The 123,658-nt window shown below is 48.9% G+C and overlaps 5 protein-coding genes and 1 pseudogene across 25 annotated transcripts; 4 read left to right on the top strand and 2 right to left on the bottom strand.

Moving 5' to 3' along the window:
* Window positions 1-13,885: 13,885 nt before the first annotated feature.
* On the top strand, window positions 13,886-38,943 carry KIFC1 (kinesin family member C1). 2 transcript variants are annotated; one of them, XM_004043816.5, is made up of 12 exons: window positions 13,886-14,454; window positions 20,480-20,617; window positions 20,739-20,838; window positions 25,768-25,821; window positions 25,939-25,989; window positions 26,183-26,583; window positions 27,310-28,089; window positions 28,654-28,944; window positions 29,050-29,123; window positions 29,258-29,333; window positions 32,130-33,724; window positions 34,751-38,943. In XM_004043816.5, the coding sequence occupies exons 1-11, from the start codon at window positions 14,443-14,445 to the stop codon at window positions 32,172-32,174; spliced, it is 2,022 nt and encodes a 673-aa protein (XP_004043864.1). In that variant the 5' UTR covers window positions 13,886-14,442; the 3' UTR covers window positions 32,175-33,724; window positions 34,751-38,943. The 2 variants fall into 2 exon arrangements, with proteins under 2 accessions (XP_004043864.1, XP_018884822.1); XM_019029277.4 differs by lacking the exons at window positions 32,130-33,724; window positions 34,751-38,943 and having other exon boundaries at window positions 13,907-14,454; window positions 29,258-31,666.
* Window positions 22,481-23,045, bottom strand: LOC101153361 (large ribosomal subunit protein uL11-like; annotated as a pseudogene).
* PHF1 (PHD finger protein 1) lies at window positions 34,767-38,943 on the top strand. 3 transcript variants are annotated; one of them, XM_031011949.3, is made up of 14 exons: window positions 34,767-34,925; window positions 35,011-35,092; window positions 35,201-35,296; window positions 35,699-35,799; window positions 35,912-36,060; window positions 36,239-36,334; window positions 36,544-36,612; window positions 36,746-36,869; window positions 36,980-37,047; window positions 37,228-37,332; window positions 37,459-37,648; window positions 37,739-37,833; window positions 38,094-38,174; window positions 38,314-38,943. In XM_031011949.3, exons 1-14 carry the CDS (start codon window positions 34,767-34,769, stop codon window positions 38,600-38,602), a joined length of 1,704 nt encoding a protein of 567 aa, XP_030867809.1. In that variant the 3' UTR covers window positions 38,603-38,943. The 3 variants fall into 3 exon arrangements, 2 of the variants coding, with proteins under 2 accessions (XP_030867809.1, XP_063563590.1); XR_008680603.2 differs by lacking the exon at window positions 38,314-38,943 and having other exon boundaries at window positions 37,470-37,648; window positions 38,094-38,145; XM_063707520.1 differs by lacking the exon at window positions 37,739-37,833 and having other exon boundaries at window positions 37,470-37,648.
* Window positions 38,944-39,049: 106 nt separating this feature from the next.
* CUTA (cutA divalent cation tolerance homolog) lies at window positions 39,050-40,699 on the bottom strand. Of its 3 annotated transcripts, none has more exons than XM_004043823.5 (6): window positions 40,581-40,699; window positions 39,975-40,189; window positions 39,745-39,804; window positions 39,591-39,636; window positions 39,416-39,465; window positions 39,050-39,276 (listed from the first exon to the last, which is right to left on the bottom strand). In XM_004043823.5, the coding sequence occupies exons 1-6, from the start codon at window positions 40,677-40,679 to the stop codon at window positions 39,150-39,152; spliced, it is 597 nt and encodes a 198-aa protein (XP_004043871.1). In that variant the 5' UTR covers window positions 40,680-40,699; the 3' UTR covers window positions 39,050-39,149. The 3 variants fall into 3 exon arrangements, with proteins under 3 accessions (XP_004043871.1, XP_004043870.1, XP_063563592.1); XM_004043822.5 differs by having other exon boundaries at window positions 40,453-40,598; XM_063707522.1 differs by lacking the exon at window positions 40,581-40,699 and adding an exon at window positions 40,363-40,495.
* Window positions 40,700-40,741: 42 nt separating this feature from the next.
* On the top strand, window positions 40,742-76,181 carry SYNGAP1 (synaptic Ras GTPase activating protein 1). 15 transcript variants are annotated; one of them, XR_010134248.1, is made up of 20 exons: window positions 42,552-42,825; window positions 45,983-46,104; window positions 48,304-48,409; window positions 54,664-54,755; window positions 55,200-55,321; window positions 57,673-57,826; window positions 58,036-58,134; window positions 60,189-60,812; window positions 60,940-61,084; window positions 61,296-61,440; window positions 63,250-63,486; window positions 63,677-63,878; window positions 64,085-64,263; window positions 64,957-64,998; window positions 65,386-66,457; window positions 66,942-67,115; window positions 69,066-69,277; window positions 70,321-70,424; window positions 71,280-71,359; window positions 74,252-74,275. XR_010134248.1 is itself a non-coding variant. In XM_063707518.1 (19 exons), exons 2-19 carry the CDS (start codon window positions 46,000-46,002, stop codon window positions 74,396-74,398), a joined length of 3,948 nt encoding a protein of 1,315 aa, XP_063563588.1. In that variant the 5' UTR covers window positions 40,742-40,876; window positions 45,983-45,999; the 3' UTR covers window positions 74,399-76,181. The 15 variants fall into 15 exon arrangements, 12 of the variants coding, with proteins under 12 accessions (XP_063563588.1, XP_055246157.1, XP_030867958.1 ...); XR_004070674.3 differs by having other exon boundaries at window positions 42,553-42,825; window positions 70,334-70,424; window positions 74,252-74,388; XR_008680602.2 differs by lacking the exon at window positions 74,252-74,275 and adding an exon at window positions 73,731-73,877 and having other exon boundaries at window positions 42,553-42,825; window positions 70,334-70,424.
* An 816-nt stretch (window positions 76,182-76,997) lies between these two features.
* ZBTB9 (zinc finger and BTB domain containing 9) lies at window positions 76,998-80,023 on the top strand. 2 transcript variants are annotated; one of them, XM_019029287.3, is made up of 2 exons: window positions 76,998-77,319; window positions 77,509-80,023. In XM_019029287.3, exon 2 carries the CDS (start codon window positions 77,580-77,582, stop codon window positions 78,999-79,001), a length of 1,422 nt encoding a protein of 473 aa, XP_018884832.1. In that variant the 5' UTR covers window positions 76,998-77,319; window positions 77,509-77,579; the 3' UTR covers window positions 79,002-80,023. The 2 variants fall into 2 exon arrangements, with proteins under 2 accessions (XP_018884832.1, XP_004043874.1); XM_004043826.4 differs by having other exon boundaries at window positions 76,998-77,251.
* Window positions 80,024-123,658: the final 43,635 nt, after the last annotated feature.

A 123,658-nucleotide genomic window follows, 5' to 3' on the forward strand; every position in this document is an offset into this window, starting at 1 on the left:
TTATTTCTTGATTATATGCTAAACAAGAGGCAAATTATTCATGCCTCCCCTTTTCAGATCATATAGGGTAACTTCCTGATGTTTCCATGGCATTTGTAAACTGTCAGGTTGCTGGTGGGAATGTAGCAGTGAGGACAACCAGAGGTCACTCTCATCGCCATCTTTGTTTCGGTGGGTTTCAGCCGGCTTCTTTACTGCAACCTGTTTTATCAGCAAGGTCTTTGTGATCTATGTCTTGTGCCGATCTCCTATCTCATCCTATGACCTAGAATGCCTCAAGTGTCTGGGAATGCAGCCCAGTACGTTTCAGCCTCATTTTATCCAGCCCCTATTCAAGATGGAGTTGCTCTGGTTCAAATGTCTCTGACAGAATGGAAGTCCCCTTTCTATTTGTTTGTTTTAAAAAATAAAGTCAGGCCGGGCGCGGTGGCTCATGCCTGTAATCCCAGCACTTTGGAAGGCCGAGGCGGGCGGCTCATGAGCCGGGCGTGGCGAGCGCCTGTAGTCCCAGCTACTACGGAGGCTGAGGCCGGAGAATGGTGTGAACCCGGGAGGCGGAGCTTGCAGTGAGCCGAGATCGCACCACTGCACTCCATCCAGCCTGGGCGACAGAGCGAGACTCCGTCTCAAAATAAATAAATAAATAAATAAATAAATAAATAAATAAATAAATAATATAAAAAATAAAAAATAAAGTCAGAGTTTCTGCTATATTGCCCAGGCTGGAGTTCAGTGACTATTCACTGACGAGATCACTGTGCACTATAACCTGGAAATCCTACAGTCTTGAACTCCTGGACTCAAGGGATCCTCCTGCTTCAGCCTCCAGCGTAGCTGGGACTACAGGCACGCACCACCACATCAGGCTCAGAAGATCACTTTTAATTAGCAAACGGCTCACTAGCAGGATTTGAAAAACTTCAAAAAGCTAAGTATAACTCTCAAATCGAATGCATTTTTACTTTGCACATACTGTTCTCAAGATTCTGGCATCCAAGAAGAAAAAAAATAATACTTCTCCTAGGGCTAATAAATTTGTAAAGACTTGCTATTACATGACTGGTTTCAAATGCTTGCAGCATATTGTTTATATAAATTATAATGGTTTCCGTGAAATTTAATAATGGTTCAAAATTTGTATCATTTGAGATAAGTGAGGCATCAGTGAATTTACTATGCTTTTCCCACGTTGTGTTATATTCAAAGACAAAAATCTATGGCTAGGTATGGTGGCACACGCCTGTAGTCCCAACTACTCCTCAGACTGAGGCGAGAGAATCGCTTGAACCCGGGAGGCAGAGGTTGCAGTGAGCTGAGATCGTGCCACTGCACTCCAGCCTGGGTGACAGAGCAAGACTTTATCTCAAAAATTTTAAAATAGGCCGGGAGCAGTGGCTCACATGTGTAATCCCAGCACTCTGGGAGGCTGAGGCAGGCGGATCACGAGGTCAAGAGATTGAGATCATCCTGGCCAACATGGTGAAACCCTGTCTCTACTAAAAATACAAAAATTAGCAGGGCATTGTGGTTCGCACCCGTGGTCCCAGCTACTCAGGAGGCTGAGGCAGGAGAATCGCCAAGATCACGCCACTGCACTCTGGCCTAGGCGACAGAGCAAGACTCCATCTCAAAAAAAAAAAAAAAAAAAAAAATAGAAACACAGTGGCTCACACCAGTCAGTAATCCCAGCACTTTGGGAAGCCAAGGCAGGTGGATCACGAGGTCAAGAGTTCGAGACCAGCCTGACCAACTTGGCAAAACCCCATCACAAAAAACAAACAAACAAAAAACCTCTCGGCAAAACAGAGCAAGGCTCCATCTCAAAAAAAAAAAAAATTAGCCAGGTGCGATGGCGGTTGCCTGTAATACCAGCTACTCAAGAGGCTGAGGCAGGAGAATCACTTGAACCCGGGAGCTGGAGGTTGCACTGAGCCGACATCGCGCCATTGCACTCCAGCCTGGGTGACAGAGCGCGACTCTGTCTCAAAAAAAAAAAAAAAGAAAGTGATCACATTTTAGGAATGCATTGACTATACCCTAAAAAGCTCAGGAGAATATACAGTTGAGGCCGGGTGTGATGGCTAACGCCTGTAATCCCAGCACTTTGGGAGGGCGAGGCGGGTGGATCACCTGAGGACAGGAGTTTAAGACCAGCCTGGCCAACATGGTGAAACCCCATCTCTACAAAAATACAAAAATTAGCCGGGCATGATAGTGGGTGCCTGTAATCCCAGCTACTTGGGAGGCTGAGGAAGGAAAATCGCTTGAACCCGGGAGGCAGAGGCTGCAATGAGCCGAGATGGCGCCATGGCACTCCAGGCTGGGTGACAGAGTGAGACTCTGTCTTGAAAAAAATGACATCACTATACTTCACATGGGCTCATTTATTGTCATTATTATTACTATTTTTTGAGACAGAGTCTCACTCTGTCGCCCAGGCTGGAGTGCAGTGGTGTGATCTCAGCTCACTGCAACCTCCACCTCCCGGGTTCAAGTGATTTTCCTGCCTCAGCCTCCTGAGTAGCTGAGACTACAGGTGCCTGCCACCACGCCCAGCTAATTTTTTGTATTTTTAGTAGAGACCGGGTTTCACCATATTGGCCAGGATGGTCTCGACCTCTTGACCTTGTCATCCGCCCGCTTCGGCCTCCCAAAGTGCTGGGATTACAGGTGTGGGGCTCATGTATTTTGTAATATATTTTCTTTTCTTCTTTCTTTTTTTTTTGTGTGTGTGTATAGAGGCATGGTCTAAATATGTTGCCTGGGCTAGTCTCAAACTCCTGGGCTTAAGTAATCCACCCACTTTAGCCTCCTAAAGTGTTGGGATTACAGGTGTGAGCCATTGTGCCCAGCCTGTTATAGACTTTAAAATAAATTTGTTTATGTATTTGCTTATACCCTGCACACCCTAAGTGCAGTGTAGCCTCAACATGTCCAAGCAGAGCCCTTGACCTTCTCCACAAAACTCCTCCTCTTTTGGTGCCTGTCTCCCTGTGACTGACTTTGCCAGCCATCCAGTTGCTCAAGCCAAAAATCTGACATTCTCCCTCCAACTACCTTCTCTGCTCACCCCACCCATTTCATGTCTTATCCATCTCCAGGTCCTGCTGGTTCTGCCTGTTAAGAACCTTCCACATCTCTGACCTCTCTGCATCTTCACAACTACACTTTTGTCCAGGTCCTCTTGCCTCTTGCCTGGATAACTACAGTGGTGTCCTAACTATCTTTCCTCATCCTCACCCAATTACTGCCAATCTATTCTCCATTTTGTAGCTAGCATGTTCTTTCAAAAATGCAAATACCTTCACATCACTGCCTAAATTAAAGAGCACCCCCTCTCATTGCTGAAGTGTAAAGTCCCATGATCTGATATGTTCCCTTATCAACTAACAAGGGCCCTACAGTTAAGAAAACCAAAGTTACTTCCGGCTGGGAGTGGTGGCTCATGCCTGTAATCCCAGCACTTTGGGAGGCTGAGGCGGGTGGATCATGAGGTCAGGAGTTCAAGACCAGCCTGACCAACATGGTGAAACCCTGTCTCTACTAAAAGTACAAAAAATTAGCTACGCATGGTGGCGGGCGTCTGTAATCCCAGCTACTCAGGAGGCTGAGGCAGAGAATTGCTTAAACCTGGGAGGCGGAGGTTGCAGTGAGCCGAGATCGCACCACTGCACTCCAGCCTGGGCGACAGAGGGAGACTCCATCTCAAAAAAAAAAAAAAAAAGAAAAGAAAAAAAGAAAACCAAAGTTACCTACAGGTAGAGGGTTCAGAGTCTGGCTGGCATGGCAAATTTCTAAATTCCTATGGCTATAAGAAAAGCCATATTCTTACTATAAACTCTCTAACAATAGGGAGTTAGGAGCTGTCAGACCCCTCTTAACTATGATTTACAACCCAGATCACTACAACTCCGAGTAGACGAAGGACGGGCCTTCCAAACATTCTGTTTTTATTTATTTTATTTTATTTTATTTTATTTTATTTTTTTGAGACGGAGTCTAACTCTGTCGCCAGGCTGGAGTGCAGTGGTGCGATCTTGGCTCACTGCAACCTCTGCCTCCCGGGTTCAAGTGATTCTCCTGCCTTAACCTCCTGAATAGCTGGGACTACAGGCACGCCACCATGCCCGGCCAATTTTTTTTGTATTTTCAGTAGAGACGGGGTTTCACCATGTTGGTCAGGCTGTTCTTGAACTCCTGACCTCAGGTGATCCACCAGCCTTGGGCTCCCAAAGTGCTGGGACTACAGGCGTTAGCCACCATGCCTGGCTGAATGTGATCGCCTTCAATGATGGCAGCACCCCTACATTTTACACAGGACCACCAGTAGGGTGGATAGGTGAGCGGCCTGTAGGTGGAATGAGAAGGGCAGTCCCTTTCTTTTCCTTCTTTTTTTAGTAGAGAAGAGGTCTCACTATGTTTCCCAGGCTGATGCTGAATTCCTGGTCTCAAGCAATCCTCCCACCTTGGCCTTCCAAAGTGCCGGGATTATAAGGGTAAGCCACTGCGCCAGGCCAAGCAGTCACTTTCACGTAAAGAAAGTCCATCCCTTGACCAGCATAGCTAACCTGGGAGAGCAGAAGGTCAGCACATCAATTGAAGAGAAGAGAGGACATTAATGGGAAGAGCCTGTTGGGTTGTGGAACAACCTTCCTGAAAACTTTGAGAGGAGATAGGCAGAGCTATTCCCAGAGGACAATCTGGCATGTAGCACAGAGGCTGTGGAGTGGATGCGATGACTTTCCTGGGTGCCAGTGAAGCATGTGGCGCGACACCATCAGTGAGGGACACACAGGACGAAGGACTCCTTTGACTACCTGCCACTCTAAGGTAACACAGATACCACCGCAGTTGGAACACAAAGAATGGGGGCGGGGGAGCCATCACTAGGACCCACACATACAGCTCAAGCTTAAGGGTCAAAGTGGACCAGCCGGTAGCCCAATCATGTGCGATCCATAAAAGAAATACCTCTCTGCTAGCAGAATTGATCCTACAAGGCTATAGAACCCCATGAGCGCCCAATGGGAGCGAGTTCTCTGCTGGCACAGGCTGGCCCTTGGCTCTGTAGAGTGACTTAGGAAATTTCAAGGAAGATACTCCAAAGTGCAGAGTCCCTTCAAGCACAGGGTCCGAGGCAGGGCCCAGGCCACTCAGGCATAGGGACGGTACTCTGTGGAGGCATAGCAACAATGTCTAGGCCGGGTGCAGTGGCTCATGCCTGTAATCCCAGCACTTTGGGAGGCCATGGAAGGCAGATGGCTTGAGTCCAGGAGTTTGAGAAATAACAGCGGCTTAAACAAGAGACAAGTGAATTTTTCCTGTAAGCAAATTCTGAGATAACCAGTCCAGGACTGGTGCGGAACTTCCAAGATTACCAGGAAGGCAAGACGTTTCTAATTTGTGGTTCTTTTTTTTTTTTTTTTTGAGATGAAGTCTCACTCTGTCGCCTAGGCTGGAGTGCAGTGGCACAATCTTGGCTCACTGCAAACTTCCCCTCCCGGGTTCAAGCGATTCTCCTGCCTCAGCCCCCCAACTCCCCAGTAGCTGGGATTACAGGCACATGCCACCACGCCCAACTAATTTTTGTATTTTTAGTAGAGACGGGGTTTCACCGTGTTGGCCAGGCTGGTCTCAAACTCCTGACCTCAGGCGATCTGCCCTCCTTGGCCTCCCAAAGTGCTGAGATTACAGGTATGAGCCACCACGCCCAGTCAAGCTTGTGGTTCTTCTATTCTCAACAAATGTCATGGTTTGACGGGGAAGGGCATACTCCTTCCTTTAGGGCTCTCCCTGAAATGTGGATACATTACTTCCATCTGTGCTCTATTGGCCAGAGCACTGTCCATTGCCATACCTAGTCTCAAGAGAGGCTGAGAGTTGAGATCTTTTTTGGTGGCCATGTGTCTTGCAAAAAAAAATCAAGGGTTTATTAACAGGAAAAGATTGGAGAAACAATACTGGGGGGAAACTAACAGCCTGTATCAAAGGCTCAGTGTCAGTATCAGTATTATGCTCAGCTGTGAGAGGCTGGACCAAGGTTGAGTGCCTGAGCCACAGCACCCTGTGTGGGCAGGACACCCCTGGGCAGGCCTGTAGCACTCGAGGTGGCCCGGCAGAAAACCTTGCCCTGTGGGGCTCTCTATAGCAGATGGTGGCAAACTGCATGATGCAGAAGAAAAGGAGTGTTTACTCCTTTTCCCCATGTTGCCCAGGCTGGTCTTGAATTCCTGGGCTCACTCCAGCACAGACTTTGCCCCTGTAAAGCTTCACCCTTCCCCATCCTGGAAGTAGGGAATCCCGACCAACTGACAGATTTGTAGGAGACTCCTGCTCCTATACCCAGGGTAAAGCCTTCATGGTCTGCCCCCTCCTACCCATCCCGCCAGCCTCAGCTCCCCAGACTGTTCTGTGCTGCAGCCCTTCTCAGTTCTGCACACTTGATGAGCCCGGCTCTGGCCTGTCGTGCCCTGCCGCTGCTGCTCAGGGATACATACAATTGTACAGACTGTGCTAAGAACTTCACATGCATGATCTCTTTTAGTTTTTGTCGCTGCCTCTCTGCTCATCTGTACTCCTCACTGGGCAGGAACTTTGAGAAATGGAGGCCCACATCTGTTGTGTTCACTGCTGTATTCCCAGCAAGCAGCATGGTGCGGCACCTTCACAGGGCCTCTGGCTCCAGATCATTGGCACACAGTAAGTGTTTCTTTTTTTAAAATTATTATTATTATTTTTATCGAGAAGGAGTCTCGCTGTGTTAGCCCAGGCTGGAGTTCAGTGGTGCGATCTTGGCTCACTGCAACCTCCGCCTCCCGGGTTCAAGCAATTCTCCTGCCTCAGCCTCCTGAGTAGCTGGGATTAGAGGCCCGCCACCACGCCCAGCTAATTTTTATATTTTTAGTAGAAACGCGGTTTCACCATGTTGGTCAGGCTGGTCTCGAACTCCTGACCTCATGATCCGCCTGCCTCACCCTCCCAAAGTGCTGGGATTACAGGCGTGAGCCACTGTGCCCAGCCATAAGTCTTTCTTATATTGAATTTGCAGCCTGTATAAAAATGAACCAAGACATTATGAAATACAGTCACTTTTTTTTTTTCCTTTTGTGACTAATTTTTCTTAAGGAGCAGTGATCAGAGAAAGGAAGATGTTTCCCTAGAACTCCTCTAGAGGGCATATCTTCCCTGGATCTTTGACATTGATTTTCGGAGCGGTAATGGATCTTACACAAGGAGTGGCCATCCCCTAGGAGGCCTGTCCACGCAGATGGAGGGTGTGGTGGTGCTGAGTGATGTCTCCCTGGCAGCTTGGACTGGAGACCCTAGAGGGAGGTCCTCATGTCCAAAGGCAGGGATCTGGAAGAAGGGGAATGTGTGTGCACAGACTGCCCCCTGCCCTTTTTTTTTTGTCTTTGAAGACAGGATCTCACTCTGTCACCCAGGCTGAAGTACAGTGGTGTGATCATTACTCACTGCAGCCTCGACCTCCCAGGCTCAGGTGATCCTCCCACTTCAGCCTCCCGAGTAGCTGGGACTACACCTATGTGCCACCATGCCTGGCTAATTTTTTGTAGAGACAGGGTTTCCCCATGTTTCCCAGGCTGGTCTTGAACTCCTGGGCTCAAGCAATCCACCCACTTTGGCCTCCCAAAGTCCTGGGACTACGGGCATGAGCTACTGTGCCTGGTCTAGACTCCCCCTTTTTTTTTTTTTTTTTTTTTTAATGAGATGGAGTTTCACTCTTGTTGCCCAGGCTGGAGTCCAGTGGCGCAATCTCGGCTCACCGCAACCTCTGCCTCCCGGGTTCTAGAAATTCTCCTGCCTCAACCTCCTGAGTAGCTGGGATTACAGGCATGCACCACCACGTCTGGGTAATTTTGTATTTTTAGTAGAGATGGGGTTTCTCCATGCTGGTCAGGCTGGTCTCAACTCCCCACCTCAGGTGATCTGCCAGCCTCAGTCTCCCAAAGTGCTGGGATTACACATTACAGGCATGAGCCACTGTGCCCGGCTTTTTTTTTAGGTGGAGTTTTGCTCTTGTCGCCCAGGCTGGAGTGGAATGGTGCAATCTTGGCTCACTGCAATCTCCGCCTCCTGGGTTCAAGCAATTCTCCTGCCTCAGCCTCCCAAGTAGCTGGGATTACAGGCACCCACCACCACGCCCAGCCAATTTTTGTATTTTTAGTAGAGATGGGTTTTCACCATATTGGCCAGGCTGGTCTTGAACTCCTGACCTCAGGTGATCCACCTGACTCAGCCTCTCAAAGTGCTGGGATTACAGGCGTGAGCCACCACACCGGGCCTAGACTCCCATTTTTATTTAACGTCTTCCATTTCTTATCAGAGAAATGATAATAAAATAGAGAAAAGCACAATTCTTTATTTTAACCCCACCTCTAGCTCACTTAAATGACCAGTTCTTTCCAAGTCTGGATCTGAAAATTTCTATTATGAGAGACTCTCCAGGACCTTCATTCAGTTCCACGTGTAGTCGTGACATTGTGTGATATTGGCACACGGTTGGAAATAACACTTGTGTAGCAGTTTGAGATGAAATATAGGCAATGCCTGGCTTCTGAAAGTGCCTTCAGGCCTGATGTTACACAAGCATTCTCAGCCCAACTTGCCTCCCCTCCTATTTCTATCTCTACCTTTAGCTGGGTATTTGGATAGTTCAGGGGAAAAAGGGGGTAAAGATGTGATGACAAAAGACACCCCAGCCACTGGGCCCAGCACTTTGGGAGGCTGAGGTGGGTGGATCACCGAGGTCAGGAGTTCGAGACCAGCCTAGCCAACATGGCAAAACTCTGTCTCTACAAAAAATACAAAATTTAGCTGGGCATGGGGTGCAGGCTTCCAGTCCCAGCTATTTGAGGGGGGAGGGGAGCTGAAGCAGGAGAATAGCTTGAACTTGCAAGGTGGAGTCTGCAGTGAGCCGAGATTGTGCCACTGCACTCCAGCCTGGGTGACAAAGTAAGACCCTGGCTAAAAACAAACACACACAAAAATATATCATTATGCGTTTCTGAAAGCAAATGTGCTATAATACTGCTTTGATCTGAATGTCCCCCAAAATTCATATGTTGACATTTAATCTCAACTTTGGTGGTATTAAGAGGTGAGGTTGTTTGGGAAGTAATTAAGTCATGAGGACTCCACTCCCATGAATGAATTGAGGGAAAGGGCTGGAGGGAAGGGCTGGAGGGAGCTAGCTTCGGCCCTTTTTTGTCCTTCTACCATGTGAGGACACAGCATTCATCTCCGCCGGAGGATGCAACAACAAGGCTCTATGTGAAGAAGAAACCAGGTCCCTCACCAGACACTGTACCTGCTGGCACCTTGATCTTTCACTTCCCAGCCCTCCAGATCTGTGAGAAACACATTTCTGTTGTTTATAAATTACTCTGTCTCAGGTATTTTGTTATAGTAGCACAAACAGACTTAGACAAATAACGTTTTACGTTTACAACCCATAAGGAGGAAAATTCTGGATTTGGAATCTATCTTGGCAAGATAATACATAGATATGATTATAAGAAAATCAGTGAGGTCATAAACAGTGGCTTACCAACATAGGTTGGTATACAAATATAACTTCACATAACAAATATAGTTGACTTGAAGTAAACAAACACAATCTACTATAGCATTCTGACAAATGTAGTTTCCTATAACAAATAATCAAAGCCTTAAGTTTCAGGTTACAGTTTTCAGAGTTAGTAGTAGCCAATTACTGCCAGGCATAGTGGCTCAAACCTGTAACCCCAGCACTTTGGGAGGCCAAGGTGGGAGGACTGCATGAGCCCAGGAGTTTGAGACCAGCCTGAGCAACATGGTGAGACCCTGTCTCTATTTTATTTCATTAAAAATTTTAAAATATTGGCCAGGAGCAGTGGCTCATGCCTGTAATCTCAGCACTTTGGGAAGCTGAGGCAGGCGGATCACTTGAGATCAGGAGTTCCAGACCAGCCTAGCCAACATGGTGAAACCCCCTCTCTACTAAAAATACAAAAGTTAGCCTGGCATGGTGGTGCGCACCTGTAATCCCAGCCACTTGGGAGACTGAGTCAGAGTCGTTTGAACCTGGGAGGCAGAGGATGCAGTGAGTCCAGGTCGCACCACTGCACTCCAGCCTGAGTGATAGAGTAAGACTCTGTCTTAAAAAAAATAAATACAAAAAAATTATTTAAAAAAAGAAGTAGCATATCTCAGAGGCTACGTGACTTTATTACAGTTTTAAAAATGGAATGGTAGGCCAGGTGCAGTGGCTCACACCTATAATCCCAGCACTTTGGGAGGCTAAGGCGGGCAGATCACAAGGTCAGTTCAAGACCAGCCTGGTCAATATGCTGAAACCCCGTTTCTACTAAAAATGCCAAAATTAGCTGGGCATGGTGGCGGATGTCTGTAATCCCAGCTACTCAGGAGGCTGAGGCAGGAGAATCGCTTGAACCCGTGAGGCAGAGGTTGCAGTGAGCCAAGATCACGCCACTGCACTCCAGCCTGGGGGACAGAGCAAGACTCTGTCTCCTTGGCCAGGCACGGTGGCTCACGCCTGTAATCCCAGCACTTTGGGAGGCTGAGGCGGGTGGATCAGGAGGTCAGGAGATCGAGACCATCCTGGCTAACATGGTGAAGCCCCGTCTCTACTAAAAATATAAAAAATTAGCTGGGCTTAGTGGCGGGCGCCTGTAGTCCCAGCTACTTGGGAGGCTGAGGCAGGAGAATGGCATGAACCCTGGAGGCAGAGCTTGCAGCAAGCCGAGATTGCGCCAGAGCCAGACTCTGTCTCAAAAAAAAAAAAAAAAAAAAAGACTCCATCTCCAAAAAATAAAAAATTTAAAAAATGTAATGGTAGTTACCTTTGCTAGAGACTGAGCATGCATAAAAGTAATTTTAAATAACTTTTTCGCCTTTGGCCAAATGTTGGTTCATTGTGATTTGGAGTCTACCATTACTATAACTGTATCTGTACCTATACCAATATCTGTACCTGTACCTATACCTACATATGTACTTATACCTATACCATCTGTCCTCCCCTGAAAGACCTCATCAAAGTTCTCATCTTGCAATGTTTCCTGTTAAATATCATCATGACTACTTTTAACCTATTTGAATCAAGGCTGAGTTACAGCCTTTTAAATTTTTGAATATTTTTTTTTTTTTTTTGAGATGGAGTATTGCCCTCGTTGCCCAGGCTGGAGTGAGGTGGCACAATCTCGGCTCACCAAAACATCCACCTCATGGGTTCAAGCAATTCTCCTGCCTCAGCCTTCTGAGTAGCTGGAATTACAGGCACATGCCACAATGCCCGGCTAATTTTTTTTGTATTTTTAGTAGAGACGGGATCTCACCATGTTGGCCAGGCTGGTCTGGAACTCCTGACCTCAAGTGGTCCTTCTGCCTTGGCCTCCCAGAGTGCTGGGATTATAGGCGTGATCCACCATGCCTGGCAATTTTTTTTTAAGAGCACAAATCCACGTTTATTTATTGACTTTTCTTTTTTCTTTCTTCTCTTTTTTTCTCTTTTTCTTTTTTTTTTTTTGAGACGGAGTCTCGCTCTGTTGCCCAGGCTAGAGTGCAGTGGCACGATCTCGACTCACTGCAACCTCCACCTTCCAGGTTCAAGCAGTTCTCTGCCTCAGCCTCCCAAGTAGCTGGGATTACAGGTGCCCGCCACCACACCCGGCTTTTTTGTATTTTTAGTAGAGACGGGGTTTCACCATCTTGGCCAGGCTGGTCTTGAACTCCTGACCTCGTGATTCACCCGCCTCAGCCTCCCAAAGTGCTGGGATGACAGGCGTGAGCCATCGCACCTGGCCTATTGACTTTTCATTAGTTTAAATCCTTGAAGGGTACAGCATCACTCGGATTCTGTGTCCAATAGCCTTAGTGGGAAGATTGCTTCAGAATTTGGCACGAATCATGCCACTGTTTCCGTGGGCCTGCCTCAGCCTCCCGAGTAGCTGGGATTACAGGCGGCTGCCACCACGCCTGGCTAATTTTTTTTTTTTTTTTTTGATACGGAGTCTCGCTCTGTCTTCCAGGCTGTAGTGCAGTGGCGCGATCTCCGCTCACTGCAAGCTCCGCCTGCCGGGTTCACGCCATTCTCCTGCCTCAGCCTCCTGAGTAGCTGGGACTACAGGCGCCCGCCACCACGCCCGGCTAATTTTTTTTTGTATTTTTAGTACAGAGAGTTTTTCACCATGTTAGCCAGGATGGTCTCGATCTCCTGACCTCGTGATCCGCCCGCCTCGGCCTCCCAAAGTGCTAGGATTACAGGTGTCAGCCACCGCGCCCGGCCACCAAATGGTGTAATTTTTACAGTTACACTTTGTAACTAGTGTTGCTGAAGATGGAAATGCAATTGATTTTGAAAATTGATTTTTTTTCCTCTTACTGATTTTTTATCCATCAACCTTGCTAAAGTTATTTATCAATTCTATCTGAATTTTATTTTAGGGATGCTGCACATGCAATAATTTCATCTGCGAATATTAACATAATTGTTTCTTGTAGTCCTTATATATTTGTTGCTTATTGGACTGGCTACAACTTCCATTGTTTTATTGATGAGGATTATTGAGAGCAGGCATCCTTGCCTTGTTCCCCATCTCGAAACGAATGCTTTCAACATTTCCCCATTATGGTGATGTGTTTTGCGAAATTTTTGAAGATGTCCTTTATCAGCTTCTGGAGTTTTAAAAAAAAATCAACGGGTGTTGAATATTTTGAGTGACTTTGCTGCATCAATTGAGATGAATAAATTTTCCCCCTTTAATCTGCTAATGGGTCTATATTTCTCCATTCCATTTAAATTTTTTTTTAATTTGATAAATATCTTTTGCTATATGTTTCTTCTCAGGTCTCCCTTCTCAGTTATCCCCCTTTACCTTCCATTGTTGGTTTTCTCTAGTTTCTTCCTTTTCTTTTTACTGTTTTCTCTTCAAGCTCTTGCTTTTCGGAGTTTTCCCAGGATATCAAAGGTTGGGGGGATGGCAACATAGTTTTCAGACAGTGTGTCTCCCCACAATCTGCTTCTCTCTACAAGCTTGTTTGAAGCCAAGTTAAAGCAATGGATAGAAGACGGCAGCGCAGGTGCCAGACCTGCCAATTTCCAACTGCACACCAAATCCCCGAACATACGCTTGAGGCCCCTGCCTTTCGGTTTCATAAATAAAACCCTGTCCTGACTACCTCCAGGATTGGATGGAAACTCGGATGAGTAAATATGACAGAACGACTTTGCAAACTAGCACCCTATTCACACGTAAGGGGTTGCTCTTGTCACCGAGACTGTTAGAGGCAACGTGAGTTAACAGAAATAGCTTGGATTTTGAAGCTAATGGAATCTAGATCCATTCCTAACCAGCAGTGTGACCTTATCGTGTAATCTTTCTGAACCTGTCTCCATCCATCTCTACAAAGAACGTGGCACAATGTAGGAACTCAGTGAATTTTCGTGATTAAAAGACGAGATAATACAGGTGCATAATCTGAAAAACATAAAATACTCCATAAATGAAAGCAGTAAATCTTCCCCGAGCTCGAGATTCCAAAGGCCCTGAGCCCAGCACCAGTAACAGCACCCAGGTAAGTAGGCTGGCTGAGAGAAGAGGGCTATAAAGAAAAATTCTTTCCTGAGCTTTGAATCCCCACTGTCAGGCTTCAATGGAGCGCAAAAGTTCCTAAATTTGGTGAGAAATGACAACATTACCAGGGAATGAACAGACCAGGCCACTCACATCCACGTGAGGGCTCCAGGAGCCACTTCCGGGCCCAGTCAACCACGACCAGGAGAGGCAGCGCTGGAGCCTCAATCACGTCGACGGAAAACAAGTGCGCTCCCTACTGCAGTCACCAGGAGGCGCTAGTCCCGCCTGTCTCCCGGCACGGGTCCTCGTTTGCGCACGCGTCATTTCTTTCCTCCAGCGTCCCCGCCCCTTCTCCTCCGGCCGCCACCAGTTACGCTTGGCCAGTTGCGTTCGTGCGGCGACGTCCACGCATTTTCTGACGTAGCGAGCGACGGCGGGGAGCCGAGCGGAAGTCCAGCACTGTTGCCGCTAGAGGAGGGGAGGGGTGAGAAGCATAAGTGGCACCGGAAGTGGAATTAATCCGCCTACCTCTCCTGCGCCTGCGAAACAGAAAAGACAAGGCGCCTGTCGGGAGGGGTGTGGCTTCGGGTGGCGGAGAACGCTGCGATTGGCCCTCGGCTGTGGCGACAGCGACGATTGGTCCCTGCGTGCAGAGCGCGGTGAGAGTGGGTGGCGGCCGTTGGAATTCAAAAGTGGCGGGTGTGGCGCGGGGCTGGTAGCGGCCGGAGCCGTGCGAGTTCTCTACCCTGCTTCGCGAGCGGGCGAGAGAACGCGAGTCCCAGGATCTCCGGCACCCAGTTCTCTTCCACTGCATTCCCCCGGCGCGTGTGGGACCGAGGTGGACATGGATCCGCAGGTGAGTAGGGGCGGCGCAGGTGTCCTGCCCTGGGGATGGGGACGACGGCTGACCGCTCCGATGCTGTCGCACCCCCGGCTCCCGGTCGGCCTTTGTCATGTCTACCGGGAGAGCGAAGGTCCGTGCGCCCCCGCACAAGTGGAAAGGGGCGGAGGCAGGAGTGGAGACGGCTTAGAGCACCCGGGGAGGTCGGAAGGGACGTCTGTCTGCCCTCCCCCAGCTTCAAGTCTCTGGAGCCCCTCCCTTACTTTCATGTCTCCGAGATTTCCCATTTCGAATTCTCAGGCTCGTCTGACACATTTCCACTTCTTTATTCCTACTCAGGGTGTGATTGCAGTGTGTAAGAAGGGAGAGTTCTGATATGACTTCTTCCTTTGGGGACATGGTGTCTGAGGCCACATCCTTGCTGAGGTCCTTTTGTGTTAATCGCCTCTCCTTATCACTGCTGCTTCGGAGTGTAGGAAAGGGAGAAGGACAGTAGGGTAATCTGGGCCAAAAGACTTCTCATTCTCTCTCTCCTTTCCCAAATTGTGCAGATTCCTGCCCAATGAAACTGATTGATTTAGTTCTTTCTCTTAAATGGTGCCCTGCTGCACCCCACAACCATATGCAGCTTCCTGTCTCCAGTGAAGAGAGATGAATGTGTGTGACAGCTGGAGTGTACTGATCTCTGGTGCCAGGAAAGGTCTCCTGCCTGAATCCTTTGTTTACTAGTATTTCACGTTCAGGTTTCCCTGAAGTTAGGATTCAGCCTTAAGAGAGATTCTTTCTCTCGTGACAACCAGAGAGCAGAGTAGTATGATGTGACAGTGAGAAGTAGTAAAAGCCTTCTCAGATCTATTAATCAAGTATTTATTGAGCACCTACTACATGCTAGGCGTGGTTGTAGGTACTTAGGATGCAGCAGTGAACAAGGGACAAATCGTTGCCATCATGGAGCTGCCATTCTATGGGGATACAGACAATAAATGTAATAAATGAATTATATAACTGCCAGAAGGCCGTAAGTGCTGTGGAGAAAAGGAGAAATTCAAGGTTGAGGACATAGGGGAGGCCAATTGGCGGGATAGAGTATTAAATACGGTGGTCTCAGTAACCCCCATGGAAAAGATGAGTTGAATAAAGACTTGAAGGAAGTGAGGGAGATAGACAAGCAGATAGTGAGGGAAGAACATTTCAGGCAGAGGGAATCTGCTAGAGCAGAGTCCCTAAAGAGTTGTAAGGAGGGAAGTGTGGCTGGAATGAAGTGAGCAAGGGGAAAAGTTGTGGGAAAGGAAGTCAGGTAATGGGTAGTGGGGTTGCTGATCACAGTTTGTCCTTGTGGGGGTCGTTGTGAGGACTTTGAGTGAGATGGGGAATCATTGGATGATTTTAAGCAGAGAGATAAGATTTGTTGGGTCCAACAGATTTTCGTAACCATAGCACCATTGCCTTTTTTTTTTTTTTTTTTTTTGAGACAGGTTCTCTTTCTCTGTTCCCAGGCTGGAGTGCAGTGGCATGATCATGGCTCACTGGAGCCTTAACTTCCTGGGCTCAAGTGATCCTCCCACCTCAGCCTCCTGAGTAGCTGGGACTACAGGCAGCTGCCACCATGCCTGGCTGATTTTTTGTATTTTTAATAGAGTCAGGGTTTTGCCATGTTGCCCAGGCTGGTCTGGAACTAACTCCTGGGCTCAAGCAATTCACCTGCCTCGGCCTCCGAAAGTGCTGGGATTACAGGCATGAGCCACCGTGCCCTGCAGCATTTTTTTTTTTTTTTTGAGAAGTAGTCACGCTCTGTCACCAGCCTGGAGTGCAGTGGCGCGATCTTGGCTCACTGCAACCTCCGCCTCCCAGGTTCAGGCGATTCTCCTGCCTCAGCCTCCTGAGTAGCTGGGACTACAGGCGCCTGCCACCACGCCCGGCTAATTTTTTGTGTTTTTAGTATAGACAGGGTTTCACCGTGTTAGCCCGGATGGTCTCAATCTCCTGACCTCATGATCCTCCCACCTCGGCCTCCCAAAGTGCTCGGATTACAGGCATGAGCCACCGCACCTGGCCAACATTTTTTATTGTCGTGACTAGGTGGGGGGTTGCTACTGGCATCTAGTGGGTAGAGGGCAGGGATGCTGCTAGGCATCTGACAGTGTATAGGACTGCATTGGACATTGTCAAATGTCACCTTGGGGATAAAATCACCCCCAGTTGAGAACCACTGGTTTATGATAATCTAGGTGCCAGATGATGGTGTCTTAGGTCAGGGTGATAGCAGTGGAAGAAACAGTAAAAAGTGATTGGATTCTGGATATATTTTGAAGGTACAATCAGCCATGCTTTGCTGACAGATTAGATGTGGTATGTAGGAGAAAGAGAGGACTCTGGGTTTTTGGCTTGAGCAACTGAAAGATGGAGTTATATCAATTGAGATGGAGAAAGCTGCAAAAGGAGCAAGTTCAAAGCAGGGTTGGACATCAAGAGGTCAGTTATTAGACTTCCAAATGGAGATGTTTTTTTGATACGGAGTCTCTCACTCTGTTGCCCAGGCTGGAGTGCGGTGGTGTGATCTCAGCTCACTGCAACTTCTACCTCCCAGCTTCAAGCAATCCTCCCACCTCAATCTCCCGAGTAGCTGGGATTACAGGCACGTGCCAGCACACCTGGCTAATTTTTGTATTTTTAGTAGAGACAGGGTTTTGCCATGTTGGCCAGGCTGATCTCGAACTCCTGAACTCAAGTGATCCGCCCGCCTCGGCCTCCCAAAGTGCTGGGATTACAGGCATGAGGCACCACTCCCAGCCTTAAATAGCGATGTTGAGGATGCAGTTCAGTATAGGTGCAGGATCGAGGTCTGAGCTGGACATATAAATTTGGAAACTGTCAGCATATCAATGATATTTAAAGGCATGGGAGTGGATAGTGAGTATAGATAGAGAATGCTGTTAAAATCTGGAGAGATGAGGAGGACCTGCCAGTGAGGTAAGAAAGGGTGGTCTCCTGGAAGCTAACTGAAGAAAGCCTATTAAGGAAAAGGGAGTAATCAGTTGTGTCAAATGCTGTTTGATGGGTCAAGAAAATGAAGATAAAGAATTGACTTAGCAACATGAAGTTACTTGTGATCTTGAGGATAGCAATTTCGATGGAATGGTGGGAATGAAAGCCTGATTGCAATGGGCTTAGGAGAGAAATTGGCCACGATGAATACACTAGAGGTAATACTTTAGAGTTTTGCTGCGAAAGGCGGCAAGGAAAAAGGATAGTACCTGTTAGGGAAAGCAGAGTTCAGATTCTTTTAGTTTCGAAGAAATAATAGAGTTTGTGGTATGCCAATTGGAGTGATGCCATAGAGTACAAAGCTGATGGTGCAGAGGTGAGAAGGGAGGATTGCTGGAGGAATGTTCCTGAAATTGGGAGGATTTGGTGAGTCCAGGATTTGGTGAGGAGGGATGGGAATGTGATGCATATATGAAAGGGTTGCCTTAGGAGCAAGGCCATCCACCTCTGATCTTGTGGTGAGGTGGATGTAGGCAGGGTTGCATGAATATCTGTTCTTATAGAAGGTTAAGTGCTTATGCTTCTCACTGTGGAAAGTTGGAGGGCATCATGCATGTCTAGCTTTATATTAATAGATGGGAAAAATATATATACTGTGGTCTTTGGAGTTGTCCTGAATAAACAAACCTTTAAACACATTTTCTGAACCGACATAAATTCCAAGGAGGTAGGTCTGTAGCAGATCCACTACGGTAGTTTAGAGAGGAGGAAGGGCACAGGTTATTTTTAAAAATTAGTGTTTGACTTTGGAATACTTAAAGAAAAATTTGGTTTCCATACTATATTTGATTACACTAAATTAAAATAAGCATTCTTTGTGCACACTTCTGTAGGTGGCAGGAAAAATGCTACCTCTTTTTTTCCCTTTTTATTTTTATAGAAGCCAATGGTATGGATATATCACAGTTTAAGTATTGCCCCACTGATGAACATTCAATTTCATTCCTTCAAAAACTGTAAAGTCCTACCATGTAGCGGACATTGTACTAGGCCCTCTGGTTATATAGTTATGAACAAAACAGATGAATTCTTATGGTGCTCACAGTCGTATGTAGGGGTTATGATAATAAAAACAAAAGAAAACAGTGTATCAGGTTGTTTCATGATTTTTAAAAATAATGATGCTCTATGAACTTCCTTGAGTAAATCTCACTGTATCACGGGTAGCTCAAACTCACTTTCCCAAAATTGAACTTAGCATCCATGAAACCAATCCTGCTGGGTCCAGTGGCATGTGCTTGTTGTCCTAGGCACTTAAGAGGCTAAGGCAGGAGAATCACTTGAACTCAAAGTTCAAAGCCAGCTTGGGCAACCCTGTCTCAAAAACAAATAAACAAAAACCAACTCTTCAGGTACTCAGATCTCTGTGTTATTTCTTTTCTTTTTCTTTTTCTTTCTTTTCTTTCTTTTTTTTTTTTGAGACAGGATCTCAGTATATCGCCCAGGCTGGAGTGCTGGAGTGCAGTGGCATGATCACGGCTCACTGCAGCCTTGATCTGGGCCCAAGCCATCCTCCCACCTCAGCCTCCCTTGTAGCTGGGACCACAGGCAAATGTCATCTGGTTCGCTAAGGTGGATGTCTGCCTAGCTTAGCCCTCAAGCTTCTAGAATAGCCCCTTTCAACTAGGTTCCATGAGAATTAAGTTCTTTTTTTTTTTTTTTTTGAGACCGGAGTCTCGCTCTGTCACCCAGGCTGGAGTGCAGTGGCACAATCTTGGCTCACTGCAAGCTCCGCCTCCTGGGTTCACGCCATTCTCCTGCCTCAGCCTCCCCAGTAGCTGGGACTACAGGCGCCTGCCACCACGCCCGGCTAATTTTTTGTATTTTTTAGTAGAGACGGGATTTCACCGTGTTAGCTAGGATGGTCTTGATCTCCTGACCTTGTTATCCGCCCGCCTCGGCTTCCCAAAGTGCTGGGATTATAGGCGTAAGCCACCGCGCCTGGCCAAGTTCTTTTTTTTTTTTTTTTTTTTTTTTTTTGAGACGTAGTCTCGCTCTGTCACCCAGGCTGGAGTGCAGTGGTGTGATCTCGGCTCACCGCAACCTCCACCAATCGTTCAAGCGATTCTCCTCCTCGGCCTCCCAAGTAGCTGGATTACAGGCACATGCCACCATGCCTGGGTAATTTTTGTAGAAACAGGGTTTCACCATGTTGGTCAGGCTGGTCTTGAACTCCTGACCTCAAGTAATCTGCCCGCCTCAGCCTCCCAAAATGCTGGAATTACAGGCATAAGCCACCGTGCTCAGCCAGAATTAAGTTCTAATGCCTTTTTTTTTTTTTTTGAGACGGAGTCTCACTCTATTGCCCAGGTTGGAGTGCAGTGGCGTGATCTCGGCTCACCGCAACCTCTGCCTCCCAGGTTCAGACGATTCTCCTGACTCAGCCTCCCGAGTAGCTGGGATTGCAGGCATGTGCCACCACACCCAGCTAATTTTTGTATTTTTAGTAGAGATGGGATTTCACCATGTTGGTCAGGCTAGTCTCAAACTCCTGACCTTGTGATCTGCCCACCTCCGCCTCCCAAAGTGCTGGGATTACAGGCGTGAGCCACTGCACCCGGTCCAGGTAAAACATTTCAAACATGGCTCAGTAAATGTTGCCTGATTCTCCCAGTCTTCAGCCCTCACATATCTTCCACTCTCTCCCTTGTTTATGATTCTCAGCTCCAGCCAAAAGGGCCAGTTGGTTTCTTAGCCATGCTATGTACATATTTGAATTTTTGCCTTCCAGGAAGAGCATCCATTCCTCTCTGCTTGTTTGAGTCCCACCCTTAAAGTTAGTCAAGTCCAGCTTTTGCCCTAGAGGTTATTCCCACTTTTAGGTTACGTCCCCACTTCTGTTCATGCTGTCTGGCACATAATTCAGCTTTTGGCACAAGTGGTGCTTAGTGCTTGGTGGTGGTGATGTTGACAATTGAGGCTGGGGGCCAAGATGGGAAGTTCTTGGGACATTTGGGCTCCTGGGTATTGTCTTAAGGGTCTCTTTTCCCAACAGAGGTCCCCCCTATTGGAAGTAAAGGGGAACATAGAACTGAAGAGACCTCTGATTAAGACCCCTTCCCGGCTACCTCTCTCAGGAAGCAGACTCAAGAGGAGGCCTGACCAGATGGAAGATGGCCTAGAGCCTGAGAAGGTGAGCTGGGCATGGAGAGCTGTGCATGTGTGTGTGGGGTGTGTGTGTGTGAAAGAAAGGAGAGAGAGAGTATAAACCATTAGGGAGGGTAACTATGGACCTTGTCTTTATCTTTCCCCAGAAACGGACAAGAGGCCTGGGTGCAACGACCAAAATTACCACATCCCACCCAAGAGTTCCATCCCTCACTACAGTGCCACAGACACAAGGCCAGACCACAGGTGGGCTCTCAGGATGGATAGACTCCAAGGACATGGAAGTCCAGTGCTCTTCAACTCACTTGTTTCTTTTCTTTCAATTTTATTGTTTTTTTTTTTTTTTTTTTTTTTTTGAGACAGAGTCTCGCTCTATCACCCAGGCTGGAGTGCAGTGGCTCAATCTCACTCACTGCAACCTCCTCCTCCCAGGTTCAAACGATTCTCCTACCTCAGCCTCCCGAGTAGCTGGGATTACAGGTGCCCACACCACGCCCAGCTAATTTTTGTATTTTTTTTTTCAGTAGAGATGGGGTTTCGCCATGTTGGCCAGGCTGGTCTTGAACTCCTGACCTCAGGTGATCCACCCGCCTCTGCCTTCCAAAGTGCTGGGATTATAGGCGTGAGGCACCGCACCCAGCCTATTTTGAATAGGTAATAACATTTCATTTGGTTCAAAATTCCAAAGGCACAAAGGTTGTTGTATAGTGAAGTTTGCTTCCTATTTCTGTCCTCCAGCCACCCAATTCTGCTACCCAGGGCAACTGTGTGTTCTTCCAGGGAAATTCTATTGGTATTCAAGCAAGCAAGTAAGACTATACTCCCCCATTTTTTACATAAATGGTGGCATACTTTAGACATGGTCCTGCTTTTACTTATCTTAATCCAAATTGCTTTTTGGCATATGGAGTACAGTTGGCCCTCTGTATCTGTGGGTTCTGCTTCTGCAGATTCAACCAACCATCGGTTGAAAATATTCAAGGAGAGTGGGCACAGTGGCTCATGCCGGTAATCCCAGCACTTTGGGGGGCCAAGGTGGGTAGATTACCTGAGGTCCGGAGTTCCAGACCAGCCTGGCCAATATGGTTGAAACCCTGTCTCTACTAAAAATACAAAATTAGCCAGATGTGGTGGCCCGTGCCTGTAATCCCAGCTACTCTGGAGGCTGAGGCAGGAGAATTGCTTAGAACCCAGGAGGTGGAGGTTGCAGTGAGCCGAGATTGTGCCAGCCTGGCGACAGAGCGAGACTCGGTCTCAAAAAAAAAAAAAAAAAGAGAAAATATTCATGGAAAATAAAAAATAAAACCAAAAAATACAGTATAACAGTTATGGTCATGTGTCACTTGGCAATGCAGATACATTATCCGAAATGCATTATTGTGGAAACATCATAGAAAGTACTTACTGAAACCTAGATGATCTAGCCTGCTACACACCTAGGCTATCTGTGATAGCCTATTGTTCTTGGGCAACAAGCCTGTGTGGCGTGTTACTATACTGAAGCACGGTAGGTAACATAACACAGTGGTAACCATTTGTGTATATAAACATACCTAAACATAGAAAAGGTACAGTTAAAATACAATATAAATGGTAAAAAATGGTACACCTGTACAGGGTACTAACCATTAAATGGAGCATGTTTGAATGTAAGTTGCTCTGGGTGAGTTAGTGAGTGAGTGGTGAGTGAATGTGAAGGCCTAGGGCCTTACTGTACACTGCTGTAGACTTTAGAAACATGGTACAGTTAGGCTACATCAAATTTATAAAAAATAGTTCTTTTATAATAAATTAACCTTAGTTTACTATAACTATTTTACTTTATAAACTTAACATTTTTTTCCCACTTGCCAAGGCTGATGTAACATTTTAATCTTTTTTTAACTTTTTTTTTTCGACCAGTTGTCAAATGATCCTTTATTGAAATATTTTCCTTTGTGCTTAACTAGCTGGGCATTCCACAGCACCACTGTTGATGTCATCTATGATGTCATGAGGGTGGCGGCCATCAACATTACAGCCCATAGACTGGGCAGTCCCCGGGATCTCTTTAATGGTTCCAGAGAGTTCTCTGGCTAAGGATCGGTGCCGCATCTGTCGAGCAAAGTTGACGATCTCATCAAAAGTGATATGCCCATTGTGTTTAATGTTTTTCTGTTTCTTGGTGGTTTCTTGAGGGCTTTGATGATCGGGGCAGAGGCAGAAGGCACCACCTCAATCTGGGCCTGTCTGTTCTCAATGGTCAGTTTCACTGTAATCCTCAGGCCCTTCCAGTCACCCGTTGCCTTGGCAATGTCATCACCAACCTTTTTTGGAGACAGACCCAGGGGGCCGATCTTGGGGGCCAGGGCAGAAGTGGCACCGACTTCACCTCTGGTGCACCTCAGGTATACCACCTTGATCTCGTTGGGGTCGAACTTCGGCGGCATGGTGGAGGCATCTGGTGTCGGATGAACCCAGATTCGGGACGACCGAAGAAAGTTGCACCTTGGCCTCCTCCGAGCCGAAAGCCGAGAGCTTCTCTCTTTTTTTTTTTGAGATGGAGTCTCGCTCTATCGCCCAGGCTGGAGTGCAGTGGCACAATCTCGGCTCACTGCAAGCTCCGCCTCCCGGGTTCCCGCCATTTTCCTGCCTCAGCGTTCCGCGTAGCTGGGACTACAGGCGCCCTCCACCACACTTGGCTAATTTTGTTTTTTTGTATTTTTAATAGAGACAGGGTTTCACCATGTTAGCCAGGATGGTCTCGATCTCCTGACTTCGTGATCTGCCTGCCTCGGCCTCCCAAAGTGCTGGGATTACAGGCGTGAGCCACTGCGCCCGGCTAACTTTTTGACTCTTGTAATAACAACTGAAAACACAAACATTGTATAGCTTTACAGAAATATTTTATTCCTTTGTATCCTTATTCCTCATGCTTTTTTTCTATCTAAATTTTGTTTTGGGCAGGGAGCATATATTCAGGGCAATATGAATCTCTGTCTCCTGGCTTGAAAATAAAATTTTTGTTTTTTGTTTTTGAGACAGAGTCTCGCTCTGTCGCCCAGGCTGGAGTGCAATGGCGTGATCTCGGCTCCGTGTAACCTCCGCCTCCTGGGTTCAAGTGATTCTCCTGCCTCAGCCTCCCAAGTAGCTGGGACTACAGGTGTGTGCCATCACGCCCAGCTAATTTTTTGTATTTTTAGTAGAGATGGGGTTTCACCGTATTAGTCAGGATGGTCTCGATGTCCTGACCTCGTGATCCGCCCGCCTCAGCCTCCCAAAGTGCTGGGATTACAGACATGAGTTACTGCGCCCTGCCTGAAATTCTTTTTTTAATTTAAAATTTTATTTATTTGTATTTTTTCCAAGAAATAAGCTTAAATTTGAAAAATTTTAAATATTATTTTGCTTTTCAAACTTTTTGTTAAAAACGAAGAAATATACACATTAGCCTAGGCCTACATAGGGTCAGGATCATCAACATCACTGGCTTTCACCTCCACATCTTGTCTCACTGGAAGATCTTCAGGGGCAGTAACACACATGGAGATGTGACTTCCTGTGATAACAATGCCTTCTTCTGGATTGCCTTTTTTTTTTTTTTTGAGACGGAGTCTCGCACTGTCGCCCAGGCTAGAGTGCAGTGGCATAATCTCGGCTCACTGCAAGCTTCGCCTCCCGGGTTCACACCATTCTCCTGCCTCAGCCTCCCGAGTAGCTGGGACTACAGGCGCCCGCCACCACGCCTGGTTAATTTTGTTTTTGTATTTTTAGTAGAGACGGGGTTTCACCGTGTTAGCCAGGATGGTCTCAATCTCCTGACCCCTTGATCTGCCCACCTCGGCCTCCCAAAGTGCTGGGATTACAGGCATGAGCCACGGTGCCTGGCCTGGAATGCCTTTTGAATGACATGCCTGAGGCTGTTTTATAGTTAACTGTTTTTTGCAAATAGAAGGAGTATACCCTAAAATAACAATAAAAAGTACAGTACGGTAAATATATAAACTAGTAACATAGTCATCATTATTAGGTATTATGTACTATATGTAATTATATGTGTTATACTTTTATACAACTGGCAGTGCATTAGGTTCGTTTATATCAGAATCACCACAAACAGGTGAGGAATGCTATGACATTACCATGGCTATAATGTCACTAGGCAATAGGAATTTTTAGCTCCATTATAATGTTACGGGGCTACTGTTGTATATGCAGTCTGTCATTGACCGAAATGTCATTATGGGCACATGACTGTATTAACATAGCATTTACATTGTGTTAGATATTATAAGTAATCTAAAGATGATTTAAAGTATATGCAGCTGGATGCGGTGGCTCACGCCTGTAATCCCAGCACTTTGGGAGGCTGAGGCAGGCAGATCACCTGAGGTCAGGAGTTTGAGACCAGCCTGGCCAACATGCTGAAAACCTGTCTCTACTAAAAATATATAAAAAAAAATTAGCCAGGCGTGGTGGCGCTTGCCTGTAATCCCAGCTACTCAGGAGGCTGAGGCAGAAGAATTGCTTGAACCCTGGAGGTGGAGGTTGCAGTGAGCCGAGATCGCGCCATTGCATTCCAGCCTGGGTGAGAAGAGTGCAACTCCATCTCAAAAAAAAAAACAAAATGGAGGCCAAGGCAGGCAGATCACCAGAGGTCAGGAGTTTGAGGCCACCCTAATCAACATGGTGAAACCCCGTCTTTACTAAAAATACAAAATTAGCTGGGCGTGGTGGTGCATACCTATAATCCCAGCTACTCGGGAGGCTGAGGCGGGAGAATCGCTTGAACCCTGGAGGTAGAGTTTGCTGTGAGCTGAGATCATGCCATTGCACTTCAGCCTGGGCAACAAGTGAAACTCTGTCTCAGTCAATCAATAAATAAAGTATATGGGAGGGTGTGCATAGACTATATTTAATACTATATACCTATTTATGTAAGGGACTTGGGCATCCTTGGATTTTGGTATTCTTGGGGGGTGCTGGAATCAACCCCTTTTGGATACTGAGGGATGACTGTAATTTCTGGTTCTAGGAGAGGTATCATTAGGAGCTGGCCAGACTTAGGGATAAGGGAAGGAAGTTATCTTATTTCTAATTCTGAGAAAAGCACTTCTTCTGCCCCTGTCCTAGCAAGTGTACATGCCATCTTAAGAATGATCATTCTACCTTTGCTCTCTCCCATCTCCTGGGCAGCTCAAAAAGTTTCCAAGAAGACAGGACCCCGGTGTTCCACAGCTATTGCCACAGGTAACTGTGCTCAAGAGCTGGGTCTGAGAAGGGATTTGGGGTATATGTAAAGGGAGAATGATGGAGGTGGAGGGACACTGGTCCTGTAATTCCTAAGTCACCTCCTCAATTCTCTAGGGTTGAAGAACCAGAAGCCAGTTCCTGCTGTTCCTGTCCAGAAGTCTGGCAGTAGGTGACAAACATAACCACTGGGTGAGAGGCTGGGATAGGGAAGAGAAGATGGTGAGTGCCCAGAAAAATCCATTTGGTCTCTAAGCGGAAGGAGATGTGGCATCAGGTGTGGATCCCATAAAGGCTAGAAGGGAGGAGGGATAGAGAGCCTAGACTTCACTGACCTTTGTCCTTTCTGTGTTCATCTTAGCGTCAGGTGTTCCTCCCATGGCAGGAGGGAAGAAACCCAGCAAACGTCCAGCCTGGGACTTAAAGGGTCAGTTATGTGACCTAAATGCAGAACTAAAACGATGCCGTGAGAGGACTCAAACATTGGACCAAGAGAACCAGCAGCTTCAGGACCAGCTCAGAGATGCCCAACAGCAGGTCCAGGCCCTGGGGACAGAGCGCAGAACACTGGAGGGGCATTTAGCCAAGGTACAGGCCCAGGCTGAGCAGGGCCAACAGGAGCTGAAGAACTTGCGTGCTTGTGTCCTGGAGCTGGAAGAGCGGCTGAGCACGCAGGAGGGCTTGGTGCAAGAGCTTCAGAAAAAACAGGTGGAATTGCAGGAAGAACGGAGGGGACTGACATCCCAACTAGAGGAGAAGGAGGTAAGGGCCAGATTTTCACCAGATGTCAGCCCTGCTTTCCTGGCAGAGGTCATGCCTCCCCTCCCTTCCAGGTACCCCTCAAGTCTGGGCTGAGAACTCCTGAGCACCTATCTTTAGCAGTATAGGTGCTGCTGAAGATACCTCTCTCTTCCACCTGTCTGCACCCAGCCCACTCCTGACTGTCTTGCTTTCTGCCACGCTTCTTCCTACCCTTGACTGTTTGCAAAGCTCCCATTTAGATCTGTGTCTTCCTTAGTCCTCCATCCCTCTTTCTTTGGGTTCCCATCCTGATCACAAATTCCTGTGGTACTCTCTTTCCCTCCTCCCATGTCCACTTGACTCCTTCCTGGTGAGCACCAACTAGATTAAGTTATTTGCAGTCTCTTAAATGACTCAACTTTCACTTCTGGGCATTCTGCATATGTGCTTCCCTCTTTCTGGAATGTTCTTTGTGTACTACATCCTTCCTTGGTTCACTCCTGTACTTCTGGGTGTCACCCTAGATAGATATCATCTTCCTTGTGCTCCTCTTTGTGCTTGGGCATACCCATAGCACTCCCTGTCTTAGTACCATGATTCCTTATTTTCTCATCTTTCTTTGTTTACCAGACTTTGAGGTCCTTTTGAGCAGGGACCTCACCTCCACCCACTGCATACGCCACACAGTTTGTTCTTATTCTTGGTTGCATCTTACCCTCTGTGTATGTTGTGTTCTCTTCTGGGCAGAGGAGGCTGCAGACATCAGAAGCAGCCCTGTCAAGCAGCCAAGTAGAGGTGGCATCTCTGCGGCAGGAGACCGTGGCCCAGGCAGCCTTACTGACTGAGCGGGAAGAACGTCTTCATGGGCTAGAAATGGAGCGCCGGCGACTGCACAACCAGCTGCAGGAACTCAAGGGCAACATCCGTGTATTCTGCCGGGTCCGCCCTGTCCTGCCGGGGGAGCCCACTCCACCCCCTGGCCTCCTCCTGTTTCCCTCTGGCCCTGGTGGGCCCTCTGATCCTCCAACCCGCCTTAGCCTCTTCCGGTCTGACGAGCGGCGTGGGACCCTGAGTGGGGCACCAGCTCCCCCAACTCGCCATGATTTTTCCTTTGACCGGGTATTCCCACCAGGAAGTGGACAGGATGAAGTGTTTGAAGAGATTGCCATGCTTGTCCAGTCAGCCCTGGATGGCTATCCAGTATGCATCTTTGCCTATGGCCAGACAGGCAGTGGCAAGACCTTCACAATGGAGGGTGGGCCTGGGGGAGACCCCCAGTTGGAGGGGCTGATCCCTCGGGCCCTGCGGCACCTCTTCTCTGTGGCCCAGGAGCTGAGTGGTCAGGGCTGGACCTACAGCTTTGTAGCAAGCTACGTAGAGATCTACAATGAGACTGTCCGGGACCTGCTGGCCACTGGAACCCGGAAGGGTCAAGGGGGCGAGTGTGAGATTCGCCGTGCAGGGCCAGGGAGTGAGGAGCTCACTGTCACCAATGCTCGATATGTCCCTGTCTCCTGTGAGAAAGAAGTGAGGACCCATGGGCACTGGAACTGGGAAATGGGGAGGAGTGGGCAGGGTGCCACGAGATGGAGGTAGAGGGAGAAAGGAGCAGGAGAGAATTGAAGGATGAAGTGCAAGTTATGAGGCTGGGTTACCACATCCCGTTTTGGCCTGTGGGCTGTCGGTAGATCTGCCTTAACCTGGGAGTGGCAAGGGAGTGATGCATCTGCCAAAACGAGGAGGGTCACTACATCTCATGTCTAATCTCCTTGCTCAGCATATCCTAGCCATGCTGGCCTCCTGGCTGTTCCTCAACCAGCTAGTCGTGCTCCCCATCTCAGGGCCTTTGCCTGGATGCTCTTTCCTGGAGATCTTGGCTATCCTGTCAAAACTTGTGTTCCCCACCCCGCCTTTATACACTCCCTATTCTATGTATTCCTTACCATTTTCAGACATACTGTGCATCTTATTTTGTTTCTTGACAGGCTAGAAAGCTTCAAGAGGGTGGGGGTGGGCTCTTATTCATTTCCATACATATTACTATGTACTGACTTCTGCCTGCCTTTTTGCCCCTTCTGCTCCCATCCCCAGGTGGAGGCCCTGCTTCATCTGGCCCGCCAGAATCGGGCTGTGGCCCGCACAGCCCAGAATGAACGGTCATCACGCAGCCACAGTGTATTCCAGCTACAGATTTCTGGGGAGCACTCCAGCCGAGGCCTGCAGTGTGGGGCCCCCCTCAGTCTTGTGGACCTGGCCGGGAGTGAGCGACTTGACCCCGGCTTAGCCCTCGGCCCTGGGGAGCGGGAACGCCTTCGGGAAACACAGGCCATTAACAGCAGCCTGTCCACGCTGGGGCTGGTTATCATGGCCCTGAGCAACAAGGTGGGAATGGGAGTGGGGTGAGATACGGGACCTGGGGGACAGTTGGGGTTGGCTGTGCAGAACCCTGCCTATTCCTAAACATCTGTCCCCACCTCAATCATCTAGGAGTCCCACGTGCCTTACCGGAACAGCAAACTGACCTACCTGCTGCAGAACTCTCTGGGTGGTAGTGCTAAGATGTGAGTGAAAGGGACAGATGGAAGGGGTCAGGTAGGAACTGTGCTGGGGTGAGGGGTAGAAAGGGGAACAGTGGAGACCTGTCCAGGCTCTGCTGGCCCCTAATGCTGGGGTTGGGCACATTCTCTTTTCATAGGCTCATGTTTGTGAACATTTCTCCACTGGAAGAGAACGTCTCCGAGTCCCTCAACTCTCTACGCTTTGCCTCCAAGGTGCGATTACCACCAGTCAGCCTCGTCAGGACCCGTGGGTGGTTGTAGGCTTCTCCATTCCAATCCCTTTTGTCTTCTAGGGCAGGGAGCACATTTGTGCAGAAAGGTTTTACATTTGCAGGTATCTGAGGCACTGCTCACCTGGTTCCATTTTTAATTATTAGCTTTTGAGTTAAGTTTTTTAAAAAACGGGTGATTAATTTAACCTGAGAAAGCTGATTGAAAAAAAAAAAAAGAAAAGGTGACTAAAAGGTCTAAGCTGGTTGGGCGCAGTAGCTCATGCCTATAATCCGAACACTTCGGGAGGCCAAGGCAGGAGGATTGCTTGAGCCCAGGAGTTTAAAATCAGTCTGGGCAACATAGTGAGACCCTGTCTCTACAAAAAATAGGAAAATTAGCTGGGTGTAGTGGCTCACACCTGTAGTTCCAGCTACTCAGGAGGCTGAGGTGGGAGGATCACCTGAGCCTGGGAGGTGGAGGCTGCAGTGAGCCGTGATCCTACCACTGCACTTCAGCCTGGGTGACAGAGTAAGACCTTGTCTCAAAAAACCAACACACAAAAAATCCCTAAGATTCCTCCCGATCAGCATACAGAGATCATTATTTTTAGGTCTGCCTGGACTCCACTATGTAGCTGCACCAAAATTTATCCACCAGTTCCCTCTACTGGACACTTGGATTGTTTCCACACTTTTTTAGTCACAAACAAGGCCACGTTGACTAACTTTGTACATACATCATTTTGTATTTTTTCAGTTACATCTAACCAGGGAAATAGTCCTTGAAATGGGATTACTGGATCAAAGACTTAGAGGTTTTTCAGACTATTCCAAATAGTGTGAATTCAGACTCCAAACCTCATGAGGGTCAGCCAGTGGCTATATATGAATTCTCACTAATGAGAATTCCTTCCACTAGAATCTCCTTCCACTAACTAGTGTTAAGTCAGAAAGTTTCCTTACTGTCTGCCTCCACGGTAATTTTTTTCTCTGGTACACCCTCCTCCTGCGCGTATAGCCCTTTGATGGGCTCTGGCTTTATTTGAGGTTTGATCAGGTCTGTCCTGCTGTGCGCTTGGGCTTCCTCCCAGTCAGCACTGATTGTTGCTGTGGAGTAGCCAGCACCTGCACCCTGATCTGGTATTCTACTTTGATGAGGGTTTCCCTCACTATCTTGCAAGTTCGATTTTAGAGGGTGGTGATGTTTTTTCTAACTTTTTATTAATGTTATACCAATGTAACATCCAACAACATGAACTTTAATATCCTCTAATACCCAGTTTATGTTAAATTTCACCCAACTGTCTCAGAAGTGTCTTTTATACATAATAGGTTTGTTCAAATCAGGATCCAGGCAAGGGCCACCCACTTGGTTGAAATGTCTCAAGTTCCACAACCCTATCCCACACTGCCACTATTATGTCATTTGTTTGTTGAAGGTCATTTGTCCTATAGAATATACTATTCTGGATTTTGGCTGGTTGCTTCCTCTTTCCCCCATACTTTCACTTATTTATCATATTTGGGTGTTGTCAACCTGACCCATCCATTTACAAGCTCCTTATTGACTTTTTCACCTAGTGATTTTATCCAGCAGTGACCATACCTGGATCCTTTATTTCATTAAGGGGTTTCTAAATGGGGATTTTTCTAATCTTAGTTGTTCTGCATTGGTTAGTCACGATTCTTTTATGAAGACATTTGCCTTGCCATCTACTTGGTTTCTCTGAAATTCAGTTCATACAGGAAAAACAAGATAAATGCTGAATTATTTATTGATTTTCAGTATTGAGTTGATATCCTAGCAGCTTCCAAAGGTGACCAATGAATGTTTATCTGAGGGTTATCTTTATTTTTATTCTTTTTGAGACAGGGACTTGCTCTGTTGCCCAGACTGGAATTCAGTGGCTCAGTCATAGCTCATTGTAGCCACCAAAAGTGTTGGGATTATAGGCGTGAGCCACCCAGCCCGGCCACAGTCATTCTTCTTTCTGATGCTCAAATTGCCCCATCTTTGGCCAATAGGAACCTCCTGGCCGGGCGCGGTGGCTCATGCCTGTAACTCCAGCACTTTGGGAGGCCGAGGCGGGTGGATCACGAGGTCAGGAGATCGAGACCATCCTGGCTAACACGGTGAAACCCCGTCTCTACTAAAAATACAAAAAATTCACCGGGCGTGGTGGCAGGCGCCTGTAGTCTCAGCTACTTGGGAGTCTGAGGCGGAATGGCTTGAACCCGGGAGGTGGAGCTTGCAGTGAGCCGAGATCGCGCCACTGCACTCCAGCCTGGGCGACAGAGCGAGACTCCGTCTCAAAAAAAAAAAAAAAAAAAGAAGAGCCTCCTTCAGATTGGTGCCAGTGTCCTTTAGACAGAACTCTAGTAGTCTTTTCAGATTCAACTTGTACATTTCCTCCCCCAGACTTCAACTGATCCATTTTCTAAGGAGTTCTAGTTCCTACATGGGTGTTATTACTATTTTATCTCGGTTTAAGTGTTTTACAGTGGGAGAGGTTGGAGGTCTCTAGTACAGGGTATTGCTGGAAATGAAAGCCACCTTTCTCTGCTCCTGTATTTTCTTCTGGGGCTTCCATCTCTTCTCAAGCCTTTTCACCTCCTCCAAACCTAGTGTGCAGAGGAGAACAAACCATAACTGGCACCAGCCTGAACCAGCCTTTGGAGGCCTTATTTCAGTATTTCTGAGGGCAGCCCTAGCATTGGAGGATGGGAGGAGATCTTGGGAAAAATGTTGTATTGGTTACGCTGCAAACTTTTATCCTGTCTAACCTCCTGCCCCCAGGTGAACCAGTGTGTTATTGGTACTGCTCAGGCCAACAGGAAGTGAAGACGGATCCAGATGTGTGTGTGTGTGTGTGTGTGTGTGTGTGTGTGTGTGTGTGTGTGTGTGTGTCCGTATGTCTATGTATCGGGTGAGGGGTGGGAGGGTTGCTGGAGGGTGCTTTATTGGGTGGAGGGCACCATGTCCCAGGGCTATCAAATAAAGAATAGGTTTTTTTTTTTAAATAAAGGTTTTATTAGCATTTGCCCAAGAAGGCAGATACTTTCATATCTGTAAAGGTGGGAGCTGTGATCTGTTCCCTCTGCCAAACGTTTATGTGGGAGGCGGGAGCGGGGGCTGAGGGCTTCGTCTTTTTTCCCCTCTGCTATCACCGGTTCTGGACCTTGGCCTGGATCATCTTCCCCTCTGCTAATACCCCCTACCCCGTCCGTCACATCAGGGAGGTGTGCCCTCTAGCTATCCACGCCCCCTCCTTGGTCACTAGTTATAGGTAATTTTCACCCTTCCGCCGGCCACCCCAGCCCCAGGGAAGAACGTTCCTTTGGTGGGTGTCGGCAAATGGGGACCGGACCCGAGTCCAGAGGCGGGGCTAGCGCGCGCTCCCAAACTGCTGGCTCTTTCCTCCCGCCCTTTCCCTGCCTTTCCGTTCGAACGGCTGGGGCTCTGCCCGCTCGCTGCCCATTGGCTGGCTCTCGGTGGCGTCACCGCCTCAGGTCCTCGCCCCCTTCGTCTGCGCCAGCCCTAGAAGCACGGGGCGGGACGTCCCCGGGAAGCGGCGCGCACGCCCGCCGACTCCCTCGCGCCAACCGCCGACGGCCGCCGCCCGGTGAAGGAGGGGCTCAGTCCTCCCAGGTGCCGCGCGCAGGAGGGGACACGCGTGCGCAAAAGGGCGGTGGGTGGGGCGCGACTCGCCACGGGGAGGGCGGGGCTGGGGCTAACAGCGAGTGGAGGGCGGGGCGCGCGAGGGAGGAGGGCGTGGTGGGGGCATCGAGAAGGGTGAATGGAGGGCGGGGCTGTGAACTGGGGCCGGGGGGCGGGACTTGGAGTGACCATGGGGGGTGGGGCAGCTAACGGATGTGGCATGGGGCGGGGGACCAGGCCGGAGGCAGGCTGCCGGGAGGGGGGATTCCCTCGTGCCCCAAGGGCGAATCTCAGGTCGGAGGAAGGGGCTGAGGGGATTCCCTCTCCCACCGGGTCCGACTCTTCGCTCCCCAAGCCGCGAAGGGCCAGCTTCTTCCTCGGCGCCCTCCACGCCTGTTGGAGGTGAGGGAGGTGGAGGGAGGTGGTGCCCGCCCCCCCCCTCCGGCTCCTCCTTTCCCCCAGTCCTCCCCTCCCACCACCCTCCCCCCCAACCGGTCCGTCCCTCCCCTCCCTCCCTCCCCCCCGCCGCCTCCTCCTCCTGCCGCTGCCGCTGCTTTGGCTGCTGCGTCATACGCCCCAGAGGCGCCGGGACGGAGGGGCTGGGCCTGGGGACCCCCCGGCCTCCGCCTGCACGCCCCCCCCCCACGCCCGGACGTGCCCTCTCTGCGCGGGGGACTCGCCTAGGTCTCCTACGTCTGCCCCTGCCCGGCTCCCGGCGGCCCCAGCTGTCACCGGTAAGGAGGCGGCAGGAGGCGCTGGTGGGGGGCAGGGAGCCGGGGGTCGGCGCGGGGCGCGGGCGGGAGAGCCTCGCCGCCTTGGCCTCGGGTCCGGGCTGGGCCGACACAAGTCCCTTCTCGGACTTGCCGTCCTGGGGAGTAGAGACCGGGACTGGGACACGCCCCCCTCCCGGGGCACTCAGAGAAGTTGTCTAACCCGGGGGCAGGGAGCCCCGAATTTGAGGGTGACCTGACATAACCTGGCACCAGGATGATTGTTCTTAATGAGACACGCAGGACTGGGGAGACAGCCGTTTCTGCTCTGGAAAACATCTCCAGAAAAGGTCCCAAAACACATCTCTGGGCAACAGGACACCCTAATTATGATACCTCTAAACTGAGTAGCCTTTGCTTCTACAACCATAATTTCTCCTAAAATTTCAAGGCCAGTATATAATACCCCAGGAGAGCTCTGGAAGCTGGGAAACTAGCAACTAGGTTTGGGGTCGGGGGGAGGGCTGTTACAGAGAGGAGAGCCAGTCACTAGAGTTGGAAGAGGACTCAAAAAGCTGGTGGTGGGTGCCCAGTGGTTTCCTATCAAGGTGTCTCAGGGATTTGGAGATGGGGGCACAGATACTTCATTCTTGATGGCAAAATAGGCAAAGAAAATGGGGAGGCTGGCCGGGCCCGGTGGCTCACGCCTGTAATCCCAGCACTTTGGGAAGCTGAGGTGGGTGGATCATGAGGTCAGGAGTTCGAGACCAGTTTGGCCAACATGGCCAACACCTCATCTCTACTAAAAATACAAAAATTAGCCAGGCATGGTGGCATGCGCCTGTAATCCCACCTACTTGGGAGACTGAGGCAGGAGAATTGCCTGAACCCGGGAGGTGGAGGTTGTAGTGAGCCAAGATTGTGCCACTGCACTCTGGCCTGGGCGACAGAGCAAAACTCCATCTCAGGAAAAAAAAAAAAAAAGAAAAGAAAATGGGGAAGGTTTCTCAGCATTAATAACCTTCTCCTCCCCATTTCTTTTCTGGCTAGGCCCCCCCAGGATGCAATGGCGCAGCCCCCCCGGCTGAGCCGCTCTGGTGCCTCCTCACTTTGGGACCCAGCTTCTCCTGCTCCCACCTCTGGCCCCAGGCCTCGGCTTTGGGAGGGTCAAGATGTGCTGGCCAGATGGACTGATGGGCTGCTATACTTGGGTACCATCAAAAAGGTAAGACCTTCTACCTCTGACCTTCTTCCTAGTTTCCTTATCTAATTCTGGTTCCCATTTCATCCTGTTTGCTCACCCATTCCAGGTGGACAGTGCTAGGGAGGTGTGTCTGGTCCAGTTTGAGGATGATTCGCAGTTTCTGGTTCTATGGAAAGACATTAGCCCTGGTAAGACTCTAGAGACCTGAGATTGCACATCCCATGGAAAACAAACCTGGCCTAGAGGGGCAGAAAGAGACTTAAAGGCAGGCCCCGTGACACTGTGTTCTCTCTCAGCTGCCCTCCCTGGAGAGGAACTCCTCTGTTGTGTCTGTCGCTCTGAGACTGTGGTCCCTGGGAACCGGCTGGTCAGCTGTGAGAAGTGTCGCCATGGTGAGAGGGCAGGTCACCTGAATGGTCCAGCTTGCTCTTCCCTCCAGGATGGTCCCTATGTCACCTGTCCTGGCCTTAGTCCCCAAGCCACTGTTCTGGCCAGGCGGCTTAGCCCTATCTTAGTCCTCATCTGCTTTCAGCCCAGGGAGAAGCAGCCATGGAAAGGGGTGGTATAACCTTTGCAGGCAGAAGATGGTTTAAATGCATCCTTTTCTAACCATATGACCTCGGACATGTCCCTTAACCTCTAGGAGCCTCTGTTCCCTGACTTGTAAAATAAGGATAATGCACCCCCTCATCAAGACCATGGTCAGGGATTAAATGAGATGGGTAAAGACTATTCCTGTCCCAATACCAAGCACACACAGGTATGCAATAAGTGGTCTACTATTATCACTCCAGCTTATCACCAGGACTGCCATGTTCCCAGGGCTCCAGCCCCTGGAGAGGGAGAGGGCACATCCTGGGTATGCCGCCAGTGTGTCTTTGCGATCGCCACCAAGGTAAAGGCACTTCCCTGTTACCCTTCCTGTGGGAGCCTCCCATCCACAGCCTCTCCCAAGCCTTTTCCTCTCCCCACCCCTCTGAAGCCACCCACCTATCCTGTCTCTGCAGAGGGGAGGTGCCCTGAAGAAGGGCCCCTATGCCCGGGCCATGCTGGGTATGAAGCTCTCTCTGCCATATGGACTGAAGGGGCTGGACTGGGATGCTGGACATCTGAGCAACCGACAGCAGAGTTACTGTTACTGTGGTGGCCCTGGGGAGTGAGTAATGAGAGGGGAGCAGACTGTGGAATGAATGATGTGGTGGTGGATCCCAGGAAATGAAGGAAAAAGAACAGGATGAGGGTAGCACTCAGGGGGATGGGAGGTAAGTTTAGGGTTTGGGACAGTTATGGGGAAGGGGATTTCTGGAGGCCAGAAGTCCTGTGTTCCCCCTCAGGTGGAACCTGAAAATGCTGCAGTGCCGGAGCTGCCTGCAGTGGTTCCATGAGGCCTGCACCCAGTGTCTGAGCAAGCCCCTCCTCTATGGGGACAGGTGAGACCAAGGCAGACTCTCTAGGAGCCAAGGATGCCCTCTTTCTTCGTGTTCCACCCTCAGTTCTCCCACGCCCTTCTCCACTCCAGTCTCTTCCCAACCTCTGCAGCGTTACCTCACCTGTTCGCCCCGTCCTTGCTTGTGAGTCTTCCAGGGTATGGCATAGTTTTCCTGTGTAAGTGTGTTTGCTCCCTCTTGCCCATGTCCAGGTTCTATGAATTTGAATGCTGTGTGTGTCGCGGGGGCCCTGAGAAAGTCCGGAGACTACAGCTTCGCTGGTGAGCTGGATTGGGCATGACCTCAGTGTAACTCCACACCCCAGTATTTCACTCTATATGCCCCAACCTCCCACCTCAGGACTCCCCTGGCTCTTAAAATGCCTCTGTGGTCTTGAAAACTTTGTTTTTCCAGGGTGGATGTGGCCCATCTTGTCCTGTATCACCTCAGTGTTTGCTGTAAGAAGAAATACTTTGATTTTGATCGTGAGATCCTCCCCTTCACTTCTGAGAATTGGGACAGTTTGCTCCTGGGGGAGGTAAGGGGTAGTGCAGTTTTGGGGGTTGGGATGGGACAGGGAGATGTAGTGGAAAGGGGAAGAGAAGAAATCACTGCTCCCCTGGCCCCATTTTTCTTCATTTCTCCCAGCTTTCAGACACCCCCAAAGGAGAACGTTCTTCCAAGCTCCTCTCTGCTCTCAACAGCCACAAGGACCGGTGAGTTGGAGGGAAGAGGAGGCAAGGATGAGGCTCGGAAAGAGATGGAGAGTGGAAGCCTGGAAGGGGAGGGGCTTGCAACCCACCTGGAAGACTGTGACTGAAAAGGATTGAGGAATGGCGTAAGGAGGAACCGTTTTTTACAGCACTGACCCTATATCATTTCTCTTCTTGCCCCAGTTTCATTTCAGGGAGAGAGATTAAGAAGAGGAAATGTTTGTTTGGTCTCCATGCTCGGATGCCTCCCCCTGTGGAGCCCCCTACTGGAGATGGAGCACTCACCAGGTCACTGGTCCAGGGGGGATGGGGGAAATTCTCAGGGTGTTAGTCCTGGGGGGGTATATGTATAGAGATGGGGAGGTCTTGGGGGTGTCCGGGAGGGGGCTGGGGGGATAAGGAGGCCTCTTACAGCTTCCCTTCAGGGCAGGGCCCTGGGGGAGGGGTCTCACGTCCCCTGGGGAAGCGCCGGAGGCCGGAGCCAGAGCCCCTGAGGAGGAGGCAGAAGGGGAAAGTGGAGGAGCTGGGGCCACCCTCAGCAGTGCGCAATCAGCCCGAGCCCCAGGAGCAGAGGGAGCGGGCTCATCTGCAGAGGGCACTGCAGGTACCGGAGCAGGGGGAACCCTATGGAGCAAATGGTGGGGTGTGGGAAGGAGTCAAGGATTATCTCTCAGTCCTTTGCCCCCTCTTCTAGGCCTCAGTGTCTCCACCATCCCCCAGCCCTAACCAGAGTTACCAGGGCAGCAGCGGCTACAACTTCCGGCCCACAGATGCCCGCTGCCTGCCCAGGTCAGTGCTCCTCTGCCCCTCCCCCACAAAATATGCTCCCAATTATTCACATCTTCTGGACTTTATCACCCAGAATTCTTTTCACTCTCCCCCTTGGCTACCCAGTTCTTGGCCTAGACCGACTTCTAGAACTAGTGTCTGGTAGCCAGTATTCTGGGGAAGGGAGTCCCTTGGGGGTAGTGTTTAAGCTCCGCACTTCCCAGGGGGAGAAGGTCCTGTTCCCCTGCTTCAGGTCCTGACTTTCCCCACTCCAACCCCAGCAGCCCCATCCGGATGTTTGCTTCCTTCCACCCTTCTGCCAGCACCGCAGGGACCTCTGGGGACGGTGAACCCCCAGACAGGTGAGATTCTGTCTTCTATTACCAGTGATGCTCCTCTTCCCCTCTATGTGCTCAAGGCTCTTAGTCTCTAACGCTGTTTCTCTGATTCACATGTGCTCTCCATTTCTGCCCATTTCTTAAAATTGCCTTCTCTCCCTAGGTCACCCCTGGAACTTCACATTGGTTTCCCCACAGACATCCCTAAAAGTGCCCCCCACTCGATGACTGCCTCATCTTCCTCAGTCTCATCCCCATCCCCAGGTCTTCCTAGACGCTCAGCACCCCCTTCTCCCCTGTGCCGTAGTTTGTCTCCTGGGACTGGGGGAGGAGTCCGAGGTGGGGTTGGTTACCTGTCCCGAGGGGACCCTGTCCGGGTCCTTGCTCGGAGAGTACGGCCTGATGGCTCTGTGCAGTACCTGGTTGAGTGGGGAGGAGGGGGCATCTTCTGAACAGCCTGCCTCTGCCCAGCTCCCCATTCACACACACCGGCACTTTCATACCCTGACCTCTGACCTCACCTACAGCTGGGATGTACCTGGAGAGATAGGGGGTGGTTCTCCCTACTGCCCAGGCTGGAATCCAAGAGTGGGGGGTGGGGAAGAGGCTCTCTTCTCTACCCTCCTTCATGATTCCTGACCCCTCCCATCCTTCCCATTTCCTTTGATGTTATTTTGTTACAGCTTTTTAAATATTTTTTAAAGTTATTTAACCCCTGGGGGCAGAGACTGAGGAGGGAGGATGATAAGGGATCCCGGACTCTCTATGATTGAAATAAAGAGAAATAAATCTAGCAACTCTGAGTCATTCTGAAAGATGTAGAGAATACAGGGACTAGAAGCACTTATATTCTCCCAACAAATTTGCATACATGACAAAAAACAGGCAAAAGGCAGAGAGACCCAAAGACAGGATTTATTGGGGGCCCAGTCATCACCTGGAAGTCAGAAGGCATTGAACTATCGCGGGGATCTTCATGATGAGCAGGAACAGGGCTCTTCATGGCAGGACTGTGATAGAGTCAGAAACTGACTCTGTGACCTGGCGCACCCACTGCAGGTATGGAAAGTTCCCCTGTTCCACAGGCAATGCAATTACCTCGGCCACTTCGTAAGGGTGCACAGAACTACAAAATGGGTGGGGGAAGGGGATCACTCAAAGATTTACCCAAAGGAACCCACTCCCTTACACGCAAGCCCTAGACTGCCCAGCAAGTCACACCCACACAGTACACACCCTCACCCCATCCATCTCAAAGTTCTCACCGAACAAAATCTGTCAAAGCTGGGACCAAGGAACTTTGGGTTTTAATCATCTAAGGGACAAAGATAAACATGGTTGAATCAAGGAGTGGGATTGAGTTCAGTTTCTCAGAAGAGGGGTAAGGGCTAAAGGGGTCAGATTGGGGATATTTTGTTGGGTGGGGGAAATGTTTCTCACCATCAGCACCTCACTGTCTTCCTCGATCTTCCCTTTCCACTCATAGCTGAAAGGTCAGAGGGGGAGAGTTGTGGGGAGCAAAGAATTTCCCCCAGGAAAGAGGTTCCCAGTCAGCTCCTACAGTTAGGTTAACCCCCCAACTCCTATGACTCACATGGATGTAATCTGAGGGATGAGGTTGACGCAGGCTGCTAGGCGCTTCTCCACCACGGCCCTGGAGTGAAGAGACAGTCCCATTCAGAGTACCCCATGACCCCAGTTTTTGTACTGGCAGCCCAGAGACAGGCTTCCAGAGCTGGAGAAAGGAGAAAGCAGCACTCTTCTGCCCCACCCCCAACTCTCCCTTCATGATCATCCTTTCTCGCTGCACATCGAGGTCCCTACCTGGCGATCTCCTTGGCGACCTTCTCGTTGGGGCAAGTAACAAAGGCTGCAGAGACCGAGCCCGGAACGTAGCCAGAGCCGGAATCCGAGGCCGGCGAGGGCTGGGTCGGAGGGCTTCCAGAGGCCATGGTCAGCAGGACTCGGGGTAGCAACAAAAGGCGGGAGGCCACAGGCAGCAGCGCCGGCATCCAAACAAAAGACAGGAGCAGAGAGGCCTGAGAGCAGGAGGCGAATTCGATCTCTCCTCACAAACAGCCCAGGAAATTACACCCGGGGAAGCCTTCGCTTAGATCCTCAGGCTCTGCCCTCCCTCTGATGCACCCCCGAAGAATGCCCCTGAAGGTGAGAGAGAAACTTGGAAAATAAAGCAAAAGCTCATTTCACTCACACCTCAGGGGGCCAACCTCTGGGATTTGGGGTGCGGGTAGCGGTCGAGGCTTCGAGGACCGGAAGGGGCGGGGCGGGGCCGGTCACTCACCACTCCGCCGAGCAGGACCGCGGGAGACCGCCCCCCACTCATGCGGCCTACGCTGGTACAGGAGAGTTGATCTCAAAGGCCACACGTCACACGGAGAAACAACCCCAGGAAGAGCGGCCTCTTCTTACCTGGGTGGCAGCCACGTGATTAGAAAACAGCGCGCACCATGTGACAGTAGAAGAAGGACCACCCGCGCCTCCAGAGCCAGCCAATCCCGGCCCTATCATGGCGCGGTTTGCCCGCCTCCTGATGAGGGAGGAGCCATGGGAGACTTGACCAATCGACTACCGCATCTGCAGACGTGCGCGGAAATGGCACGCCCGTTTCCGTGTGAACCCGAAACTGCCACTTGCTGGCTGAGGAGAGCCGCTGCGGTGTTCCACTGTCACGTGAGGGGGCCGGTCCTCTTCGGCGGCGGCACTCAGTGAGTGACGCCAAGTGGCCAATCACAGGCCAGCCTCGCAGGCCACGTGAGGCGAGAGCTGGTTCCAGGAAAGGGGGGCCAGAGACCCCGCAGAGTCGATGCGTCAGGCTGTGGAGTGGGGAATCATCCTTAAACCCCACAATGTGCCTAGTGACCTCCCCTGCACTGTTTCCGAGGTCTTAAGGAGTGGGAGGGTCTGAGAAGGACCCTTCACCCCAAACTCGGGGGTTAAGAGAGCGCCCCCTGCCCCTTTAGTTGGGCAGAGATATGCCTGGGTTTGGGAATGAACAACGGTGATCTAGAAGCCCGCTGTCCCTGGGTAGCAGGGAGTGATTAGGCAGGCACGGGCATGGCAAGACAATAGCTAGGTGAGGAAAGACGCATTTTAAAACAGAGCGAGACCCTGTGGTAGAGGATGGTGAAAATGGGGCCTAGCCATCTTAATTGAAAACCCAAAGCTTGAGACAGACTACTGAATCAGAGGGAAGGAGAACGAGGGCTGCAGGATGGGGACAGTGGTGATGGTCCTTCTGTCCCCTCTTCCCTGCCTATTCCACTCCCCAGGATTGGTCCACCTCTCAGCCTCGGGTCTCCTTTCCCTAACCCATCCCCCGAGGAGCCAGGACCTGCCCTACATAACTTCCCTGGGGCCCAAGCACATCCTGTGACCCAAAAATGGAGAGAGGGGCCAATGAGAGGCAGAGAGGTGGGAGGAGGTGCAGAGAAAAAAGCTCTTGCCACTCCCCCCACCCAATATTTCCCCTCCCTTCAAGGTCTGAGGTCATTGGTCTGGTGGTGGGGATGCCTCGGAGTTTCCCAGGCTGACGTCAGGGTTATACCTCTCCGAGGTTCTAGGGCAGGGAAGTGGGGAGGGGAGGTTCCCTGAGATCTCTGTCTTTGAGTTTGGAGTTTGTCTCTGAGACAGATTTCGGAGGGGTCTTTCAGTATTTGTGTGGAGATCTTTCTTAGGATTGAGTTTCCTTTTATGCTTCTGGTTTGGGGGGTTTCTGTGTTTCAGGGTCTGTGGTCGCACTCTGAGGTCTTTCGAAGTCTTCTTCATGAATTTTGGGTCTCTGAGTTGTCCATCTCCGGACCAGCTGAAGTCTCTATCTCCCCTTAAGTCAGGAGTGTCTCTGTCTCTAAGTTATCAGTCTCTGAGATCTGAGTCTGGGGTCTCTTTCTAGGTCTGAGTTCTCTAAGCTCTAATTCTACATCTGGCTCTTTCTGAATCTGGGCCTCATCTTTTTCTGAGTCTAGGTCTCAGGTCCTGGTCCCTGAAATCATCATCTCAGGGTCTGGAGTCTAAGATGTCTGTAGGTATGGAGAACCCTTTTTAGACTGGATTTTCAGATTTTGATATTGGGCTTCTCTCTCTGGGGGATCTGGGGTCGTTTTTTCCTCAAATCAGGAGTCTCTTTTCCTCTAGATTTTGGGCCTGTGTCTCAAATTAACCCACAGTGGGGGGTGGTGAAGTATCTTTCTCTGTGGGTCTAGGGTCTCTCTGTCTCAGGGTCTGGGGTCTGCATCTTTAGGACCTCTGTCTCTCTCTGGTGTGTTTTTGAGTCAGGGGTCTCTCTCTCTCTCACAATCTGGGCCTCCCGGAGTAGGGGTGGGGGCTGCAGAGTCTCTCCCTCCTCCTCCTCCTCCTGCTCTCTTCGCTCTCGCTCGCTCCCCCGCCCCCCCTCTCTCTCGGCTGCCGCTGCTGCCGTTGGCTCTTATTCTCCTCCTCCTCCTCCTCTCTCCTCCTCTCTGCTTCTCTCTGCTCCTCTCTCCTCCTCTCTCCTCCTCCTCCTCCTCCACCTCCTCCTCCTTCTCCCCCTCTTTCTCCCCCTCTTTCTCTCTTCTTTCTCCCCCGTCCCCCCGCCCCCTCCCCCCAGGCCTGATGAGCAGGTCTCGAGCCTCCATCCATCGGGGGAGCATCCCCGCGATGTCCTATGCCCCTTTCAGAGGTACGTGGTGGGGGGAGGGGGAGGGCCATATGGGGGGCAACAGGGGGAGGGGCAGGGGGCGGGGGAGAGTCGGGGCCGAGGGAAGGGAGCGGCTGAAATGGAGGGAGAGGGGAGGACCGGGAAGGCAGGGGTGGGAGCAACCGGGAAGGAGGGATTGGAGGCCAGAGGGATAGGGGTAGATAAGGGATGGAGGGGCCAGGAAATGGGCCTTGAAAGGGGGCTGAAGGGAAAATGATGAAGGGGAAAGAAAGCGCCAGAAAGGGGTGGGAAGGTAGAAGGATTGGGTTGGGGAAAAAGCTGCAGAAATAATTTGGGGGTGGGAGCTGAGTGATGAGGAAAACATCAAGGAAATAGAGGGACAGAGTCTTGGGAGAGGGGCTAGGAAGGAGAAATGAAAACATAGGGGTGAAAAGAGAAGCCAAGAAGATGTGGGGGGAGAATTTGGTGGGGGACTCAGAGTATGGTAAGGGGCGGAAAAAGAGAGGATGGAGGGAGAGAAGGGGCCAGATGGAGAGAGAGGGAGGCAGTGGGGGGTGGGGGGATGGAGGGTCCAGATGGAGGGAAGAGAGAAGAGAGAGGGAATGGTGGGGGAGGGGAGACCAGGGCAGGGGGAGGGCCAAATTATGTGTGCTTGGGGGGGTGGCAGTACAAGTAAGATTAAATGATGGGAGTAGGGGACAGGTTAGGATCCTGCCCCAGACTCTGACCCTCTTAAAGGCTCTTGACCAGTAAAATGTAATCTCTGGGGTCTCAATGCTGTCTTCACTTCATCACTTTTACCCCCTTCCCCCACCCCTCCAATCCTTATTTCCATTCCCCCTCCCTCCTCTGCTGTCCATCACCTATATCTTTCCCCCCATATGGTGTCCGTTCCTTATATGAGTCCCCCTTCTGTCCTTCCCCTATATCAGTCCCCTCTCTGGTGTTCATTGCCCCTCTCTTATCTATGTGGTCGCTCCCTTATATCTCTATTGCTTCTTTACTAGTCCGTCTTGACCCCTTGTCATAGCCCCCGCATTAGGTCTGCCTCCTTTGCTCTGACACATGTCCAGTCGAGCCCTTCAGGTGTATTCCCTTGCCCCTGGGTATTTACCATCATTTCTGCCTCCTTTTCTATCTACTCCTATTATTTGTCTCCCAGACCATTCCTTGTCACCACAAGTCTGTGCCTACCCACTTTCCCTTAATACCTCAGCTCTTATTATCATTTCTGTTTTCTTGTCTCCTCTACTTATTGGGGTGTTGGAGATTTGGGGTACAAAGACACAGGTTTTGATGATTAGAACAAGGGATCCCCATCTCAGCCCTTGAGGGATTTCTTATCCTAGTAAAAATTTCCCGTTTCTCAGCCATGTTGCTCTGCCTCTTGCATCTGCCTCCCAGAATCATTCTTCACCAAGTCCAGATAGTATTTGTGTGTGTGTGTGTGTGTGTGTGTGTGTGTGTTTCTAGAGTTGTTCCTAAGTTCCCTGCTGCCAGGAGAAAGATGCCCTCTGAAGTCTAACCTGCCTCCCTTGGCTGCAGCCTGAACCAGCCCTTTCCCCAAATGCTTATGTGTATCAACAGATTTCTCCTCTGGGTATACCAAGTGTCTAAGTGCGGTGGGCATGTTGCCTGCAATGTCTGTAGTTTCAGAGGCTATGTATTGGTGATCTCTGTATCTAGAGAACATTAGTTAGTCTCTGAGATGGGATGAGATAGAGTTTCAAAGTATGTGGTTTCTAAATGGTGGACATTCTGAGGGTTCATCGCTCACTGTGATCTGGAGGTTGGGTAAATTTGAGAGACATATTTATAGACAGAAAAGGGCTGAATTTGCAAAACTCTGCTACTCAGTGCATTCTGTTGGAATGAAGCTCAAAGACCAGTTCTCCTGCAGTATACTCATGGTTATCCCATAAAGGTGACAGAGTTTGATCTTTTTTCCATCTAAAATCTGATACCTTAAGCCTAATTTCTAGCTCTTTGCTGTCACCAATGTGACATCTCTCTTACTTCAATAGGGCCTGTGTGGCATTGGGGTTTAAAGGAGAGGCAGTTTGCAGGGAGAGCGGCACGGCAAGAACAACAGAGCTGGGGAAGGAGGACCCTGGGTTCATCTCAGCCATAGGTGACACTTGGTCTACTGTTCTCTCTTCTCAAAGTTTTGTTCCCATCTCCAGCTCTTGTCTTTGGAGGCCCCTCTGTGTCACCAGGCCTGGATATTCCATTCTTTCCCCCTGACATCTTTCTTCCTCAAGCTCCTCACTGTGCCTTGGGAAGGCTCCTGACCTGTGGAGTGGCTTCCATCCTGTCCACTGAGACTAGGTGGGGTGAGGTGGTGGGGGCAGTGTTGAATCTCTGGGCACTGAATGGGAGAAGAGATAAATTTGGTCTCTACTTGTCCAAACAAGGGCATATTTCCCACCTTCTGCCCTGGGGCCTCCACAGCCAGATGCCGACAAAAGCCATCTTCTCCTTACCACCAGAAGAACCAGAACTTTCCCTAAAGGATGAGCAGGGTTGAACTAGGGGAGGAGGGCACAGAGGAGGGAAGAGTTGGGAGGGGAGGCCCTCTCATGTCTCTGACTGTGAACAGGTAAGCTCCCCGACTTCTTCTTTTCTAGATATTTAGCCCTCAGAATCTCATGATCCCAATGTTCCTACACACACACCCCATCCTTCTTTCCCACAGCCATGTAGCTTTCCTCATACTCTTTTATAAAGGGGTGGTGCCACCTTCCAAGTCCTTGTCTTCTGCAGCTATTTGGATGCCTTCCTCTACCCAGATATCTGACACCAACTTCTCTGTTTTTCTCCTGCCAATTTTGCGGCACCTCTACCTTATTTTCCTGAAGTAGATGGAGAGCTCCTTCATCTTTCTCTGCCCCCAAACGTGTACCTTCTCTGTCATATAATTCCCATCCCTGAACCTCTGCATTTCTTCCCCCAAGTCTCCAGAGCCTTCTGTGATGTGATCCTCTCCTCTTTTCCCCTTTGTATAAATGCTTGTCTTGTGTTCCTTTAGAGTTGCCAGGTGTCTCACTTTCAACTGTGATCTCCTGAAGGCCGGTGGGGTCCCCTTCTCACTTTGTGGACTCTCTTCTTGCCATTTTAGGCCTCTGCTTCCAAATGCATAGAGCCTCCCTTACTGTTTCTGTGTGTGTCTGTCCTCCAGATGTACGGGGACCCTCTATGCACCGAACCCAATACGTTCATTCCCCGTATGATCGTCCTGGTTGGAACCCTCGGTTCTGCATCATCTCGGGGAACCAGCTGCTCATGCTGGATGAGGACGAGGTGAGTGTGGTGAGAAGGCTGGGAAAACGCATGTGGGAGAATGGGGAGAGTCCTCATTAGTGAAGAGGAGAGAGACACAAAGAAGGCAGACAAAGAAGAAACATTTGCAAATGGCAGGAGGGTGGCCATTGAGACTTGGGTTGGAGTGTGACAAGAGGGGTAGTCATTCTCTCATCTTGGGCAGGGAGTCTTTGAGGGTTATGAGCTGTGTTGGGGAGGAGATGTGGTTCTGAAGATTTCGGGGGTGGGGAGGCTCCTGTTTTCACACTGTCCATATTGTAGGATAGGTTAGAATGGGGAAGGGGAACTGAAGGGTTTGGAGAAGGGGTGAAGACATGGAAAGCCCTCCCAACCAAAGCAATCCTCAGGACCCCTCTCTGCTTTGCCCACTGAGCAAGACTCCCAGTCCTTTCTCCATCAGGGGGCAGAGTGCAAGAAGAGAAATTGCAGGACCCAGAGAAAAGGCAGGGGATAGAGGAGGTTTTAGGTAGCTGGAGGATACTGGGAGAGAAGACTGAGGTCAGTGGATCTTGGCATGATGGGGTGAAGACTGGGAGAGTGATTGAGATCAAGGTTTAGAGAGACACTGAGAGGGCTTCTGCAAGGGACTGGTTGGACATCAGGAAGGAATATAAGGGAGGGGAACTGGGGGTATGTGGAGTTATCTAAAGGAGTACGAGTGGAGTAGGGGCAGGGACTAGCCAGAGTAAAGGAGATGAAACGGACAGAGGCCTCTTACGGGAGGTGGTGGCCAGGTATGGAGATCTGAGAGCCAGGGAAGTGTGGGTTCTGATTTGGGAGCTGGGTCGGCAGGAGTGTCCATTGGAGGAAATAGAGGATGAAAACTGGAATGGTGCCCCACAAGTGTGAGTCAGAGAATGGGGGTGATTTGGGGGACAAGCTTTAAAAAATGGTAGGGTAGCCTGGAAAACCAAACGTGGTGAGAGATGGACCCTGAAAGTTATTGGGAATGGTATGATGAGGAAGGGTTAGAATTTGAGTCAGGGCTAACTAGAGTGTCAAAGGACCTATGGGGGCAGGTGAGAGTGTGGAGAGATGGCTGGGTAGACAGCTTCCAGGCCACAGAGTAAAGTAGAGGTGTTAAGGAGAGGATATGGTGACTTTGAAAGGAGAGGTGGCTTGGGGAGTCTAAGTTTTGGACACCATTGGGAGACATTTGAGTGACTGTGGTCAAACCCCTAGATCAAGGTTTGGAGTCTGTAGGAGAAATGGGGGAAACTGGAACCAAGAGTGGGGACTGTTATAGGGATGAAGAGGGAAGACAATGGATTGGGGTAATGAAGGAATGACAGAGATAGGGACAGACTGAAGGGACCAGTGGCCAGCAAGCTGAGGGGCAATAGGAATGGCCGGTCTGGAGCAGGAAGGGCGTGTGTGTGGGAGGGAGAGTAGACGGAATTGGGAAAATGAGCAGCCTGAACAGACGCAGGGAGTTGGAATTGGATGGGTGGTGGAACTGGGGCTGGGGGATAGTGAGGGGTCTGTTCCTGTGGCTCTTTGTAGTGGTGGAGGAGACTGCAGGGGTGGAGGTGTATGGAGGTAGGGATGGAGGTGGACAGGGGGAGTGGGGTGTGAAGCTTAGGGAAAGGTGATGGCTGAGGGGAAGAAGGGAACTGAGAGATGCTGGGTCGGGTGATGGAAGGAGATGAAAGGTGGGGGAAGGTGACCAGGCCCTCTTGGGGGAGGGGAGGTTGGGTCCCAGTCTGGCCGCAAGCCGGGCCGTGGGAGGGAGACAAGCTGTGGATCCTGATTATAAATGCAGCTTCTGCTACCCCCGTGACAGGCTCGGAGGGAGAGAAGGGGGTAAGGGAGGTGGGAGGTTGGGAGGAAAGCAGGGAGAATGGAGGAACTGAAGGTCAAGGGAAAACGGGATTCAGGAAGTAGCTAACTTCTGAGGAGTTGCAGAAGAGCTGAGTAGGGTTTGGGAGAATTCTCGGGAAGGTGTTTCAAGACAAATGGAGGGAGAAAAGAGGGTGGGACGGCAAAGAATGAGAGAGAGAGACTGGGGGAGAGAAGGGAGAGATCCAGTCACCAAGTGTGGAGGGGCCGGGGCAGAAAAAGTGGGCAGGCTTAGGGGGAAAGGGAGGCCCGCCCTTCCTGGGAGGAGGCGGAGGGGGGAAGAGGGAGGGGAGGGGCGGCGTGGGCCAGGGAGGTCTGACACACCCCCACCTCCCCTAGATACACCCCCTACTGATCCGGGACCGGAGGAGCGAGTCCAGTCGCAACAAACTGCTGAGACGCACAGTCTCCGTGCCGGTGGAGGGGCGGCCCCACGGCGAGCATGGTACGGCGGCCGAGCAGGCTCTCGTGACCCGGACAGGCGCGGGGAGAGGGCTGAAGATGGACCGGGCTGGCGGGGCGGGGGCGTCGGGGAGCGGCGGGAGCTGGCCGGGGGCGGGAGAAGGCGGAGACAAAGTCTTGCTTCCCGAGGGGAGATGGCGCCCTCCTCTGAAAGGTGGAGCGGGACAGGGGCTGTGGGTGAGAGGCCCCTGTGGGTCCTCGCTCGGCTTCGCTCCCTTTCTCCTCTCCAGCAGTGAAGTTTGACTATTTTCCTGGTGCTTGTAAAAATAGTCTCCTTAGATCTTTAGCTTCCAGTCCGTGTGTTCCTGCCCCTGCCCCTCTCAGCCCCTGGTCTGGGATCTTGGAAAGAATGACCTAGTTCCTGCCCTCCCCGCAGACCTCTTCCCCACCCCTATGCTCCTGATTCTTCTTCCGGACCTTCAGTCCTTGAGGTCTCCTTTTCTTACCCCCTTTTTTCTCCTCTCATCAGCTGCTTCTATTTTCTGCAATTGTATCACCCCTTTTCTCTTTCCTCCCTGATTTCTCTTATTTTCTGTACCCCTCTTGATTACCCCGTCCCTCCCCTCTGCTCCCGGCGAAAGTCCATCAGACTCCCATCTCATCTCCTTTCTGTCTGTAGAGCTATCTGCGCGGTCTGTCTCTCCAAATCTCTCCCTCTCTCCATCTGTCTCTTCCCCTCCCTCCCCCTTTCTGCCCCCCCAACCCCCTCTTTAGTCATTTAAAAAAAGATTTTTGTCTTCCTGAGAAGTTCGCTTAAAAGGTTTCCATGGGAACAGTGAGGGGAGATGAAGGCAGAGAACAGAGATCTGCAGCCAAGGTGCAGAGAGACGCCCTCAGCCCCCGGAAACCCCCTCGTCACTGCCCCCTTCCACTTCATTTCCCTTCCCGGACCCAGCGATCCAGGTTCCCTATTCCTCCAACCCCCAGGTGACCCCTTTTTCCCACCAGCTCCCCCTCCCTTCAGGAATTCAAGCTACCAGTTTCTCTCCCTTAGAGAGCCAGTGACCTGTCCCCATCCTTTGGCTCCTTCCAGCCTTCTGATAGGTCCAGGCCCTACTAGCCTTGTGGGCCGGTTTGGGGACCTTGGGTGGGTGGGTGGGTGGTCAGGGATCTGTGTCATTGTCATGGAAACCCCATACCATCGGGGTGTGTGGGTAGCACATCTCTGTGAGGCCAAGTCAGGTGGTGGTGGAGTGTATACAGAGAATGTGTGTGATGTCTGTCACATCTGTGTGTATATGTATATGTGTGTATGTCATGTTCATGTCTGGGGAAGATGTGTGTGTGTGTGTGCATGTGTGTACACCTGCGTTTCCAGGCCAGAATGGTCACATGCTCACATGCTCACAGAGCATGTTTATCATGTGTCCTGTGGTTGGCAGATCTGCCCACTTATTCCCCATCTTTCTCCTTATCCTGAGTCCTCTGGGTCTAGGGGTCTCTGGCGGGGGTCTCCCGTGTGTTTTGGGTGGGGACACCGTGTGTGTTTGGAGTTGAGGTGGCATGTGGAGGTTGCTGTATTGGGGTTCAGTAGGGGCTGGGAGGGGTTCCAGGGGCATATGTATTTGGGGGGAGGGCTTAGTGAAAGTTGATAGGGGGTGAATGTTTAGGGTCTTCAGGCAGACATGGAGTGTGTAAAGGGCATGGAGGATGTGCAGTGGACATAGGGGTCGTTGGGACCTTGGGGACTTGGCAATGCAAAGGTGTTTGCTGAGGCTGTGGACTCTCCAGCCCGGGAGAGGTCGCCGGACCTTTGAGGGGCATTGGAATCCTGGGCTCCTCCTCTGCTGGGTGGAGCCGCGAACCCTCGTTCTCTCCGCGGTTTTGTGTGTGTGGGGGGGTCCTGCTCAGGAGGGGATGGTGGGTGGCCTGGTTTGTTTTGGGGGTCCCCTTGCCCCCCTCCCCCGTCTCTCTCGCGCTGTCTCCGGGCGACGGGGCTCGTGACAGAGGCGGCCACGGCAGCAGCGGTCGCCTAGCAACGGCGGCGGGGCCCGGGCAACGGCGGCAGCGGCGGGAGCGGCGGCGGAGGGAGCCGTTCCCGCGGCCGTCACCGCGCGGCCGTCCCGGCCGTCCCGGGCCCCGCCGCCGCCCCCACCGCGCCGGGCGGCGCGAGCCGGGCCGTACCGCCCCCTCTCCCTCCGCACCCCGCCCTTCCCCCGCGCAGGGGCGGGGCCCCTCCCCCACCGGGGACACCCCTGACCCCCCCGGGGGGCGGTGCGAGGTAAGGGCGGGGCCGGGCGGACTAGGAGCGCGCGTAGAGGGGGGCGCCGCGCGCGTGGGGCGGGGGCGCGCGTGTGCGTGGGCGCGGGGAGGGGGGTGGGGAAGCCGCGGTGGCGGCGGCGGCGGCGGCAGCTGCTCCCTCCGCATGTTCTCGCTGCATCTTCCGAGTGGGGGGAGTTATGGTAACCGGAGGGGGACAGCGGAGGACGGGAGGGTCGGGGACCGGCCTCGTGCGGACAGGGTCTTGAGCACGCGGGGGCGGCCGGTGTGTGTGGGATCTTGGAGCCCCTGGTGGAAGGGGCAGCCCGTGTGTCCGCGTGTGTGTTCGTGCCCATGCTCGTGTCTCCTGTGTGTCGGTGCCATGTGCACACGGGGGCCCAGTTCCTCGTGCACACATGTGCAGCCAGCCTTGTGCAAGTGTGTCCTGTCTTATCTTGCCTCTGCCTGTTTCCTGCCTAGGGGGCTGTTGGGCCAGCCACGGGCTTGTGGGGCAGTCCGCGGCCTTGCTGGTCCATGTCACCTCTGACCCTGAGCATGCATATCCCTGGCTGGGGCTCACCTCCTGTCAGCCTTCTGTGTGTGGGAATGTGTGGCCCTATGAGCAGGATTTTCTGTGTCCCTGGTGGCAGGTGTGTGTCTTTGCATGTGTGTTCCAGCACTGGCCTGAGTATCTGTGTCAGTCCCAGCATGGGTGTCCAGGGCGTGTCTGGATGTGGGTGGTGTGGCTGGGGGGAGTAAGTGTGTGAATGTGTTCCTTGGAATTCTGTGTATGAAACACCTTTGGGCTGGGCAGGTGTAAGCCCTGCTTGGTCAGTAAGTGGGGACAGAAAAGCTCAAAAAGGGAAGAAATGGGGTAAAGAGGAAAAGTGGGGAGGGGATAGGAGAGAAGGAATGAGAGAGGCTTGAAGAAGAGAGCAGAGAGCAGCAGGCCAGGGAGAAAGAATAGCTGGAGAATGGGAATGTGGGAGAAAGCCAAGCCAGACTTAGAAGAGAGAACAGGGGATAAGAGCTTAAGATGGGGAACTGGATAGAGATGGTGGGAGAAGGGGTCTGGGAGCTGGGGAGGCAGTAGGGAGGAGAGAGTCAGGCCTTCTGGTAAAGTGATCTCTGAAAGAAGAAAGGGAAGAAGATGGGAGAAGGCACTGGATTCTTGTAGGCCTTGTAGGATCAGGCTTGGTTTTGGATCAGGGAAGGCCACTCAGGCATACGGGCTGGCTCACAGTGAGGCCTGTCATAGCAGGGACTGTCATTAGAGGTTCATATCCTCAGCACAGAGCTCTGTCTCCCATTTCTCTGCTCTGTGTCCAACCCTGTTCTTCGCCCTTCTCTGGCAACCTCCCTCCCCTGGCTCCCCTTGAGAGGTGCCAGCTGGGTGTGGAGAGGAAGAAAGGCCAAAGGGAAGGTTAGGGATTTGGAGGGCAGGGGGAGATTCTGTGGGTGATGGCAAGATTAGAGATGTTGGAGGGGCAGGAGTCCAAGCCCTTGCTGTGTGTGTGTGAGTGCCATTGTGTGTGTACACAGGGTGTGTACATGTGTGGGTGTGTGCACAATGCCTGTGTTACGGGTTTGTGTAGGTGGCTGTTATGTGTGTGCATGCGTGTATACATCGTGCAGGCATGGGACATGGAGACCCAGGATCACAGTTTGTGCTTTTCAGGTTTGCTGTGTGTGTGTGTACACGGGTGTGTGTTGTTTTCTCTGTACATGTCACTGCATGCAGCATTAATAACAGGATGTTCTGTGTTTCTGTCACTCTGCCCCCCTTTCCTCTGTGTTTCTGCTATTCTTTTCCTGCGGCAACAAAAGTGTTTAATAAGCATATGTGTATGTGGCCTCTGTGTACCTGTGACTTGAGTGAGTTCATGGATCTTAGTTCTTGGTAATATGTGTAAGGTTGTATTACTTCCAAGAACCAAGCAAGCCAATTAGCAAATTTGTTCTTCTGTTAATGCTTTAGTTCCAAAGCAGAATTTTAATGCATTTAAAGTTAGACTTTATGCCTTTATTAGATGAACTTGCACATGAAAATAATGGCTGAGCTCGGTTCCCTGAAATGAGAGTGAGGCAGCCATACCTGAGAAATGCAGAAAAAATGTTACTAGGGAAGAGGTATCCTGAACCATTGGATGCATTGCTTAGTGTGTACCAGAAGGATAATTAACACATTTGCTCCTGGTTTTTCTTTACTCTGGTGGCAATCTCGGATGCCTGTGTTAGAGTGAGAGAAGGGCTGGGGGAGGAAAGGGGGTTGGCCTGAGACCGAGTGGATGTGGTTGTACTTTTCACGTGAATGAAAGGATGTTTGTGCTTCTGAGATATGGGGATACCTTTCTGTGGTCAGGATCATGGTGTACTCAAGCATGTATTTCAGGGGTTAAACTGGAATTCCCCTGCATGGGGATATGCGTGTCTTAGGGTTATAGGTCCATTTCTGTAGTGTGCTGTCCACATGATTGCCCAAGAGACTTGGGCCACAAAGTCCACACCAGCAGCTCTCATGTGGGTCACTGGGTTCAAGTATGTACTCCCTTGTTGCACAGCTCACATATGTCAAAGCATGTATCCTGTGGGGTGTGTGGGCCTCAGGGTCTCAGAATGTGGATCCGTGCTATGCCCGTGCTCACAGTTGTCTGTATGTCTCAAAAGCACATAGATCCCCAGTTATTTTTTTGTATTGTGGTTCTCATATACACGTACCTCCACAGCTCAGTATATGTTTCTGTACTATACGCCTGTTCCTGAGGGAGTGATAGGGTTCTCGTATCATGGGGTCCACATTTTTGTATGCAAACCTCCTAACACCTGGGTTTTACAGGTAAAGGGAAGCTGGGGACTGATTCTAGGGCAGTTTGCAGGCAATTTGCAATTCTGGAAGCAGACAGTGAAAATATAATTGTAGTCCTCCCTTGTTCTGTTCTGGAACCTAGAGGGTTAACAGGCAGCTCTTCCGGTCCACCCCCCTCCTTCCAGCCTGTAGCTTCTTGTTGCCGTGGAGATGGTGGCCCCGCCCCGATGCAGCACCTGCCCCCCCATTGGCTGCAGTGGTGACTGTGGGGCTGAGGGGGGAGCCCAGGCCTGGGCAGCCATTCTGGAGCTGGAGCCGGAGCTTGGCATCCCCCCACTTACATTCTCTTCCAGCCCCTCGGCCCCTCTAAATTCCCTTGCAGCCGAGCCTCAGCTTCCTTTTTCAGCGCTTGCCATCCCTCTAGGCTCTTGGCAGACTGAGCTGCATCCGCATTCACCTCCCCTCCTCCTCCTTTCCCTATCCTTACCTGGGAGTCCCCAGAACCCCCACTGCCCATCCTTCCTGCTCCCTGCCCACTCCCCTTCATTCTTTGCTTTTCCCTTCCCCCCCAACCTTCTGAGCCCCTGCCACTGCAGTGCACGTGGAACCGGCTCCTTCTCCCTTCCCCCCACCTGCCCCTTCCTTGGATTTTCTGTCCCCAGCTTCTCCCCCTGCTACTCTTCACAGGTCTCTTCCAAGACCTCCCCCTCTAGTCCAGGGAGGGGGTCATGGGAGGCAGCCCTGGCCCTCCAGACAGACAGGGGTTCCAGGAGGTGGGGGGCAGGTGGAAGATGTGCCCACCAGGGGGAAGAGGAAAGCCTGCCTATGGGCAATGACCTTTAACCCATCTTTCCCCCCAGCTAGCCCCTTCTGCGGTGGGTGGGCACCAGGGACCTAGCCTCCCTGGATCTTTGGTGTCCTTCATTACTGGGTTTTACTGACCCTCTCAGCCATGCTCCCCTGCTGACTGCCAGCCCCAGTCATGGGCCTAAGGCCTCCAACCCCATCCCCCTCAGGGGGCTCCTGCTCAGGTTCCTTGCCCCCTCCTTCCCGCTGCCAGCCTCTCCGCCGTCGCTGCTCTTCCTGCTGCTTTCCGGGGGGTAGGTGAGGCCGGAGCTGAGGGGCAGAGGGAGGTGGGGGCATGCACTGGGGTCAGGGGTGGGAACCTGGGTTAACAGCTTCCCTTCTGGCCCCCTCCCCAACTTCCCTTCTGGCCATTTCCTCCCCTCCAGAATACCACTTGGGTCGCTCGAGGAGGAAGAGTGTCCCAGGGGGGAAGCAGTACAGCATGGAGGGTGCCCCTGCTGCGCCCTTCCGGCCCTCGGTGAGTGGTGCCTACCAGATATGGCTCAGTTGGGCCCCCTCCCCTCCAGCCCCAACTGGGGCCCTAGGAGTCTGAGAAAGAGGGCAGGAGGGGGAGAGAGGGAGTGAGAGTGAGAAAAAGAGTGTGTGTCTGTGTGTGTCTCCCCACCTCTTTGGTTTCCCCCTTCTTGGCTCTGCCCCCCTGCTTCTGAGACCAGCCCTCCCACCTTCTCCAAGCTGTGTGTGTGTGTGTGTGTGTGTGTGTGTGTGTGTGTGTGTGTGCTTGCACTGTACCCGTGGGAGCAAGGAAGACAAACTGGTATTAGGGTTCCTATCCCCCTTTCCTCACCTCTGGAGACTTCCCTTTTCCCCATCCCACTTTCATCCAGGGGCTCTCTACCAGCTGAGGGATGAGTAGGTAGAACTGACCCTGCCCCAACCCACCCCATCCCCATTTCCCCCCCAGCAAGGCTTCCTGAGCCGACGGCTAAAAAGCTCCATCAAACGAACGAAGTCACAACCCAAACTTGACCGGACCAGCAGCTTTCGCCAGATCCTGCCTCGCTTCCGAAGTGCTGACCATGACCGGTACAGGGGCTGGAGCATGTGGGATGAGATTGATTTAATGTAGGGTCTCCTGTGTGAGATGCAGAGGGAGGGGGTTATCTGTGTGCAAAGGTTGAAGGATTCAACTCAAGTTGGTTGGGGGATGTCATGGCACAGGGGACAGAACAGAAAAGAACTAGAATAGGGATCTGTGAGCAGCAGGAGATGGGTAGGGTGGCAGAGAGAAGACAGACAGAGAGGCTGGAAAGGGAATGAAGGTGAAGCCAAGGAGGGGCTCCTTAGGGACTCCTCAGGCCAAGAAGGATGGGCTCTAGCCCAGTATCAAAGGAGCTAGCTGTACAGGAGGAGAGTGACCCTGGAGGAATGTTTAAGGAATGCAGGGAAGGGGTTGGTAGGTGAGTGAGCAATAGGCTGTAGGTGGAAGGGTGTCAGGGAAGGTCAGGAAATACAGGGGCAGCAGGTTGGAGTGGGGCTGGGGGTGGCTGAATGAATGGATGATGGCTAGGGCTCAAGGACCTCATCAGTGAGGGAAGAGACAGTATAGAGCATGGCAGAGAAGGGGAGGCTGGGACAGGTGTGCAGGGTGACAGAATGGGAAGCAACCCATGGACTGAGGCATGAAGAAGCAGCCAGCGGAGAAGTCCAGAAGGCACTGTCCCTGAGGCCAGGCTGAAGGAGACCTCCACTGTTTGCCTTTGTTGCCTGCCATTTGGGGTTCCTCTCTGGGTTTCCCCCTCACCCAGTCACTCCCTGGGGAGAACCATGCCCTCCCTTTCCACCATGTCTGGCCACCCCCAGGATTGGGCAGGTAGGGAGGTTGGGATAAAGTGAGTCACACCTTTCCCTGCCCCCCTCCCATGTTGCCAGAGCTGGATTTGGGGCCGGCAGGGGGTGAGGGCATGGTATTCCTGGCCGCGGGGGTGGGGGGGGGGGTCCGGGGGCCGGGGGAGCGTCGCGCTGACGGCAGCCAGAGCCTGCGATGACGGGGCTGCTATAAATAACTTCTTGGAGGCTCCCACACCCGAGCTCCCCTCCCGTTTTCCCACTGCTCTCTACTCTTCATCCCCTGCCCATCTCCATACCGCTTTTGTATTGCTATCCTACCTCTCATTATTCCATGCCCCCAGCCCCCTTTATCTTCTGCCCTCCTGCAGTGATTTTTTTGCATTCCATTCCCTCTTAGCCCTCACCTCGGTTCTCCTGGCCATCTCTCCAGTTGGCCCTCCTCCTCTTCTCCTGTCCTCTGTCTTGCTGCACATATCTTTGTCTCCCCCTTTCTCCTTCTTGCCCTACCTCCCGTTCTTCCCTAGTCCCTGTATTCTGTCTTTTATCCTCTTTGAGCTCTTTTCTGCCCACAGCTTTCTCCTGTTTCTTATGCTTTTCCCTCACTCTTTCCCCTGCTTCTGCTAAAACTTGTCCTCTTATGCTGTGTTCATTCATTCTTTGAATCATTAAATGTTTATCAGGCACTAGCCGTGTGCCAGGCCCAGGCTAGACATATCTCTTCTCTGTGCCTTCACTTCTTTACTTCCACTTTTCCCTTTATACTGAGGCTCTGGTTTCTGGGGTTACCTGGAGGTACTACCTAGAAGTGCCCCAGGCCCACTTTGTTCTCTCCTTTTTTTTTTTTTCTTTTCTGCCATGGTCCATTTCTGGGTTGAGATATTTCTAGATGTCCCCAGTCCTCGCAATCCCTTAGGTGTGAGATGGTGGGAGTTTCTTTTTTTTCCTTTTTTTTAAAAAAATAGAAATAGGGTCTCACTGTGTTGCCCAGACTGGTCTTGAACTCCTGGGCTCAAGTGACCCTCCCACCTCGGCCTTTGAAATGTTGGGATTACAGGCGTGAGCCACCAGGCCCAGCTGGAGCAGGGGAGTTCCTTAAAGGATTCTGATTTTTCTCACATCCCTCACGTCCTTCCCGATAGGCAGGGTTTCTTTCTGTGTCTGTTTGGGAAGGGTGTTCAGGGGGCCTTCTCTCCAAGTCTCCATCCTGGAACAGACTGATGATGCAGGGTACCTATGTGTCTAAGAAGAGTAGGGGGGCCGGGCGCGGTGGCTCATGCCTGTAATCCCAGCACTTTGGGAGGCTGAATCACTTGAGGTCAGGAGTTTGAGACCAGCCTGACCAACAGGGTGAAACCCCGTCTCAGCTAAAAATACAAAAAAAAAAAAAAAAAAAAAAAAAGAAAAAAAAATTAGCTGGGTGTGCTGAGGCAGGAGAGACGCTTGAGCCCAGGAGGCAGAAGTTGCAGCAAGCCAAGATCACGCCACTGTACTCCAGCCTGGGCGACAGAGCAAGACTCTGTCTCAAAAAAAAAAAAGAAGAGTGGGAAGCCCTGATCCCTTCCTCTCCTGAACCTCCTGCCTGCCAGGGCCCGGCTGATGCAAAGCTTTAAGGAGTCACACTCTCATGAGTCCTTGCTGAGTCCTAGCAGTGCAGCTGAGGCATTGGAGCTCAACTTGGATGAAGATTCCATTATCAAGCCAGTGCACAGCTCCATCCTGGGCCAGGAGTTCTGTTTTGAGGTACTGGGTCTGGTGGGCTGGGGAGGGCCAAAGGACAGGGGTGATGGAAGGTGGGGGGCAGAGAGGTCTAGAGAAAGTGGCACAGGTGGGGACGTCAAGGAAACAGAAACTTCTGGGACTGGAGGAAAGGGTAGGCCAGGGAGGAAGAGAAGGTAGCAGAGTCTCCTCCCCTCTGTAGCCCTTTCCCTCAACTCCACACTCCTTTCTAGGTAACAACTTCATCAGGAACAAAATGCTTTGCCTGTCGGTCTGCGGCCGAAAGAGACAAATGGATTGAGAATCTGCAGCGGGCAGTAAAGCCCAACAAGGTATTGGGGAATAAAGGGGATACAACCTGTGCAGGGCAAAGATTGCGCCAACACGGGAAGCTGGGGGCCTAGGGAGGAAAGTGAGTTAAAGGAGGAGAGGCTTGGGGAAGGAGAGGATTGAGGTACAGGGTATCTGGACAAGCAGGGAGAGACCCCCATTATTCTGAGTCCCCTATTTCTTTTCTCTTTCTGTACTGCTACCCTGCCTTACGATCTCTTTCCCTGCCATAGAAGTCGTAGACTTACAGAGTTGATGGGGCTCTGGAAATTCTTTAGTCTAGCTTCCCTGCAGGTAGGAATGCTTCACTAATACCCCGCAGGACACATAAAATACACTTAGCCAAGTTTCTGTACCTTGGTTTCCTCTCTAAGACAGAGGGAACTGGTGGCAATGGGTTGGATTAAATGATCTCTAAGGTCCCTTTGGCACATAAATTCTATGAGTCTGTGTTCTTCCCAAAACTTCATGCTTCCAGTTCTGTCAGCTATTCTCTGTATCCCAGTTTCTAGCAAGCTTACAGTCCTAGTCACACTCCTCTGGGGGGAACTCCTGTGTCTTGATGTCCTTAAAGAACTCAACCCAAGATGCTGACATGATCTGACCTATGCAGAGTACAAACACCATGTTCCTTTTCAACACACTGCAATGTCACCTGAGCCTTACCATTAGCTTGTGCTCAATTGTATCCCCCCAGGCCCTTACTCATTCTTTTTTTTTTTTTTTGAGACAGAGTCTCACTCTGTCACCCAGGCTGGAGTGCAGTGGCGTGATCTTGGCTCACTGCAACCTCCGCCTCCTGGGTTTAAGCAATTCCTGTGCCTCAGCCTCCCCAGTAGCTGGGATTACAGGCATGCACCACCACACCCGACTAATTTTTGTATTTTTAGTAGAGACGAGGTTTCACCATGTTGGCCAGGCTAGTCTCAAACTCCTGACCTCAGGTTGTCTGCCTGCCTCAGCCTCCCAAAGTGCTAGGATTACAGGCATGAGCCACCACATCTGGCCAAGCTTTACCCATTCTATACGCAATTCTTTTTTCACAATTTCTGATAGTCTCTGCAGGACTTTCCAGTTCCCTTCAAATTCTACATTAATATTTTTGGCTTGTTATTCCAGCTTTTAAAATCTTTCCAATACTGTTTGTGTTGTCTAGTGTATGTCTATGCTTCTAGAGTAGCTTCCTGGGGCTGCTATAACAAACTGCTACAAACTGGGTCACGTAAAACAACAGAAATTTATTCTCTCACAGTTCAGGAGGCTGGAAGTCCAAAAGCAAGGTATCAGCAGGGCCACGCTTTCTTTGATGCTGTAGCAGGGAATCCTTCCTTGCCTATTCCTAGCTTCCGGAGGTTGCCAGCAGTCCTTGGCATTCCTGGGCTTGTAACTGCATCCGTCTAATTTCTGCCTCCATCTTCATGTAGCTGGCTTCCTTCTGTGTGTCTCTGTATCCTGTATCTCTGTGTCTCCAAATCTCCCTCTCCATATAAAGACACCAGTTTTTATAAGGTGGGTTAAGGGTCCACTCTAATTCAGTATGGCCTCTTTTTTTTGAGACGGAATATCGCTCTTGTTTCCCAGGCTGGAGTGCAATGGCATGAGCTCAGCTCACTGCAACCTCCGCCTTCCAGGTTCAAGTGATTCTCCTGCCTCAGCCTCCTGAGTAGCTGGGATTACAGGCACGTGCCACTATGCCCAGCTAATTTTTTTTTGTATTTTTATTAGAGACGGGGTTTCACTATGTTGGCCAGGCTGGCTCGAACTCCTGACCTCAGGCAGTCCACCCACCTTGGCCTCCCAAAGTGCTGGGATTACAGGAATGAGATACCATGGCTGGCCTCTTCTTAGTTTGATTACATTTGCAGGGATCCTGTTTCCAGATAAGATCACATTCACAGGTTCAGGGTAGACATGAGTTTTGGTGGGATACTATTCAACCCAGTACACTGTCTCACCTTATGATTGCTGTCTGTATCCCACTTTCTTACCGTCTCTCCTCTTTTGGTGTCTCTCTGTCCCTTCCCCCTTTAACATCATGCCCACCCCACCATGCCAGGACAACAGCCGCCGGGTAGACAATGTGCTAAAGCTGTGGATCATAGAGGCCCGGGAGCTGCCCCCCAAGAAGCGGTACTACTGTGAGCTCTGCCTGGATGACATGCTGTATGCACGCACCACCTCCAAGCCCCGCTCTGCCTCTGGGGACACCGTCTTCTGGGGCGAGCACTTCGAGTTTAACAACCTGCCGGCTGTCCGTGCCCTGCGGCTGCATCTGTACCGTGACTCAGACAAAAAGCGCAAGAAGGACAAGGCAGGCTATGTCGGCCTGGTGACTGTGCCAGTGGCCACCCTGGCTGGGCGCCACTTCACAGAGCAGTGGTACCCTGTAACCCTGCCAACAGGCAGTGGGGGATCTGGGGGCATGGGTTCGGGAGGGGGAGGGGGCTCGGGGGGTGGCTCAGGGGGCAAGGGCAAAGGAGGTTGCCCGGCTGTGCGGCTGAAAGCACGTTACCAGACAATGAGCATCTTGCCCATGGAGCTATATAAAGAGTTTGCAGAGTATGTCACCAACCATTATCGGATGCTGTGTGCAGTCTTGGAGCCCGCCCTGAATGTCAAAGGCAAGGAGGAGGTTGCCAGTGCACTAGTTCACATCCTGCAGAGTACAGGCAAGGCCAAGGTGAGTGTTGTGCCCTCAGGGAAAGGTGACTTGGGAATGGGCACTTGCTTGGGGGTTAGTGAGGACAGGGCAAATTCACGAGATTGGGTTGTGCAGAGGCTGACACTTGGATTTTCCTGGGCCTCAGGACTTCCTTTCAGACATGGCCATGTCTGAAGTAGACCGGTTCATGGAACGGGAACACCTCATATTCCGCGAGAACACGCTTGCCACTAAAGCCATAGAAGAGTATATGAGACTGATTGGTCAGAAATACCTCAAGGATGCCATTGGTATGGCCCACACTCAGGCCCTCTTCTTCCCAAACCTGCCAGATGTCCACCCCAGACCCCAAGTCCACCCTTCCACAGCTTGATACTTCCTAACCCAGAGTCCTAGGACTCCAGCCTCCAACAGCTGATTCTGAAATTTCCCCAACCCTGGCCACCCCCTTCCCTGCCCTTGGAAAGTGTGACCACACCCTCTTGTGCCCCCACCCCCCAGGAGAGTTCATCCGTGCTCTGTATGAATCTGAGGAAAACTGCGAGGTAGACCCTATCAAGTGCACAGCATCCAGTTTGGCAGAGCACCAGGCCAACCTGCGAATGTGCTGTGAGTTGGCCCTGTGCAAGGTGGTCAACTCCCACTGGTGAGACTGGGAACGCTGGGCTGGGGGGCCAGGGTCGGGGGAATTATGTGTTCATCTGTTCATCTATCTGTCCATCCTCAAAGAGGACTGAGCACCATTTATGGGCAAAGCATTGTTCTAGGCGCTATAGAGCAAACAGGTGAAAGAGGCCTGGTCCCTGCCCTCAGAGGGCCGCCACCAGAATGGGGACAAATTAGAAGAAAAAAAAAAGCCACAGAGCCATAATGGTGTGTAAGTGCTGAGTAAGGGTCCCCCCAACCTCTGTGTGACATAAGGTCAGAGAGAAGGCAGAGCTTTGAGATAAGTGGGGAAGAGGTGCCCCCTTGGGTAGGCTTTGAAGACTGGTTTAGGTTCTGATATATGGACATAGTTGGCAAGAAAGACATTTCAGAAGAAGGCTGTGAGAAAGGCACATGTGTGATGGTGAAAAGGCCCAGGAGTTTTCAGGGGACATTAAAGTAGGTTAGTAGCAATTACACCAGGTTTAGTGGAACATGTGCCTCATAATGGGGAGTGGTGGGAGAGATGTCTGGGCAGGAAGATTAGCTTTAGAAACTGGAAGGCCTCAAGGAGTCTGAGGTCATTGGTAGGCCTTGGGATGCCATTAAAGGTGTCAGAAATATTGTGATTTAGAAGATTAATCCATAGGCTGGGCACGGTGGCTCACACCTGTAATCCCAGCACTTTGGGAGGCTGAGGCGGGCAGACCACCTGAGGTCAGGAGTTTGAGACCAGGCTGACCAACATGGAGAAACCCTGTCTCTACTAAAAATACAAAATTAGCCAGATGTGATGGCACATGCCTGTAATCCCAGATATTCGGGAGGCTAAGGCAGGAGAATCACTTGAATCTGGGAGGTGGAGGTTGTAGTGAGCCGAGATCACGCCATTGCACTCTAGCCTGGGCAACAAGAGTGAAACTCCGTCTCAAAAAAAAAAAAAAATTAATCCATAAGTAGAGTGTATGTAGTAGAGTAGAGGGATGTATGTTGGGGGATGACTGGAATAGAGCCAGCTGGGGGCTCGGAGGCATGAAAGTCAGATCCTGAATCAGAACAGTGACAGAAGTTAGGAAGGAGCTACTGGAAGGGCCCTCTCAGGAAAGGATCAGTAGGAATTGTCAGCTTATTGGAAAGGAGGGAGCATGTCTGTGGGGAGTCACGGATGACTCAAGAGGCCATGAGGCTGGTGGTTGGGAGACCGGTGGCCTCATTGACAACCAGGAAAGTCAGGAGGAGGAGCCAGTTGGAGGTGTGGGGGCGATGGTGAGCTCTGTTTTACACCAGCCGAGTTTAAGGTGTCAGTGGGACATTGAAGTGGAACTGGGAGGTGCGGGGAGTGAGCTCTGAGCCATTCCAGGGACTGGGGATCATGCCTGGGGCACCTCCATCCCCATTTCCCTGGAATCCAGAAGAGTTGGGGGGTCCGAGCTCCCTGTACCTCAAGTGACCCTCCATCTCTCTCCCATCTCTGTCTCTCCCTGGTGTCTGTTTTTCTTCTCCTCCTCTCCTTGTCTCTCTCCCACACCCCTCCATCTCTCTCCCACGTGTCTCTCCCCTCACCTTCTCTCCCCCTCCATTTCTCTCTCCCTAATCTGTCTGTTCCCTCTGCCATGGCCCCCTTCTTCAAGCAGCCTCCCATCTTGCTCCTGCGGTCCCTCCTTCCCTGTCTCTCTCACCCCTGTTTCCACACCCTCACCTCCTACCACCCCCCTCAGCATGTTCCCTGGAAGCTGAGGGTCTCTGGGGCTCAGTCCCGGTCTCTCTCTTTCTCTCTCTCTCTCTCTGTCTCCCCGCCCCTTCCCCCCAGCGTGTTCCCGAGGGAGCTGAAGGAGGTGTTTGCTTCGTGGCGGCTGCGCTGCGCAGAGCGAGGCCGGGAGGACATCGCAGACAGGCTTATCAGCGCCTCACTCTTCCTGCGCTTCCTCTGCCCAGCGATTATGTCGCCCAGTCTCTTTGGGCTTATGCAGGAGTACCCAGATGAGCAGACCTCACGAACCCTCACCCTCATTGCCAAGGTCATCCAGAACCTGGCCAACTTTTCCAAGTGAGGGAAGCTTCAGGAGTGGGCAGGGCAGGGAGTGGCAGGGCTGGGGGTCGGCAAGAAGGGTCTCCTGAGTCCCCAGAGATCTTGAGATGGGGAGGCTATGATACCTTGTGTGTGTGTGTGTGTGTGTGTGTGTGTGTGTGTGTGTGTGTGTCTGTCTGTGACCTTTATCTTCTGGATTCTTGGCTAGGTTTACCTCAAAGGAGGACTTTCTGGGCTTCATGAATGAGTTTCTGGAGCTGGAATGGGGTTCCATGCAGCAGTTTTTGTATGAGATCTCCAATCTGGACACACTAACCAACAGCAGTAGCTTTGAGGGTTACATCGACTTGGGCCGAGAGCTCTCCACACTGCATGCCCTACTCTGGGAGGTGCTGCCCCAGCTCAGCAAGGTCAGCAGATCCCCTCTTTGCCCTATCCCCAGATGGCTCCAGAGGTTCCTGGAGCCTGAGAAACTACCCTTTGAAGATTTTTTTTCTCCCCTTGTTCCTCGAGGTGTCACCACTACTATCCCAACTCAGACCCCCTCCACCTGCACCCTCAGAGGCCCTCTTAGAGCTGGGCACTGAGCCCCCAGGTAACAGCCTCACCCTTCCAGGAAGCCCTCCTGAAGCTGGGTCCACTGCCCCGGCTCCTCAACGACATCAGCACAGCTCTGAGGAACCCCAACATCCAAAGGCAGCCAAGCCGCCAGAGTGAGCGGCCCCGGCCTCAGCCTGTGGTACTGCGGGGGCCATCGGCTGAGATGCAGGGCTACATGATGCGGGACCTCAACAGGTGAGCACCCTGGGACAGCCAGGCCTGTGCCCTAGGAGCCCTTCTCCTATTCTAGATACTCCTCACTGGGCCCCACATGCATCTCTCTAAGGCTTGAAAGAAGGGAGGAAAAAGCACCAAGTTCTCAGGGGAGACGATAAGGAGACAGGTACAGTCAGTGGTAGGCTGAGAGCCCTTTACAGCCTGAGGGAGTGAGAGATGTGGAGCTCTAGGAATAGGGCTGAGGCTCCACCAACTCGCGGCTTAGTTGTAAGCCTAGAGCATCCCTGCTGCAAGCTCTGATTTGCTGTCCCTCTGCCTGCCCATGCTAGTCCCCAGGCTGAGGTTCAGCCAGCATGTCATGTCAGCCATGTGTCAAAATGTTCAAACATCTCAGTAATAGCTAGTGAATAAGCACTTCCCCCAGCCCCCGACCACAACCCCACAGACCTCCCCATGATCCATCACTTAGAGCAGTGACAGCAGAAGCCTAGCAGGGCCTGCAGCCTGCTCCAGAGTCCCAGCCTCCATTCTGATGGGTGGTGCCCGTGCTTCATTTGCTGCTCATTATTTTGATGATGGCCCTGCTTTTTCCTCTGCCCGTGTCTTTCTCCATGACACCATACCCATCCCACCATTCCCGCCTCTCCTTTCATTTGTCCACATCTCTCTCCTTCTCTGTCTGTGCTCGCCCCTCTTTCCATCTCTCTCCAGCTCCATCGACCTTCAGTCCTTCATGGCTCGAGGCCTCAACAGGTGAGGGGCTCTCCCCTCCCCCGCCCTCCTCTCCTCTCCTGTCTGTTCCCTCTCCCACTCCACTGGCCTTCGCCCTACTCCTCTCCTCTCCTCCTCCATGGACCTCATCTCCTCCATATCTGCCCAGCCCTGCCCCCATCCCTTCTCTTGCTGCCCCCATCTCCCCTCCTCTAGGCCTCACCCCCTTCCCGGAGGGGCCCTGTCCTTTCCCTTTACTCACCTCCCATCCTCCCTGCCTGCCCTCTTCAGGGCTGCCACCGCTAGCTCTCAGCCCTTCCCTCTGGGTCCCACTTTTAACCCCAAGGCCTGTGCCAGACCACAGCAAGGTTCAATTGCTAAGAGCCCTGACCTTACCTTCTGCTTGTGTGCCCCCTTCCCTTCTGACAGCTCTATGGACATGGCTCGCCTCCCCTCCCCAACCAAGGAAAAGCCACCCCCACCACCGCCTGGTGGGGGTAAAGACCTGTTCTATGTAAGCCGTCCACCCCTGGCCCGTTCCTCACCAGCATACTGCACGAGCAGCTCGGACATCACAGAGCCAGAGCAGAAGATGCTGAGTGTCAACAAGAGTGTGTCCATGCTGGACTTACAGGGTGATGGGCCTGGTGGCCGCCTCAACAGCAGCAGTGTTTCGAACCTGGCGGCCGTAGGGGACCTGCTGCACTCAAGCCAGGCCTCGCTGACAGCAGCCTTGGGGCTACGGCCTGCGCCTGCTGGACGCCTCTCCCAGGGGAGTGGCTCATCCATCACGGCAGCTGGCATGCGCCTCAGCCAGATGGGTGTCACCACAGACGGTGTCCCTGCCCAGCAACTGCGAATCCCCCTCTCCTTCCAGAACCCTCTCTTCCACATGGCTGCTGATGGGCCAGGTCCCCCAGGCGGCCATGGAGGGGGTGGTGGCCATGGCCCACCTTCCTCCCATCACCACCACCACCATCATCACCACCACCGAGGTGGAGAGCCCCCTGGGGACACCTTTGCCCCATTCCATGGCTATAGCAAGAGTGAGGACCTCTCTTCTGGGGTCCCCAAGCCCCCTGCTGCCTCCATCCTTCATAGCCACAGCTACAGTGATGAGTTTGGACCCTCTGGCACTGACTTCACCCGTCGGCAGCTTTCACTCCAGGACAACCTGCAGCACATGCTGTCCCCTCCCCAGATCACCATTGGTCCCCAGAGGCCAGCCCCCTCAGGGCCTGGAGGTGGTAGCGGTGGGGGCAGCGGTGGGGGTGGCGGGGGCCAGCCGCCTCCATTGCAGAGGGGCAAGTCTCAGCAGTTGACAGTCAGCGCAGCCCAGAAACCCCGGCCATCCAGCGGGAATCTATTGCAGTCCCCAGAGCCAAGTTATGGCCCCGCCCGTCCACGGCAACAGAGCCTCAGCAAGGAGGGCAGCATTGGGGGCAGCGGGGGCAGCGGTGGCGGAGGGGGTGGGGGGCTGAAGCCCTCCATCACCAAGCAGGTAGGTGAAGGCAGGAGGAAGGCGGGCTGGGTCACAACAGGGAGGGAAGAAGGAGATGGGGGGGTGGGGTTGAAACAGAGTCTGTGGCCTGAAGTTACAATCTTCTTGCCTCCTTTTGGCCATTAAACAAATGTGTATAGAGGGCCTGCTATGTGCCGTGTGCTATGCCAGGCACTAAGGATATGGCAGTGAACCCTCTTAGCACTCTCATTCCAGAGGGGATTAATCCATAAGTAGAATGGGGGTGACTGGAATAGGGCCAGTTGGGGGCTTGGAGGCATGAAGATCAGATCCTGAATCAGAACAACAGGAGAAATTCTCTGGCATTCAACTCACATCTCTGGCATTCAGAGGTGATAAAGGCTACAGCAGGGCAATAGGACTGGGACTGTCGTCTCCTTTGGCTGTGCTGTTGCCCTCTAAATGTACCCTGCTTTTTCCTACCTTTTCTTTCTCTGTTCGCCCTCACCGTGCCTTGTCCCAGCATTCTCAGACACCATCCACATTGAACCCCACAATGCCAGCCTCTGAGCGGACAGTGGCCTGGGTCTCCAATATGCCTCACCTGTCGGCTGACATCGAGAGTGCCCACATCGAGCGGGAAGAGTACAAGCTCAAGGAGTACTCAAAATCGATGGATGAGAGCCGGCTGGATAGGGTACGATGGGCTCTACCAGCTCCAAGCCCCAGTGTTTCCTTTTACCCACAGGGGAGATCTCTAGTCACTTCCAAGGGAAACCTCCAGGGTCAGTTATGGTGGTAAGAAAAGGCAAAGACCTGATCACCTCTTGAGAAGCTTTCCGTCCATCTGGGGAGACCAGATACACACAGTTGTTAAAAGTCACTTTCAACTCTATTTTGTAGGTTATATATATCATAGACTATCTGGGGATCATCTATTTTAGGCTTACCTCCATGTTCTTCCCCAGGAGGAACATAAGCCCTGGCTCCTGTGACTGCTTAGGAAAGGAAATGTTACTTTACTGGCAGTAGGAGCTAATAAATTAGATGGGGATGGAGGGGGTTGCAGCTATATTACAAGTGAGGTCTGGCCTACCCAGTCACTGTCCCATGGGCATAAGTGACAGTCAGTGGGCAGGAGATGCATGTGGTAAAGTAGTATGTATCGGTCATGTGTGAAAAGGCCATCCAGACCCTCACTTGGTGGAGGCTGAGGGCAAAGGGCACCAAGAGCTCTGGGGCTAACACAGATAACTTAGCAGAAAGTTACTTGAGGAAGCTGTTGTTCCTAGGGCCTGAGGAAGAGGGTGGCTGCAGGATTAGGTCATATATAAAGAACATATGACCCTAACACGGGGAAGTGGTCTTTGAGCATAGGAAGTGTTGGGACTGACTCAGATGGGCTTGACCAGCAAATTTAATGAGAATTAAACCCTAATATTAGCCCCAAGGCAGCCACCGTAGGAAGTTAATTCACATCTCTCCTCTGCATGTAGAAGGGTTGGTGATATATGTATGTATCCTCTTCAGAGAATGAGGAAATAGTCTTTTGAATCATTTTTTTTTTTTCTGTGCTTCAGATGAGGAAACCTTGTTGAGAAAGGCTGTAGACTAGCACTATCCAATATAACTTTCTGCAGTGATGAAATGTTCTGTAATCTGTAGTGTTCACATGTGTCTAGTTGTGATTCAGGAACTGAATTTTTAGCTCTATTTAATTTTAATTTTGTAATTTTTTTGAGACAGGGTCTTGCTCTGTCACCCAGGCTGGAGTGCAGTGGTGCAAACATGGCTTGAGGCAACCTCCGCCTCCTGGGCTCAAGACATCCTCCCACCTCAGCCCCCTGAGTAGCTAGGACTACAGGGTCGTGCTACCATGCCTGGCTAGTTTTTTTTCGGTTTTTTTTTTTTTTTTTAGAGACGGGGTTTTGCCATGTTGCCCAGGCTGGTCTAGAACTTGTGAGCTCAAGTGATCTACCTGCCTCAGCCTTCCAAAGTGCTGGGATTACAGGTGTTGAGCCACTGTGCCTGGCCTAAATTTTAAATACCTACATGTGGGCTGGTGGCTACCATATTAGACAGCACAGCTGCAGACTCTAGAGCCAATAGGGCAGATAAAATGACTCTTCTGAGCTCTTCCAGCTCTGGAATTCCTAGATTCTCAGCCTAGAATTCACCTGTAGACCTCCTATCCTTGGCACTTTGACAGAGCCAAGGAGAGGATCACATGGAGGACAGCACCTGCCTTTCCCCTGTCAATTGCCTTTTCTTCCTATGTCTCCAGCATGTGTTCTGGGGCCTGGCTTAGGGCTGAAGAGTCACCCTATTTTTAATTTCTGAGCACAGTTACTCAAGGTGTGTTTGTGAGTGTAGGTTTCTGTGTGGGTCTTCATGAGGGGCCATACATAGACCTCAGGGTGTGGGAGTCTGTGACCTTGCTCCATTTTGAGGGAACCTCAGCACCATGGCAGGGTCTTCTCAAAAGCAGGTGTGTGGATATGATCCACAGGCAGGGAAGGGGTTGGGGAAGGCAGCTGGATGTCCCTCAACATGCAGTGGCTGTGCTTGGCAGACAGGGATGGAGGCTGGGTGGTGGGCTTGGGGTGGGGCGCCCCTCATAGTGCGGGGTCGTGTGCCCGGCGGGCAGGTGAAGGAGTACGAGGAGGAGATTCACTCACTGAAAGAGCGGCTGCACATGTCCAACCGGAAGCTGGAAGAGTATGAGCGGAGGCTGCTGTCCCAGGAAGAACAAACCAGCAAAATCCTGATGCAGTATCAGGCCCGACTGGAGCAGAGTGAGAAGAGGCTAAGGCAGCAGCAGGCAGAGAAGGATTCGCAGATCAAGAGCATCATTGGCAGGTGAGGGGCGGCCTGGGGAGGGGGTTGTGAGGGAGAGCCTGAGGCTGAAGAGAGCAAGTGGGCGAGCTACTCCTCTGACTCCCATCCCCAAACTCAGGAGCCCACCAGGAGAGCCCACCACTCTCCTCCCCAGGAAGCCACCCACTCACTCGTCACCAGATGGAGAGAAACCCCAACCTGCTTAGTGCATTAAATATCCCTTTACCAAACCCTGACCTCTCTTCTGATAGAGTAGCTTCGGAAGCCCTTGGAAAATGTACCTGTTCCTGTCCAACCATCACTGTATTTGCATTTACCCTAGGCCAGAGCTCCCCACTAGTTATTCTCAACTTAACCTGTGATGTTCACTCCAAACCTAAGCAGGGCTCCCTAGCCAGAGTAGGCCCTGCCCTTCCTGGGTGGACCCTCCCTCTCTAGCCTTGGAAAGGTGTTCTGTTAGAAAGGGTCTTTTAGCCTGTGTATGTTTTCAGCTGCTCCAGCAAGTCCTGGGCTCCAAAGAGGGTATCCTCAGCAAAGAGGTCAATTATCTTCAGAGTGGTGGGGTCGGGGCGGGGGGGACCCTGGGCGCACTCCAACCAGAGCCACCTCCATTTTGATCCATTCTAAATGTATTTTATGTAAGATTTAATTAGAAGAAAAGGGCTTCTTGAAATATTTTTTGAAAACCAATGCTCTAATTGATATCCTTTATGATAAATCACCTCGAGGATCTTCACAGTGAGGTGACATGGGGGATGCAGAAGCCAGGTCCTCAGCCATGGAAGGTCTGGGGAAGGGGCACTGCTGTCCTGATTGGGACGATGGAGGCCTGGAGGTGTCTGGATGGTAGAAGTCTTTGAGGCACAGAAAGCTGCCTTAGTAGGGAGGTGTAAGGGTTCCTGGGACGAAGGTGGAGAGCATGATCCTGAGGAACAGGGAGTCTTGCATCACGGCAATGGAGGGACTCTGATTCTAAGGGATAAGGATGCCTGAGGCTTTTCCAGAGAGCTATGGGGTTCCATGGGCAGGCTCTGAGCCTGTGCCCGCCACTAACCCCACTGAAGCCCGTCCCTTCAGGCTGATGCTGGTGGAGGAGGAGCTGCGCCGGGACCACCCCGCCATGGCTGAGCCGCTGCCAGAACCCAAGAAGAGGCTGCTCGACGCTCAGGTGGAAATTACAATGTCATTTATCTTCTCCGTGTCCCATCCCCATCCATCCCACTGTCTTTCGTGCACTCACTACACCAGCCACCTAGCCCCATCACCATCTGTCTCTCATAGTCTGCTGTTTGTCCACTGGCTGCTCCTGGCAGCCCCCTAGTGACCCCATCTTCATCCCATTGTCTGTGCCTTTGTCACTCCTGGCAGCGTCAGCCCAACTCCTGTGCCTTCCCATCCAGTCTTCCCACTCCTCTCTGCATCTCAGGACCTTCTCTACCAGAACCTTGGTCTTTCTGCCCCCAGACCCCACCTAGTTCCAAGAACCCCTGCCCCTTCTTTGCTCACTCCTATTCAAGCCACGTTGTTCAGCTTCCTCTGCGCTCTTGGGCCAGAGGGCTAGAAGCTGCCGTTTTCTGGAATAGAGCACAGGGCAGTATGATCTGTAGTTTCTCCAGGCCCTGGCCGGTACCCTGAAGACTTGGGGACCTATCACCTCTGTTCTCTTGGCTCCCTAATTTTCCTGTCTCCTTGGCAGCTCCTGCATAGCTTCCTCTTCCTGACTCTTCAGATCTTGAAGGCCTTCCATCCTGTAACCTCCCTTTGCCCTCAGTATTTAAGTCCAGCCTCCCTTTGGCCTCCCTCCCACTCTGGCCCTCAGACCTTCCCAGCTGCCTGCTGCCCAGCCTCTCTTCTCACAAGCCAGCTTCTAGGACCTCCCTTCTGCACCCTTACCCCTTGCTTTCCCAAAATTCTGCTCATTTTCCTACCCATACTCCTCTTTGCTCTGACTGCTAGGCTCCCCCCGCCTGCCATCCCCCCACCAAGGCTCCTGACCCCATGACCCCACTCTCTCCCACTGCAGCTCCTCATCAGGTAATTCTCCTGGTTCCGCTTTGGCCACGGGCGGAGGACACAGGGGGAGGTGACTCCGGACCACTGCAGGTTGGTCGTGAAGCCCACTCCCTCCAACACCTCCGGAGCCTCTCCCCTCTCACTGCTGCCCTCCACACCCAGAGAACCTCCACAGACTCCAGCCCTCCGACACCCGCACAGATCCATCTCCCAAGACACCACCCAAAGAGAGCATTTGCTGCTGCTTCCCAGAACTGTCCAACAATACCTTAGCAACACCAAGAGTTGGGCCCTAGATGGGCCCAGCACATTCACAGGTCACACCCACTTCCCTGCAAAACCCACCCCCTCCCAGCCTCCTCCTGACTCTAAGCCCTCCTCTTCCTCTACCTCTCCAGTGTATGTCTGTCACCCCCCATTTCACCAGAGCGTCCTTAGGGGCTGGGGGTGGGTTTGTTAATGGGGTGGAGGCGATGATGGGTTGGAGGATCTTGGCTATAGGGGCTGTGCTGACTGCAGCAGGTAGGTTGGGTTTCCCTCTTCCTTCCCTAACCTTGGTTCTCTACCCTCCTTTCCACTCCTCACCTGATTCTCTCTCTTCCTCCTCCTTATATCTGTGAGGCAGAAGGCATCTGAAGCTCATATTAGCCCCCATTGGGTGGGAATTAGGAGTGGGTAGTTAACTCAGGGAGACTTGAGATACCCTGGAAAAAATGCTATTGAGATGTCCTGACATTAGGCAGGGTGGATGGAACAAGAAGGAGCACGAAAGGAACCTCAGGCAGATGTTAGGACATGGACTTGATCATGTGGCCTGGGAGTTTAGAAATGGGGAGAGACATCCTCCTAGATCAGATCGTGGGCTCAGTAGGCATGTTGATTCCCAGGGAGAGGTGCCAGGAACAGCATGGTAAAGAATGTACTCTCACAGCTCACATCCCCAGGTTGCTGATGCCACTCACTCCCCCTCTCCTGCCATCGAGTGGCCTTGCCAGACACATAACCCTACCTAAAAAGCCAGTAAATGAGAACCTGTCAGCTATAGCCATCATTTCTGAGATGCGATTTTCTTTGGGATTGAGCTGCAGTGGGCAGTGGCTCCTTACACTGTAATTTTAATTCTCTGCCTGCCCAGTCTCTCTGTCAAAGTAGCCGGTGATCTATAAAGATGCTAAAAGGCACCAGGGGACTTTGCCATTTAAAGGACTCCTGCAGTGAATTCTTTTGTAAAATGAATAATGGCACCCTAATTTATCCACTTTCTAAATTTGGGTCCATGGGGGTGTCCAGGGCATGCTTATGTGCTGTCACCAGCAGACAAACAGAGGGAACGGAATCTGGGGGTTCCTTCCCTGCTCTCCCGCCATACTCAGGATACCCTACCATAAGTGATTTCCTCTCACTGACTTGCAGAAAATGTGTGAGATACCCAGCAAGCTAAGAAGGCAGTTTTGCTGGGTATCTCATACCCAAGGCTGGGGTTTGGGTGATCTGAGAGGTTAGCTCCTTGATCCTAGGATGGAAGGGAGAGCTTATATAGAAGCTTTTACTTGGAAGGTTGTGTATCCTAAGGTCAGACATAGCTATATTACCAAGCCTAAATGCCATGTGGCCCAGGAAGTAATTTGGACATTTGTTCTAAACCACTTGTGGTAGGTATTGGTCCCTCTGCAACTCAGCCATTAATTAGAAATTAGTTTTGAGCCTGAATTTTAAAAAGCCAAGTGTTGCCCCCAGCCCCCACACACACACGGACATGTACAGTACAAACCCCAGATAATTACAACAGCCAAAGAGAGAAGGAAGTGAATTTCCCAACCAGAAGTGTAGGGAAATTCAGATGGCTTTCTTTTCTCCCAGCAGAGGAACAGAAGGCGGAGCTAAGGGCAGGAACCAGGAGTTGGTCAAGGAGCTAGCTATAGGAGGTGATGAGAGTAGAACCAGGGGTAGGAGCTGGTCTGGTACCCCTCACCCTCTAATTGGGAGCCCAGGGAGAAGGACTGAAAAGAAGATGGGGGTGGAAAAGAATAAAGCCAGTTTCTGCTTCCCAGGGATGCAGAGATTGGGGCATGCTGTGTCTGCAGAAGCTCCTGGTCATTTCCGCCATAATTGTGAGAGAGAGGGGCAGCCCTCCCACAAGATTTTTCCCTTCCCATATCACTTCCCTGAATCCCCTTCCTTTCCCCCCAGTACAGTTAAACCTCTCTCTAATTTGGAATGTTATATTTGAGAGGATGGCCACTGTGAATAAGTGACAAACTGAATGACAGTGTCTATTTAATGAAATGCATGTCTTCAAAATACATACAGAACTCGATGAACAAGGCTTTTTCCACTCCTCAGGGAGCATGCATTAATGAATAGATAGGATTCAAAAGTCTGTTTTCTGGTATGGGTTAAATATCCCCTCCTACAGACATATTTCCACCACTAATTTGCTTAGTACACCTTTTCTTCACAGATAAAGGAAAACGCAAGCTCAGTTTTTCTTCAAATTATGAAGAAATTCCAAATCCACAGGGGTCTGGATTAATGAGGTTTTGCTGTACTGCCTCCCCTTATTCCTCAACATGAAGTTCCCACCTTGGATTGGGGATGGGTGGGAGGGGGTTTCAAGAGGAGGAGGGTGGGATGGGCAAGGAATATACATAGGTGAAGCCAGAGAAGGGTTAGGTTGGGGGTGCGATGGGAACTTGCTGTTTTGATCTGGTTTCCTGGTGTGACACTCTGGGTTAAAGGCTTGAAGGCCCCTGTTAGGAGTCTAGGGGTGAGATTCTCTTCTCTCTGATCCCAGAGGACGTTAACTTCTACTGCAGGTGAGAAACAAAATAGGAGGATGGTGGGGACTGTCCTGGGAGGAGGGGGTGGTCCATGGCTTGTGGTGTGGGCTGGCTATAGGGGAGGCCACTGCTAGGGGACTGGCATCCAGGCCCCCTTGAAGCGTCTCAATAAGTCCGCGCTCTCCTTTTTGGTGTCTTGCAGGAGAGGCAGCTTCCCCCCTTGGGTCCAACAAACCCGCGTGTGACGCTGGCCCCACCGTGGAACGGCCTGGCCCCCCCAGCCCCACCACCCCCACCCCGGCTGCAGATTACGGAGAACGGCGAGTTCCGAAACACCGCAGACCACTAGCCCACCTAGCACCACAGACCTTCTCTTCCTTTCCTGTGCACCCCACCCTGTAACAGCACCAACCACCAGGATTGGACATCACCGAGGAACAGCGGGATTGCCTCCCCGAATGCCTCCCTGGGAGGCACACTGATTGCCCACCCCCCCCACTGCACCATTTCCAGGAGGGAGAGTGGGGACCCTCAGCCGCCCCCTTTTCCTTCCCATTGGGGTGCTGCCCTCTCTTTGACCCCCAGGGACCCTTGCCCCAGGACACCGCCTACCCCACACAGACCCCTTCACTCCGGGGTGCTATCCCCATCCTCTGCCTCATCGTTCCCCTGAGCACTGGGGGACAGACCCTCACCCCCACCCTGGGGGTGTGGCACCTCCAAACTTTCAACTTCAGGGTGATTTTTTTAGCAGTAACCAGAGCTGACAATCTAACTCCCCTGCACCGCCCCATTTTGGCCTCCCTTGTCCCCCTTGTTATGGGGAGGGGACCCCGGGTGAGGGGGCCCTATTACCCCTTGATTTCTCAGGAGCGTCTGGGGGGGCTCAGCACGCACAAACTCCTTCTCCTTCTACCACTCTTAAATTTACTCCCTCCCCACCCAGAACCCAGATGGGGTGGAGGGGGCCACCGGGGCAGGGAGGGGGCGGCAAGGGGGGAATGGGAGTTGTCTCCCCTTCTCCCCACACCTGATCTGCTCTCGGCTGGTCCCAGAGCGGGGTGAGGGGGCTTATGCCCCCCCCTCCCCCAGTGTGTTGGGTGGGGTGGAATTGAGGTTAGGGTGAGGGGTCAGGGTTTAGGAGGGTGTGTATGTTGGGAGGACAGGCTAGTTGATCTGTCCTACTCTGACACACAGTCCCCCCTGCCCCTTCCTTCTCTCTTCCTGGTCTCTACTCCCAGGGGGAGGGGGGAACTTACTCTAGGAAAAGCCATGTCTCTCTCCCCCAGGGTGGGGGGACCTGTGTTGGAGGAGGGGTGTTGGGGGGCCCCCTTCCATGACTCTGTCCCCTGGGGGAGGTAGGACAGGGCTGGGCTTCCCTCTCATCCTCCCCCTCCCAATCTCCTTCCACCTCCCTCCCTCCCGCCAGCTCCACAATTTTTCGGTGTTTCTCTGTACATAGTTTTCTGGCGGGATAGGGGAGGTAGGATGGATGGGGTTTGGGGTGGGTAGGCCATGGGAGGGGAGAAGCCCCTCCTTGGCACCCCCTCTTCCCTGACTGCTGTCCCCTACCCAGCCTTGCCCCCTTCATCCTTTTGCGTTTGGTATTGAGACTCTCCTAGACTCTACTCCTCTTTCTTTTGTATGGACAGTTCCCCTTCAGTCCCATCCCCCTACACATACACCCAGCCGGGGCCAAATTTATACTTATATAAAAGTTGTAAATATGTGAAATTTTATCCCTGTGCCCTTTCCCCACCTCAGGCCCTACCCCTGGACCCTCCCCAACCTTCCTTCTCTCTTCTTTGGCTGTTGTAATTATCTGGGGTTTGTACTGTACATATCCGGGGTGTGTGTGTGTGGGCTGGGGGCAACCCTTCTGTACAGAGCTTCCTGGCCCCCTCCCCCCCCGCCCCTCTGCTTCCCTCCCCACCCACCACCTCAAGGGTAGGGAGTTGCTCTTCCTACCTGTTTTATTTTGTTTTCTCGTTCTCCCTCCCCACCCCACTCCCAGCCTTATCTATCCCCCCTCACTGTCCCCTTTTCTCCACTCCCAGCCCCATTTCCTTTTTTTCTGGAGTGTGTGGTGAAACAGAAAAAAACATGTTTAATAAACGGAGATTGTTCTTTTATCGCTGTGCCGACTTTCTTAGGCAGGGCTCTCCAGACCTGTACGGTGGTAAGATCTGCTTTCTGAAAGGAAGCTGACAGCCTGAGAGGAAAACCGTATATCCCCACCTGATGCCACACTCTCCTCATAGAATGTCACTCTCCCCTCCCAATGAGATTTTTTATATTTTAGAGCAGGAGTTTTGCACCGGCCAAACTTCTCCAATCTAACTCTCCCCTCACCACTGTGTCACAGGAACAGCGGCGTTATCTGATAAAAGAGTTCATGTATATATCCACATTTATCTCTTTTAAAAATTACCTAGAAATAAGGTTTCTTTAATTGCTGGTTAAAATGCTCCCGTGCAGAAAACAGGAAAGAACCTGCCTGGTTCCTTAGCAAATCTGAGTTCCAGTCCCAGGTCCACTACTATTAGCTGAGTGACGCTTCCAACCCGTTTCCCCCGCCTGGAAACTGAGGACGGCAACCCCCACCCTCGCAGGGCCGGTGGGAGGACACAAGGTGATGTGGGCAAATGCCAGGCCCACATGGTAAGTGCCCAACTAATCTCGCCCCTCTCAGGACCTACCGGGGGCGGGTGCTACACTTAATCACCGGGAAACGCAGCTTTCCGGGGCGGCTGACGGCCCGCCCCCTCCGACTGGGCTGTTCTCTCCCGGGCCCTGGCTCTCGGTCCTCTGCAGCGGCGAGGACTTCGGCAGCTCCCCGGGACGCCCGTTGCGAGGGCACCCCGGGCCAGTGCCCTCCTACTAGCATCGCCCTCCTCTGCAGTAGCCAATCAACACGAGGCTTGTAGGCTGCCGTTCCTCGATTGGCTACGGCTCTAGCTCCGCCCGCCGCACTTGGCTACGGTGTCCGGCGGGGAGGCGGCGACTTCCGGTCTGGGACGGAGCTGTAGCGGCACTGTAGCTGCGAGGGGAGCGCCGCGTGTGTAACGGCGGGGGCGTGTCGGCGGGAAGGACAGTCGGGCCGGGACTCGCGGTGTCCGGGTGACCGCGGCTTCCCGGGAGCAGACCTCTGTGGGCACTGTGAGGCGGAACGGAGCGGCGGGGCAGGAGCTGTTCTGGGCAGGTGAAGGCAGGCTCGTGGCTGAAGGACCTCCTTCTTATCTTCCACAGGGGCTGGAAGTTAAAACCCCGGTTGGTGTTTAGTGGTGGTTGTTGTTGTTGTTGTTGTTTGTTTTTGCTTTCTTGGTGTGCGGGACTGATTTGCAGAAACCGCCACTGACTTAAAAGTTTCCACTTATTGCTCGTGGGGAGGGGGTTGTTTGAGGAGATGTGGCTCCCTTTATCCAGGGCTTCTGTGACCTCCATCTTTTTCCTCTGCAGCCTTCATCCCGCGTGGAGTCTACCCCCAAGCCCTTCTCCTCTTCCCAATTCTTGTCACCTTCGAGGAGGCCATGGAAACCCCAACACCTTTGCCGCCTGTACCCGCCTCCCCGACCTGCAACCCAGCCCCACGGACAATCCAGATCGAGTTCCCGCAGCATAGCTCGTCGCTGCTGGAATCTCTGAACCGCCACAGGCTAGAGGGAAAGTTCTGTGATGTGTCCCTCCTGGTGCAGGGCCGGGAACTTAGGGCTCATAAAGCAGTGTTGGCTGCTGCCTCTCCTTACTTCCATGACAAGCTGCTTCTGGGGGATGCGCCTCGTCTCACTCTACCGAGTGTCATTGAAGCCGATGCCTTCGAGGGGCTGCTCCAGCTCATTTATTCAGGGCGTCTCCGCCTGCCACTGGATGCTCTTCCTGCTCATCTCCTTGTGGCCAGTGGCCTTCAAATGTGGCAAGTAGTAGATCAGTGCTCAGAAATTCTTAGAGAATTAGAAACTTCAGGTGGTGGAATTTCAGCCCGTGGAGGAAACTCCTACCATGCCCTTCTTTCCACTACATCCTCTACAGGAGGCTGGTGCATTCGCTCTTCGCCTTTCCAGACCCCAGTACAGTCCTCTGCTTCTACTGAAAGCCCTGCTTCCACTGAGAGCCCTGTGGGAGGGGAGGGAAGTGAACTGGGAGAAGTGCTGCAAATTCAGGTGGAAGAAGAAGAGGAGGAGGAGGAAGAAGATGATGATGAGGACCAGGCGTCAGCCACACTCTCTCAGACTCCTCAGCCCCAGAGAGTATCAGGGGTTTTTCCCCGTCCTCATGGACCCCACCCACTGCCCATGAGTGCTACTCCCCGAAAGCTTCCAGAGGGTGAGAGTGCACCACTTGAGCTTCCTGCCCCTCCTGCACTGCCCCCCAAAATCTTCTACATTAAGCAGGAACCCTTCGATCCTAAGGAGGAGATATCAGGAAGTGGAACTCAGCCTGGAGGAGCAAAGGAGGAAACCAAAGTGTTTTCTGGAGGGGACACTGAAGGGAATGGGGAGCTAGGGTTCTTGTTGCCTTCAGGGGCAGGGCCAACATCTGGGGGAGGGGGTCCATCCTGGAAACCAGTGGATCTTCATGGGAATGAAATCCTATCAGGGGGTGGAGGACCTGGGGGAGCAGGCCAGGCTGTGCATGGGCCTGTGAAGCTAGGGGGGACACCCCCTGCAGATGGAAAACGCTTTGGTTGCCTGTGTGGGAAGCGGTTTGCAGTGAAGCCAAAGCGTGACCGGCACATCATGCTGACCTTCAGCCTTCGGCCTTTTGGCTGTGGCATCTGCAACAAGCGCTTCAAGCTGAAGCACCATCTGACAGAGCACATGAAGACCCATGCTGGAGCCCTGCATGCCTGTCCCCACTGTGGCCGTCGGTTCCGAGTCCATGCCTGTTTTCTCCGCCACCGGGACCTATGCAAGGGCCAGGGCTGGGCCACTGCCCACTGGACTTACAAGTGACTGCTGAGGCTATACACTAGCTTCTAGAACAAGATAACCACTGCTGCTGATGGATACTTTTCCCTCACTGCCATGGCACACCAGTCATGGATCTTGTAATCATGCCAAGAGAATAGATACATTATGGACCTCTTGTTCTTAGATATGGGCCTCTCAGCCTGGCAGATGTGGAAACTCAAATTTCTCATCCCACTCCAGGTTTTGGCTAGCCAACCCTGCAGGAAAGTGGTTTATAGGCCATTCATACTTAAGTTGATCACTTGCCCATGGTGGACATTTTTGTGGTGGTGATGTCCATTAAGGAAACCAGATTTTCAATTATTTAGTGAGAGAAGAGTTAGAGCAAAAGACAGTGGTAAATGTTTTATTCCGTCTCCATGAGGAATTGAAGGAGTTGGTCTCCACCTAGAGATACATTTGATTTACAGCTTAAGTAATTCAGAGGCTAAGCTCTAAGCTTTTTTCTCTCATTGCTGGAACGATTTAAGCAGAAGTCCTTTTGTGTACTTTTAAAATTGTATCTTTCCAGGAGCCCTTCAGATTGTACCTTGCTTTCTCACCAATAGACACCTTCCCGACACTTTTTTAATGTTGTAGTTGAGCACTTTAACAAGTTGAGCATTCCATGTTTCATTCTTAGAACCTTCTTTAATAGAGGGTCTTCCCTCAACAGCCTGTGCCTCTGGTCTACCTTTGACCACCACTGATAACTAATATATTGGTCACAATGACTGGAATGTGACTAGTGATCTCAGGAGATGGCACTGTCCTAAAGTGCTGTCAGGTTGGCACCACTGCTCTCTGAACAAGTTACCTTGGTCAGAGGGACTCAGGTTTGGGACAGCACAAGCTGAAGGCTGGAGAGTAACTTGCATAGTAGGACCATACCTCTTCCTTTCCCATCCCACCCACATATGATAGACAGCCCCTCTGTTGAGATATGGAGGGGATAGATACTGGAATCGGGGGTGGGACTTGCAGTTACTTAAAATTTTTTAATAAACTGTGCCCTGAAACCTAAACTGACAGTGGACTGGATTGAGTAATTTGTGTGGGAGAGAATGTGAGAATGGAGCTGCAGAGCCTTGGGTGTGTTCCTTAGGTGGCTAGGTTATGTTGATGGGGAAGGAATGGGATGGTATCACACTGGTGCCAAGAACAGTCTTCTGGACTTAGGCCCTGACCTGCTACTTAATAAATAACCTTTAGTAGGTTGCCTTACTGTTTTTTTTTTTTTTTTTTTTTTTTTTTGAGATAGAGTGTCACTCTGTTGCCCAGGCTGGAGTGCAGTGGCACAATCGCATACTCACTGCAACCTCTGCCTCCCGGGTCCAAGTGATTCTCCTGCCTCAGCCTCCTGAGTAGCTGGGGTTATCAGGCACCCGCCACCATGCCTAGCTAAGTTTTTTGTATTTTTAGTAGAGACGGGGTTTCACCGTGTTAGCCAGGATGGTCTGGATCTCCTGACCTCATGATCCGCCTGCCTCAGCCTTCCAAAGTGCTGGGATTACAGGCATGAGCCACTGCACCCGGCCTGCCTTACGTTTTAAAATCTGAACTAGTACTTTTTTTGGTAGGGTGCTGTGAAACACCTAACTGGTTCTGTTTTCCTTTTTAAAAGAGGTTGGTTCACATTATCTTTTTATTATTATTTATTTATTTTTTGAGACGGAGTCTTGCTGTGTCGCCTAGGCTGGTGTACAGTGACGTGATCTTGGCTCACTGCAACCTTCGCCTCCTGGGTTCAAGCGATTCTCCTGCCTAAGCCTCCCAAGTAGCTGGGACTACAGGTGTGTGCCACCACGCCTGGCTAATTTTGTATTTTTAGGAGGGATGGGGTTTTACCATGTTGGCCAGTCTGGTCTTGAACTCCTGACCTCAGGTGATCCACCCACCTGGGCCTCCCAAAGTGCTGGGATTACAGGCCTGAGCCACTGCACCCAGTCTATTATTATTTTAGAGACAAGGTCTCACTGTGTTGCCCAGGCTGGTCTCGAACTCCCGAGCTCAAGTGATACTTCTGCCTCAGCCGCCCAAAGTGCTGGGATTCCAGGCATGAGCCACCGCACCTGGCTGGTTCACATGATCTTTATAATATTCCCCAACTTCCTGTATTCTGTATGTTTGGTTGGTTGTTCTCCAAACATTCAGTGCAAAGCACTATGCTAGACCCTGATTAATACACTGCCCTTAAAGGGTTCACAGGTATAACCAAAGATAGACAAGCCATTACAACATGATAGGATAAGTTGATGATAGTGGGCAGTACAAACCGCTTGAATGGCACAAAGAAAGCTAAGTAAAGACCTTCTCTAGGTCAGCAGAGGTTTCACAAACACAGCTTCCATGTGCCACAGTGTGGTCACGGGTGTGGGTGGCTGAACTGACATGGAGATGGTAAACAGAGGAGTCGAACTGAGAAGTATAGGGCCAGGGGTGATAGCCTTCCCCAAAGTTTGTTTCTGAAAGTTACGAGGTATGGCACTCAGAAGGGTCTGAAAAATGTGACTGTGGCTAAGAAGGTAAATTCTAGCTGGGATTTGTCAGCGTCTCAAAAGAGCCATGCCATGATCCCATCCCCATGATAAGGACTGTGAACATATTGGGAAAGGGGATGAAGAGGGGTCAACCTATCTTGGATCTGCTATAATCCCATCCATCAGCTATTCTTGACACATATTCTATGGGTGGCTATAGCCATTGGCCAAGATCCTTTGGCTTCAAGCACTGGAAGCTGGCTCTGGCTAACCTCACCAGACAAGGAATTTATGGCAGGATGTGGGGTGGCTCTTGGAATTCAAAGAAGGGCCAAAGGACCAGCCATCAGAAGGATAAGACCTGGGTCAGCTTTGGGGGTCCATGGCGCAGGAACTCCAAGGCATACGGTTTGGGACGATGACTCATTCTTGTTTCTTGTGTCACTCATCTCAAGATAAAATTTCCCAGGGAAAGAACTCTAAGCCTCATGACCACCCTCTGGTCAGAGCACCTTGATCATATAGTCCATCAAGATGGCAACAAAGTGGGCATGGAATCCTCAAAGGCAATTGAAGTCCTAGGACAGAAGAGAATGGGTTCTGGCCAGCCCACAGCAACAGAGACACACACCAGACGATCTCCGTATGTTACACATTTTGGGATCCCAAAGCCTCAGGTATACTTGCTACTTAGTGGGTGTTCAAGATACGCTGAAGCTGCTCAACTTCCACCTCTGCCCGCTGGACTTAAGGCAGAATTGTTTCCTCCCTCTCCTTAATCCCATGACACTTTGTCCTTACTTGTATCAAAGCAATTAAAATAGCTTGTTAGAGTTTTTCTTCTTTTGTTTTTAGGTATTATACAGAAAACAAGTGCTGAAATTAAAGATTTTGGTTTAAACAAATAAACTTGTTACCACTCTGCCTCTGTCCTTCAGAAGATGCAGTGGAGGAGATGTCCAATCTAGTGTCAAAGGATAGCCCCATTCCCAGAGCCTTTGCTCTTTTAATTATCACTTCTCTCCTTTATCTTTCCCCTCTCTGTCTCTGTAGTTCATTACATTTAACCATGCTCACAGGGTAGTGAGAATTAATTAATACATGTAAAATACTTAGAACCATGCCTTGCATGCAGTAGTTACTCAATAAGTGTTAGCTGTTATCATGAGTGAGACCAGTAGTCATCGGTTCTCCACCCCTTTACTGCGATCAGTTCTCCCAGAGAGAGATCACACTCATAACAAAGGAAATTGCCCCATCAAAAAGTGGGCGAAGGACATGAACAGACACTTCTCAAAAGAAGACATTTATGCAGCCAAAAAACACGTGAAAAAATGCTCACCATCACTGGCCATCAGAGAAATGCAAATCAAAACCACAATGAGATACCATCTCACACTAGTTAGAATGGCAATCATTAAAAAGTCAGGAAACAACAGGTGCTGGAGAGGATGTGGAGAAATAGGAACACTTTTACACTGTTGGTGGGACTGTAAACTAGTTCAACCATTGTGGAAGTCAGTGTGGTGATTCCTCAGGGATCTAGAACTAGAAATACCATTTGACCCAGCCATCCCATTACTGGGTATATACCCAAAGGACTATAAGTCATGCTGCTATAAAGACACATGCACACGTATGTTTATTGCGGCACTATTCACGATAGCAAAGACTTGGAACCAATCCAAATGGCCAACAACTGTAGACTGGATTAAGACAATGTGGCACATATACACCATGGAATACTATGCGGCCATAAAAAATGATGAGTTCATGTCATTTGGAGGGACATGGATGAAATTGGAAATCATCATTCTCAGTAAACTATTGCAAGAACAAAAAACCATACACCGCATATTCTCACTCATAGGTGGGAATTGAACAATGAGAACATATGAACACAGGAAGGGGAACATCACACTCTGGGGACTGTTGTGGGGTGGGGGGAGGGGGGAGGGATAGCATTAGGAGATATATCTAATGCTAAATGACGAGTTAATGGGTGCAGCACACCAGCATGGCACATGTATACATATGTAACTAACCTGCACATTGTGCACATGTACCCTAAAACTTAAAGTATAATAATAATTAAATTTAAAAAAAGAGGAAATTGCAAGATAGGGGGAAATAGGAGCTATCAGAGCACATAGCAGAGGTCTTAGCCTGGCCTAATAATTGGGAGATTTCTAGATGAAATGGAAAAATTTCTAGTGAAGGGGAAAAATATTTTCAACAAAATTGGAAATGAGGCACATAGTACTTAGTAAGGATTACATGTTATCATTATCATTACCTATCTCATAAATGCTACAGTTCTTCAGGGCCCTTTATGCCCTTTTCTAAATTTACACACTCCGGGGTGATTTTTTTTTCCCCACGCAGAACTCATGTTAAAATTCCTGGGTGACTTTATCCACTCTTCTGAGTTGAACCATTTAAATAGTGATGACCTTTAATTTAATGTATTTCTTTAAATTTTATTATTATTATTATTTTTTGAGACGGAGTCTTGCTCTGTCGCCCAGGCTGGAGTGCAATGGCGCGATCTCACCTCACTGTAACTTCCACCTCCTGGATTCAAGTGATTCTCCTGCCTCAGCCTCCCGAATAGCCGGGATTATAGGCACTTGCCACCATGCCCAGCTAAATTTTGTATTTTTAGTAGAGACAGAGTTTCACCATGTTGGCCAGGCTGGTCTCGAACTCCTGACCTCAGGTGATCCACCTGCCTCGTCCTCCCAAAGTGCTGGGATTACAGGCATGAGCCACTACACCCAGCCAAACTTTAATTTTATACCTCTAGTTTTACTGGGCCCCAAACCCACTTGGATTTTTTCCTTCTTTCCTTTCTTTTTTCAACAAGTGCCTGCTGTATACCAGACACTGAAAAAAAAAGCAGAAGACATCATAGGGGCTTGGACTCTGGATGATCTCTTTAAGAGACAAGACGTTTAAACCAGCCATATGCTGTAGACATCTCAAGCTCAACATGTCTAAAATACTCCACCCCACCTCTAGCCAGCTCTCCTCTGTTGTTTCCAGGTTTGGTAATGGTTCCATCATCAACCCAAATGCCCAAGGTTGAAACCTGGGAGGGTTCCTTGCCAGCAGCTCTCTCACCTCCCATACCTGTCCTACCAAAGCTATCTCCTAAATATTTCACATTGATGCACTCCTTACCCACTTCTGCCACTGCAACCTCCTAACTGGTTCTTTGTCTCCTGTCTTGCTTCCCTCCATATTTCACCCTATGCACTATGACCAGAGTAATCTTTCTAAAGCAAAAATTAATGTTTCACCACTCTCCAGCTTAAACCTTTCATTGGCTTCCTCTTGCTCTTTCATGAGGTCCAAGTGATCTGGTCCCAGTTACTGGTCCCAGGCCTTTGCTTTTGCTGCTTCTCATGCTCATCTCTACCTAGTATAGTTTCCTGTCAGTGGAATAATTTCTGCTCTTCAGATATTAAACATCACTTCATCTAGAAATCTTGACCATGGGGCCAGGGTAGGACCTCTGCTATGTGCTCTGATAGCTCTTAATTCCCCATATTTTTCAATTTCCTTTATTCAATAAGTACTTGCATTTGGAAGGGGGCGTGAGTCGAAAGCCTATCTATTGGGTACTCCACTGACTGAGTGCCATATACCCATGTAACAAACATGCACATGTACCCGCTCTATCTAAAATAAAAGTTGAGGCTGTTCTGCCTATGGGATAGCCCTGCTCTGTCTATGGAGCAGCCATTAAAATAAAAAATAAAAGTTGAGAAAAAAACATACTTGCCAACTACCTACTGTTACTCATGTGTGGGCACTGCTCTAGGCACAATGATCAGTCCCTGTTCTTCTTATTAATTTATTATTATTATTATTATTATTATTATTATTTGAGACAGAGTCTAGCTTTTTTGTACAGGCTGGAGTGCAATGGCGCCATCTCGGCTCACTGCAACCTCCGCCTCCCAGGTTCAAGTGATTCTCCTGCCTCAGCCTCCTGAGTAGCTGGGATTACAGGCATGTGCCACCATGCCCAGCTAATTTTTGTATTTTTAGTAGAGACAGGGTTTCACCATTTTGGCCAGGCTGGACTCGAACTCCTGACCTCAAGTGATCCACCTGCCTCAGCCTTCCAAAGTGCTGGGATTACAGGCATGAGCTACCACACTCGGCCGTATTTATTATTTTTTAATTGAAACGGGGTCCTGCCATGCTCCCCAGGCTGTTCTCGAACTCCTGGGCTCCTCAGGCAATCTGCCTGCCTTGCCCTCCCAAAGTGCTGGGATTATGAACGTGAGCCACTATGCCTGGGCAGTGCCTGTTCTCATAAGCTTACACTCCAGTGCTGTAAATGAAATAAACTAGGTAAGGAGGAGAGTAACAGAAAAGGAGGGCATACGGTATACATTAATTTAATATTCAAAGGGGAAATAAAGGCCCAGACATGCAAAGAAAAGGGAGAAGATGGTTTACTGAAGTGTTTAACAGATGCCCAAGCCAAGAAAGAGAAAAAGAATGGTTTGCTTAACAAGGAGACCAGTGGACCTAGAGCTACAGGGAAAGAGGGAAAAGATGTGGTTGAAGAGGTAGGATGCAGCTGGGTCATATAGAGCCTTTGACATCATGATAAAGAATTTAGATTTGGAAGTGCAATGGGAAGGCAATAAAAAGTTTTAAGTAGGGAATTAATAATCTTTTAACATTTTAGAGAGATTCCTTCTAGCTAGAGTGAATATTGGCTCATTAGGGGGCAAGAGTGAAAGTAGGGAGACCAATCAGACCATTTTAGTGCAGACAAGAGATGGGTAAAGGCAGCAGATAGGCAGAGGACTAGATGAATTAAAGCTACTGTATTTGGGGGCAGAACTGACAGGATATTCTGATGGATTAATACAGAGACTGTGGGAAAGTAAAAAAAAATCAAAAAAGATCTGTAAAGTTTTGGCTTGAGGAATTGAATTAGAGGTCATTTAATGAGTGGAAGACAGGAATAAAAGAACTTGGGAGTGGATCAAGAGTTTTGTATAGGCTAGGCACAGTGGCTCATGCCTGTAATCCCAGCACTTTGGGAGGCCAAAGTGGTAGACAACTTGAGGTCAGGAGTTCAAGACCAGCCTGTCCAACATGGTGAAACCTCGTCTCTACTAAAAATACAAAAATTAGCTGGGTGTGGTGGTGGGTGCCTGTAATCCCAGCTACTTGGGAGGCTGAGGCAGGAGAATCATTCGAACCCGGGAGGTGGGGGTTGCAGTGAGCCACGCACCACTGCACTCCAACCTGGGTGACAGAGTGTCTCAAAAAAAAAAAAAAAAAGAGTTTTGTAGAAATCACTATAAGCTATCCAAGATGTATTTATCAGGTGTTCTTCTAGATTGGGGGTTGGCAAACTCATTCTATGAAGGATCAAATAGTAAACATTTTAGGCTTTGCATGCCAAGAAACAAAATTAAGGATATTATATAAGTACTTTAAAAATAAAACAAATTTGCATAAATTGTCGTTGACAAATTTGTTTTATAAAGAAACAAAATTTATTTCTTACATTTCTGGAGGCTGGAAGTCCAAGGTCAAGAGGGTGCACCTGGTGAGAGCATTCTTGCTGATGGGGACTCTGCAGAGTCCCAAGGTGATGTAGGGCATCACATGGTGAGAAGGGTGAGTATGCTTTGGCAAAATAAATAATAATAATAATTGAATGCAATTTTTTTGTAATACAGATTTGCTGACTAATTGGGGTTCAAATTTAGTGTTCCCCATCATCAAAGTCAATTGCATATGTTCATCTGTTTTTTTTTTTTTTTGGAGACAGAGTTTCACTCTGTCACCCAGGCTGGAGTGCAGTGGTGTGATCTCGGCTCACTGCAACCTCTGCCTCCCAGGTTCAAGAGATTCTCCTGTCTCAGCCTCCTGAGTAGCTGGGACTATAGGCGCATGCCACCACGCCTGGCTAATTTTTGTATTTATATTAGAGATGGGGTTTTGCCATGTTGGCCAGGCTGGTCTTGAACTCCTGACCTCAAGAGATCCACACACCTGGGCCTCCCAAAGTGCTGGGATTTCAGGCATGAGCCACTGCGTCCGGCCCTAAATATTCATCTGTTAATGCTGATCTACAATGAGATTTTACATATTTTGTCTTTGAAAATGTCTTTACAAAGGCAGGTATTGCCAAATACTGATATCAATCCAAGACCATCTGGTTTTGATTGGGTATATTCATTACTTGGAAGGCTTTATATAATTTTATTATATGCTTATATGGTTTGGCTGTGTCCCCATTCAAATCTCAACTTGAATTGTATCTCCCAGAATTCCCCTGTATTGTGGTAGGGATCTAGGGGGTGGTAATTGAATCATGGTGGCCAGTCTTTCCTGTGCTATTCTCATGATAGTGAATAAGTCTCACAAGATCTGATGGGTTTATCAGGGGTTTCTGCTTTTGCTTATTCCTCATTTTCTCTTGCCACCATCATGTAAGAAGTGCCTTTCACCTCCTGCCGTGATTCTGAGGCCTTCCCAGACATGTGGAACTGTAAGTCCAATTAAACCTTTTTTTCTTCTCAGTCTCGGATATGTTTTTATCAGCAGCATGAAAACAGACTAATATAGTAAATTGGTAACAGTAGAGTGAGATGCTGCTGAAAAGATACCCGAAAATGTGGAAGTGACTTTGGAACTGGATAACAGGCAGAGGTTGGAACAGTTTGGAGGGCTCAGAAGAGGACAGGAAAATGTGGGAAAGTTTGCAACTTCCTAGAGACTTGTTGAATGGCTTTGCCCAAAATGCTGATAGCAATATGGACAATAAGATCCAGGCTGAGGTGGTCTCAGATGGAGATGAGGAACTTGTTGGGAACTGGAGCAAAGGTTATTCTTGTTATGTTTTAGCAAAGAGACTGGTGGCATTTTGCCCCTGCCCCAGAGATTTGTGGAACTTTAAACTTGAGAGAGATGATTTAGGGTGTCTGGTGGAAGAAATTTCTAAGCAGCAAAGAATGCAAGAGGTGACTTTGGTACTGATAAAGGCATTCAGTTCTATAAGGGTAGCAGAGCACAAAAGTTTGGAAAACCTTCAGCCTGACAATGTGATAGAAAAGAAAAACCCATTTTTTCAAGAGAAATTCAAGCCTGCTGCAGAAATTTGCATAAGTAGCAAGGAGCCTAATGTTAATCCCAAGACTGTGGGGAAACTATCTCCAGGCCATGTCAGACACCTTCACAGCAACCCCTCCCATCACAGTCCTGGAGGCCCAGAAGGAAAAAGTGGTTCATGGCCTGGGCTCAGGATCCCCATGCTGTGTGCAGCCTAGGGGCCTGGTGTCCTGTGTCCCAGCAACTCCAGCCATGACTGAAAGGGGCCAATGTACAGCTTGGTCTGCGGCTTCAGAGGGTGGAAGCCCCAAGCCTTGGTAGCTTCCATGTGGTGTTGAGCCTGCAGGTACACAGAAGTCAAAAACTGAGGTTTGCGAACCTTGACCTAAATTTCAGAAGATGTGTGGAAATGCCTGGATGTCCAGGCATAAGTTTTCTGCAGGGTCAGGGCCCTCATGGAGAACCTCTGCTAGGGTAATGCGGAAGGGAAATGTGGGGTCAGAGCCCCCACACAAAGTCCCTAGTGGGGCATTGCCTAGTGGAGCTGTGAGAAGAGGGCACTGTCCTCCAGACTCCAGAATGGTAGATTCACTGACAGCCTGCACTGTGTGCCTGGAGAAGCCACAGACACTCAACTCCAGCCTCTGAAAGCAGCAGGAGGGAAGCTGTACCATGCAAAGCCACAGGGCCAGAGCTGCCCAAGACCATGGGAACCCACCTCATGCATCAGCATGACCTGGATGTGAGACCTGGAGTCAAAGGAGATCATTTTGGAGCTTTAAAATTTCACTGTCCTGCTGGATTTCTGACTTGCATGGGCCCTGTAACCCCTTTGTTTTGGCCAATTTCTTCCATTTGGAATGGCTGTATTTACCTAATAGCTGTACCCCAATTGTACCTAGGAAGTAACTAGCTTGCTTTTGATTTTACAGGCTCATAGGCGGACGGGACTTGCCTTGTCTCAGATGAGACTTTGGACTGTGGACTTATGGGTTAATGCTAAAATGAGTTAAGACTTTGGGGGACTGTTGGGAAGGCATAATTGGTTTTGAAATACGAGGACATGAGATTTGGAGGGACCAAGGGTAGAATGGTATGGTTTGGCCGTGTCCCCATTCAAATCTCAATTTGAATTGTATTTCCCAGAATTTCCACATGTTGTGGGAGGGACTTAGGAAGAGGTAATTGAATCATGGGGGCTGGTCTTTCCTGTCCTATTCTTGTGATAGTGAATAAGTCTCACAAGATCTGATGGGTTTATCAGGGGTTTCCGCTTTTGCATCTTCCTCATTTTCTCTTGCCACCGCCATGTAAGAAGTGCGTTTCACTTCCCACCATGATTCTGAGGCCTCCTCAACCATGTGGAAATGTAAGTCCAATTAAACTTTTTTTCTTAGTCTCAGGTATGAAACTTAGTCTTATCAGCAGCATGAAAACAGACTAATACACATACTTTTCTTGATCTTTGCCTTTTAGCATGTCATTACATTGTAGGTTAATCACCTCCAATTGAGGGTTAGGTAGAAGTTCCTCAATTGCACAGTTAAATGAAATATAGAATTTTTCTTTTTCCGAAACAGGGTCTCACTTTGTCATCCAGGCTGGAGTGCAGTGGTTTGATCTCGGCTGACTGCAGCCTCGACCACCTGAGTTCAAGGAATCCTCTTGCCTCAGCCTCCCAAGTAGCTGGGACTGTAGGTATGTGCCACCACCCACAGCTAAGTTTTGTATTTTTTGTAGAGACAGGGTTTCTACAAAAACCCTGGCCAGGCTGGTCTCAAACTCCTGGGCTCAAGTGATCTGCTCGCCCGGGCCTCCCAAAGTCCTAGGATTATAGGCATGAGCCCCCAAGCACTGCCTGAAATATAGAAATTTCCTTGCAGTTGCACTGAGGACCAAAAAACCTGCTAGAACTGTAGTTTGAGCTCAGAAAATATAACTGCTGCAAATTTTGTATGGGAATGGAGATTTTGGTTCTTGTTTTAGCTTTTGATGACAGGAAATATGTAAAGTAGCTTAACCTTACCTGTGATTCAAACAACTTTAATAAATTTACTGTAGTATAAGTTTCACAATAAGCACCTTTTTACCTTGTAATTTTAGATTAAATTCATCAAGGCCAGGGGCAGCAGCTCACTCCTGTAATCCTAGGACTTTGGGAGGCCAAGGAAGGCAGATTGTCTGAGCTCAGGAGTTTCAGACCAGCCTGGGTAACACAGTGAAACCCCTTCTCTACTAAAGTGCAAAAATTTAGCCAGGAGTGGTTGTGCATGCCTGTTGTCCCAGCTACTTGGGAGGCTGAGGCATGAGAATTTCATGAACCCGGGAGGTGGAGGTTGTAGTGAGCTGAGATTGCACCACTGTACTCCAGCGTGGGCAACAGAGAGAGACACCGTCTGCCAAAAAAAAAAGATCCATGCAGCAACATGGATGGATTTGGAGGCTATTATCCTAAGCAAGCTAATGCAGGAACAGAAAACCAAATACCACATGTTCTCACTTATAAGTGGGAGCTAAACAATGAGAACACATATACCAAGAGGGGAACAACAGACACTGAGGCCTACTTGAATGTGGAGGGTGGGAGGAAGGAGAGGATCAGAAAAAATACCTATCAGGTACTACGCTTATTACCTGGGTGAGTAAATAATCTGTACACCAAACCCCTGGTGACACACAGTTTACCTATATAACAAACCTGCCCATGTACCCCTAAACCTAAAATAAAAGTTTTTAAAAAAGATTTATTTTAAGGAATTGGCTCACACAACTGTGGGGGCTGACAAGTCTGAAATTTGTAGGGCAGGTCAGCAGGATGGAAGCTCAGGCAGAATTTCAATGTTACAGTCTTGAGGCAGAATACTTTCTTTTCCAGGAAACCTCAGTCTTTGCTCTTAAGGCTTTTGACTAATTGGATGAGTCCTACCCATATCATCAAGGATAATCTACTTTACTTAGAGTCAGTTGATTATAAGTGTTAATTATATCTGCAAGATACCCTTGGAGCAATATCTAGACTAGTGTTTGAACAAAGAACCGGACACCATAGCCTATCCAAGATGACACAGAAAGTTTAACCATTACATGTGTTTGAAGGCATGTTCAGAAAATTTTCTATCTCAGCCCTGAGCTCAAGAAAATCTCAACAGCTCTTTGCCACCACTATGTCAATGAACTGCTGTATGGTAGGACAAGTCAGGATATTCAACTTCTATTTCTAACAAAAACTGTTTTAGTTCAGTCAGCTACAACAAATTAACACAGACTGGTAGGTTAAACAACAAACACGTATTTTTCACAGTTCTGGAGACTGGAAAGCCCAAGATGTAGATGGCTATCTTCTCATATTTTCACATGGCAGAGAGCAGAGAGAAGCAAGCTCTCTTGTGTCTCTTCTTATAATGATACTAATCTCATTCTCAAAGCTCCACCCTCATGACCTAATTACTTCCCAAAGGCCACACCACCAAATACCATCATATTGGGATTAGGGGTTAGCATATGAATTTTGGGGGTACACAAACATTCAGTTCAAAGCATTGACAATGTTAAGACCATGAGATGCAAATGGAGTTCACTGTTGACACACTGGTTCAATAACACATGATAAATTCAAATATTCTTCACAGTGTACCTACTGATGGTTAATACAGTGAATAACCACAGGCTTTAAACACCTTACATTTTCATATGCTTTGTGAATATGCCTCACTACACCGTTTCCTTTACCACCATCAGTTGTAGTACATCTTAGTAGGTTCTACTTCAGGCTGTACGGAAGTAGTGTTTTCTCAACCTTTTTGAAAATATTGTCCTATGTAATTGTTCCAAACATACTATTGATAGCGGCTTATTCTGCATTCACTCCAAACTTCACATCAACTCCTTGAATAAATAACAGCTAAGCAGTGTCAGTAGCATCTGTCCCCTCATCAAGAGCCAAGGGAAAATCACATTTAATCATTGGCCTTGTTTTTTAGTTGATTATTGATGTTTATCCCAGTGTCCTCAACTCTTCAAGCAGCTGTTCTTGATGAATAAGAGTCTTAAACAAATTTATTTTCTCTGGACACATTTCTTTCGCTTCTGCATCACATGATTTAATTAACTCATTATTGATAAATGGCTTTCCTTGCTTGGCTACAAATGAACTATGTGGAAACTTACTCTCTGATTGTAGCTTTATTTTAATTTTGTGTGTGTGAAGAATTTCTGCTGTGATTAACTTTTTTAAAAAAAACTTTCTAATTTTTCTGACTGTTGCTTTCTTGTGAATTGGGAATATTGCAATGACTACTCAGTCTGTAATGTCAATGTATATATTCTATTTTTTTTTGAGACAGAGTCTCGCTCTGTCACCTAGGCTGGAGTACAGTGATGCTATCTCAGCTCACTGCAAGCTCTGCCTCCTGGGTTCACGCCATTCTCCTGCCTCAGCCTCCGGTGTAGCTGGGACTACAGGCGCCTGCCACCACGCCCGGCTAATTTTTTTGTATTTTTAGTAGAGACGGGGTTTCACCGTGTTAGCCAGGATGGTCTCGATCTCCTGACCTCATGATCTGCCTAAGTCAGCCTCCCAAAGTGCTGGGATTACAGGCGTGAGCCACCGCGCCCAGCCATGTCAATGTATATATTCTTATTCTTTTAGCACAACTATAGTATCATTTCTTTTTTTTTTTTTTTGGAGACAGTCTCGCTCTGTCCTCCAGGCCTGCATGCTGGAGTGCAGTGGTGTGATCTTGCCTCACTGCAACATCCGCCTCCCGGGTTCAAGTGATTCTCCTGCCTCAGCCTCCCAAGTAGCTGGGATTACAGGCACATGCCACCGCACCTGGCTAATTTTTGTATTTTTAGTAGAGACAAGGTTTCACCATGTTGGCCAGGCTGGTCTCAAACTCCTGACCTCAGGTGATTTGCCCACCTTGGCCTCCCAAAGTGCTGGGATTACAGGCATGAGCAACCAAGCCTGTCCAAGTCTTGTTTCTTAATAAACAAAATATAGGTTGGGTGCAGTGGCTCATGCCTGTAATTCCAGCACTTTGGGAGACCGAGGTAGGAAGATAGCTTGAGCCCAGTAGTTCGAGACCAGGCTGGGCAACATGGCAGAAACCCATCTCTATAAAAAATACAAAAATTAGCCATGCATCGTGATGCACAACTATAGTCCCAGCTACTTGGGAGGCTGAGGTGAAAGGATTACCTGAGCCCAGGAGGTGGAGGCTGCAGTGAGTTGTGATCAGGCCACTGCACTGCAGCCTGGGCAGAGAGAGAATCTGTCTCAAAAAACAAAAACAAACCAATAAAAAAACCACTAAAGAACTTACTCATGTAACCGAATACCACCTGTTCCCCAAAAACCTATGGAAATAAATAAATAAATTTATTTCTGTAGAAATTTAAAAAAAAGATCTAATTATCAATTTACAGAAAATGACGCAGAGGGCAGGGAAACACATTAAATCACACCAAAGTGGTACAATCAACAAAATCGAGACTGTAAGAAACTCTAAAGGACAAGCAACCCATTTCTTCACACATACACAAAAAATTGCAAGGGAAAAAAGAGATGGATTGGAACCTATAGTTTAAAAGAGGCCTGGCATCGCTTCTCGGCCTTTTGGCTAAGATCAAGTGTAAAAGAGGCCTGGCACAGTGGCTCACTCCTGTAATCCCAACACTTTAGGTGGATAAGCAAGAGGATGGCTTGAGCCCAGGAGTTCGAGGCTACAGTGAGTTATGATAGCACCACTGCACTCTGCCTGGGTGACAGAGCAAGACCTTGTCTCTAACAAAAATGAAAGACACATTAACCAATCATAATGTGTGGACCTTACTTGGATCAGTGTTAAAAAAAATGGTCTCGATCTCTTTTTAACATGACATTTATGAGACAACTGTAGACTCAACCACTGACTGAACATTTGATGATATTAGGGAGTTCTTATTTTTATTTTTTATTTTTTTGAGATGGAGTTTCGCTCTTGCTGCCCAGGCTGGAGTGCAATGGCACGATCTCGGCTCACTGCAACCTCCGCCTCCTGGGTTCAAGTGATTCTCCTGCCTCAGCTTCCCGAGTAACTGGGATTATAGGCATGCAACACCATGCCCGGCCAATTTTTATATTTTAAGTAGAGATGGGGTTTCTGCATGTTGGTCAGGCTGGTTTCGAATTCCCGACCTCAGGTGATCCGACCTCAGGTGATCCGCCCGCCTCGCCTGGGCCTCCCAAAATGTTAGGATTACAGGGTGAGCCACCGCGCCCAGCCAGGGAGTTACTCTTAAAAATTTCAGTTGTTGGCTGGGCGCGGTGGCTCACGCCTGTAATCTCAGTACTTTGGGAGGCTGAGGCGGGCGGATCACAAGGTCAGGAGATCGAGACCATCCTGGCTAACACAGTGAAACCCCGTCTCTACTAAAAATACAAAAATTAGCCGGGCGTGGTGGCGGGTGCCTCTAGTCCCAGCTGCAGGGGAGGCTGAGGCAGGAGAATGGCATGAACCCGGGAGGCAGAGCTTGCAGTGAGCCGAGATCCCACCACTGCACTTCAGTCCGGGTGACAGAGTGAGACTCCGTCTCATAAAAAAAAAAAAAAAAAAATTTCAGTTGTGGGCTGGGCGCGGCAGCTCACGCCTGTAATCCCAGCACTTTAGGAGGCTGAGGCGGGAGGATCACGAGGTCAAGAGATCGAGACCATCCTGGCTAACACCGTGAAACCCTGTCTCTACTAAAAATACAAAAAAAAATTAGCCGGGTGTGGTAGCGGGCACCTGTAGTCCCAGCTACTCGGGAGGCCGAGGCAGGAGAATGACGTGAACCCGGGAGGCGGAGCTTGCAGTGAGCTGAGATCCCGCCACTGCACTCCAGCCTGGGCGACAGAACAAGACTCCGTCTCAAAAAAAAAAAGGCCTATACCTGGGCATGGTGAGGCATATCTGTAAATCCCAGCTACTTGGGAGGCTGAAGTGGGATGATCCCTGCAGCCTAGGATTTCAAAGCCAGACTGGGCAACATAGCGAGACTCCATCACTAAAAAAAAAGGCGGGGGGTGGGCTTGTCTTTTGATGGCATTGGCTACTTATAGATAATAAAAAAATCATGGTTATGGGTTGAATAAAATGTTAAATGCATACATATACATGCTCTAGATAAGTGTATAAATTAAAATTTGTGTATATAGTCAATGTAAAGAAAGATTGGGAAATAAATTTGGAAATAGCTATTTATACACTTTAAGAATGTCTGATCAAAAATTTTATATTATAAGCACATAGTTCTGGCCCAAGTTAATAAATAAAACTATTCTTATTTGCTTAACTCTTAAAATAATCAGAGGCTCCACATATTGATGTAGAAGGATCTCCAGTATATATTGTTGAGTGAAAAAAGTAAAGTGCAGAACAGGATATATAGCATGCTGTTTTATATGAGAAAGGGTGGAGGTGGCAAAGAAATAAGAAAGGTCTAATATTATATTTGTAAAAACAAGGACTGCTGGAATAAACAAGAAACAATAAAAACGGGAGAGGAGTTGAGGAGGTAAAAACAGAAGCAAGACTCCATGTGCTTTGAGACTGCTCCTTGTATACTTTGAGTCAGGTAATGCCATTACCTAACCCCAAAATAAAAGAGGCCAGGAGTTCGAGACCAGCCTGGACAAGATAGTGAGACTGCAGTCTCTACCAAAAACAACCAACCAACCAAACAACCCCCCACCCACCACCACCACCCACACACAACTAGCTGGTTCTGGTGGTGTGCCCCTATGGCCCCAGCTACTCAGGAGGTGAGAGGATCACTTGAGTCCAGGAGGTGAAAGCTGCAGTGAGCCATGATTGTGCCACTGCACTCCACCCTGGGCAATAGAGCAAGACCCTGTCTCAAAAAAAAGAGAGGGAGAGAGAGAGACTTTACGTCATTAATAGGATGCTTTTTTTTTTTTTTTTTTGAGACGGAGTCTTACTCTGTCGCCAGGCTGGAGTGCAGTGGCGCAATCTCGGCTCACTACAACCTCCACCTCCCATGTTCAAGCAATTCTCCTGCCTCAGCCTCCTGAGTAGCTCGGACTACAGGTGTGTGCCACCACACCTAGCTAATATTTGTATTTTTAGTAGAGACAGCGTTTCACCATGTTAGCCAGGATGGTCTCAATCTCTTGACCTCATGATCCGCCCGCCTCGGCCTCTCAAAGTGCTGGGATTACAGGCATGAGCCACCGCTCCCAGCCAATAGGATGCATTTTAAGGATAAAAAAGCTGAAACTAAAATTTTAAACTTTAGACCCTTAAATATTAAACTCTCCTAAATTTTAAACTCTCTCAGAAGTAATATTTTTTGTAGTATTATCAGTACCGGAATTTTGAAAATATATAATTTTCTCATAAGAGACATAAATAGTTATAATAATGTAAGGAACCAGGTTTTTTGTTTGTTTGTTTTTTGTTTTTGTTTTGTTTTGTTTTTTGAGACGGAGTCTCCTTGTCACCCAGGCTGGAGTGCAGTGGTGCGATCTTGGCTCACTGCAAACTCCGCCTTCTGGGTTCAAGCAATTCTCCTGCCTCAGCTTCCTGAGTAGCTGGAATTACAGGCACCCACCACCATGCCTGACTAATTTTTATATTTTTAGTAGAGACAGGGTTTCGCCATGTTGGCCAGGCTGGTCTTGAACTCCTGACCTCAGGTGATCCACCTGCCTCAGCCTCCCAAAATGCTGGGATTTCAGGCATGAGCCACCGCAGCCGGCCAGGAACCAGTATTTTTAGTACAAGAGAAAAGATACAATTATATAATCAAAGAAACTAAGTGAAAACACAATAATGTTAAAATTGAATTGAAAAATCAATATTAACTCATTGTTTTTAAAAATATATTTTCTGGGCCAGGCATGGTGGCTCACGCCTGTAATCCCAGCATTTTGGGAGGCCGAGGTGGGCAGATCATGAGGTCAGGAAATCAAGACCATCTGGCTAACATGGTGAAACCCTATCTCTACTAAAAATACAAAAACAAAATTAGCCGGATGTGGTGACAGGTACCTGTAGTCCCAGCTACTTGTGAGGCTGAAGTGGGAGAATGGCGTGAACCCGGGAGGAGGAGCTTGCAGTGAGCCAAGATGACGCCACTGCACTCCAGCCTGGGCCACAGAGCGAGACTCTGTCTGAAAAACACAGCAACAACAACAACAACAACAACAACAAAATATATATATATATATTTTTTCTGGCCAGGAGCTGTGGCTCACGCCTATAATTCCAGCACTTTGGGAGGCTAAGCGAGGCAGATCGCTTGAGCCCAGGAGTTTGAGACCAGCCTGGACAACATGGCAAAACCCTGCCTTTACAAAAAAATACAAAATTAAATTAGCCAGGCATGGTGGTGCATGCCCGTAGTCCTAGCCACCTGGGAGGCTGAGGTAGGAGGCATGAACCCAGGAAGTTGAGGCTGCAGTGAACCAAGATCACACTACCACACTCCAGCCTAGGAGACAGAGTGAGACCTTGTCTCAAAAAATATATAAAAATTATGTATCTCTCTATATTTTTAAAATATACATAATACACACACACACACACACACACACACACACACACACACACACATATATATGTATAATTTTTTTTCTGGTCCTGTCCACTGAAATGGACCAGAAGAAATGAGCATTCCTAATGTCCATGCTGTGCTCTCTAATACCATTCCACATTAAAACAAGATGTGGCTCATTGGGAAACTGCTGATTTCAGGTCTAGTGCAGGCACTTTTCAAGGTGAGCCTGGGACTCCTTTTCATGTTAACACGCATGAAAGCAGGGCTGGGCACGGTGGCTCACGCCTGTAATCCTAGCACTTTGGGAGGCCAAGGCGGGCGGGTCACATGAGATCAGGAGTTTGAGACCAGCCTGGCCAACATGGTGAAACCCCATCTCTACTAAAAATTCAAAAAAACTAGCCAGGTGTGGTGGTGCGCGCCTGTAGTCCCCAGCTACTCGGAAGGCTGAGGCAGGAGAATCACTTGAACCTGGGAGGCGGAGGTTAGTTGAGATTGCATGCTTCACTCCAGCCTGGGCGACAGAGAAAGACTCTGTCTCAAAAAAAAAAAAAAAAAAAGAAGAATGAAAGCTTTAGAAGATAATGTCATGTCAAAAGGACTCAGGAGCATATGTGAAGGTGTCCCCACTGAACAATGTTGTGACAATTGGACAACTAAAAGTATAATGATAATTTTGGATTGAATATACTGAATCAATGAAAATTCATTAGTTCATAAAGACACAATAAGAAGAAGTCAAGAAGTCGCATTCATTACCATTTGAGACAACTATTAAAACAACTCCTTACTTTGAAAATTGGTAATTAAAAAAAAATTAAAATTTTAGGCCGGGTGCAGTGACTCATGCCTGTAATCGCAGCACTTTGGGAGCCCGAGACAGGCAGATTGCTTGAGCTCAGGAGTTCGAGACCAGACTGGGCAACATGGCTAAACCCCATGTGTACACACACACAAAAAAATACAAAAATTAACCAGGCATGTTGGTGCATACCTGTGGTCCCAGTTACTCAGGAGGCTGAGGTAGGAGGATTGCTTGAGCTGAGGAGGTTGAGGCTGCAGTGAGCCGAGATCGCCCCATTGCATTCCAGCCTGGGTGACAGAGCCAGAACCTGTCTCAAAAAGAAAAAAAAAAGCATTTATTTTGCTCTTTCAGTAAAAATTTATTTTAGGATAACCAAATAGCCCTAGTTGATGAATAAAGCCTTCACAGAATTCTAGTTAATATCTTTTGTTTTAAATGTTATTAACTTTTTTTTTTTTTTGAGACAGAGCTCTGTCACCCAGGTTGGAGTGCAGTGGCATGATCTCAGCTCACTGCAACCTCCGCCTCCCAGGCTCAAGTGATTCTTGTGCCTCAGCTTCCTGAGTAGCTGGGATTACAGACGTGCGCCACCACACCTGGCTAATCTGTTTTGTATTTTTAGTAGAGACAGGGTTTCGCCACGTTGGCCAGGCTGGTCTTGAACTCCTGGCCTCAAGTGATCTGCCTGCCTTGGCCTCCCAAACTGCTGGGATTACAGGGGTGAGCCACCACGCCCAGTCTTTTTTACTTTTTTAAACTTAAGTGGATGTGTACACATCTAGTTAATACATGTGAATGAAATAAAAGAAATATAATTTTACAAACTCCAATAAATTAGTGATTCAGGTAAGGATTATCATTTGGCATTGAAAACAATAGATGATTGATTGTTGTAGGCATTCATATAGGACCAAAGTCACACCACACAGATTACTTCTAGTCCCAAAAGGAAAACATTAACTATAAATGGAGTGATCAGAATGTCACCACCCTAATCTAGGTAGGGGTCAACTTTAGCATAACTAATGGTCGATCATATTTGCCTTCTAATGGAATATAACCTAAAATACACATCAATATGGTGACTGTATGACTTCATCCTTTCTAATACCTCGAATCCTAGTTCAGACATCCCTCAGAGATTCTAATCCATTCCTAAAAACACGCTGGATAGTGAATTTTCGATAGTGGGAGTCTGTATGTCATTATTTTAAATGGGAAAAAAATGATAATGTATTCCCAGCACATCTAAAAACCCCAACCATTTTCTATATATACGTATATATATAAGATTTTTCTGCTTAATATAAAGCCTTTAAAACACCAATAGCATAATTGTTTAACACTAAATTAACTCATTAGTTTATTTGTGTAGTAACAAGATACAAATTATGTTTTCCTTTAACTGCAACAAATGTGAACAGTGAAATAATGTGTGAAAGACACATAATGAAGGTAAATAACACTTAGCAATAATAAAATGAAGCAAGTTTTTTGACTTGCTTTTAAAAGCAAGTTGGTTAGTGAAGAGTGAAGTGAGTGAGGTTTAGAGATGAGAAGGGATATGTAGATATGGAGGCTGTGGTCCCTGTTGCTGTTAGTGGAAGATAAAAGCGAACAAAATGAGCTGTGGAAGGAGTGAGTGAAACAGTGAATGCCTGGGGTTCATCCATATTCAGATCCAAGAAGCTGATGGACAGTCTGCTTTTCTTTCTTGGCAGTGGAGTCTTCAGAAGTGGATGACTGTTAATTATCTTCTGAAAGTATTGACAAAGCATCACAAGAAACTCAAAATGGACAAGTGTCCCATTCCTTTTGCTTGTGTCATGCAGCTTCTGATAACCCTAGACTGTGCCATAATGCATTTTTGACTGTGATTTTTGTCCTCTTGCTGTGATCATAATCTCTCTCTCTTTTTTTCTTTTTTTTTTGAGGCAGAGTCTAGCTCTGTCGCCCAGGCTGGAGTGCAGTGGCATCAGCTCGGCTCACTGCAACCTCCACCTCCCTGGTTCAAGCAATTCTCCTGTCTCAGCCTCCCCAGTTGGGAGTAGTTGGGATTACAGGTGCGCGCCACCTCGGCCAGCTGATTTTTGTGTCTTTAGTAGAGACGGAGTTTCACTGTGTTGGCCAGGCTGGTCTTGAACTCCTGACCTCGTGATCTGCCTGCCTCAGCCTCCCAAAGTGCTGGGATTACAAGCGTGAGCCACCACACCCAGCTGATCATAATCTCTTATAAGCAAACAGCAATCATTCTGTCTTCATGATTAAAATTTCCTTTAAAAATTTGTCGTCAGTTATTAGTGTCTCCTTGTATTAGTTAGCTAGGGCTGTCATAACAAAATGCCCCAGACTGGGGGTCTTAAACAGCAGAGATTTATTTTCCCACAGTCCTGGAGGCCGGACGTTCAGTATCAAGGTCCCAGCAGGTTTGGCTTCTTCTGAGGTCTCTCTCCTTGGCTTGTTGACTGCCTTTTCACTGTGTCTTCTCATGGTCTTTCCCCAGTGCATGCGCATCACTGGTGTCTTTTATTCTAGATTTTTTTTTTCTTTTTTGAGATAAAGTCTTACTCTGTTGCCCAGGCTGGAGTGCAGTGGTGTGATCTCGGCTCACTGCAACCTCGGTGTTCAAGCGATTCTCCCGCCTCAGCCTCCTGAGTAGCTGGGAATACAGGCTCCCGCCACCACGCCCAGCTAATTTTTTGTATTTAGTAGAGATAGGGTTTCTCCATATTGGTCAGGCTGGTCTCGAACTCCCGACCTCAGGTGATCCACCCGCCTCGGCCTCCCAAAGTGCTGGGATTACAGGCGTGAACCACTGCACCCAGCTTATTCTTTCTTATAAGGACTCCAGTTCTATTGCATTAGGGTCTCATCCTTACGTCCTCATTTAACCTGAGTCACCTTTTTAAAGGTTGTACCTCTAAAATCAGTCACATTGAGGGTGAGGGCTTCAATATAAAAATTTGAGAGGGTCGAGGGACACAGTTCCATCCATAACTCTCCTCTTCCTCCAGCTTAGCTCCTTCCAGCATTATTCCTTCTAAATCAATGCATTCTTTGAAAGGAACACAGTAAGCTAGAAGGTGGTGATGATTGCACAGCTTTCCAGATCCACGATTATTTTAATAATTTGTCTTTATTTTCTCACACGCAGAAAATAAGGTATGCACAGGAGATGGAACATGTGCATGGCCAAGCATATATCTTTTTATGCCTTCACCTCCTAATATAATTTATCTTTTCCAATATACATGATTCTTTAGTGTTTTCAGTTCACCTGCTTTCCTCACAGTGTTCCACTTCAGTTGTTTCATTTTGCAATGTGGCGAACTGACACAGAAAATGCATAACATTAGTCTGTCTATCTTTTCACCCATACCACACTGTCTTAAATATTATAGCTTTATGATATCTATTAGCGTAGGACCTCCAAATTTGTTCTTTTACTTCAAGATTGTGTTTGCCATTCCTTGCTCTTTGCAATTCCATATACATTTTGGAATCAATTCCATTTGTTTGTTTATATTTATTTTTAGAGATTTCAGAAGTGATATCTTTATAATATTGCATTTTCCCATTCATGTGGTATAGCCTTTCATTTATTTAAGTCCTTACTATTTTTTAACTATTATTATTATTATTATTATTTTGAGACAGAGTCTCGCTCTGTCGCCCAGGCTGGAGTGCAGTGGTGCGATCTTGGCTCACTGCAACTTCCGCCTCCTGAGTTCAAGTGATTCTCCTGCCTCAGCCTCCTGAGTAGCTGGGATTACAGGCACGTGCCACCATGCGTGGCTAATAGCAATTATTTTTTAAAATAAATTTTATTGTGTATATTTCAGATTTACTACGTGATGCTGTGGGATACACATGGATAGTAAAATGATTACAATAATGAAGCAAGTTAACATGTCTGTCCTCTCATGTGGTTACTTTTTCTTGTGACAAAAGCAGCTGAGATCTATTTATTTAACAAACAATAAATTCTTAGCCAGGTGTGGTGACTCACACCTGTAATCCCAGCACTTTGGGAGGCCAAGGAGGGTGGATCACCTGAGGTCAGGAGTTTGAGACCAGCCTGGCCAACATGGTGAAACCCCATATCTACTAAAAATACACAAAAATTAGCTGGGCGTGGTGCCGGGCGCCTGTAATCTCAGCTACTCTGGAGGTTGAGGCAGGAGAATTGCTGGAACCCAGCAGGCGGAGGTTGCAGTGAGCCGAGATCGTGCCATTGCACTCCAGCCCGGGCTGACAACGAGACTCTGTCTCAAAACAAAATAATAATAAATTCTTAGTAATAATTAATTTTATGAACTTTAGTCTTCATGCTGTACATTAGATGTCTACACTTGTTTATCTTACGTATCTGCTACTTTGTATCCTTTGACTTATATCTTCCCATTTCCTCCCCCTCCCTGAACCACTCTCTCATTCTCTATGTCTGTAGTTGAGCTCTTTTTAAAAATATTCCACATATAAGTGAGCTCATGCAATATTTTCTTTCTCTGTCTGGCTTATTTCGCTTAGCATAATGTCCCTCAGGTCCATCCATGTTGTGGCAAATGGCAGGATCTCCTTTTTAAAGGCCGAATAATATTCCATTATATATATTTGTGACATACACATACACACCCACCCCACACACACACATTTTCTTTATCTGTTCATCCATAAGGGAAGTGCAAGTTAAAACCACTATGAGATACCACCTTTCACCCATAAGGATGGCTATTATCAGAAAGACAGGAGATAATAAATGTTGGTGAGGGTATGGAGAAAAGGGAACCTGGCACACTGTTGTCGGGAATGTAGATTGGTACAACCACTATGGGAAACAGTGCAGAGACTCCTAAAGAAGTTAAAAATAGAACTACATTACGACCCAGCAACTCCCTCTGCTGGGTATATGCCCAGAGATGAAATCACCACCTTGTAAAATATCTGCACTCCCATGTTCACTCCAGCATTATTCACATTAGTAATTAGTTTGTGGCCAGGCACAGTGGCTCACACCTGTAATCTCAACACTTTGGGAGGCTGAGGCAGGAGGATCACTTGAGGCCAGGAGTTCAAGACCACTCCAGACAACATAGATAGACTCTGTCTCTACATAAAAAAAAAAAGGTGTTTTTTGTTTGTTTGTTTGTTTTTTTAGACAGTGTCTTGCTCTGTCACCCAGGCTGGAGTGCAGTGGCACAATCTCTGCTTACTGCAACCTCTGCCTCCCAGGTTCAAGCAATTCTCCTGCCTCAGCCTCCCAAGTAGTTGGGATTACAGGTGTACATCGCCATGCCTGGCTCATTTTTATAGTTTTAGTAGAGATGGGGTTTCACCATGTTGGCTAGGCTGGTCTTGAACTCCTGGCCTCAAGAGATCCACCCACCTTGGCCTCCCAAAGTGCTGGGATTATAGGTGTGAGCACCTGGCCTTCCACAAAATATTTAAAAATAAGCCAGGCGCAGTGGCTGGCACCTCTGGTCCAAGCTACTCAGGAGGCTGAGGCAGGAGTATTGCTTGAGTCCAGGAGGTCGAGGCAGCAGTGAGCAATCATCGTGCCACTGCACTCCAGCCTGGGCAACAAAGCAGGATCCTTGTGTCTTAAAAAAAGAAGAAAAAAATAGTTAGTTTTAAATTGTGGTAAAATACATACAACAAAATTTACCATTTTAACAATTTTAAAGTGATATAGTGGTGTTAAATACATTCAGAATGCTACACAACCATCACCACTATCTAGTTCCAGAAATTTTTCATTACCCAATAGAAACCCTGTACTCATTAAGCAGTCACCCCTCATTTCCCCCATGCATCCAGCTTCTGCAATTGGCTTCTGTCTCTGTGGCTCTGCCTATTCTGGACATTTCATATAAATAGAATCACATAATATGTGGCCTGTTGTGATTGGTTTCTTTCATTTTGCATGTTTTCAAGGTTCATCCATGTTGTAGATGGTATTTTTATGGATGAATAATATTCCATTGTATGTATATAACACATTTTGTTTATCTGTTCATCTGTAGATGACATTTGGGTTGTTTTCACCTGTTGGCTTCTGTGAATAATGCCACTGTGAACATTGGTGTACAAATATCTATTCCAGGCTCTGCTTTCAATTCTTTTGGATATATACCCAGAAGTGGAATTACTGAACCATATGGTAGCTCTACATTTAATTTTTTGAGAAACTGCCATGCTGCTATCCACAGCAGCTGCATCGTTTTATGTCCCATTCCCACCAGCAATGCACTTTGGCCCATGTTTCAATTGGGTTGTTTGTCTTTTGGCTGTTGAATTGTAAGAGTTCTATTTTATCTATCTATCTATCTATCTATCTATCTATCTATCTATCTATCCATCCATCTATCATCTATCTATCTATCTATCTGTCTGTCTGTCTGTCTGTCTGTCTGTCTATCTATCTACCTACCTATTTATTTATTTATTTTGAGAGACAGAGTTTCACTCTTGTTGCCCAGGCTGGAGAGCAATGGCGCGAACTTGACTCACTGCAACCTGCGCCTCCTGGGTTCAAGCGATTCTCCTGCCTCAGCCTCCCAAGTAGTTGGGATTACAGGCATGAGCCACTGTGCCCGGCCGAGAGTTCTTTATATAGGCTGAATACTAGACCCTTATCAGATGTTTAATATGCAAATATTTTCTCCCCTTCTATTGCCACTTTCTGCCTCTTCTCTGTCTTGCATTCTCATTAGGCCTAAGTTGGTACGCTTAATGGTCCCACAAGTCTCGCAGGCTCTGTCTGGGACAAAATATTATCTTTTCATTTTCTTTATAGTGTCTTTTGATGCAAACAGTTTTTAATTTTGATGAAGTCCAACTTACCTATTTTTTCTTTTGTTGCTTGTGCTTTTGGTGTCATATTTTAGAAACCATTGCCAAATCCAACGTCATGAAGATTTCTCCCTAAGTTTTCTTCTAATAATTGTATAGTGTTAGTTCTTACTTTCAGGTTTTTGACCGATTTTTAGTTAATTTTTATTTATGGTGTCCTTATGGAATAAGTGTCCAAATTCATTATTCTGTAAGTTCCTTCCCTTTTGCCCCAAGGAACTCCCTATAACTTTTTTATAGGGCCAGACTAATGGTAATAAACTCTCAGCTTTTGTTTATCTGGGAGTGTCTTAATTTCTTCTAAATTCTTGAAGGATAGTTTGACTGGAATAGAATTCTTGGTAGACAGCTTTTTTTCTTTTAGTTCTTTAAATATGTCATTCCACTGCCTTCTGGCCTTAATGGTTTCTAATGAGAAACTGGCTGTTATACTTATTGATTATCCCTTGCACATTATGATTCACTTCTCTCTGCTTTCAAGTTTGTCTCTTTATATTTGGCTTTCAACAGTTTGATGATCTGTCTCAATGTGGATCTCTTTGAGTTTAGGAGTTTGTTGAGCTTCTTGGATGTGTAGATTCATGTCTTTTATCAAATTTTGGGGCATTAATTCTCCAAATATTCTTTTTTTATTGTTATTATTATACTTTACGTTTTAGGGTACATATGCACAATGTGCAGGTTAGTTACATATGTATACATGTGCCATGCTGGTGTGCTGCACCCATTAACTCGTCATTTAGCATTAGGTATATCTCCTAATGCTATCCCTCCCCCCTCCCCCCCACCCCACAACAGTCCCCAGAGTGTGATGTTCCCCTTCCTGTGTCCATGTGTTCTCCTTGTTCAATTCCCACCTATGAGTGAGAACATGCGGTGTTTGGTTTTTTGTCCTTGCGATAGTTTACCGAGAATGATGGTTTCCAATTTCATCCATGTCCCTACGAAGGACATGAACTCATCATTTTTTATGGCTGCATAGTGTTCCATGGTGTATATGTGCCACATTTTCTTAATCCAGTCTACAGTTGTTGGACATTTGGATTGGTTCCAAGTCTTTGCTATTGTGAATAGTGCCGCAATAAACATACATGTGCAATGTGTCTTTATAACAGCATGATTTATAGTCCTTTGGGTATATACCCAGTAATGGGATGGCTGGGTCAAATGGTATTTCTAGTTCTAGATCCCTGAGGAATCACCACACTGACTTCCACAATGGTTGAACTAGTTTACAGTCCCACCAACAGTGTAAAAGTGTTCCTATTTCTCCACATCCTCTCCAGCACCTGTTGTTTCCTGACTTTTTAATGATTGCCATTCTAACTGGTGTGAGATGATATCTCATTATGGTTTTGATTTGCATTTCTCTGATGGCCAGTGATGGTGAGCATTTTTTCACGTGTTTTTTGGCTGCATAAATGTCTTCTTTTGAGAAGTGTCTGTTCATGTCCTTCGCCCACTTTTTGATGGGGTTGTTTGTTTTTTTCTTGTAAAGTTGTTTGAGTTCATTGTAGATTCTGGATATTAGCCCTTTGTCAGATGAGTAGGTTGCGAAAATTTTCTCCTATTTTGTAGGTTGCCCGTTCACTCTGATGGTAGTTTCTTTTGCTGTGCAGAAGCTCTTTAGTTTAATTAGATCCCATTTGTCAATTTTGGCTTTTGTTGCCATTGCTTTTGGTGTTCTAGACATGAAGTCCTTGCCCATGCCTATGTCCTGAATGGTAATGCCTAGGTTAATTCTTCAAATATTCTTTATGCCTCTTTCCATCTCTTCTCTTTCTTGCATTCTCATTATGCCTAGATTGACATGTTTAATGGTGCCTCACAAGTCTCCTAGGCTCTGTTCATTTCTGTCTTTCTTTCTTTCTGTCTTTCTTTCTACCTTCCTTCCTTCCTTCCTTCTTTTCCTTCCTTCCTTCTCTCTTTCTCTCTTTCTATCTTTTTTGAGAAAGGGTCTCACTCTGTCACCCAGGCTACAGTACAGTGGCATGATCATGGCTCACTGCAGCAGGAGGCTCAAGTAATCCTCCTGCATCAGCCTCTCATCTCTACAAAAAATACAAAAATTAGCTGGGTGTGGTGTCATGCACCTGTAGTCCCAGCTATTCTGGAGACTGAGGTGGAGGATTGCTTGAGCTGGAGAGGCGGAGGTTGCAGTGAGCTGAGATCACATCACTGCACTCCAGCCTGGGCAACAGAGTGAGACCCTATCTAGAAAAAAAATTAAATAAAAAGAAAACTAGACACCATATATTTATTTATATATGTATACACACACACACACACACGTGTGTGTGTGTGTATGTATTTATATTTTGAGATGGAGTCTCACTCTTGTTGCCCAGGCTGGAGTGCAATGGCACAATCTTGGCTCACTGCAACCTCCACCTCCCAGGTTCAAGTGATTCTCCTGCCTCAGCCTCCTGAGTAGCTGGGATTACAGGTGCCTGCCACCATGCCTGGCTAACTTTTATATTTTTATTTTTTGTATTTTGTATTTTTAAAATTATTATTATTATTATTATTTGAGACACAGTCTCCCTCTATCACCCAGGCTGGAGTGCAGTGGTGCAATCTTGACTCACTGCAACCTCCACTTCCCAGGTTCAGGTGATTCTCCTACTCCAGCCTCCCAAGTAGCTGGGATTACAGGCGCTTGCCATGACACCTGGCTAATTTTGCATTTTTAGTAGAGACAGGGTTTCACCGTGTTGCCCAGGCTGGTCTCTAACTCCTGACCTCCGGTGATCCACCTGCCTTGGCCTCCCAAAGTGCTGGGATTACAGGTGTGAACCACTGTGCCTGGCTGACACCTTTAATATTATGATATGACTAAAAAGGAAGGAAAGGGGGCCAGGTGTGGTGGCTCACACCTGTAATCTCAGCACTTTGGGAGGCCAAGGCGGGCAGACCACCTGATGTCAGGAGTTCGAGACCAGCCTGGACAACATGGTGAAACCCTGCCTCTACTAAAAATTAAAAAATTACCTGGGCATGGTGGTGGGTGCCTGGAACCCCAGCTACTTGGAAGGCTGAGGCAGGAGAATCGCTTGAACCCGGGAGGTAGAGAAAGAAAGAAAGAAAGAGAGGGAAAAAGAAAGAAAGAGAGAGAGAGAAAGAAGAGAGAGAGAAAGAAGAGAGAGAGAAAGAAAGAAGGAAGGAAAGAAAGGCAGGCAAAGCGAAATTACTCTCTAGGTGTTTGCAGATTGGCTCTGTGTTGGGAGAACTTTTTCAATGCCTAACCTGGCCATTTACAACTCTTTCTTAGCCTTCACTTTCTGTTTCTTCTGAGCCTAAAGACCACTTGGAGGTGAATGCTTGTGCTCTTCTCAGGTCTTTTCTGGGCATGCATCCTGCCTTGGGCATGTGTGTGGATTTCTAGGTTCCCCAGTATACAGAGGAGATTTTCCAGACCTCCTATTTCCCCAAAATCTCACTCTCCAGCTTTTCCTCCCAGGCTTTCTTCATGTCTTCTTTGCCCTAATGTTACGTTTTGCCCCAGGTGGCAGCAGCTAGTTCATTTATCTTTCAGTTTTCAAAGAATGCCCTCTGCACAGCTGCTCCACCCTGATAGATTTCTGAGTTAGGCAAAACAAAGAGAAGCCTCTTACATCAATCCTTCAGGGAAACCCATCAGGTGAAAACAGATAAACACAACTTCTTGGGAACAAAGTCCACTCTGTTGCCTCTGGAACCAGTTATCAGGAACGCCAGCTGCCATCTTCCATGCCAAGGAGGGGTGTGGGGAAAGTCTCAGTTAAAACATCTCCAGGGGCCGGGCACAGTGGCTCACGCCTGTAATCCCAGCATTCTGGGAAGCCAAGGTGGGAGGATCACGAGGTTAGGAGATTGAGACCATCCTGGCTAACATGGTGAAACCCCGTCTCTACTAAAAATACAAAAAGCCAGGCGTGGTGGCACGCACCTGTAGGCCAAGCTACTCAGGAGGCTGAGGCAGGAGAATCACTTGAACCTGGGAGGCGGAGGCTGCAGTGAGCTGAGATCGCGCCACTGCACTCCAGCCTGGGCGACAGAGCGAGACTCTGTCTCACAAACAAAACAAAACAAAACAAAACAAAACAAAACAACACAAAATAACACCTTGACACTCTCCTTCCCTTACAGTAGCTTTTCTGGTTAAGCATTTGCTTGGTTGCGGTAAACCTTTGACTACATTTTAGAGTTTGATAAGGTTGATTCTGACAATTCTTGATAGTTGTTTTGGGTGTCTCTGGGGAGGGGTGGCCTCCAGAGGTTCCCCCTCCACCATTTTTACTAGTGTCACTGTTAGTGATGTTTTGTAAAGATCTTGCATGTCTTTTGTTAGATATCGTTCTGGGTTAGATACTGTGTTAGATATTTTTATTGGTATTTGATGCAATTGTAATTCTTATTTTTTTCTTTTTAAGAGACAGTGTCTTGTTCTGTCACCTAGGCTGGAATGAAAAAGTGCGATCATAGCTCGCTACAGCCCAAACTCCTGGGCTCAAGTGATCCTCCTGCCTCAGCCTTCTGAGTAGCTGGGACCACAGGTACGTGCCATCATGCCTGACTAATTTTATTAATTTTTTGTAGAGATGAGATCTCACTATGTTGCTCAGGCTGGTCTTGAACTCCTGGCTTCAAGCAAACCTCCTGCTTCAGCCTCCAAAGCACTGGCATTATAAGCATGAGCCACTGTGCCTGGATTGTATTTTTTAAAAAATCTCATTTTCTAATTGACAGTTACTGGCATGTAAAAAGGTACTTGTAAAAAATATTGATGAGGCCGGGCGCAGTGGCTCATGCCTGTAATCCCAGCACTTTGGGAGGCTGAGGCGGGTGGATCACCTGAGGTCAGGAGTTCGAGGCCAGCCTTGCGGCAAAACCCCATCTCTACTAAAAATACAAAAATTAGCCGGGCATCGTGGCAAGTGCCTGTAATCCCAGCTACTTGGGAGGCTGAGACAGGAGAATCACTTGAACCCAGGAGGTGGAGGCTGCAGTGAGCTGAGATCACACCACTGAACTCTAGCCTGGGCAACAAGAGCAAAACTCTGTCTCAAAAAAATAAAAATTAAAAATTAAAAAATTGTTTTAAAGATTATGCTAAATTTACTTCTTAATTTTAACAGTTTCTGTGAACTCTTGGATTTTCTATGTCATCTATGAATGATGTCAGTTTTATTTTTTCCTTTCTAATCTGTATATCTTATACCTTATTAGGTTGCTGTTAAGTGCCATTGATATGCTGAATGAAGAAAATGACAGATTGAAGCTAACCAGCCACAAACTCAGGAAAGGTGTGACAGCCAGAATGCCACTATGACAGGATTTTTTTTTTTTTTTTTAGATGGGCTCTCACTGTGTTGTCCAAGCTGGTCTTTAATTCCTGGGCTCAAGTGATCCTCCTGCCTCAGCCTCTGAAGCAGCTGGGGCTACAGGTATGAGTCACTGCACCTGGCCCTATCAAAGCACTGTTAAAGACTGGACTATGTAAGCATTTCTCCTTTGCAAGGAGCGTGATGTTGAGCTTTTTCAGTAGAGGGCACAGGAGGGACACTGTAGAAGGAAGGGAGCTTCTCTTCCTAGTTCCAGTGTGCTGCATTTTGCTTTTATTGCTCCTCTTCCATTGTCTAACAGCAATGAGTGTATGCCGATGGTGGGGACTATCTACGAGTGCTCTGTTCAAGCTGTGTGCACCAAGAATGGGAATGCAGCCCCTCAGCTGCACACTATAAATAAGCTACCATGAGGCCCCAGTGTGGGCCCAGAGACCACCTTGCTGCTGCCAATGCAGATTTAGCACACTCCAGACCGCACAGCCGTAGTGGTGCCCTCACTGTCTCTGCATGCCTGTCCACTGGCCTCAGCTCACCTCGCAACCCTCCTGATGTGGACACCACGTGCTCCAAGCAGCCAAGCTCTCCATGCAGGCCTGTCCATCAGCCTCATTCCCCTGGCACCCTGGGGGTTGTTTCCTGCTTGCCTGCTGATTGCTGACTAGCTCTGGCCTGGGCATGTGGCAGACCTTTCCGCCATCCAGTGGACTGCAGCCGCAGCTTCTCCAATAAGGTCTCAACCAGGGCCTTGGTAGTATTCTCCCTCCACTCCACAATACCCTTTAGAGCTTTTTTCACATCTTTATAGTTACCATCCTGTCATCATTTAATAATTCTTTATATTAAGCCACTCTGTTTAAGTTACTGGATGGTTTCTGTCTACTAATTGGACACAGACTGATAAAAAATCAGTCCTGGCCGGGCACCGTGGCTCACACCTGTAATCCCAGCACTTTGGGAGGCCGAGGTGGGTGGATCACTGGAGGTCAGGAGTTCGACACTAGCCTGACCAACACAGTGAAACCCCGTCTCTACTAAAAATATAAAAATTAGCAGGGCGTGGTGGCACACACCTGTAATCCCAGCTACTTGGGAGGCTGAGGCAGGAGAATCACTGGAACCTGGGAGGCGGAGGTTGCCGTGAGCCCAGATCGTGCCATTGCACTCTAGGCTGGGTGACAAAAAGCAAAAACTTCATCAAAAAAAAAAAAAAAATTCAGTCCTAGGAGTGGTCCCAGGAATAGACTGATAAGCGTGAGATGTGGGCATTGGTTTGTTTGTGTCCTTGGGCTTGAGCACAGTACTAACCTCCTTGTCCATGAGAAATGGGCATGCAATGGCATCAGAATTAGTCAAGCCATCATCTGTGGTTGATTTTTATAGAGTGCCAACGGAAGGAAGCACATGCCTCAGGAGCCCATATGGCTGCTACCCTGCACCATTATGACAGTAATAATGACTATAAGCTCTAAGGTGTGGGACAGTTCTTTCCAGCGTACTTGGGAGCTCATAAGAGAAAAACTGACAAGCTCCTGTCTGTTACCTTTCAGTTCAAGTCTTGAAGTGAGAACCAGAAACCTTCCATGATGACCCTAAAAAGAACCTTGCCGGGAACGGTGACTCATGCCTATAATCCCAGCAACTCGGGAGGCTGAGGCAGGAGCATTGCTTGAGGCCAGGAGTTTAAGACCAGCTTGGGCAGCATAGCGAGATCTTGTCTCTAAAAACAATTATTTTTAGGAATCTTTCTTGTAGATCCAGGACTGATATTGCTGAAGACCAAAAATAAAATTTAATTGTGCAGGTTGCTGAATAATAATGACATTTCAGTTCACAGTCTTGCCAGGTTTTTAATGTGAAAGTTAGGGCACTGATAAGGAAAGAATGGGATCCTGAACCTTGTAATCAAGACATCTCAAATGAACTGAGACAACTCAAATGAATTGAGACATCCAAATGAAGCCCATAGTCTTGAGATCCAAGATTATCAGGGGGTCGTTCTGAGTCCCCTGACCAGCAGAAGTAGGTTGCCCTCTGGTGTCTGAGGACGTTACCTTTCTTCTGCTTGAAATCCTTGTGACAACCTTGCTTGAGGCAGACGCCTTGAATAGGGATGCTCATTCTCCACTAGACCCACCATAGCCATACCCTGTGGCCACCATACCCACAAAGTCTTAGCATGCTCCAGAGGGACAGGAGGACTTAAGACCCAGGAGGAGGCAGTTTAGGCATGAAAAGGATTGCAGGGCCTTGCTAACATATATTAGTAGTAATCTGGTGACTATACATAGGAATGGATTCTGAGGTTGGTAGATCAGAGGGCAAAATATAGCACAATATCAGGCCAAATCCTTTTACATGAGTGTGCTTACTAGAAATCTGAATGTAAAGTATTAGCTTGTGTAGATAAAGGTGAATCTAACTGCTTATTTTGTTGATTGACTGAAACTTGAACTCAAAATTCAAGTTTCATGAGGTCTAATTTAATGAGGTTAAGACGCCAGAGCTTTGCTGGTGTGTCGTGGAAGAAGAAATCCAAGAGCACCGGGAGATGGCAATGTTGGAGCGGATTGATCATGTGTGATTTATTCCCTAACTATATTCTATGTGAAGACCCAAGAAGATACTCCCTTTTCCAAGGCATTAAAAAATACATTTGTCAGGGGAGCACCTGCATCTTTGACAAGTTCTGTGGTTATTCCCTTTGTTAGGCCAGGCTGTAGGTGGTTCCAACTTTAAGATGGGCCCCCTAATTTCAGTGGGGATGACGGTATTGCATTGTAGCAGAGGCCAAGTTGAAGCACTTAACCAACAAAGACAAGGTGGGCGCATCAACCATAAAGGGCATCAGAAATGTTTCAGCAATCAAAACACTTTGGCCTACAGAGATCTTAACTGATCTATATAATAGGAAAACTCTATGTCCAGCAGCCAAATACCTGATTTGAGTCAGGCATTGATTTGAGTCATAACAATGGTGAATGGTGGCCTCTCACTCAGTTTCCAGGCTTAAGTTGGTTCACTGAGTCAGAGTGAAGTTGGTTCACTGATTCAGAACCTTTGCTTGAATAGGAGGCTAGGTTCCCTTGAAGATCTTGCAGGACCTCGTAACACTGCTATAAGAAAACACCTGCAGCCAGGCGCAGTGGCTCATGCCTATAATCCCAGCACTTTGTGAGGCCAAGGCAGGTGGATCACGATGTCAGGAGATCGAGACCATCCTGGCCAACATGGTGAAACCCCGTCTCTACTAAAATACAAAAGTTAGCTGGGTGTGGTGGCATGCACCTGTAATCCCAGCTACTCAGGAGGCTGAGGCAGAAGATCGCTTGAACCCGGGAGGCAGAGGTTGCAATGAGCCGAGATCGCACCACTGCACTCCAGCCTGGGTGACAGAGCGAGATTCTGCCTCAGAAAGAAAGAAAGAAAGGAAGAAAGAAGGAAAGAAAGAAAGAAAGAAGAAAGAAAGAAAGAAAGAGAAAGAAAGAAAGAAGGAAAAGAAAGAAAGAAAGAAGAGAAAGAAAAAGATAGAAAGAAAGGAAAAAAAAAAGAAAGGGAGGGAGGGAACACCTTCATCTTCTTCTAAGCATTCTGGCTGGGCATATTGGCTCACACCTGTAATCCCAGCATTTTGGGAGGCTGAGGCGGGAGGATCACTTGAACTCAGGAGTTCGGGACCAGCCTGGGCAAAATAGTGAGACCTCATCTCTACAAAAAATAAACAAAAAATTAGCAGGTGTGGTGGTGTGTGCCTGTAGTCCCAGCTACTTGAGAGCTGAGGTAGGAGGATAGCTTGACTGTAGGAGGTCGAGGTTGCAGTGAGCCGAGATTGCACCACTGCACTCCGGCCTGGGGAACAGAACAAGACCTTGTCTCAAAAACAAAACAAAACAAAACAAAAAACACCAACAACTACAAAAAACATTTTCTAAGCACTCCCTAAAGGAATCTGCAGGCATTTCCTAGAGTGACTGTGCCTTGCAAAAAAGGAAATACCCAGACCTTTTGGGGATTATTGGACACTGGCTCTGCATTAATGCCAATTCTGGGGATTCAAAATGCCATTCCAAGTAGGGATATATGGGAGCCAGCACAGTGGCTCACACCTGTAATCTCAGTGACTCAGAAGGCTGAGGCAGGAGATTCCTTGAGGTCAGGAGTTTGGGACTAGCCTGAGCAACATAGCAAAATCCCCAACTCTAAAAAAATTTAAAAACAGCTCCAGTGATGGCACAAGCCTGTTGTCCCAGCTACTCAAGTGGCTGAGGTGAGAGGATTGCTTGAGTCCAGGAGATCAAGGCTGCAGTGAGCTATGATCGCACCACTGCACTTCATCCTGGGGGACAGAGTGAGATCCTGATTCTTAAAAAAAAAAAAACAATAAAACAAATAGGGGTTATGGTGGTCAAGTGATGGATGGACTCTCAATTCCAGTCTGACTCAGAACAGGCAGGCCCGGTTGGGCCATGAACTCACCATGTGGTTATTTCCCAGGTTCCTGAATGTGAAATTATAATAGACATATTTGCTAACAGCTCTGATCCATGGGATCGTGTGTGTGTGTGTGTGTGTGTGTGTGTGTGTGTGTGTGTGTGTGTGTGTGTGTCTGAGACAGAGTCTTGCTCTATCGCCCAGGCTGGAGTGCAGTGGCGCGATCTCGGCTCACTGCAACCTCTGCCTCCCAGGTTCAAGCAATTCTCCTGCCTCAGCCTCCCAAGTAGCTGGGATTTCAGGCGCCCGCCACCACGCCTGGCTAATTTTTTGTATTTTTAGTGGAGATGGGGTTTCACCATGTTGGCCAGGCTGGTCTCAAGCTCCTGACCTTGTGATCTGCCCACCTTGGACTCCCAAAGTGCTGGGATTACAGGCGTGAGCCACTGCTCCCACCCTAATAATCCTTTTGTTTGGTTAGCTTTTTGTCTACTATATCTTTTTCCATCCATTTATTTTCAGCTTTTCTGAAAATAGCTTCTTTGTTTTAAATGTGATCTAGTAAATAGCACATAGCTTGTTATTTAAAAATCATTCAACCCACTAATCCTTGGAATGATGGGAAAATTATACTTATTGTTATTGGTGACTATTTGGATTTATTTATTTATTTATTTTTGAAACAGAGTCTTGCTCTATCACCCAGGCTGGAGTGCTATGGCAGGATCTTGGCTCACTGCAACCTCCGCCCCCTGGGTTCAAGCAATTCTCCTGCCTCAGCCTCCCGAGTAGCTGGGATTACAGGCTCCCGCCACCACGTCTGGCTAATTTTTGTATTTCTAGTAGAGACAAGGTTTCACCATGTTGGTCAGGCTGGTCTCAAACTCCTGACCTCATGATAATAATTTGGAATTACTATGTTTTATTTTTTTCCCTTATTTTCTCTCCACTGGTTTGAAGTTAACTTTCTGTTTCTATTCTCTTGGTAAATATCTTTTATATTTTATTTTATTATTATTATTATTATTTTTTGAGGCAGAGTCTCCCTCTGTTGCCAGGCTGGAGGGCACTGGCACGATCTCAGCTCACTGCAACCTCTGCCTCCCAGGTTCAAGTGATTCCCCTGCCTCAGCCTCCCGAGTAGCTGGGACTACAGGTGTGCACCACTATGCCCGGATGATTTTTTTTTTTTTTTTGTATTTTAGTAGAGACAGGGTTTCACCATGTTGGCCAGGATGATCTCGATCTCCTGACCTTGTGATCTGCCCGCCTCAGCCTCCCAAAGTGCTGGGATTACAGGCATGAGCCACTGCGCCCGACCTATCTTTAATATTTTAATATACACACTTGACCAAGTGTAAAGTTGATCAACTTCAGTGCCTTCTTTCAGAAGAGTAAAGGGCCTCTGAACGCTACCACGCTGACCACCTCCCTTCCATCTGGTGTCCAGCGTTATCGCTGTATCTTATTTTCTATGCCCCAGATTGATGATATTATTATTCCTGCTTTGTACAGTCAGCTCCTCTTTAAACGTACTCAAGTTCTTACTGATTTATTCGTAGACTCATCTCTCCTGCATCTTAACGTTCAGCTTTCTTCATCTTGAAATACGTCTCTTAGAAATCCTTCACTGAGGCTGTGTAGGTGATAAACTCTTTGTTTTCTTTGAATAAAAATGACCTGACTTCACCTTCATTTAAAACATTTTTAAACTTGCTTTATATTTTAAAAATCCAGAATTTTAGATGTCTTGATATTCCAACCTTAAATATAATTTGTCTATATTAAAAAAGAACTTTTTCTTAGTCAAATAAACATAAACACATCTAACAAAATAAACAGTTTCTTAGTATCATCTAATATCCATTCCATATTCAAAGATTCCCAATTATCCCAATAGTGTTTGCTTTTTCAGTTCAGATCCAATCCAGAACCACATACTGTCAGTTTATTTAGTATGCCTGTTAGTCTCTTTTAGTCTTGGACAGCCCTTTTTTCATAGTGCTCACTGGCTGAAGAGACAGGGTAGGCTGTTCTGCAGAGTTTCCCACCTCCGGGGTCCGACCGCTTCCTGTGATAGTGGTTAGCACATTCCTCTTTCCTCTATATTTCCTATAAATTGTAAATTAGATCCAAATTTTCACTGGATTCATATCAAACATTATTGGCTGATCACATCATAGGTGGTGAAATATTCACATCAGAATAGTTCTTCTTGAGACAGAGTCTGGCTCTGTCGCCCAGGCTAGAGTGCAGCGGCGCCATCTTGGCTCACTGCAACCTCTGACTCCCGGGCTCAAGAGATCCTCCCAACTCAGCCTCCCTAGTAGCTGGGACTACAGGCGCCTGCCATTGAGAGGTGACAGCGTGCTGGCAGCCCTCACAGCCCTTGCTTGCTCCTCACCTGTAATCCCAGCTACGCGGGAGGCTGAGGCAGAAGAATCGCTTGAATCTGGGAGGCGGAAGTTGCGGTGAGCCAAGATCGTGCCATTGTACTCCAGCCTGGGCAACAACAGTGAAACTCTGTCTAAAAAAAAAAAACCAAGAGACAAGGAAGAATGTTGGAAAATGCATGCTGGGGATAAAGGGCCATACACATACAACCTCTAAGCGGCACTCATTGGGACCACTTGGAAGATGCCTCTGTACATGCAGGAGAATTTTTCTAAGCTATAAACTTAAAAAGCAGAATTACTGAGTAGAAGGAGATTACATCTTCAACTTTACCACTTAGTCTCAAATTGCTCTCTAATTAGCCCATTTACACCTCCTCCAGTAGCATGTAAGGCATTTCTTTTCCCCAACACTTGGTATTTTCAGATTTTTTTTACTTTAGCCAATATAATTATGTGAAACAATATCTCATTATGGTTTTAAAAAAATTATTTCACACATGATTGATGGCAGTGGCTGCTGCCATCATGCCAGCTGCAGTGAGGAGGTCTGGCTGGGGCTGCACACTCCATGAAGCCAGTGGGTGCCCTGCCCCTTCTGACCTGGGGCGCGAGCTTCCCTGGTGCCACTGCAGCCACCGAAACCCTGGCTGTGGACCTCGGCCTCCTGCTCTACAGAGCTCAAACTGTGGCTGTGGATCCCAGCCTCTCTGTGCTCTTGGAGGGGGCAAGAGCAGGCAGGATCAGCCCTTCGGGTTGCAGCTGCAGCCTCCTGACCCCCAGCTGCAGACCTGGGCCTCCTGCTCCATGGAACAGGCAGGAGCTGGGGACAATCAGGAAACCTGCCCCTTCCAAATTGGCAGGGTGGGAGCTCCCTGGTTGCAGCTGCAGCTGCCCTCCCAGGCGCAGGACCTGGGTATCTCTGCAGCCTGCCCCACCCCACTCAGCCTTCCCACTGCCTGGCCTCTCTCCTCTCCCCGGCAGCTCCAGTGGGAACTGGGTTGGGGCCAGTCCTAGGGCTTTGAATGGCAGTGGGAGGCACAGCCCTGGGTGGAAGGGGGTCCTCAGTAAGGCCCCACTTTCAGGCCAGGGAGGGCCTGAAGGCTGGGGGCCAGGCATTCAGTTCTGCCGACCAGAGTGAGCGCTTGTGGTGCCTCCTCCAGGACCACCCATGGCTGCCCATGACCCACTGGTAGGCACTTTCTCCCCTCTCATTCCATAAAAGCCCCAGACTCAGCCAGAGCAGGGCAGAGGGCAGAGGACAGAGAGACGACAGGATGACCAGCTGCAGAGAGGAGCTACCCTCTCTGCTGAGACCTTCAGAGGCCTGTGGAGATGTCTGAATGACCTGCCTATGGACAGGAGCCACTCTGTCTAGGGCCTCCTCTCTGCTGAGGGCAGCAGATGACCATGGGCAGAGAGGAGCTACCCACTCCAGGGCCTTCTCTGCTGAGAGCTGAACATTCGACAGAACAACCTGTCTACAGAGAGGAGCTACCCACTGTGGGTCTCCTCTGACCTGTTCTAACACTAAATAAAGGTCCTCTTCATCTTCTTCACCCTTTGCTTCTCTGTGTACCTGGACACAGGACAAGAACATGGGCAAAGTCTCCAAAGGCACCACCAGCCACAAAGGTTTCCGGGAAGAAAATCGACACCCCAAAGATGCTGTAACATTGTGACGTTTCACCTAATATTCTTGAGTGTTTGTCTTATGAAATTAAAGACATCTACTTAACCACAATATTATATCACTAAAAATAACAGTAATTCCTTAAACTATCTAATATAGTCTATATTCACATTCCTCCAGCTGTCCAAAAAGTTTGTAAGGATTTGGGTAAATCTAAACCAGAGTTGACTGTATACTGGTTATTAGTTCAAGTCACCTTCCATGTCAAAGGATGGATTAGTTGGGTTTTATGGTCTATGTTGCCAGATACTTTCTCTAAGAACTATGAAGACTGTATTCCCTTGTCTTCTAATTTCTATAGCAGCCGTTGAGAAGTTTGTCACCTGTCCAGGCATTGTTGCTTTGTAGGAAATGTGTTTGCTTTCTTGTTTTTTTGTTTTTTTTTTTTTTTTTTGAGATGGAGTCTCGCTCTGTCGCCCAGGCTGGAGTGCAGTGGCACAATCTCGGCTCACTGCAACCTCCGCCTGCCAGGTTCAAGTGATTCTTCTGCCTCAGCCTCCCAAGTAGCTGGGACTACAGGTGTACGCCACTGCTCCCAGCTAATTCTTGTATTTTTAGTAGAGACGGGGTTTCACCATGTTGGCCAGGCTTGTCTTGAACTCCTGACTGCCTTGGCCTCCAAAAGTGCCGGGATTACAGGCGTGAGCCACAGAACCCATCCTGCTTTCTTATTTTTTAACCCCATCTCCATCTTTGAGTCCTTCAGTTTCTCTATGTGCCCAGGTGATAATCTAGTGTATCTTGGGACTCATTTCCTGAAAGAGAATTATTGTCCAAAGTCAGTTCTGGAGGATGATCAGCTCTGATCTCTTCTTCTTATCTCCTTATATGTTCTAGGAGCCTAGAATAGCGCCTGGCACACATTAGATGCTTCTAAACAGCTGAATGATTTTGTAAATGAACGTTTTCTCCACTCATCTTCTTCTCTCTATTCTCTCCTGCTCAAACTTTTTTCAGATATTTATTGGAATATCTCATGCTATCCACCATGCCTCTTCATCTCTTTCACACATTTTTCATCTCTGTATCTTTCTATGCTACATTTTAGATAATTTTGTCAGATTTATCTTCTAGTATCCATCGCTGTCCTCAGTGATTTCTTTTCTTTTTTAAGAGACAGGAAGGGTCTCGCTGTGTAACCCAGGATGGAGTGCAGTGGCACAATCATGGCCCACCACAGTCTTGACCTCCCATGCTCAAGTGATCCTCCCACCTCAGCCTCCCAAGTAGCTGCCACTATAAGCATATGCCAGCACACCCACCTAATTTTAAAATTATCTGTAGAAACAAGGTATTGCTACATTACCCAGACTGGTCTCAAACTCCTGGGCTCAAGTGATCCTCCTGCCTCGGCCTCCCAAAGTGCTGGGATTACAGGCGTAAGCCACTGCACCTAGCCTCTCTGCTACTTCTAATCATCTGCTTAACCCATTCACTGTTTATAATAATAATTTTGAAAATGATACCTAATTTTCCAATAGCATTCTGTTTATTTCTCTTTTGATTCTTTGTTTTATAACCTCAATAATTTTTAACATACTTACAGGCTGAATCTTGTAATTTCATTATCTGAAGTGCTTATGGGTCTAATCCTGCACTGTTTGTGGTGTAAACAAGGTCTAATTTGTGGTGGATTATTTCTTTGTTAATTTTCTAGTTTTTAATTATAAGTTCATATTCATGGTCTTGAGAAAGACCTTCATAGACTATTATATAGATTAGATTAATTAATTCATATGAAAATGTTAGATTCGGGGGAAATGAAGTCACACTGGAAAGAATTTACAGGCACGGTGGCTCATGCCTGTAATCCCAGCCACTCAGGAGGCTGAATAGCAGGAGGATTACTCGAGGCCAGGAGTTCGAGACAAACCCGGGCAACAAGCAAGACCCCATCTCTACAAAAATGAGAAATAAAAAATTAGCCTGGTGTAGTGGCACATGTCTGTAGTCCCAGCTACTCAGGAGGCTGAAGTGGGAGGAACGCTTGAGCCCAGGAGGTCAAAGCTGCAGTGAGCTGTGATGGTGCCACTGCACTCCAGCCTGGGCAACAGAGTGAGATCCTGTCTCTACAAAAAAACAAACAAAAAAATTGTCTCTCATATGCCAGGCACTTTACTCATATTATCTTTTACCTTCATAACAACTGCAAGGGGAGTGATAGTCCCATTTCACAGAGCAGAAACTGCAAAAGGGTCATTAATTTATAGCTAATGGAGAAACCCCAGTTAAAACCCAGGTCTGAGTGATTGTGAAGTTCATACTCTTTCAAATGCATCCCATCGTATCTCAGAACTATTATTGGGAAAAAACACCATCATTTGGATCTCATAAGTATTTTTTCTCAGTTTTAATTTTAAAGCAGGCCAATTACCCCCACGTATCATAAAATGTGTTAAATAATTAATGGAAAGGGGAAAATAATACATAAAGCTATATAAATTGCCTTTAAAGTAGAGAAAGTTTAGTTCTCCATTTTCTTTTATTTTTCCAATTTGGGATTTTGTTTATGTACAAAAAAGGCAATTAACAAGCAGCTTACTTATGAGAAACCCCTAGGGCTTCCAGAATCCAATAAAAATGTATCTGAGCTTTGCATTCCAAATACAACAAAGCAAATCAGTGTAATTTTAATCCTTTAATAAGGAGTTTGCAAATGTAGCCTCAACATAAACAATTTTACAGCAACAAACCAAGAAATATGAAAGCTGATGGGTGGCAATACATTTCAGTAGTCAATCCTCTGTTATCCAGGCCCAGACAGGCTGCCAGATGTGCCCAGCCTGAACGTCAGGTTCTAGGCAGCCCCCACCTCCACCCATAGAGCTTTCCCAAGGATCATCTTCCAGGGACCAGCCAGGGATGTTCAGGAATTGCAAACTGTTTTAAATATTATCAGCACAAATTGCATCTGGTATATGGAGTTAGGGGATCTGATTTTAATAAGATAGATTCAATTTACTGTTTTAAACATATGTTATGAATGTGTTTAAAGTACTGCTTTGGGTCTCTTAATCAACTTTCCACAAAATAGTGAGTGCTTGTTCGTTATTCGATATAAATTTAACATATGGTCTTCACATCTCAGATTTGGCTTTAGGCTACATTTTATTATATGAACTTAAAAACATTTTTTTGAGACTTCGTCTCACTCTGTCACCCAGACTGAAGTACAGTGGCATGAACACATTTCACTGCAGCCTCAACTTCTTGGACTCAAGGGATCTTCCTGCCTCAGCCTCCCATGCACCACCATGCTCAGCTAATTTTTTTATTTTTATTTTTTGTAGAGACAGGGTCTCATGATGTTGTCCAGGCTGGTCTCAAACTCCTGGCCTCAAGTGATATTCCCACCTCAGCTTCCCAAACTGCTGAGATTAAAGGCATAAGCCACCATGTAGTATGTAACAGACAGTTGTAATATTTAATTTTATTTTTTGAGATGGAGTCTCACTCTGTCATCCAGGCTGGAATGCAGTGGCATAATCTCAGCTCACTGCAAACCTTTCCCTCCCAGATTCAAGTTATACTCCTGCCTCAGCCTCCCAGGTAGCTGGGATTACAGGCATGCACCACCACACCTGGCTCTGTGTGTGTGTGTGTGTGTGTGTGTGTGTGTGTGTGTATTTCTAGTAGAGAAGAGGTTTCACAATGCTGGACAGGCTGGTCTTGAGCTCCTGACCTCAGGTGATCCACCTGCCTTGGCTTCCCAAAGTGCTGGTGAGAGGTGACAGTGTGCTGGCAGCCCTCGCTCGCTCTTGGTGTCTGCTCGGCCTTGACGCCCACTCTGGCCGCGCTTGAAGAGCCCTTCAGCCCGCCGCTGCACTGTGGGAGCCCCTCTCTGGGCTGGCCGAGGTCGGAGCCGGCTCCCTCTGCTTGCAGGAAGATGTGGAGGGAGAGGCGTGGGAGACGATCATGGGCCAGCACGAGTTCCAGGTGGGTGTGGGCTTGGCGGCCCCACACTCGGAGTGGCCGGCCAGTGCCACTGGCCCTGGGGCAGTGAGGAGCTTAGCACCCAGGCCAGCAGCTGCAGAGGGTGCGCTGGGTCCC

Source organism: Gorilla gorilla, chromosome 5 (assembly GCF_029281585.2).
Source record: "Gorilla gorilla gorilla isolate KB3781 chromosome 5, NHGRI_mGorGor1-v2.1_pri, whole genome shotgun sequence".
Classification (NCBI taxonomy): domain Eukaryota; kingdom Metazoa; phylum Chordata; class Mammalia; order Primates; family Hominidae; genus Gorilla; species Gorilla gorilla.

Bases quoted from the DNA above. Each gene is read 5' to 3' on its own strand.
- KIFC1 (XM_019029277.4), top strand. The intron at 20,839-25,767 runs GTGGGCTCTCAG...TCTCCTGGGCAG, and splicing joins GACACAAGGCCAGACCACAG to CTCAAAAAGTTTCCAAGAAG. The intron at 25,990-26,182 runs GTAGGTGACAAA...TGTTCATCTTAG, and splicing joins TCCTGTCCAGAAGTCTGGCA to CGTCAGGTGTTCCTCCCATG.
- PHF1 (XM_031011949.3), top strand. From the start codon at position 34,767: ATGGCGCAGCCCCCCCGGCTGAGCCGCTCTGGTGCCTCCTCACTTTGG. The intron at 37,048-37,227 runs GTGAGTTGGAGG...TTCTTGCCCCAG, and splicing joins CTCAACAGCCACAAGGACCG to TTTCATTTCAGGGAGAGAGA. The intron at 38,175-38,313 runs GTGAGATTCTGT...TTCTCTCCCTAG, and splicing joins GACGGTGAACCCCCAGACAG to GTCACCCCTGGAACTTCACA.
- CUTA (XM_004043823.5), bottom strand. From the start codon at position 40,679: ATGATAGGGCCGGGATTGGCTGGCTCTGGAGGCGCGGGTGGTCCTTCT. The intron at 40,190-40,580 runs GTAAGAAGAGGC...TCCTGCTCTCAG, and splicing joins ATCACGTGGCTGCCACCCAG to GCCTCTCTGCTCCTGTCTTT. The intron at 39,277-39,415 runs GTGAGAACTTTG...CCCATTTTGTAG, and splicing joins GCTTTGACAGATTTTGTTCG to TTCTGTGCACCCTTACGAAG.
- SYNGAP1 (XM_031012092.3), top strand. From the start codon at position 42,759: ATGAGCAGGTCTCGAGCCTCCATCCATCGGGGGAGCATCCCCGCGATG. The intron at 48,410-54,663 runs GTACGGCGGCCG...CCTCCCCTCCAG, and splicing joins GCGGCCCCACGGCGAGCATG to AATACCACTTGGGTCGCTCG. The intron at 66,458-66,941 runs GTAGGTGAAGGC...GCCTTGTCCCAG, and splicing joins AGCCCTCCATCACCAAGCAG to CATTCTCAGACACCATCCAC.
- ZBTB9 (XM_019029287.3), top strand. From the start codon at position 77,580: ATGGAAACCCCAACACCTTTGCCGCCTGTACCCGCCTCCCCGACCTGC.